Below are 141,146 nucleotides of genomic sequence, written 5' to 3'. Positions count from 1 at the left end.
CTTTTATCATATGTTCTCTGCATGCAGGGATACATGGATGCTTATTTGTTCATATGTACAAATTCAGAATATAGCACATATGGGTAGGCATCTTTTTTTTACACATGTCCCTTCCATTTTTATATTTCTATCCCCACATCTCCACCCATTCACTTCTCCCTATCATATAGACACACAAAGACTTATACACCCTGCCCATTTCCCACAGTCTTTCAAATCCTCGTCACCCCCCTTCAATTCTCCCCAGCCTATCTGGATGCAGAGATTTGACATTACATTTGCTGCCTGCAGGCTTGTCCAGTCTGTGTTATCCCACTCTTTTACTCCCTAAGCTAATCAGAAGGCAGGGATTTGAAAACACATGCTGCCATTTCCCCTCAGGCATCTAAATCCCAACCACCCTGCAGCTTACCTCTCTTCAGCCTATCAGCAGGTGGAGATTCGAATTTCCTATCCGTTATCTGCAGGCTTTTTTCAAACCTTTGTTACCTTGCCCCTTCCCTCTCTATGCAAATTAAAAAGTGGGGATTTGAATGTCCTGCTTTTTTTTTAACCCGCCCCTGCCCCACCCCCACAGGCATTTAAATCTCTGCTATACCTGCACAATGGTACTTCTTCGGTCCTGTCACCCCACTCCACGCAGGTATTCTATTATTTTGCCCATCTCTTCATTTGTTCCATAAACTTCCTCCCAAGCAATAATTAAATATACACACACCTTTTTTTTCCTTATTCCCCTTCCATTAGTGTGCACTCTGTAGATATGACCTGTATACTAGAATTTGTAAGGAAATATTGTTATATATTTAAGACCATATTGGCTTGTAATTTCATGATTAGAGATGAGCGAGCACACTCGTCCGAGCTTGATGCTCGTTCGAGCATTAGGGTGTTCGAGATGCTCGTTACTCGAGACGAGCACCACCCGGTACTTGTGTCAATTCCATTTCCTTCCCTGCATGTTTAGCGCCATTTTTTAGCCAATAGACATGCAGGGAAGGCATTACCACTTCCTCCTGTGACGTGCCAGCTCTATCCCACCCCCCTGCAGTGAATGGCTGGTGAGATCAATTGACCGCGGAGTATTTAAAGTGGTCCCGCCCGCGGCTCGCCTCAGACACAGGCTGGGAGAGATTAGGGAAAGTGCTGCTGCTTATTCAGGGATAGTGTTAGTGTAGGATCCTGTCCTCAAGAACCTCAACGGTCCTTCTTAGGGCCACATCTGACCGTGTGCATTACTGTGTGGCTGGCTGGGAGCAGTTTTGCAAAAATTATTTTTTTTTTGTATCTCAGGCTGTGCTGGCCATTACAGTTATAGCGTTCTAAGTCTGCAGTCTGTAATACAGAGTATAGGGAAAGTGCTGCTGAGAAAAGGATCCTGTCTACAAGAACCTCAACGTCCTTCTTAGGGCTACCTCTGACCGTCTGCATTTTACAGTGTGTCTGGTGGGAGTTGTAGTGCATCACTATTGCACAGCTAGCCCTGTTTGCAGCCTTCCATATAATTTTTTTCTGGCTGGAGTTTGCGTTACAATACCGCTCTCAGCTTGAAACTGTACGCCAATAATTCCATAGCTTTTTACACCGGTCTGTGTCTGCAGTGAATTTGACGCACAGCGTAGGCCAACACAGCCACTGATAGAGGGAAAGTGATATGCACACTATATAGCCTGTATTCTTTCTCAAAAAAAAAAAAAAAAAGCTCCTTCGTTTGGCTACCTCTGACCGGCTGCATTTTACACGGTGTCTGGTGGGAGTTTAAGTGCATCACTGTTGCACAGCTAGGCCTGTTTGCAGCCTTCCTTACAATTTTTTTCTGCCTGGAGTTTGCGTTACAATAACGCTCTCAGCTTGAAAGTGTACGCCAATAATTCCATAGCTTTTTACACCTGTCTGTGTCTGCAGTGAATTTGACGCACAGCATACGGCCAACACAGCCACGGATAGAGGGAAAGTGATATGCACACTATATAGCCTGTATTCTTTTTCAAAAAAAAAAAAGCTCCTTTGTTTGGCTACCTCTGACCGTCTGAATTTTACAGGGTGTCTGGTGGGAGTTGTAGTGCACCACTATTGCACAGCTAGCCCTGTTTGCAGCCTTCCGTATAATTCTTTTTCTGGCTGGAGTTTGCGTTACAATACCACACTCAGCGTGAAAGTGTATGCAAATAATTCCATAATTATTTACAGCGGTCTGTGTCTGCAGTGAATTAGACGCACAGCGTATGGCCACAGCCACTTGTAGAGGGAAAGTGATATCCACACTATATAGCCTGTATTCTTTTCCCCCCAAAAAACAAAAGCTCATTTGTTTGGCTACCTCTGACCGTCTGCATTTTAATGGGTGTCTGGTGGGAGTTTTAGTGCATCACTATTGCACAGCTAGGCCTGTTTGCAGCCTTCCGCATTCTTTGTTTCTGTCTGGAGTTAGCATCACAATACTGCTCTCAGCGTGAAAGTGTACGCAAATAATTGCATAATTATTTACACCAGTCTGTGTCTGCTCTATTCGTAATCCACCATGCTGAGGGGTAGGGGTGGAGGACGTGGATTCGGGCGAGGACGCGGAGGTCCAAGTGAGGGTGTGGGCACAGGCCGAGTTCCTGGTCCAGGTCAATCACAGCCAGCTGCTACGGGATTAGGAGAGAGGCAAGTTTCTGGGGTCCCCAGCTTCTTATCACAATTCTTATCTTCTACGCCGTCCACTGCTGCAACTCTGAATCCTCTGGCTGCTGCTCCTCCTTCCTCCCAGCCTCCTCACTCCATGAAAATGACACATTCTGATGAGCAGGTAGACTCCCAGGAACTGTTCTCTGGTCCCTGCCTTGAGTGGAAAAAAATGGTTCCTCTCTCACCTGAGGAGTTTGTCGTGACCGATGCCCAACCTTTGGAAAGTTCCCGGGGTCCGGGTGAGGAGGCTGGGGACTTCCGGCAAGCGTCTTAAGAACTTTCAGTGGGTGAGGAGGACAATGATGATGAGACACAGTTGTCTATCAGTGAGGTAGTAGTAAGGGCAGTAAGTCCGAGGGAGGAGCGTACAGAGGATTTGGAGGAAGAGCAGCTGGACGATGAGGTGACTGACCCCACCTGGTTTGCTAAGCCTACTGGGGACAGGGATTCAGAGGGGGAGGCAAGTGCAGCAGCAGGACAGGTTGGAAGTGGCAGTGGGGCGGCCAGGGGTAGAGGCAGGGCCAAAGCGAAGAATCCCCCAACTGTTTCCCAAAGCACCCCCTCGCGCCAAGCCACGGTACAGAGGCCTAGGTGTTCAAAGGTGTGGATGTTTTTTAGTGAGAGCGCGGATGACCGACGAACAGTGGTGTGCAACCTGTGTCGCACCAAGATCAGCGGGGGAGCCACCACTACCAGCCTCACCACCACCAGCATGCGCAGGCATATGATGGCCAAGCACCCCACAAGGTGGGACGAAGGCCGTTCACCACCTCCGGGTCACACCACTGCCTCTTCCCCTGTGCCCCAACCTGCCACTCAGATCCAATCCCCCTCTCAGGACACAGGCACGAGTGCCTCCAGGCCTGCACCCACACCCTCACCTCCGCTGTCCTCTACCCCATCCAGAAATGTCTCTCAGCGCAGCGTTCAGCTGTCGCTAGCGCAAGCATTGGAGTGAAAGCGCAAATACGCCGTCACGCACTCGCACGCTCAAGCTTTAAACATGGACATTGCCAAATTAATCAGCCTAGAGATCCTGCCGTACAGGCTTGTGGAAACGGAGGCTTTCAAAAACATGTTGGCGGCGGCGGTCCCATGCTACTCGGTCCCCAGTCGCCACTATTTTTCCCGGTGTGCCGTCCCAGCCCTACACCAGCACGTCTCCCGAAAGATCAATCGTGCCCTGACCAACGCGGTTACTGGGAAGGTCCTTTTAACCACGGAAAATGGATAAGTACTGGCGGGCAGGGCCACTATATCTCCCTGACGGCACATTGGGTGAATTTAGTGGAGGCTGGGACCGAGTCAGAGCCTGGGACCGCACACGTCCTGCCCACACCCAGAATAGCGGGTCCTACCTCGGTGCTGGTATCTGCGGCGGTCTATGCAACCTCCTCTAAACCCTCCTCCTCCTCCTACGCAACCTCTACCTCTCTATTAAGAAGTGTGAGCACGTCGCCAGCAGTCAGCAGCGCGCAACGTGGCAGCACAGCGGTGTGCAAGCATCAGCAAGCCGTGCTAAAACTAATCAGCTTAGGTGACAAGAGGCACACGGCCCTCGAGCTGTTACAGGGTCTGACTGAGCAGACCGACCTTTGTCTTTCGCCGCTGAGCCTTCAACCTGACATGGTCGTGTGTGACAACGGCCATAACCTGGTGGCGGCTCTGCAACTTGGCAGCCTCACACACGTGCTATGCTTGGCCTACGCCATCAATCTAGTGGTTTGGCGGTTTCTGAAAGACTACCCGCACTTCTCTGACCTTTTCGGCAAGGTTCGCCGCGTCTGCGCACATTTCCGCAAGTCCATCACGGACGCTGCCACCCTGAGGACCCTGCAACATTGGTTTAATCTGCCAGAGCACCGACTGCTGTGCGACGTGCCCACACGTTGGAATTCTACGCTGCACATGTTGACCAGGCTCTATGAGCAGTGTAGAGAAATAGTGGAATACCAACTCCAACATGGGCAGCGTAGTGGTAGTCAGCCTCCCCAATTCTTTACCGAGGAGTGGGCCTGGATGGCAGACATCTGCCAGGTCCTCGGAAAATTTGAGGAGTCTACCCAGATGGTGAGCGGCGACGCTGCAATTATTAGCGTAACCATCCCGCTGCTATGCCTGCTGAGGAGTTTGCTGCAAGGCATAAAGGCCGATGCTTTGCTGTTCGAACAGGAGACGGGGGATGACAGTATCTCGCTTGATAGCCAGACCACCCTCAAGTTTATATCTCAGCGCTTTTTGGAAGAGGGGGAGGAGGAGGAGAGGGAAGAGACAGCTGGGCACACTGCAGAGGGTACTCATGCTGCTTGCCTCTCATCTGTTCAGCGTGTATGGCCTGTGGAGGAGGAGGAGGAGGAGGAGGGGGAGGATCCTGAAAGTCATCTTCCTATTGAGGACAGCCATGTCTTGCGTACTGGCACCCTCGCACACATGGCTGATTTCATGTTTGGCTGCCTTTCTCGTGACCCTCGCGTTATACACATTCTGGCCAACACGGATTACTGGGTGTACACCCTTCTCGACCCACAGTACAAGGAGAACCTTTCCACTCTCATACCCGAAGAGGAAAGGGGTACGAGAGTGATGCAATACCACAGAGCCCTGGTGGACAAAGTGATGCTAAACTTCCCATCTGACAGCGCTAGCGGAAAAAGGCGCAGTTCCGAGGGCCAAGTAGCAGGGGAAGCGCGCAGATCAGGCAGCATGTTCAGCACAGGCAGGGGAAAACTCTCCAAGGCCTTTGCCAGCTTTATGGCTCCCCAGCAAGACTGCGTCACCACTCCCCAGTCGAGGCTGAGTCGGAGGGAGCACTGTTAGAAGATGGTGAGGGAGTACGTAGCCGATCATACCACCGTCCTCCGTGATGCCTCTGCTCCATTCAACTATTTGGTGTCAAAGCTGGACACGTGCTGGCTTGCCCTGCCGCTAGCGTCTTGTCAGAGAGGGTGTTTAGTGCAGCTGGGGGAATTATCACGGATAAGCGTACCCGCCTGTCAAATGCCAGTGCCGACATGCTTACACTCATAAAGATGAACAAAGCCTGGATTTCCCCAGACTTCTCTTCTCCACCGGCAGAGAGCAGCCGAACCTAAAGATTCTTTTCACTGCAACCGCAGATAAAAGCATGCTGCTCTATCACCGGATAAAAAGGGGCATTTAGCTTTGTCAATCTGTCTCCAATATTAGTCCTCCTCCTACTCCTCCTCCTGAAAAATCTTGTCATCACGCTGAGCTGCCAATTTTTCTGCGGCCCAAAAGGCTCATCTAACAATTTTTTTTCCAATTTTTCAGTTTCAAAAGTATTGATATTTTAACAGGAACCCATTTTTTGAACACGGCTGCCTTCAGGCTGTGTTACAAATTAAGCAACAGCGAACTGTATTTTAAAAAAAATATTTATGGGTTTCACCTACACTCTCGGTTGAGCAATTTTTCAGGGGTACATTGGTACTCTTGGTACACTCATTTTTCTGGCCCTCGCCTATACTGTTAACTAACTAATTTTTCCGGCCTTCGCCTACAGTCATGTTACCTCAATTTTCAGGCGTTCGCCTATACTCTTGCTACAGAAATGTTACTGGGGTCTGCCTATACTGCTGCTACATAAATGTTACTGGGGTCTGCCTAAACTTCGGCTACATAAATGTTACAGGGGTCTGCCTATACTTCTGCTACAGAAATGTTACAGGGGTCTGCCTATACTGCTGCTACAAAAATGTTACAGGGGTCTGCGTATACTGCTGCTACAAAAATGTTACAGGGGTCAGAGTTGAGGGCAGCTCTCATAATTGTGTGGTACAATGTTGCAAAATACCATTAGATGAACATTGTCATAGGGGCATTGTCTAGGATTTACTACGCTCGTAACTGTCTTTGTTTCTTTATTAGAAGCCTTAAAAAGATATGGTATGCAGCACATAAACCATATGAAAACCACCTAGGCAGCTAAACATAGCAGTAATATTTAAAATATAGCTTGCATTCTGATTTATCAGTTTCAATGCTGCAAATATTTGTTCATCTAGAATCAGAGGCCACTAATTGCTTCTTCCATATTTGCATAAACCTGGGATTGATGAAAAAACTAAAAATCTTATTAGTATTACACATAGATACCACATGGGGCTTACCAATAGGCTATGGGACATTGTCTGCCAAACTGCGAAAAAACAGACAGTGTGTCTAGATATATTCATGTAGGAGAGACCATTGTGTGGAATTATAAAGGTGGCAGGTGTAAATCGAGCAAGACTACACAACCCTGTTTTGTTCATTGGAAGCCATTTATAGGCCTTCTATCTTCACACAATATAGATACTTGGAGGAAATGCTAGGACAGTACGGTTAAAGACAACAGCTAACCCCCAGCCAAGATGGCATCTAATGTCTTTTCTTTGTATATCTTATCATTGTAATGACTGCAAGACAGATTCACTGACCTGCAGCAATTACAGGTGTAACCGCTTTTAATTATGGTTCTCCTCCTATGGTGTTGTGTGATGAATTTACCACAAATGTTATGCAGCATGCGTGGAAAGAGGGGGGTCTACTGCACTGCTGCTTGTAATTTGGATGTAAGAACAATTTAGCCCGGAGGGAAAGCATGTTGCTATGGTCATTTTCTGAGGGCTAAAGTGTGAGTATACATTTATACCTTGCCTGATTGGTAATGACCGATTACAGACAAGCCAAGCATTCTCATACTATCCGGCTACTGGGAGGGAGTATTCTTTCCAATTTAATTTGCTGGAGCTCGCTGGTGTGTAAGGGGAGTTGATCAGGTCTTTCAATTCAAACATATTAAAGACAATGACTATATATGGCATAGTTCTTGCAGCTATGCGTACATGTCCAAAGGTTTTTAAGTTTCTCTAATTTATCAAAAGCCTTAACAATAATCTCATTATGCTAAGCAAACTTATTGTCCCAATCTTCATTTAACATGTCAAAGAGTCATTCTATACTGAGGATTTTCCATGACAGTAGAAACAGTGATCCAAGCATTTTACAGGCTTCGGAGCTAAAACCTTTTTGCAATGGCTGGCATATATCCCCGTGTCTTTTCCTTTGACTAAAGTGGCAGTTGTAAAGTGCATTGTTAGGCGTTGCCCTGCTCTCCCTGTATAATGTGGTTTTACCTGCACTATCCTTCAGCACTGTGGGAGTTAATCCTTCCCAGTGCTCCTAACCCAGCTGCAAGCTAATGAGCCATTACTCTTCTATTTAACTGGGCCAGAAATGCTCCTCCTTGTTTGAGCTTTGGTGTTTATTTGTTTCTGGCTTCCAGCCAAGGTAGTCTGCTTCTAATTTCCCTGCACTGACCCTTGGACTTGTTATTTAGATTTGCTTGAACTCTGCCTGCCCTGACCCTTGGAATCAGTACCTGGATTTGCTTGAACTCTGCCTGCCTTGACACTCGGACTTGTGAATTTTTTCTCAGATATCTTTTGAGGACAACCCAGTCTCCTGGAAGCAAATTATGTCACCATCTTTTGAATCTGGATCTGGAATTGAGGAAAATATATGTGTTACGGTATACTACCCTTGATACGCCAGCCTGGGGGCCCTAGATCTCACCCACAACCCCTGTCCCTGCCTGCTTGCCTCCACTCCTGGCTAACCCCAGGCGGGCAACTGGACGGCAGTCCCTACTCTGACTAGGGACCGAAAAAGGGACGCTGGCGTACCTAGATGGAAAGGGTAGAATACCAACAGGAAAGGCAGATGGAAATACCAACATGAACAATGCTAAGCAGAGCAGAGGAAAATGGAAAAACCTGGCTGATAACAACAAAGAATAGCAGACAAGCTGGCAGAGGCAGGAGACCAACAGAGGACGACTAGCTAGCACACGGAGGGAAACCAATAACTGGCAGTGATTGCAAGTCTCTGCCGGACCTTTAAACAAAAGCTTCCCCCCAGGGGCAGAGAGAGGGAGATAGCCAACTCCCAACAGAACATAATAAAAGGGATGCTCATGCATGGCAGCTGGTCTCACAGCGCCACCACGCCGGCCAGGCACCCACGCCCCCGGCAGCCGAACAGCAAGCCGGGGGGATGCGCCCCGACTGTGGGACCCCACACACCGCCGCCCCACTAGGACCAGCAACCACCGCATAGTAACAATATGTTTATGAGTGGCAATTAATTTCTGGTGTAGAGCACTCACATAGGAGGTAATGTCCTCAGGTTAGGCCTGTTCCACGGGCTCTACCAAGAAAAACTACACACAAGGACAGCTTGATATTTCTATTACATATGGTTCTTACTGAGTAGACACTCTGGACAAAGTTTCCTTGTCTTCTCCATGGCTTTCTCTATTTTCATTCAAGGTGCCAGTTAATCTTTTTACCTTACCACTACTCTGTGGTTGATGAGGAGTGTGAAACGCTTGAGTAACTCCTAACCCTTGTAGGATCTCCAGAAGTATCTGGCCAGTAAAATGTGTAGCTCTATTACATTCTAGGACATTCTGGTACACCATATCTACAAATTATTTCATTCAACAATGTCTTAGCCATAGCCTTAGCAATGCCATTTTTCACAAGCTACTGCTCTGACCAACCTGAGAACAGGTCTATGCAAACCAGCACAAACTCCCACATATCTACCTTAGGCAGTTGTATGTATTAAATCTGTAATCACTGGAATAGTTAGTCTGGCTTTGAAGTTCACTGAAGAAATACTTTGGCAATTTTGCCTGGGTTGTGTCAGGCGCAAGTCATGCATCACTGCACAAATCTGGTTGCAGCATTGTTAACCACAGGAGCAATCCAAGCAGAAAACGATGCACCACACATTATTTCCTTTGACTGTCGAGTTGAACTGTAACTCAAATGTGACGTTATGGAGCGTGTGGGGGAGGCACAGGTGAGACTCCCTTCTCACCTGGCTCTGCAGCCTTTTTACGCCACTCTTTTTCTCCCATTTAAGCCTGTTTCTGCAAAATAGACAACAGAGAGATATCCACACTCAGTTCAGTTGCAACCAGATAACCTCATTCATGGCGAGACTGGCCACTGCTTTAGTTGCTGCATATATTGCATCTATTCTCCAGTTCCCTAGGGCCTTTGATGTCATTTCTTTAGTATAAGCCTGGACCTTGATGACAACTACCTGTTTTGGAAGAGCTAACACCTAGTACAACAGAGACACTGATTCTGCTTAGTTTATCCAATGATCCAACAAAATTTCTACTGTGCCAGAAAGGCGCAAAATCAAACACAATTCCAAAAGCGTACCTCGAATTGGTGTAGACATTAAAAGTCTTACCTGCAGACAGCTTACAAGCTTTAGCAACTGCCATCAACTCAACGTCCTGAGCAGACTTCCCAGGAGGGAATGGTTTCTGTACAGTTGCCTGTTTTTGTTTGTCCATTTTCATGGTATATGGAGCCATCTACGAAAAACTCAAAATCTGCATTAGCAATGGATGTTTTAACAACAAATTTCAAGACCCCTGGTCTCATTTTCCATTAACGCTAAAAAATCATGCATTCCATGTTCACTTGCTATTTCTATTTCCCCCTCGTCTGAAGTCAGTAGAAGTAATGAAGCTGGATTCATAACTGTACATCTTTTAATTGTAATATGTGAGGGTAGTATTTGGGAGGGATAGGCAGTCATAGAGGGGTTGCAGAAGGCTGGAGGCTTTGGGTATCCATTCTCTGCAATATCCCACCAATCCCAGAAAAGTGTCCAGTTCACAGGAGGGTGGAACAGCCTAAACTGTCTAAATTCTGTCAGTAGTAAGATGCTTAGCGCCCTGTGAAATACAATAGCCTAGGAACATGACTGTGAGTTGGCAAGGCTGAAGTTTGGACTCTGATGTCTTGCGTCCATTATCAGCCGGAAAGTGCAACAGACTGATGGTTTCCTCCAAACACTTTTCAATAGTGTCGCAACACAAAAGTAAAATATCAACATATTGAAACAGTGAGATTTTGAGATATGTTGACACCCAGTTTTGCAGAACTGCTTGTAGAGCCTTAGATTACTGCCCTAGGAAGTTGGCTGCTCCCTGCAGCAATACACACCAACAATTTTGCTTGCCTTGATACATGAAAGTGACTAAGAGCTAGGCGTCCTCCTCTTGTAGAGGTACACTGAAGATAGCATTTGTGAGATTCACCATGCTTAAGAAGGTGAAGCTTACTGATACCTGGGACAACAATGTGTATGGATTTGGCATCAATGGGGTGTAGACAATTGTGACAGCATTAACTGCTTGTAAATCATGGACAATGAAAAAAGCTTGAGGTTGTCCTTCGGCAACCTTTTTGACTGAAAACAATAAAGTGTTGTAACGGGAATAATATTACTTTGTGATCCCTTTTTCAAGGTAGGCATGGACCTGCTCATAAACACTGGTTTCCTGAGCAACACTCAGATGGTATTGCCTGATGTTGGGTGGCTGCATGCCAGATCTGACTTTCATGTCCAGAAGAGGTGACAGGAGGTTGTCCAATATCAATTTACTCTCTGGCCCACAGTATCTCCAGCACTAATGCAAGAACTTGCTGTAAGTAAGGAGATACATTTGCCTGAGAATTGGTAACAGTAAGCATAGCACATGTTAGAGTCATAATATGGGTATCTTACATCAGCCTAGGCAAACTCGTATATACAAATTATATATATATATATATATATATATATATATATATATATATATATATATATATATATATATACCTTCATAGGAAATAGCTAGCAGTTAAATGGTTAACTGGTTCAATATTGTACATGGGTGTGTGTGTTGAACTCTGTGCTTTAGACCCCTACGCATGGTTCCCAGCACTGGCTCACAAGGGGGTGGTGGGGGGGGGGGGGGGGACGGGACTTCATATCTGCTACTGCATTCCTTTGGGCCTGGCAGGAATATGAATAAAGTCTTTGCTACTTGGGTATATAGGAATTATGTTTTTGGTAGCGGCATACACCTGGGGCGTTAACATATGTTAATCATAGAGTCATTACATACTAAGCCAATCATGGGTTGTTATGATGTTGGCGGCGTACGTGTAATTGATGCATCCTGTTCAACTATATATGTACTGTTATGATATGAATAAACCAGAAGTGTATTAGAGAATGACCAAACAATAGGTTAAGACTCAAATACATCTGCATGCATGAAAACTACTCATTATAACCAATTTGGAGCAGACTGGTGAACTCTTCTGGAATATGATATTTATTCCCATAACACACAAATGGTAATAAACTGTTCGGTAGATAGGGGCTAGTTACTAGAGATGAGCGAACACCAAAATGTTCGGGTGTTCGTTATTCGGAACGAACTTCCCGTGATGCTCGAGGGTTCGTTTCGAACAACGAACCCCATTGAAGTCAATGGGCGACCAGAACATTTTTGTATTTCGCCGATGCTCGCTAAGGTTTTCATGTGTGAAAATCTGGGCAATTCAGGAAAGTGATGGGAATGACACAGTGACGGATAGGGCAGGCGAGGGGCTACGTGTTGGGCTGCATCTCAAGTTCACAGGTCCCACTGTTAAGCCACAATACCGGCAAGAGTGGGCCCCCCCCCCTCCCAACAACTTTTACTTCTGAAAAGCCCTCATTAGCATGGCATACCTTTGCTAAGCACCACACTACCTCCAACAAAGCACAATCACTGCCTGCATGACACTCCACTGACACTTCTCCTGGGTTACATGCTGCCCAACCGCCCCCCCTCCCCCCCACAGCGCACACCAAAGTGTCCCTGGGCAGCCTTCAGCTGCCCTCATGCCACACCACGCTCATGTCTATTTAGAATTGCGTCTGCCATGACGAGGGACCGCAGGCACACACTGCAGAGGTTGGCACGGCTAGGCAGCGACCCTCTTTAAAAGTGGCGGAGCGATAGCCCACAATGCTGTACAGAAGCAATGAGAAATAGAATCCTGTGCCACCGCCATCAGGAGCTGCACACGTGGGCATAGCAATGGGGAACCTATGTGCCACACACTATTCATTCTGTCAAGGTGTCTGCATGCCCCAGTCAGACCGGGCTTTTTAATTCATAGACACAGGCAGGTACAACTCCCTATTGTGAAGTCCCTGTCGACCCACAGCATGGGTGGCTCCCTGGAACCCACCGGCGGTACACAGAAATATCCCATTGCATTGCCCAACACAGCTGAGGTAGTAATGTCGTGCTTAATGCAGGTGGGCTTCGGCCCACACTGCATGCCCCAGTCTGACTGGGGTTCTTTATAAGTGTACAGATGTAGTAAAAACTCCGTGTGCACCTACAGCATGGGTGGGTGCCAGGAAGCCACCGGCGGTACATAGAAATATCCCATTGCATTGCCCAACACAGCTGAGGTAGTAATGTTGTGCTTAACCCTTTCCAATCCAATTTGTATATGGTTTTCCTAGGGGGCTTACTCTTTTTCTGCTGTTATACAACGGCGCTATATGCTGGCTAAAGCCAGTACTGCATGAGCTGACACGTAGGATAGGCTCCGACAGCAGAGAGGCTGGCAATATACAGCAAGAGAACCCCGACGGACGTCTACCAACAACGGAGCTGTACAGCCTTAAACCCTAATGTCTTCACAGGTCACACAGTGGACTGGAAAGGGTTAATGCAGGTGGGCTTCGGCCCACACTGCATGCCCCAGTCAGACTGGGGTTCTTTACAAGTGGACACATGTAGGTTAAACTCCCTGTGGACCCACTGCCTGGGTGGGTGCCAGGAAGCCACCGGCGGTACATAGAAATATCCCATTGCATTGCCCAACACAGCTGAGGTAGTAATGTCGTGCGTAATACAGGTGGGCTTCGGCCCACACTGCATGCCCCAGTCAGACGGGTTCTTTAGAAGTGTACAGATGTATTAAAAACTCAGTGTGCACCTACAGCATGGGTGGCTCCCTGGAACCCACCGGCGGTACACAAAAATATCCCATTGCATTGCCCAACACAGCTGAGGTAGTAATGTCGTGCTTAATGCAGGTGGGCTTCGGCCCACACTGCATGCCCCAGTCAGACTGGGGTTCTTTACAAGTGGACACATGTAGGTTAAACTCCCTGTGGACCCACTGCCTGGGTGGGTGCCCGGAAGCCACCGGCGGTACATAGAAATATCCCATTGCATTGCCCAACACAGCTGAGGTAGTAATGTCGTGCGTAATACAGGTGGGCTTCGGCCCACACTGCATGCCCCAGTCAGACGGGTTCTTTAGAAGTGTACAGATGTATTAAAAACTCAGTGTGCACCTACAGCATGGGTGGCTCCCTGGAACCCACCGGCGGTACACAAAAATATCCCATTGCATTGCCCAACACAGCTGAGGTAGTAATGTCGTGCTTAATGCAGGTGGGCTTCGGCCCACACTGCATGCCCCAGTCAGACTGGGGTTCTTTACAAGTGGACACATGTAGGTTAAACTCCCTGTGGACCCACTGCCTGGGTGGGTGCCAGGAAGCCACCGGCGGTACATAGAAATATCCCATTGCATTGCCCAACACAGCTGAGGTAGTAATGTCGTGCGTAATACAGGTGGGCTTCGGCCCACACTGCATGCCCCAGTCAGACGGGTTCTTTAGAAGTGTACAGATGTATTAAAAACTCAGTGTTCACCTACAGCATGGGTGGCTCCCTGGAACCCACCGGCGGTACATAAAAATATCCCATTGCATTGCCCAACACAGCTGAGGTAACGTCAGCTGTAATGCAGGTGGGCTAAAAATTAATTTGATTACACTGTAGGCGAGGGCCCACAAAAATTGCTGTATCAACAGTACTAATGTACATCCCAAAAATTGGCCATGGCCAGCCAAGAGGGCAGGTGAAACCCATTAATCGCTTTGGTTAATGTGGCTTAAGTGGTAACTAGGCCTGGAGGCAGCCCAGTGTAACGAAAAATTGGTTCAAGTTAAAGTTCCAATGCTTTTAAGCGCATTGAAACTTATAAAAATTGTTCTGAAAAATTATTTGAGTGAGCCTTGTGGCCCTAAGAAAAATTGCCCGTTCAGCGTGATTACGTGAGGTTTCAGGAGGAGGAGCAGGAGGAGGAGGAGGAGGAATATTAGACACAGATTGATGAAGCAGAAATGTCCCCGTTTTGGATGGTGAGAGAGAACGTAGCTTCCATCCGCGGGTGCAGCCTACGTATTGCTTACGTATCGCTGCTGTCCGCTGGTGGAGAACAGAAGTCTGGGGAAATCCAGCCTTTGTTCATCTTGATGAGTGTTAGCCTGTCGGCACTGTCGGTTGACAAGCGGCTACGCTTATCTGTGATGATTCCCCCAGACGCACTAAACACCCTCTCCGACAACACGCTAGCCGCAGGACAAGCAAGCACCTCCAGGGCATACAGCGCTAGTTCAGGCCACATGTCCAGCTTCGACACCCAGTAGTTGTAGGGGGCAGAGGCGTCACCAAGGATGGTCGTGTGATCCGCTACGTACTCCCTCACCATCCTTTTACAGTGCTCCCGCCGACTCAGCCGTGACTGGGGAGCGGTGACACAGTCTTGGTGGGGAGCCATAAAGCTGGCCAGGCCCTTAAAGACTGTTGCACTGCCTGGGATGTACATGCTGCTCGATCTACGCACATCCCCTGCTACCTTGCCCTCGGTACTGCGCCTTCTGCCACTAGCGCTGTCGGCTGGGAATTTTACCATCAGCTTGTCCGCAAGGGTCCTGTGGTATAGCAACACTCTCGAACCCCTTTCCTCTTCGGGAATCAATCAGAGTGGGCAGGTTCTCCTTATACCGTGGATCGAGCAGTGTGTACACCCAGTAATCCGTAGTGGCCAGAATGCGTGCAACGCGAGGGTCACGAGAAAGGCATCCTAACATGAAGTCAGCCATGTGTGCCAGGGTACCTGTATGCAACACATGGCTGTCTTCACTAGGAAGATCACTTTCAGGATCCTCCTCCTCCTCCTCCTCCTCCTCCTCAGGCCATACACGCTGAAAGGATGACAGGCAATCAGCCGGTGTACCGTCAGCAGCGGCCCAAGCTGTCTCTTCCCCCTCCTCCTCATCCTCCTCATGCTCCTCCTCCTCCTCCTGTACGCGCTGAGAAATAGACAGGAGGGTGCTCTGACTATCCAGCGGCATACTGTCTTCCCCCGCCCCCGTTTCCGAGCGCAAAGCAGCTGCCTTTATGGTTTGCAGGGAATTTCTCAAGATGCATAGCAGAGGAATGGTGACGCTAATGATTGTAGCATCGCCGCTCACCACCTGGGTAGACTCCTCAAAATTACCAAGGACATGGCAGATGTCTGCCAACCAGGCCCACTCTTCTGAAAGGAATTGAGGAGGCTGACTCCCACTGCGCCGCCCATGTTGGAGTTGGTATTCGACTATAGCTCTACGTTGTTCATAGAGCCTGGCCAACATGTGTTGCGTAGAGTTCCACCGTGTGGGCACGTCGCACAGCAGTCGGTGCACTGGCAGCTTAAAGTGATGTTGCAGGGTGCGCAGGGTGGCAGCGTCCGTGTGGGACTTGCGGAAATGTGCGCAGAGCCGGCGCGCCTTTACGAGCAGGTCTGACAAGCGTGGGTAGCTTTTCAGAAAGCGCTGAACCACCAAATTAAAGACGTGGGCCAGGCATGGCACGTGCGTGAGGCTGCCAAGCTGCAGAGCCGCCACCAGGTTACGCCCGTTGTCACACACGACCATGCCCGGTTGGAGGCTCAGCGGCGCAAGCCAGCGGTCGGTCTGCTCTGTCAGACCCTGCAGCAGTTCGTGGGCCGTGTGCCTCTTATCGCCTAAGCTGAGTAGTTTCAGCACGGCCTGCTGACGCTTGCCCACCGCTGTGCTGCCACACCGCGCGACACCGACTGCTGGCGACATGCTGCTGCTAACACATCTTGATTGCGAGACAGAGGAGGAGGAGGAGGAGGAGGGTGCTTTAGTGGAGGAAGCATACACCTCCGCAGATACCAGCACCGAGCTGGGGCCCGCAATTCTGGGGGTGGGTAGGACGTGAGCGGTCCCAGGCTCTGACTCTGTCCCAGCCTCCACTAAATTCACCCAATGTGCCGTCAGGGAGATGTAGTGGCCCTGCCCGCCTGTGCTTGTCCACGTGTCCGTAGTTAAGTGGACCGTGGCAGTAACCGCGTTGGTGAGGGCGCGCACAATGTTGCGGGAGACGTGGTCGTGCAGGGCTGGGACGGCACATCGGGAAAAGTAGTGGCGACTGGGAACTGAGTAGCGTGGGGCCGCCGCCTCCATGATACTTTTGAAGGACTCAGTTTCCACAACCCTATACGGCAGCATCTCAAGGCTGATGAATTTTGCTATGCGAACGGTTAACGTTTGAGCGTGCGGGTGCGTGGCGGCGTACTTGCGCTTGCGCTCGAACACTTGCGCAAGCGATGGCTGAACGGTGCGCTGAACTACACTGCTGGATGGGGCCGAGGACAGCGGAGATGAGGGTGTGGGTGCAGGCCATGAGGCGGTAGTGCCTGTGTCCTGAGAGGGGGGTTGCATCTCAGTGGCAGGTTGGGGCACAGGGGGAGAGGCAGGGGTGCAAACCGGAGGCGGTGAACGGCCTTCGTCCCACCTTGTGGGGTGCTTGGCCATCATATGTCTGCGCATGGTGGTGGTGGTGAGGCTGTTGGTGTTGGCTCCCCGGCTGAGCTTTGCGCAACAAAGGTTGCACACCACTGTTCGTCGGTCGTCAGGCGTCTCTGTGAAAAACTGCCAGACCTTAGAGCACCTCGGCCTCTGCAGGGTGGCATGGCGCGAGGGGGCGCTTTGGGAAACACTTGGTGGATTATTCGGTCTGGCCCTGCCTCTACCCCTGGCCCTGGCCACCGCACTGCCTCCTGCAACCTGCCCTGCTGATGCCCTTGACTCCCCCTCTGAAGACCTGTCCTCCTGAGTAAGCGTTGCACACCAGGTGGGGTCAGTCACCTCATCGTCCTGCTGCTCTTCCTCCGAATCCTCTGTGCGCTGCTCCCTTGGACTTACTGCCCTTACTACTACCTCACTGCAAGACAACTGTGTCTGATCGTCATCGTCCTCCTCACCCACAGAAAGTTGTTGAGACAGTTGGCGGAAGTCCCCAGCCTCTTCCCTCGGACCCCGGGAACTTTCGAATGGTTGGGCATCAGTGACGATAAACTCCTCTGGTGGGAGAGGAACCGCTGCTGCCCAATCTAAGCAGGGGCCCGAGAACAGTTCCTGGGAGTGTTCCCGCTCCTGAGCAGGTGTCATTGTAGTGGAGTGAGGAGGCTGGGAGGAAGGAGGAGCAGCAGACAGAGGATTCGGATTTGCAGCAGTGGACGGCGCAGAACTGCGTGTTGACGATAGGTTGCTCGAAGCACTTTCTGCCATCCAGGACAGGACCTGCTCACACTGCTCATTTTCTAATAACCGTCTCCCGCGTGGACCCATTAATTGGGCGATGAATGTGGGGACGCCAGAAACGTGCCTCTCTCCTAATCGCGCAGCAGTCGGCTGCGACACACCGGGATCAGGAGCTCGGCCTGTGCCCACACCCTGACTTGGCCCTCCGCGTCCTCGGCCGCGTCCACGTCCTCTAGGCCTACCCCTACCCCTCAGCATGCTGTATTACCAGTGATTTGATTTCACAGGCAGGAAATAAATTGGCGCAAGACTGCAGGCCAAATATAATTTTTTCCCTTTTTGGAAAACGAAAGGCCCCACTGCCTCTAGTGAATGAATAATCTAAGTTTAATAACTGTGCTGTGTCCCTGCTAATGTGTCACAGAACGTGAGGGTAGCAGAGTTATTATAACTCTGGCAGAGCAGGTATTTTTTTTCCCAATTAAGGAAAGCAAATGGCGAAGCCAGCAGTAAAGCGTAGCTGGGTGCGTATGATTTAGCAATGTTTTTCACGCAGCTCACACGTGTCCACCGCCCGTAAGGACGGACAGAGGCTGGACAAATAGATTTGTTTCCACTTGTTTTTCCACCAAAAGGCAGCACTGCGTATATTCAATGAACATGAGAAGTTTAATAACTGTGCTGTGTCCCTGCTAATGTGTCACAGAACGTGAGGGTAGCAGAGTTATTATAACTCTGGCAGAGCAGGTATTTTTTTTCCCAATTAAGGAAAGCAAATGGCGAAGCCAGCAGTAAAGCGTAGCTGGGTGCGTATGATTTAGCAATGTTTTTCACGCAGCTCACACGTGTCCACCGCCCGTAAGGACGGACAGAGGCTGGACAAATAGATTTGTTTCCACTTGTTTTTCCACCAAAAGGCAGCACTGCGTATATTCAATGAACATGAGAAGTTTAATAACTGTGCTGTGTCCCTGCTAATGTGTCACAGAACGTGAGGGTAGCAGAGTTATTATAACTGTGGCAGAGCAGGTATTTTTTTTCCCAATTAAGGAAAGCAAATGGCGAAGCCAGCAGTAAAGCGTAGCTGGGTGCGTATGATTTAGCAATGTTTTTCACGCAGCTCACACGTGTCCACCGCCCGTAAGGACGGACAGAGGCTGGACAAATAGATTTGTTTTCACTTGTTTTTCCACCAAAAGGCAGCACTGCGTATATTCAATGAACATGAGAAGTTTAATAACTGTGCTGTGTCCCTGCTAATGTGTCACAGAACGTGAGGGTAGCAGAGTTATTATAACTCTGGCAGAGCAGGTATTTTTTTTCCCAATTAAGGAAAGCAAATGGCGAAGCCAGCAGTAAAGCGTAGCTGGGTGCGTATGATTTAGCAATGTTTTTCACGCAGCTCACACATGTCCACCGCCCGTAAGGACGGACAGAGGCTGGACAAATAGATTTGTTTTCACTTGTTTTTCCACCAAAAGGCAGCACTGCGTATATTCTATGAATAATAACTGTGTTGTGGCCCTGCCTATACAATTCTTTCCCTGCAGTATCAATGGAGGGTGGAATGCTCTGCAGAGGCGATTTTGAGAAGCCCAAAAAAAATGCAGCACAGCTAACAGCAGCCTGGACAGTACTGCACACGGATAAATATGGCCCTAGAAAGGACCGTTGAGGTTCTTGAAGGCTACACTCACTCCTAACACTCTCCCTGCCTATGCAGCACTTCTGTCCCTAATGCCAGGTGCAACGCTCTGCAGAGCCGATTTTGAGAAAAAAAAAATGCCACTGCTAACAGCAGCCAACACACAGCTATCAGTGGCCCTAATAAGGACCTTTGGGGGGTCTTGAAGCCTACACTAACTACCAATTCTTTCCCTACAGCAGCTCCGGTATAAACAGCACTGTCCCTCATCTAACTCACCAGGCATCTGAGGCGAGCCGCGGGAGGGGCCGACTTTTATATTAGGCGAACACCTGATCTCGCCAGCCACTCACAGCAGGGGGGTGGTATAGGGCTTAAACGTTGCAGGGGGAAGTTGTAATGCCTTCCCTGTCTTTCAATTGGCCAGAAAAGCGCGCTAACGTCTCAGGGAAGGAAGTGAAAGTAACCAGAACACCGCATGGTGTTCGTTACGAATAACGAACATCCCGAACACCCTAATATTCGCACGAATATCAAGCTCGGACGAACGCGTTCGCTCATCTCTACTAGTTACCCTGATACCATTTGAGGTATAATCGATAGTCACTTATATTGCTGTAAGCAATGTGTAATACACTTTAAGTAAAGCCTTGTTATTATCATGCTTGACAAGTGCACAATTTCATCATTATTGTTTTAGCATTATAATTCAATAGTATTCAAATTAGTAAAACCCAATATATTGAACATGTCATGTACTTGTGCTGTGAATGCATCAAGAATATACACACACACATACAGTCCACTCAAATAGAGATAGATTTCCTTGCTAGGTTGGTCTGTAATAAAAAGGGGCAAACTATTATGTCAGAGAAATCTTATCTATTTTTTCCCCCTCCTCTTACATCATCCAGCTTTTCACCCCTTGTGGTTTGGCTGTTTGGGCATGTATCTTCCAGTCTATGTCCAGCCGTCCTAGCTCCATCCCTTGTGGTCTGGCTAACTGTTTGGGCACGTATCTCCCAGTCTATGTCCAGCTGTCCAAAGGTACACATAAGTCATATAAATTATACAAATAAAACATAAATACATAAACAGGCCCTTCACACATAAACACAAATTTATAATAACAAATTCACATTATTAATCAAACAATAACTGTTTCTAAGTAAGTAGTGAAAATGTATAACAGTTTTGACTGTTTTCTTTCCTTATTTCTACATGCTATGCCTATAATTTCTCATTTTTCTAAGCAGGGACTTCTATACAAACTCCTTCATTGTGAATACATGACTATTTATCTAGCCTCCAGATTTGTTTTTAAACTTTTTTCAATTCTCCACATCAAGACAGATAGCTTTGGGCATACCCACCTTTTCCCTTTACTCATTATTCATGACCTTCACTGCAGTCATTTCTCTGTCTCAACATCAAGGCATTGATTCCCCATCCCAGATGATATAGGACAGTCGTTCCCAGAATAACAAGAAATTTTTTGGAAGGGTTTTTAATCTGATAGACCGGAATCCCAGATTCCAGTTAAATCAGTCTGGCAGTCGGGTAGCCTTTCTTACTGTTTCTCACTGTTTCAACACACAGCCACAAGACAAAAAGGCACAGCAAGTAAATTTAAAAGTGTGAAAGAGTCTCTAAATTCTTGTTAGGGCAAAAAAATGTGTATCCATTTTGTTTCTTGTAACCACATAAACAATAAATTGTGATTTTTCATAACAAGAACATTTCCAGAAATGCAGAATTTTAATAAACCACTTGTGACAAGAAACCAAGTCTGAGGTCCTGATGTCAGAAATTATGACCAGTCCTTCAAAACAAGAGCCATACCATATATGAACTATATTTAAATCTATATAATAAAAAGCTTTCATGCAATATTTTTCTATTGTCTAACAACTATTAATTGAATCGCAGAGCTAATAAAAAGGAAAACTATCTTGAATACACCAATTTGTGTGTGACATGTCTTAGTTCTGTGACGTACTTCACCTAATCTTCTTTATAGAATTAGAAACACCAAAATATAAGTATTTATTTTGCTAACAATTTCCTTAGACATTCTGTAATGACTAGAGATGAGCGAACGTGTTCTTCCGAGCTTGATATTCGTGCGAATATTAGGGTGTTCGGGATGCTCGTTATTCGTAACGAACACCATGGGGTGTTCTGGTTACTTTCACTTCCTTCCCTGAGACGTTAGCGCGCTTTTTTTGGCCAATTGAAAGACAGGGAAGGCATTACAACTTCCCCCTGTGACGTTCAAGCCCTATACCACCCCCCTGCTGTGAGTGGCTGGGAAGATCAGGTGTCACCAGAACATAAAAGTCGGCCCCTCCCGCGGTTCGGCTCAGATGCCTGGTGAGTTAGATGAGGGACAGTGCTGTTTGTACCGGAGCTGCTGTAGGGAAAGAATTGGTAGTTAGTGTAGGCTTCAAGACCCCCCAAAGGTCCTTATTAGGGCCACTGATAGCTGTGTGTTGGCTGCTGTTAGCAGTGCCATTTTTTTTCTTCTCAAAATCGGCTCTGCAGAGCGTTGCACCTGGCATTAGGGACAGAAGTGCTGCATAGGCAGGGAGAGTGTTAGGAGTGAGTGTAGCCTTCAAGAACCTCAACGGTCCTTTCTAGGGCCATATTTATCCGTGTGCAGTACTGTCCAGGCTGCTGTTAGCTGTGCTGCATTTTTTTTTGGCTTCTCAAAATCGCCTCTGCAGAGCATTCCACCCTCCATTGATACTGCAGGGAAAGAATTGTATAGGCAGGGCCACAACACAGTTATTATTCATAGAATATACGCAGTGCTGCCTTTTGCTTGTAAAACAAGTGAAAATAATTCTATTTGTCCTGCCTCTGTCCGTCCTAACGCCGGTGGACACGTGTCGGCTGCGTGCGCAACCTGTAAAAATCATACGCACCCAGCTACGTTTTACTCCTGGCTTCGCCATTTGCTTTCCTTAATTGGGAAAAAAAATACCTGCTCTGCCACAGTTAATAACTCTGCTACCCTCACGTTCTGTGACACATTAGCAGGAAAACAGCACAGTTATTAAACTTCTCATGTTCATAGAATATACGCAGTGCTGCCTTTTGGTGCAAAAAAACGGAAAATAATTCTATTTGTCCTGCCTCTGTCCGTCCCAACGCCGGTGGACACGTGTCGGCTGCGTCTGCAACCTGTAAAAATCATACGCACCCAGCTACGTTTTACTCCTGGCTTCGCCATTTGCTTTCCTTAATTGGGAAAAAAAATACCTGCTCTGCCACAGTTAATAACTCTGCTACCCTCACGTTCTGTGACACATTAGCAGGAAAACAGCACAGTTATTAAACTTCTCATGTTCATAGAATATACGCAGTGCTGCCTTTTGGTGCAAAAAAACGGAAAATAATTCTATTTGTCCTGCCTCTGTCCGTCCTAACGCCGGTGGACACGTGTCGGCTGCGTCTGCAACCTGTAAAAATCATACGCACCCAGCTACGTTTTACTCCTGGCTTCGCCATTTGCTTTCCTTAATTGGGAAAAAAAATACCTGCTCTGCCACAGTTAATAACTCTGCTACCCTCACGTTCTGTGACACATTAGCAGGAAAACAGCACAGTTATTAAACTTAGATTATTCATTCACTAGAGGCAGTGGGGCCTTTCGTTTTCAAAAAAGGGAAAAAATTATATTTGGCCTGCAGTCTTGCGCCAATTTATTTCCTGCCTGTGAAATCAAATCACTGGTAATACAGCATGCTGAGGGGTAGGGGTAGGCCTAGAGGACGTGGACGCGGCCGAGGACCCGGAGGGCCAAGTCAGGGTGTGGGCACAGGCCAAGCTCCTGATCCAGGTGTGTCGCAGCCGACTGCTGCGCGATTAGGAGAGAGGCACGTTTCTGGCGTCCCCACATTCATCGCCCAATTAATGGGTCCACGCGGGAGACGGTTATTAGAAAATGAGCAGTGTGAGCAGGTCCTGTCCTGGATGGCAGAAAGTGCTTCGAGCAACCTATCGTCTACCCGCAGTTCTGCGCCGTCCACTGCTGCCAATCCGAATCCTCTGTCTGCTGCTCCTCCTTCCTCCCAGCCTCCTCACTCCACTACAATAACACCTGCTCAGGAGCGGGAACACTCCCAGGAACTGTTCTCGGGCCCCTGCTTAGATTGGGCAGCAGCGGTTCCTCTCCCACCAGAGGAGTTTATCGTCACTGATGCCCAACCATTCGAAAGTTCCCGGGGTCCGGGGGAAGAGGCTGGGGACTTCCGCCAACTGTCTCAACAACTTTCTGTGGGTGAGGAGGACGATGACGATCAGACACAGTTGTCTTGCAGTGAGGTAGTAGTAAGGGCAGTAAGTCCGAGGGAGCAGCGCACAGAGGATTCGGAGGAAGAGCAGCAGGACGATGAGGTGACTGACCCCACCTGGTGTGCAACGCTTACTCATGAGGACAGGTCTTCAGAGGGGGAGTCAAGGGCATCAGCAGGGCAGGTTGCAAGAGGCAGTGCGGTGGCCAGGGGTAGAGGCAGGGCCAGACCGAATAATCCACCAAGTGTTTTCCAAAGCGCCCCCTCGTGCCATGCCACCCTGCAGAGGCCGAGGTGCTCTAAGGTCTGGCAGTTTTTCACAGAGACGCCTGACGACCGACGAACAGTGGTGTGCAACCTTTGTCGCGCAAAGCTCAGCCGGGGAGCCAACACCAACAGCCTCACCACCACCACCATGCGCAGACATATGATGGCCAAGCACCCCGCAAGGTGGGACGAAGGCCGTTCAGCGCCTCCGGTTTGCACCCCTGCCTCTCCCCCTGTGCCCCAACCTGCCACTGAGATGCAACCCCCCTCTCAGGACACAGGCACTACCGTCTCCTGGCCTGCACCCACACCCTCACCTCCGCTGTCCTCGGCCCCATCCAGCAGTGTAGTTCAGCGCACCGTCCAGCCGTCGCTTGCGCAACTGTTGGGGCGCAAGCGCAAGTACGCCGCCACGCACCCGCACGCTCAAACGTTAACCGTCCGCATAGCAAAATTCATCAGCCTTGAGATGCTGCCGTATAGGGTTGTGGAAACGGAGTCCTTCAAAAGTATCATGGAGGCGGCGGCCCCGCGCTACTCAGTTCCCAGTCGCCACTACTTTTCCCGATGTGCCGTCCCAGCCCTGCACGACCACGTCTCCCGCAACATTGTACGCGCCCTCACCAACGCGGTTAATGCCACGGTCCACTTAACTACGGACACGTGGACAAGCACAGGCGGGCAGGGCCACTACATCTCCCTGACGGCACATTGGGTGAATTTAGTGGAGGCTGGGACAGAGTCAGAGCCTGGGACCGCTCACGTCCTACCCACCCCCAGAATTGCGGGCCCCAGCTCGGTGGTGGTATCTGCGGAGGTGTATGCTTCCTCCACTAAAGCACCCTCCTCCTCCTCCTCCTCTGTCTCGCAATCAAGATGTGTTAGCAGCAGCATGTCGCCAGCAGTCGGTGTCGCGCGGTGTGGCAGCACAGCGGTGGGCAAGCGTCAGCAGGCCGTGCTGAAACTACTCAGCTTAGGCGATAAGAGGCACACGGCCCACGAACTGCTGCAGGGTCTGACACAGCAGACCGACCGCTGGCTTGCGCCGCTGAGCCTCCAACCGGGCATGGTCGTGTGTGACAACGGCCGTAACCTGGTGGCGGCTCTGCAGCTCGGCAGCCTCACGCACGTGCCATGCCTGGCCCACATCTTTAATTTGGTGGTTCAGCGGTTTCTGAAAAGCTACCCACGCTTGTCAGACCTGCTCGTAAACGCGCCGGCTCTGCGCACATTTCCGCAAGTCCCACACGGACGCTGCCACCCTGCGCACCCTGCAACATCACTTTAAGCTGCCAGTGCACCGACTGCTGTGCGACGTGCCCACACGGTGGAACTCTACGCTCCACATGTTGGCCAGGCTCTATGAACAACGTAGAGCTATAGTCGAATACCAACTCCAACATGGGCGGCGCAGTGGGAGTCAGCCTCCTCAATTCCTTTCAGAAGAGTGGGCCTGGTTGGCAGACATCTGCCATGTCCTTGGTAATTTTGAGGAGTCTACCCAGGTGGTGAGCGGCGATGCTACAATCATTAGCGTCACCATTCCTCTGCTATGCATCTTGAGAAATTCCCTGCAAACCATAAAGGCAGCTGCTTTGCGCTCGGAAACGGGGGCGGGGGAAGACAGTATGCCGCTGGATAGTCAGGGCACCCTCCTGTCTATTTCTCAGCGCGTACAGGAGGAGGAGGAGGAGCATGAGGAGGATGAGGAGGAGGGGGAAGAGACAGCTTGGGCCGCTGCTGACGGTACACCGGCTGATTGCCTGTCATCCTTTCAGCGTGTATGGCCTGAGGAGGAGGAGGAGGAGGAGGAGGAGGATCCTGAAAGTGATCTTCCTAGTGAAGACAGCCATGTGTTGCGTACAGGTACCCTGGCACACATGGCTGACTTCATGTTAGGATGCCTTTCTCGTGACCCTCGCGTTGCACGCATTCTGGCCACGACGGATTACTGGGTGTACACACTGCTCGATCCACGGTATAAGGAGAACCTGCCCACTCTGATTCCCGAAGAGGAAAGGGGTTCGAGAGTGTTGCTATACCACAGGACCCTTGCGGACAAGCTGATGGTAAAATTCCCAGCCGACAGCGCTAGTGGCAGAAGGCGCAGTACCGAGGGCAAGGTAGCAGGGGATGTGCGTAGATCGAGCAGCATGTACATCCCAGGCAGTGCAACAGTCTTTAAGGGCCTGGCCAGCTTTATGGCTCCCCACCAAGACTGTGTCACCGCTCCCCAGTCAAGGCTGAGTCGGCGGGAGCACTGTAAAAGGATGGTGAGGGAGTACGTAGCGGATCGCACGACCATCCTTGGTGACGCCTCTGCCCCCTACAACTACTGGGTGTCGAAGCTGGACACGTGGCCTGAACTCGCGCTGTATGCCCTGGAGGTGCTTGCTTGTCCTGCGGCTAGCGTCTTGTCGGAGAGGGTGTTTAGTGCGGCTGGGGGAATCATCACAGATAAGCGTAGCCGCTTGTCAACCGACAGTGCCGACAGGCTAACACTCATCAAGATGAACAAAGGCTGGATTTCCCCAGACTTCTGTTCTCCACCAGCGGACAGCAGCGATACGTAAGCAATACGTAGGCTGCACCCGCGGATGGAAGCTACGTTCTCTCTCACCATCCAAAACGGGGACATTTCTGCTTCATCAATCTGTGTATAATATTCCTCCTCCTCCTCCTCCTGCTCCTCCTCCTGAAACCTCACGTAATCACGCTGAACGGGCAATTTTTCTTAGGGCCACAAGGCTCACTCAAATAATTTTTCAGAACAATTTTTATAAGTTTCAATGCGCTTAAAAGCATTGGAACTTTAACTTGAACCAATTTTTCGTTACACTGGGCTGCCTCCAGGCCTAGTTACCACTTAAGCCACATTAACCAAAGCGATTAATGGGTTTCACCTGCCCTCTTGGCTGGCCATGGCCAATTTTTGGGATGTACATTAGTACTGTTGATACAGCAATTTTTGTGGGCCCTCGCCTACAGTGTAATCAAATTAATTTTTAGCCCACCTGCATTACAGCTGACGTTACCTCCGCTGTGTTGGGCAATGCAATGGGATATTTTTATGTACCGCCGGTGGGTTCCAGGGAGCCACCCATGCTGTAGGTGCACACGGAGTTTTTAATACATCTGTACACTTCTAAAGAACCCCAGTCTGACTGGAGCATGCAGTGTGGGCCGAAGCCCACCTGTATTACGCACGACATAACTACCTCAGCTGTGTTGGGCAATGCAATGGGATATTTCTATGTACCGCCGGTGGCTTCCTGGCACCCACCCATGCTGTGGGTCCACAGGGAATTATAAATGCATCTGTTTCCACTTATAAAGAAACCCAGTCTGACTGTGGCATGCAGTGTGGGCCGAAACCCACCTGCATTAACCCTTTCCAGTCCACTGTGTGACCTGTGAAGACATTAGGGTTTAAGGCTGTACAGCTCCGTTGTTGGTAGACGTCCGTCGGGGTTCTCTTACTGTATATTGCCAGCCTCTCTGCTGTCGGAGCCTATCCTACGTGTCAGCTCATGCAGTACTGGCTTTAGCCAGCATATAGCGCCGTTGTATAACGGCAGAAAAAGAGTAAGCCCCCTTGGAAAACCATATACAAATTGGATTGGAAAGGGTTAAGCACAACATTACTACCTCAGCTGTGTTGGGCAATGCAATGGGATATTTCTATGTACCGCCGGTGGCTTCCTGGCACCCACCCATGCTGTAGGTGCACACGGAGTTTTTACTACATCTGTACACTTATAAAGAACCCCAGTCAGACTGGGGCATGCAGTGTGGGCCGAAGCCCACCTGCATTAAGCACGACATTACTACCTCAGCTGTGTTGGGCAATGCAATGGGATATTTCTGTGTACTGCCGGTGGGTTCCAGGGAGCCACCCATGCTGTGGGTCGACAGGGACTTCACAATAGGGAGTTGTACCTGCCTGTGTCTATGAATTAAAAAGCCCGGTCTGACTGGGGCATGCAGACACCTTGACAGAATGAATAGTGTGTGGCACATAGGTACCCCATTGCTATGCCCACGTGTGCAGCTCCTGATGGCGGTGGCACAGGATTCTATTTCTCATTGCTTCTGTACAGCATTGTGGGCTATCGCTCCGCCACTTTTAAAGAGGGTCGCTGCCTAGCCGTGCCAACCTCTGCAGTGTGTGCCTGCGGTCCCTCGTCATGGCAGACGCAATTCTAAATAGACATGAGCGTGGTGTGGCATGAGGGCAGCTGAAGGCTGCCCAGGGACACTTTGGTGTGCGCTGTGGGGGGGGAGGGGGGGCGGTTGGGCAGCATGTAACCCAGGAGAAGTGTCAGTGGAGTGTCATGCAGGCAGTGATTGTGCTTTGTTGGAGGTAGTGTGGTGCTTAGCAAAGGTATGCCATGCTAATGAGGGCTTTTCAGAAGTAAAAGTTGTTGGGAGGGGGGGGGGGGGGGCACTCTTGCCGGTATTGTGGCTTAATAGTGGGACCTGTGAACTTGAGATGCAGCCCAACATGTAGCCCCTCGCCTGCCCTATCCGTTTCTGTGTCATTCCCATCACTTTGTTGAATTGCCCAGATTTTCACACATGAAAACCTTAGCGAGCATCGGCGAAATACAAAAATGCTCTGGTCGCCCATTGACTTCAATGGGGTTCGTTGTTCGAAACGAACCCTCGAGCATCGCGGGAAGTTCGTTCCGAATAACGAGCACCCGAACATTTTGGTGTTCGCTCATCTCTAGTAATGACATCACCATGAGTAAATATTGGACTGTTAAATATAACATTCAGAATCTTTTGATCCCGCTTGTGTAACAAGCGAACATTACAAACACAGTCCTCATGTCAGGGTGTACTGCTGAAACCTATTGTTCCATGGGTTTCCAGGAGCACACCTTCACAGTTGTGGAATAATTGTACTGGCTGGATATGGTGTTCTCCAGCCAGCCAATCTCCACTGGTCTGCTGCATATATATACCAGTCCCTCTGCAAGAGGAAGCTGGTATTCATTCACTCTAGGGTTTGGTTTGCTTTCATGCCTGTTATGTATTGTGTGTGTATAGATGTGAACAGTATCATGTTCAGTGTCTGGGCAGGTGGCCGGACATCAGGTATGAACATGCATGTTCAGTGTATATGTGAGTGAACAGTGATGTGTTCTCTGGGTCTGTGCAGGTGGCGAGACATTAGGTAGGAACACTCCTGCTTTGTGTTGCATGCTATCCCTAGTGTGTTGGTGTGAACTGCTTCCTCTTCTGCTTTGGTTCGTTTTTCACTCTGGGCAGTTAGGTCTAGAGGTTCCAGGGCAAGGCCATCCTTGTCGGGACAATCACCCTGCTTGCTGGCAGGTTTCTTGTGGAAATGTTTTGTTAGAGTGGGGCCCATGAGATGAGCACCCTTGAAGTGGGCTCACGGGCTTAAGTGTCTTGGCCAAGACACAAACTAATACCTTATACATTCTATAGTTATTTAATTTGGCTATGCATGCAGACACGTTTGCTGAGTGTCTTGAGCATTTGTCAGCCAGTCTGCTATGTCTGTCCACAAGTCCAGCTCCCCATTTGCAGTTCTGCAGTTCACGTAAGGAAGGAGGCGCGACACCTGACATTGCCCATTCATTCACCCAAAGCACACTGGGTACACTGATTAAAAATCTGGCAAGTGAAATAGAAATGGAAAACTGCCTTTCTCAAGACAGCATGCAGAAGCAAAAGTGTAAGAAATAAAGATCTTACTTACCGCGGTTTTGTGTTTTTTCTGGTGTCTACTTTCCAGAGACCTTGATAGTCCTTAGAACATTCCACATGCCTGCATTCTCACCAGAGATATTGGGGTATTAGTTCAATTTAGGTATACTCAAAGGCTATGCATCAGAGATGAACACTGAGAGAAACACTCAAGTGATGCTTCCAAGCTCTTCTGAAGTGTTTTATTATTGCATAGTTTATATAGAGAAATGCAAAACAGTGATAATAATCATCCAACTATCGTAAGTAACTTAAGTGCAGCATGTTTGTCCAGCATCTTGTTGCAGATCACAAACAAGTTCTTTTATGACGTTTGAATATATTTGTTCATTTCACATCCCCCCACAAACTGGTTCTAGACAGCATTATTCTTTTTTGACCACTTTCATGAGTCTTTTAAGTGAACTACCGTGTTTCCCCGAAAATAAGACAGTGTTTTATGTTAATTTTTGTTCAAAAAGGTTTAACTTTTTTACATGTATAGCTGCCTGGACACTATTTAAATTGACTTTTGTAATTAAAGGGGTTGTCCCGCGCCGAAACGGGGTTTTTTTTTTTTAAACCCCCCCCCCCCCCCCCCGTTCGGCGCGAGACAACCCCGATGCAGGGGTTAAAAAAACCACCCGCACAGCGCTTACCTGAATCCCGGCGGTCCGGCGTCTTCATACTCACCTGCTGAAGATGGCCGCCGGGATCCTCTGTCTTCATGGACCGCAGGGCTTCTGTGCGGTCCATTGCCGATTCCAGCCTCCTGATTGGCTGGAATCGGCACGTGACGGGGCGGAGCTACACGGAGCTACACGGAGCCCCATTCAGAAAAGAAGAAGACCCGGACTGCGCAAGCGCGGCTAATTTGGCCATCGGAGGGCGAAAATTAGTCGGCACCATGGAGACGAGGACGCCAGCAACGGAGCAGGTAAGTATAAAACTTTTTATAACTTCTGTATGGCTCATAATTAATGCACAATGTACATTACAAAGTGCATTATTATGGCCATGCAGAAGTGTATAGACCCACTTGCTGCCTCGGGACAACCCCTTTAACTGTTAGCAGGGCTTAATTTTGGAGTAGGGCTTATATTTCAAGCATCCTCAAAAAGCCTGAAAAATCATTTTGCATTCTCAAAAATTCTGGAAAATCATGCTATGTCTTATTTTCAGGGTATGTCTAATTTTCAGGGAAACAGGGTATATTAATCCTGGGAAAAATGTGCAGAAACAATTGAAAAACTTCATTTTTTTACTATTCAAACTCTGTGTTATCGAGCATACAAAAAACCCCATCAATATAGGACAAGGCTTATCTTTTCTTGTGTGTAAAAACTGTGTGTGAGAAACACGCTTATGTGAATGAAAGCATTGAAATCAATAGCTTTGCTTTGTTGCGTTTTACAGGCGTAATTTTCATGTGCGCAAAAACCATTCCACAAACACGTTCGTCTGTTTAAGCCCTTCAAAACAGTAAATTTTTCTAAGTTTTCTCAAAACTTTGGATTTTGTTTAAGTAAACACAAAACATGTCAACCAAAATCTACCCCTATCTACATAAGCTACATGTCTGTTATGAAAAATATGTCTCAGAATCACTTAAATAAGTGAAAACATTGCAAAGGTCTTACGGCAGTAAGAGAAAAATATAAGAATTTAAAACTCAGGGTCTGTGAGCAAGACCGAATCTGTTTTAAACTCCAAGGGGTTAAAATGAGAGTTGTATAATCAACTTTTTTTCTGCTTAATCAGCTCTGTGCTCTTATCTTCAACCAGTAGCTGTAGCAACACCAATCTGCACACTAGAGAAAACATTGAACTGCATCACAAAGCAATCTGAACTGCATAGATAGTGCCCCAATTAAACTAAGGAAACAGAGGACTTTGCTTGAGAAAAGTAGACTTAAAGTACCACTCCGGTGAAATTTGTTTTTCATTTACTATGTAACTAGTCTCCCAGTATACAGTATATATAAGTTGGCTAATATTACCCTGGTTAGTTAATCTGAAATATCCTGGAGTCCTTCTCCTCAGGCGGGTCATATGACCTAAATTCTGACTAGCTGAGATTTACGTGGCTTTATGTTCTCATAATTCCTGTGTGATGATATTACATGTATTCTACCACATGAGCTCTTTAGAGGGGGACACCAAAACGCCCATCACAGTTACTGATGATGATTAGAGGTTCCTGCGCACAGTTATAATAAAGGAGATGACAGTTCATCCTCCTGACTGTTTTCTTATGGTCTGTCGCTGAATACAGATGCTACAATTAGAAACCCCCTGCTTAAACGAACCAACAGCAGATTGTCCAATGGGATATGGAAGGTGAAAAGTTTATTACTTGAACATAAATAAAAGTCCAAACAAGATGCAATGTGTTTTGGCAACAATAGTTGCCTTTCTTAAGCATAAGCCTTTCAGAATGTGGCCCCTAGAACAAACAACTGACTTCTCTGGGTCCTGCTTCTGCCCCCCACAACAAAAAAACTGACATTGTTGAGGGAAGCTATGACCAGCCAGGCATATGTAGTAAATGTAGAATTACAGGATAGCCAATCAGATGAAAGGTTGTCCTTGTAAGACTACTAGAATGGGAGCTGTTCTTACAGAGTAGCTCTCTGCCCCGGCTCATAGAGTGGGATCCTAAGTGGGAGATCCCACTCTATGACCTCCAAATGTCTGTATTAGCCTTTATAGCAATGCATGAAAATTTTACAGCTTTCTCCTACAGAGCCGCACAGATTCTGTGTGCTGCTATACAGGCTCCATTGGGTACTATATGTGCAAAGGTATTCTATGGAACTCCTCTATATATACCACATCTGACGGCACATGCCACAATTTTTCTTCCACAGAGTTCATACAGATGCAGAGAGAAAACCAAATTATACCTGCGTTTGAAGTCAGAGGCGTACAGCAGTATATTAGATGCCATTATGCACATAAATAGGAGCCCTTAATGGTTCAGTACAAAACATAGCCATATTATAGCTGTGTGCATGGGGTCTTAGAGGATTGCGTGCATTATCACTAGCATCTTAACCCCTTAACAACTGCCCATACACCTTTTGATGGTGGCTGTTAAGGGGGTTTATTCTGATGCAATTGCCTATTTACAGTGCTGCATTAGAAACCTGGTCTCCCATGTCGGGGAGAGCAGGTGCTTGGATATTTGATATTATCCTGGCACTAGCTCTAACAGCCGGGGCCAGAGAATCCTCTGATCCTCCCTGTTTAACCCTTCACATGCTGAGGCGTGTAAAAGACTGACAGAGGGAGGGGTCTCCATATGTCACCAACCAGACCTCTGCAATGTGATTGCGGGGTGTCGATGGATCGCTATGACACCTTATGGCTATAATATGGCCTCAGAGTCTGCCAGCTTTGGTGGCCTATGAGGTTCAGTCTGGCTGAGCTTTATAGGCTTTATAATACACTGCTGTACTAGAGTATAGCAGTGTATTATAAGAATGATAAAAGATGGTGATATTCTTACCTTACCTTACAATAAATGGAATAGAAAGTGATCAAAACATTGCATAGGTCAACAAATATAACCAAAAAGTACTACTCATCCTGCAAAAAAATCCTTACCCAGCACTGTTGACAAAGAAAGAAAAAGGTTAGAGGTTTTTCAATGCAGCGATTAAAGAAATATATATTTTAAAAAAATATGTGTGAAAAAGTTGCCAAAAATATATAAATTTGGCATTGACATAATTAAACTAATCTGCAGAATTCATTTAACATATTATTTGTACTACACCGTGAACGCTGTTACAAATATGAATAAAAACATGCCAGAATTGCAGATTTTGTTAATCTTGCCTCGAAAAAAAAAACTGGAATAAAATGCAATCAAAATGTTATATTGGATAAATGAAGACTAGAGTTAATCCCACATAAAGCAAATCCCCAGCAGATCCCTCGATGGAAAAATAGAAATGCTTTGGTTTTTGGAATGCAGCAACACAAAAGCTAATTTTTATTAAAAAAATGTTTTTAGTGTACAAAGTAGCAAAACATAAAAAAACTGTATAAACGTGGTATCACCGGCATCATACTGACCCAGAGAAACTTTTTATCACATTATTCATTTTGCATGCTGAGCGCTGTAAAAATTCAAAAAGCAAATAGCAGAATTTCTTTTTTCTTTCCTCAATCCCCATAAATAAAATTAATAAAAGTTATAGATTACATTATATGTACCCCAAAAAGATGTAATTAAAATACAATTTGTCCCAAAAAACAAGCCCTTATATGTCTATGTCAAAAGAAAAAGTAAAAGGCTATAGCTCTAGGAATGTGACAATGAAAAAAACTGAAAAAATAGTTGGTCATTAAGGCTCAGACTTTCTCACTAAAAAGTTAATCAGGTACTTGATAAAGACATTACTCTAACGTTAAAACAAGTGCCGTCTTTGAAATTTTACTGACCAAAGATAATCGTCTGTTATTTATGCTGCTGACACGTTTCTCACTGAAAAGAAAATGCCTTAAATTTAACTTTTCATTAAAATATTCTCTAAAACTTTACAATCATAATATTCCCACAATTAAAACGAAGTTTTTCAGTTAATCTTTAATTAATCATCGCTGAAACTAAACACCAAGACAGATAAGAGGTATCCTGAGACAGCACAATATCTCAGAACTCTGACCCTGAATTTACCTTACACCTCAGCATTTTTCTCTTACGCCTCAGATGAATACAGAGTCATCGCCCTGACAAGGGTGGCCTGTGTAGGAACTTTCCACTGTCAGACATGCTATTGCCTAAAGCTATTTCGGTGAAGTCATCAAATTGATATTTTTTCTAAACTCAAATGAATTCCTGTTCATAAATCCTACGAGATTTATTCTAATAAAAACAGATAAGCTGAACCAGGCTCACCGGCATATCAAAATACATAACACAACGTTATCTTTAGAACCTTCAAGCTAAAAGGGGCTAAAGTGCTTAGTTTGACAGAGAGTTAAATGGCTTAAATAGCAACAGCAAAGGAAAAAAGCTGTCTCATTGAAAACACTTCTTTTATTCAAAAAAATCCATAAAATGACAAATGTTAGGTACCATGTAACACCATGTCTACGCTTAGACTCGTTTTGAAAGATACTTTTTTGTTGATCATAGCTATTAGAGATGAGCGAGCACCAAAATGCTCGGGTGCTCGTTACTCGGGACGAACTTTTCGCGATGCTCGAGGGTTCGTTTCGAGTAACGAACCCCATTGAAGTCAATGGGCGACCAGAGCATTTTTGTATTTCGCCGATGCTCGCTAAGGTTTCCTTGTGTGAAAATCTGGGCAATTCAAGAAAGTGATGGGAACGACACAGCAACGGATAGGGCAAGCGAGAGGCTACATGTTGGGCTGCATCTCAAGTTCACAGGTCCCACTATTAAGCCACAATAGCGGCAAGAGTGGGGCCCCCCCCTCCCAAAAACTTTTACTTCTGAAAAGCCCTCATTAGCATGGCATACCTTAGCTAAGCACCACACTACCTCCAACAAAGCACAATCACTGCCTGCATGACACTCCACTGCCACTTCTCCTAGGTTACATGCTGCCCAACCGCCCCCCCTCCCACCCACAGCGCACACCAAAGTGTCCCTGCGCAGCCTTCAGCTGCCCTAATGCCACACCACCCTCATGTCTATTTAGAAGTGCGTCTGCCATGAGGAGGAACCGCAGGCACACACTGCAGAGGTTGGCACGGCTAGGCAGCGACCCTCTTTAAAAAGGGCGGGGCGATAGCCCACAATGCTGTACAGAAGCAATGAGAAATAGAATCCTGTGCCACCGCCATAAGGAGCTGCACACGTGGGCATAGCAATGGGGAACCTATGTGCCACACACTATTCATTCTGTCAAGGTGTCTGCATGCCCCAGTCAGACCGCGGTTTTTAATTCATAGACACAGGCAGGTACAACTCCCTATTGTGAAGTCCCTGTGGACCCACAGCATGGGTGGCTCCCTGGAACCCACCGGCGGTACATAAAAATATCCCATTGCATTGCCCAACACAGCTGAGGTAGTAATGTCGTGCTTAATGCAGGTGGGCTTCGGCCCACACTGCATGCCCCAGTCAGATTGGGGTTCTTTACAAGTGGAAACAGATGCATTTATAATTCCCTGTGGACCCACAGCATGGGTGTGTGCCAGGAAGCCACCGGCGGTACATAGAAATATCCCATTGCATTGCCCAACACAGCTGAGGTAGTAATGTCGTGCTTAATGCAGGTGGGCTTCGGCCCACACTGCATGCCCCAGTCAGACTGGGGTTCTCTACAAGTGGAAACAGATGCATTTATAATTCCCTGTGGACCCACAGCATGGGTGGGTGCCAGGAAGCCACCGGCGGTACATAGAAATATCCCATTGCATTGCCCAACACAGCTGAGATAGTAATGTCGTGCTTAATGCAGGTGGGCTTCGGCCCACACTGCATGCCCCAGTCAGACTGGGGTTCTTTAGAAGTGGAAACAGATGCATTTATAATTCCCTGTGGACCCACAGCATGGGTGGCTCCCTGGAACCCCCCGGCGGTACATAGAAAAATCCCATTGCATTGCCCAACACAGCTGAGGTAGTAATGTCGTGCTTAATGCAGGTGGGCTTCGGCCCACACTGCATGCCCCAGTCAGACTGGGGTTCTTTACAAGTGGAAACAGATGCATTTATAATTCCCTGTGGACCCACAGCATGGGTAGCTCCCTGGAACCCACCGGCGGTACATAGAAATATCCCATTGCATTGCCCAACACAGCTGAGGTAGTAATGTCGTGCTTAATGCAGGTGGGCTTCGGCCCACACTGCATGCCCCAGTCTGACTGGGGTTCTTTACAAGTGGAAACAGATGCATTTATAATTCCCTGTGGACCCACAGCATGGGTGGGTGCCAGGAAGCCACCGGCGGTACATAAATATATCCCATTGCATTGCCCAACACAGCGGATGTAACGTCAACTGTAATGCAGGTGGGCTAAAAATTCATTTGATTACACTGTAGGCGAGGGCCCACAAAAATTGCTGTATCAACTGTACTAATGTACATCAAAAAAATTGGCCCTGGCCAACCAAGAGGACAGGTGAAACCCATTAATCGCTTTGGTTAATGTGGCTTAAGTGGTAACTAGGCCTGGAGGCAGCCCAGTTTAACGAAAAATTGGTTCAAGTTAAAGTTTCAACGCTTTTAATAGCATTGAAACATATAAAAATTGTTTAGAAAAATTAGATGAGTGAGCCTTGTGGCCCTAAGAAAAATTGCCCGTTCAGCGTGATTACGTGAGGTTTCAGGAGGAGGAGCAGGAGGAGGAGGAGGACTATTAGACACAGATTGATGAAGCAGAAATGTCCCCGTTTTGGATGGTGAGAGAGAACGTAGCTTCCATCCGCGGGTGCAGCCTGCGTATTGCTTACGTATCGCTGCTGTCCGCTGGTGGAGAACAGAAGTCTGGGGAAATCCAGCCTTTGTTCATCTTGATGAGTGTTAGCCTGTCGGCACTGTCAGGCAGGTACGCTTATCTGTGATGATTCCCCCAGCCTCACTAAACACCCTCTCCGGCAAGACGCTAGCCGCAGGACAAGCAAGCACCTCCAGGGCATACAGCGCTAGTTCAGGCCACGTGTCCAGCTTCGACACCCAGTAGTTGTAGGTGGCAGAGGCGTCACGGAGGACGGTCGTGCGATCGGCTACGTTCTCCCTCACCATCCTTTTACAGTGCTCCCGCCGACTCAGCCTTGACTGGGGAGCGGTGACACAGTCTTGGTGGGGAGCCATAAAGCTGTCCAGGCCCTTAAAGACTGTTGCACTGCCTGGGCTGTACATGCTGCTCGATCTCCGCACCTCCCCTGCTACCTGGCCCTCGGAACTGCGCCTTCTGCCACTAGCGCTGTCGGATGGGAATTTTACCATCAGCTTGTCCGCCAGGGTCCTGTGGTATAGCAACACTCTCGAACCCCTTTCCTCTTCAGGAATGGGAGTGGGAAGGTTCTCCTTATAGCGTGGGTCAAGCAGTGTGTACACCCAGTAATCCGTAGTGGCCAGAATGCGTGTAACGCGAGGGTCACGAGAAAGGCATCCTAACATGAAGTCAGCCATGTGTGCCAGGGTACCTGTACGCAACACATGGCTGTCCGCACTAGGAAGATCACTTTCAGGATCCTCCTCCTCCTCCTCCTCCTCCTCCTCCTCAGGCCATACACGCTGAAATGATGACAGGCAAGCAGCATGGGTACCGTGAGCAGTGGCCCAAGCTGTCTCTTCCCCCTCCTCCTCATCCTCCTCATGCTCCTCCTCCTCCTCAATGCGCTGAGATATAGACAGGAGGGTGCTCTGACTATCCAGCGACATACTGTCTTCCCCCGGCTCTGTTTCCGAGCGCAAAGCGGCTGCCTTTATGGTTTGCAGGGAACTTCTCAAGATGCATAGCAGAGGAATGGTGACGCTAATGATTGCAGCATCGCCGCTCACCACCTGGGTAGACTGCTCAAAGTTTCGAAGGACCTGGCAGATGTCTGCCAACCAGGCCCACTCTTCTGAAAAGAATTGAGGAGGCTGACTCCCACTGCGCCGCCCATGTTGGAGTTGGTATTCCACTATAGCTCTACACTGCTCATAGAGCCTAGCCAACATGTGGAGCGTAGAGTTCCACCGTGTGGGCACATCGCACAGCAGTCGGTGCACTGGCAGATTAAAGCGATGTTGCAGGGTGCGCAGGGTGGCAGCGTCCGTGTGGGACTTGCGGAAATGTGCGCAGAGCCGGTGCACCTTTACGAGCAGGTCTGACAAGCATGGGTAGCTTTTCAGAAAGCGCTGAACCACCAAATTAAAGACGTGGGCCAGGCATGGCACGTGCGTGAGGCTGCCGAGCTGCAGAGTCGCCACCAGGTTACGGCCGTTGTCACACACGACCATGCCTGGTTGGAGGCTCAGCGGCGCAAGCCAACGGTCGGTCTGCTCTGTCAGACCCTGCAGCAGTTCGTGGGCCGTGTGCCTCCTATCTCCTAAGCTGAGTAGTTTCAGCACGGCCTGCTGACGCTTGCCCACCGCTGTGCTGCCGTGCCGTGCGACACCAACTGCTGGCGACGTCCTGCTGCTGCTGACACATCTAGATTGCGAGACAGAGGAGGAGGAGGAGGAGGAGGAGGGTGCTTTAGTGGACGAAGCATACACCGCCGAACATACCACCACCGAGCTGGGGCCCGCAATTCTGGGGGTGGGTAGGACGTGAGCGGTCCCAGGCTCTGACTCTGTCCCAGCCTCAACTAAATTCACCCAATGTGCCGTCAGGGAGATGTAGTGGCCCTGCCCGCCTGTGCTTGTCCACGTGTCCGTAGTTAAGTGGACCTTGCCACTAACCGCATTGGTGAGGGCGCGTACAATGTTGCGGGAGACGTGGTCATGCAGGGCTGGGACGGCACATCGGGAAAAGTAGTGGCGACTGGGAACTGAGTAGCGCGGGGCCGCCGCCGCCATCATAGCTTTGAAAGCCTCCGTTTCCACAACCCTGTATGGCAGCATCCCAAGGCTGATAAATTTGGCGATGTGGACGGTTAACGATTGAGCGTGCGGGTGCGTGGCGGCGTACTTGCGCTTGCGCTCCAACACTTGCGCTAGCGACGGCGGGACTGTGCGGTGCGAGACATTGGTGGATGGGGCCGAGGACAGCGGAGGTGAGGGTTTGGGTGCAGGCCATGAGACGGTTGTGCCTGTGTCCTGAGAGGGGGGTTGTATCTCAGTGGCAGGTTGGGGCACAGGGGGAGAGGCAGCGGTGCAAACCGGAGGCGGTGAACGGCCTTCGTCCCACCTTGTGGGGTGCTTGGCCATCATATGTCTGCGCATGCTGGTGGTGGTGAGGCTGTTGGTGGTGGCTCCCCGGCTGATCTTGGCGCGACAAAGGTTGCACACCACTGTTCGTCGGTCCTCAGGCGTCTCTGTGAAAAACTGCCAGACCTTTGAGCACCTCGGCCTCTGCAGGGTGGCATGGCGCGAGGGGGCGCTTTGGGAAACAGTTGGTGGATTATTCAGTCTGGCCCTGCCTCTACCCCTGGACACCGCACTGCCTCTTGCAACCTGCCCTGCTGCTGCCTTCCCCTCTGAAGACCTGTCCTGAGTAGGCGTTGCACACCAGGTGGGGTCAGTCACCTCATCGTCCAGCTGCTCTTCCTCCGAATCCTCTGTGCGCTCCTCCCTCGCACTTACTGCCCTTACTACTACCTCACTGCAAGACAACTGTGTCTCATCGTCATCGTCCTCCTCACCCACTGAAAGATCTTGAGACAGTTGGCAGAAGTCCCCAGCCTCATCCCCCGGACCCCGGGAACTTTCCAATGGTTGGGCATCAGTGACGATAAACTCCTCTGGTGGGAGAGGAACCACTGCTGCCCAATCTGAGCAGGGGCCCGAGAACAGTTCCTGAGAGTCTTCCCGCTCCTGAGCATGTGTCATTGTAGTGGAGTGAGGAGGCTGGGAGGAAGGAGGAGCAGCAGACAGAGGATTCGGATTTGCAGCACTGGACGGCGCAGAACTCTGGGTGGATGATAGCTTGCTGGAAGCACTTTCTGCCATCCAGGACAGGACCTGCTCACACTGCTCATTTTCTAATAAAGGTCTCCCGCGTGGACCCATTAATTGTGCGATGAATGTGGGGACGCCAGAAACGTGCCTCTCTCCTAATCGCGCAGCAGTCGGCTGCGACACACCTGGATCAGGAGCTCGGCCTGTGCCCACACCCTCACTTGGGCCTACGCGTCCTCGGCCGCGTCCACGTCCTCTAGCCCTACCCCTACCCCTACCCCTCAGCATGCTGTATTACCAGTGATTTCACAGCCAGGAAATAAATTGGCGCAAGCCTGCAGGCCAAATAGAATTTTTTCCCTGCTTTTTACAAGGAACACCCACACTGCGTGTATTCAATGAATACTAAGTTTAATAACTGTGTTGTGGCCCTGCCAATTTGTCCCAGAACTGCAGTGATGCAAAGTAATTCGCTACCTACAGCAGATCAGGGATTTCCCATGCAGGAAAAAAATTGCCGCACGCCTGCAGTAAAACGTAGCTGACTGTGTCTGATTTTTTCTGAACGTTCAGCGCACAGCACACACGTACACAGAGCCCTGAGTAGTGTCAGAGGCAGGCCAAATAGAATTTTTTCCCTGCTTTTTACAAGGAACACCCACACTGCGTGTATTCAATGAATACTAAGTTTAATAACTGTGTTGTGGCCCTGCCAATTTGTCCCAGAACTGCAGTGATGCAAAGTAATTCGCTACCTACAGCAGATCAGGGATTTCCCATGCAGGAAAAAAATTGCCGCACGCCTGCGGTAAAACGTAGCTGACTGCGTCTGATTTTTTCTGAACGTTCAGCGCACAGCACACACGTACACAGAGCCCTGAGTAGTGTCAGAGGCAGGCCAAATAGAATTTTTTCCCTGCTTTTTACAAGGAACACCCACACTGCGTGTATTCAATGAATACTAAGTTTAATAACTGTGTTGTGGCCCTGCCAATTTGTCCCAGAACTGCAGTGATGCAAAGTAATTCGCTACCTACAGCAGATCAGGGATTTCCCATGCAGGAAAAAAATTGCCGCACGCCTGCGGTAAAACGTAGCTGACTGCGTCTCATTTTTTCTGAACGTTCAGCGCACAGCACACACGTACACAGAGCCCTGAGTACTGTCAGAGGCAGGCCAAATAGAATTTTTTCCCTGCTTTTTACAAGGAACACCCACACTGCGTGTATTCAATGAATAATGTATGTCTTCTGGCCCTGCCTACACAATTCTATCCCTGTAGTATTAATGCCGGGTGCAATGCTCTGCACAGCCGGTTTTGAGAAAAAAAAAAAAAATGCAACACTGCTAACAGCAGCCTGGACAGTATTGCACACGGATAGATGTGGCCCTAGAAAGGACCGTTGGGGTTCTTGAAGCCTACACTAACTCCTAACACTCTCCCTGCCTAACCCCCACTTCTGTCCCTATTGCAGGGCGCAATGCTCTGCAGATCCAATTTTGGAAAAAAAAATAAAAAATACTGTGCTAACACAGTACTGCACACTAGTAGATGTGGCCCTAAGAAGGACCGTTGGGGTTCTTGAAGCCTACACTAACTACTAACGCTCTCCCTACAGCAGCTCCAGCACGATAGTACTTTCTCTCAGCTAAGTCACAAGGCATGTGTGGCGAGCCGCGGGAGGGGCCGACTTTTATACTCGGGTTACATCTGATCTTTCCAGCCACTCACAGCAGGGGGGTGGTATAGGGCTTGAACGTCACAGGGGGAAGTTGTAATGCCTTCCCTGTCTTTCAATTGGCCAGAAAAGCGCGCTAACGTCTCAGAGAGGAAACTGAAAGTAACCGGAACACCGCGTGGTACTCGTTACAAGTAACGAGCATCCCGAACACCCTAATATTCGCACGAATATCAAGCTCGGACGAGTACGTTCGCTCATCTCTAATAGCTATCCTTAGCTGTGATCAAGAAAGTAGTGTTTTTCAAAACACTTCTGAGTGTAAACATGGTGTTACATGGTGCCTAGCATTTGTGATTTTATGGATTTTTTTGGAATAAAAGATAAGCAAAATAAGTGTTTTTAAGGAGACAGCTTTTTTGGTGTTGTTGTCACCGGTATATCTGCCCTATGACCTGTAGACAGATTCAAACATGTGAACACTTTTTGTTGATCATATATATATCCAAATCCACATATAGATGCATCATCCCAACTCATAAAACTTCATGAATGTAATCTGAGAAGTAGACATTGATATTTCAAATGTACGTAACAGATCACATCCACAAGCCCCACAAATATCCATACAACGGCACACATATACTTTACAATCACCCTCATCACTTGTTCCAATATAGCTATATAAATGAATGCAAGCTCTAACTCTACTCTTTAATTGTTGTAGGCATAATCTAATAGGTAAGTATTGACATATCAGATATGCCCACCAGGCCACATCCACCACAAAAGCATATGTCTCAATAATCCCCATAAATCATGTAGAAACAAATACCAGCTATTACTCATACTTTTTAGTTATAAAACTGGCTTTTTTTTAAAACAACAGGACATAGGGTGGGCACAACTTCAAAATGAGCATTCATATTAAAACGTGCAATTAGCCGGCCACCTGTACTGCGTTTCATTAAATGCACACCAAGTGTCCTTACGCAGAACCCCAGTGGTAGCTGATCACCTGTTAGCATTATGCGACACTTTAGGAGGGACCATAACGCGACATTGTTAAAACCCCATCTTAAATTAGGATAAACAAGCAATTCGAGGATGCATAATGCTGTACGATATGTGGCTGTTTTGCGCCTTTGAAGCCCAGTTCCTGGATCTAAATGCATAGCTTGCAACACTAAGATCCCTTGGTAATATGGAAAGGAGTTTGCTGCTCACTGAGCAGGCACTCGCTGGGGTAGATGTGGGGGTGGTTGGTAGTTTGGGAAAGCAGGATGAGCAGGAAGCTAGCTGGGTGACAGTTAGAAGGGGTAGATGGAAGAGAGCCAGGGAGGCTAGTACTGAACTGGCACACCTGAAAAGGTTTGCAAAGTTGGTAGATGAGGAGGCTACAAATACAGAATTAGCACTGTTGTAGCATGACATGGCCTCTGACTACCAAAGGAATGTCTGCTCCAAGAAGAAGGGGAATAGGAACGCAGGTCATACTAGACAGGTCCTGGTAGAGGGAGACTCAATTATTAGAGGGAAAGGGAAATCTGCCACAAAGACAGGGATCATCAAACGGTGTATTATATTCCTGGAGCTTGTGTTTGACACATTATGGATCGGATTGACAGATTACTTGAAGGGGCTGGTGAGGATCCAGTGGTCATGCTACATATTGGCAACAATGACAAAGTTAGAGGTAGGTGGAAGGCCCTTAAAAACTATTTAAAGAAAACAGGATGTAAGCTTAAGGCAAGAACCTCCAAAGTAGTATTTTTTGTATTACGTGCCATACCAGAAAGGCAACAGGAGATTAGGGAGGTAAACAAGTGGATCCATAGTTGGTGTAGGAAGGAGGGGTTTGGGTTCCTGTAGAACTAGGCTGACTTTGCTATTGGCTACAGGTTTTACCATAAGAATGGGCTGCATATCAACGCGGAGGGTACAGCTGTGCTAGGGGAGAAGATGGCTAGAAGGTTAGAGTAGTGTTTAAACTAGGAACTGGGGGGAAGGGGAACCAGAAACATAGAGGGTAAGACAGTGTAGATGGTGACCCGGGACTAAGTAATGGAAATGGGAGTGAAGTGGAAGGGGTTAGTACACTTAGAACTGGCAGAATAGTTAATAGGGATACACTTAAATTAAAGAAAATAACCAAAACCTTCTAAACTGTATGGAGACTAATTATAGAAGTCTGACCAATAAAGTAGATGATCTAGAAGTAATAATGTCTGAGGACACTATCACATAGCGGGAGTAACAGAGACCTGGTTTTGTGAAAGCTGTGACTGGGCGGTAAACTTACAGGGTTACAATCTGTTAAAAAGGGATAGTAAAAAATGGAAAGGCGGAGGAGTCTGTCTTTATGTAAAATCCTGCTAAAAGCCCACATTCCGGGAAGATATATGGGAGGGAGATGAGCATGTGGAATCTCTATGGGTGGAAATATATAGAGGGAAAAACAACAATAAAATCCTCATAGGGGTTTTCTATGGGCCACCAAATAAAACAGAAGCTATTGAAAATGCATTACTGAAACAAATAGATGAAGCAGTAAATCACAATACAGTGATTATTATGAGGGATATTATGAAGGCAAGGCTCGATCAGCTCAGAGATGCCCTTAATTTTATTGACTGGAACAATATGCTCAAAAATAAGAGCACATGCAATAAATGGGAAAGGTTTAAACACATCCCAATTACTTACTGCGAGAGGATTATACATTATAGGAATAAAAGGGTTAGGAAAAGGACAAAACCAATGTGACTCAATAAAGATGTAAAGGAGCAAAAAACAACAAAAAAGGAAAGCACTTCAACTACTGAAATAAGAAGGCAGCGAAGAAGCACTAAAAACCTATAGGGAAAAAATAAAATAAGGAAAAAAATCAGATAAAAGCAGCAAAGATGGAGACAGAGAGACTTATTGTCAAGGAGAGTAAAACCAACCCCCAAATTGTTCTTCAACTATACTAATAGTAAAAATATTGATAGGGAAAGTGTTGGCCCTTTAATAAATAATGTAGGAAAAAAATGTAGAGGGTGATGAGGAGAAAGCAAATATATTAAATAGTTTTCTCCAGTGTATTCACAGAAGAAAATTAAATGTCAGATGAGATGTCACGAGTCTAACCCAGGAAGAAGTGCAGAGCCACCTTAAAAAAGATTAAAATAGACAAATCACCGGGTCCCGATGACATACACCTCCAGGTTTTATGGGAATTAAGTAATGTAATAGAAAGACACTTCTTTCTTATATTTAAGGACTCAATAGTGATGGGGTCTGTTCCGCTGGATTGGCACATAGTCAATGCGGTGCAAATATTCAAAAAGGAGTCAAAAAGTGAAACTGGAAACTAAAGGCCTATAAGTCTTACTTCCATTGTGGGTAAAATGTTTGAAGGGTTTCTAAGAGATGCTATTGTGGAGTACCTCAATGAAAATAGCTGTATAACTCCATATCAGCATGGATTTATGAGAGATCGTTGCTATCAAACTAACCTGATCAGCTACTATGAGGAGGTAAGTTCTAGACTAGAGCAGGGAGAGTCATTGGATCTTGTGTATCTGGATACGGTGCTGCTTAAGAGGTTGGTATATAAAATGAGAATGCTTGGTCTGGGCGAGAATGTGTGGAAGTGGGTAACTGGCTCAATGCTACAAAGCAGAGGGTGGTTCAAATTGTCCATACTCTGATTGGGGCACCCTTACTAGTGGTAGACCAATAGCTCGTTTTCGGCACTATTCTTTTTAATATATTTAATGACATGGTAGAAGGATTACACAGTAAAATATCAATATTTGCAGAGGACACAAAACTATGTAAAGAAATTAACACAGGAGAGGACACAAAATGTCTGAAAGGCCGGGAGGTGCTCGTACCTGTGTCCTGGGAGGGGGATGGCATTTCTGTGCCTGGTTGTGACACAGGGGAAGAGGCAGTGGTGTGACCCGCAGGAGGTGAATGGCCTTCGTTCCACCTCATTGGGTGCTTAGCCATCATATGCCTGCACATGCTGGTGGTGGTGGCTCCCCGGCTGATCTTGGTGCAGCACAGGTTGCACACCACTGTTCGTCAGTCGTCCGCACTCTCAATAAAAAACCTCCAGACCTTCGAACACCTAGCCCTCTGCACGGAGGCTTGCCATGGGGAACAGTTAGTGGACTTTTTGCTGCGGCCCTGCTTCTCCCCCTGGTCACCCCACTGCCTCTTCCAACCTGTTCTGCTGCTGGTCTTGCCTCCCCCTCTGAAGCCCTGTCTTCAGTTAGCTTAGCAAGCCAGGTGGCGTCAGTCACCTCATCGTCCACCAGCTCTTCTTCCAACTCCTCAGTCTGCTCCTCCCTCAGACTTACTGCCCTAACAACAACCTCAATGACAGACAACCGTGTATCATCATCATCATCCACAAATAGCTCTTGAGACAGTAATTCAAAGTTCCCACCCTCATCACCCTGAGTCTGTGAAAGTTTCAATGTTTCTGCATTGGTCACAGCAAACTCCTCATGTGGCTGTGGAACCATTTTTTCAGACTCAGGGCAGGGACCCGAGAAGAGTTCTTGGGTGAATGCCTGTTCTGAATCTCTCCTTTTCCTGGAGTGACCAGGCTGGGAGGAAGGAGGAACAGCCTGAGGTTTCAGAGGTGCAGTGCCTGAGCTGGCATGAGTGAACTGCGTGGAAGACTTGGTGTTAGATAAAGTACTGGAGGCATTATCTGCTATCCACGTCAGCACCTGATCGCACTGTTGTGTGAACAATGGTCTGCTACGTGGACCTGCAAAATGTGCGATAAAGCTGGGGAGGGGAGATACGCGGCGCTCTACTAATCCCTCAGCTGCAGGCACAGCTTCACCCCGCCCAGGACCTCGGCCTCTGCCCACAACCTCATTCGAATGCCTGCGTCGACATCCTCGACCTCGACCCTTACCCCTAGTCTTCATCATATTGTATAAGGGATAGAGCAGGGCCAGAAAAAACTAAACCACTGTATACCGCTGATACTTAGAGCAAATTCACCACCCACAGAGACTAGTAGATATCAGAGGCTTTGAGCAGGGCCAGAAAAGATTAACCCACTGTATAGCACTGATACCTAGACCTAATTCACCACCCACAGAGACTGGTTGATTTCAGAGGCTCTTTGCAGAGCCAGAAAAAATTAAACCACTGTATACCGCTGATACCTAGGGCAAATTCACCTCCCACAGAGACTGGTAGATATGAAAGGCTTTGAGCAGGGCCAGAAAAGATTAACCACTGTATAGCGCTGATACCTAGGCCTAATTCACTGCCCACAGAGAATGGTAGATGTGGGAGACTCTGCACAGGGCCAAAAAAAATTAACCCACTGTATAGCACTCAGAACTAGCCCTAATTCACCGCCCACAGAGACTGGTAGATATGAGAGGGTTTGAGCAGGCCCAGAAAAGATTAACCCACTGTATAGCGCTGATACCTAGGCCTAATTCACCGCCCACAGAGACTGGTAGATATGAGAGGGTTTGAGCAGGCCCAGAAAAGATTAACCCACTGTATAGCGCTGATACCTAGGCCTATTTCACCGCACACAGGGACTAGTAGATTTTAGAGACTCTGAGCAAGGCCAGAAAAAATTAACCCACTGTATAGCACTAAGAACTAGGGCTAAGTTGCTGCCCACAGAGACTGGTAGATTTAAAAGACTTTGAGCAAGGCCAGAAAAAATTAACCCACTGTATAACGATGAGAACTGCAGCTAATTCACCGCACAAAGAGACTGGTAGATTTTATAGACTCTGAGCAAGGCCAGAAAAAATCAACCCACTGTATAGCGCTGCAAACTACTGTCTATTTCACCACACACAGAGACTACTAGATTTTACAGACTCTGAGCAAGGCCAGAAAAAATTAACCCACTGTATAGCGATGAGAACTACGGCTAATTCACTGCACACAGAGACTGGTAGATTTTATAGACTCTGAGCAAGGGCAGAAAAAATTAAGCCACTGTATAGCACTGAGAAATAGGCCTAATTTACCGCCCACAGAGAATGGTAGATGTGAGAGACTCTGCACAGGGCCAGAAAAAATTAACCTACGGCTAATTCACTGCTCACAGAGACTTGTAGCTTTTATAGACTCTGAGCAAGGCCAGAAAAAATGTAAATTAAAAATGGTAAATTCCTATGTACTTTCTGTACACCCCTGGCAGAACACTGCATAAAACCTCTACCAGTGGGCAGAATACAGCAGGGATGCTTGAAAAAAAAAAATTTGGTGCACTACTGGTCCTAGCCAGCCAAAATGCTACTGCACACAATGAGAAGAGTAGACATAAGAAGGACTGTTGGGTTCTTGTAGTCAGGATCCCTGCCTAACCGCAACCTAATCCCTACCCTAACGCTTTCCCTATCTCTGCAGCTCTATCCCTAAACTCTGCCAGCATGCGTCTGAGGCGAGCCGCGGGCGGCATCAGTTTAAGTACTCGCTGCCAACCACTCACTGCTGTAGACGTGCAGAGGTTTGGCACGTCACAGCAGGAAGTGGTAAATTTAGTGGCTAAAAATTGGCGCTAAACATGCGGAGAGGGGAAATGAAATTTACTTGAGCACCACATGGTGTTCGACTCGAGTAGCGAGCATCTCGAGTACCCTAATACTCGATCGAGCATCAAGCTCGGGGTTGAGTGTGCTCGCTCATCCCTAACTATGAGTTATAGCTCATATTCATGTATATAGCTATATTGGAACAACCTATCAGAAATATTGAAAAGTACACATGCCATTGTATGGATATCTGTGGGGCTTGTGGATGTGATCTGATAGCGACATTTGAAATATCAATATCTGCTAGTTGATTTATATTTGTAAAGTTATATGAGCTGAGATGATGCATCTATATGTGGATTTTGATACATACTATCAATATTTTGTCTACAGGCCAGTAGGTGTACCGGTGAGCCTGGTTTAGTTTACCAGAATAGTTTAGGGAACGAGAGTACAGAAATTGGGAAAAACAATAACTGAAAACAAATCAAAGACAAGAACACAGAATACAAAACAAACAGGAGCACGGGGAACTAACCAGAAGCCAGACAATAGACAGGTAAACTGAGCTTGCTTACTAGACTAGAGATACAGAAATAAAACCAGCACTTCCAGCCTGAAAGAGATAGATTATATTGGGAAAATGGAGAATCTGATTGGCTGTCAGAGTTATCAATCAACACAGACAACACAATGGCTGACATAATTAATGAACCAACTAGTTAGCTAACAGAGTTTTCAATCACCAGCCAGTACCTCAGCTAACAGCAGCAGGGATTATTAACCTTAACTAGTCAAAACAGGAGATAATAACTTTAACTAGTCAGGATAGAACCAACTGCAGTAAAGTTGCAATGGCAGTAACGGGACAGCACCTCAGGAAAATGCTGAGTACACCTATACCCTTTTGAAATCTGCTTCACACTAAAATAATCATTAATCAGATGACAACCCCAAACTTTCAAAAATAACTACACACCTGCCAAAATACCACAGATGCTCAAAAAGCCAGATGGTCATGAAACAAAAATAAACAGAAAGAAAGAGCCATAAGCTCCTGCCTGTTATAAGGAGAAAAAGCGTATTTATTACAAATTCTAACCCATCAAAACAAGGTGGAGATGAAATTCCTCTATGTAGACAAGAACCGTTGTAATAGATCCCCCATCATGACAAAATCCAGGCATGCCGCCCCTCATCATCGGTGCAAGGTACCCACACCTGAAATTTCTCCAGCTGAAAATTGGAATAAGTCAGTGATTGCATTACACACATCTGGAATGTGAACAGATATTTAAATGCAAGCATCCCAGAACAGGGTGAAGTAAAAGCTTCACTACCATTCCAGATTTAGATTACAAACCATAGCATACATAATGCCTTTCTTATTAGCATGTAATAAAATCTTCTTGTTAAAAAAATGACCCCATGCAACTAAAGACATCACAATAGGAAATAACTCTAAAAGAAAAAAATTGGAAATTTTCTGCCCAAGAATCATGTCACTAATGAACACACCAATGATGGTTCCAAAGCTGGAACCACCAGCCGCATCTGTGAAAAGCTTCAAACCAACTAACGAAACAAAATCCTCCTGTAAAAGTGACTTACCATTATAATCCCATAAAAAGTCAAGACAAACAATCAAATTCTCCCATATCTCAGACAAATAGAAATGTGAAAAAAAGGTTATGAATGCCTAAAATGACACTAGCTAATCTTTTACAAAAACTGCTCCAGTGGGCATGACTCTAGAGGAAAAAGCTAACAGGCCCAACATTGACTGTACTTCCTTGACAGAAACTGAGCACTTGGAAAATAACAAAATAATCAAAATGCAAGCTTTCTCAATCTTCTCCCAAGGAAGTCAAAATTCACAATATACAGAATCATTGACAATCCCAAAGTACTCAATGCATGTAGTAGGAAAAATCATTTGCTCCAGAGCTAGCAGAACCCAAAAAAAATCGCACATGGGAAGCAACCGAAATTCAGACTGAATATCAGTTTTCGCCAGCAATGACCATTTGCAAAAAGACCTAACTAAAGAAATAGCATATGAATTTACCTGCTGACAAGAGAGGGGACATACAGGTGAGCCTGGTTCAGTTTATCTGTCTCTATTAGATTACAACCAGCAGAATTTATAAACAGGCATCGAATGTAGCAAAGAGAATTCTTTTCTGTATGCATACTGATTGGTAACTGTATGAGTGTTAACATTATAATTGAGTTGACAGAAATAGCTTATTGCATGACTCAGGTATACCAGAGTAGTTACCTCCTGTAGATGCCCCATGACCTTCACAACCTCCCATTTACTAACCCCACACCTGCTACTTCCCAAAGGATGACAAACACTTCCTAATTTCGGATAATTTGGCTACAGCAGCTATTTTATTAGAAACAATTTAACATAAATTAATCCTTTAACCAAAACTCCTAAATTAATTTAACCATCCACTAAAGAGGGGAGGTCCTTGGAGCCCCAAAATCTGACGCTTCACCATTTAAAGGGAAATATCCCAATTGCATCTAGTCGCACTCCAACTGACTTGGAAACACCACTAGCCTTTACACTTAAAACACTTCTCATTCAGTGTTTCACATTCGCTGTATAAGCGAACGTGAAAGACAGTAAACTAAATGAGAGGTAAACAAGCCAAAGTTGATTTTTATGCCTGCATAAAATTAACGACGAGGGAGAAGCAAACGATTCTCAATCATCATTCAGTTATTGACTTGCTTTTAGACCAAATAATTATCTTTCCCTTTCGCTCATTTGAATGATTTTTTGGAACAATAACAATATATAACAAAATTTGAAAATTTTTCTGTTTCTTGTTTGAAAGTGTTATTTCCTGTTTAATTGTGTGGCACTTACTTTGAAAGTAGTTTTTGGGCCGTCACAATAATATTTGGGTATTCTATTATTTACCCACTATATTAAAATTTCTTTGTTCATGTGCATTAAATGCACAATAGTATATGAAAGCAAATTTTTGTCTGTTTCATATTCTTTTCCTATTTTCAGAGTACCAGAAGTCAGTAAGGTGGTGAATACCTCCAGATTCCCTGAATTCACTGTGATTCGTTCAAATCTATATAAAAACATCATCGTTCAGTTCAGTTTTCCCACAACTTTCACACTGTTTCAATGCAGATATGGCAGCAAGAGGCTGCATTCATCCAGCAGATGCATTTAGTTATATTTGTGGGAAATTTATTAAAGCAAGAGGAAAAAAGTGCTCAATTTCATCATCAATTAAGATGCGTGAAGCGTACGAGGCATTCTGTGGGATGCCTGTTGGAGACCAGGACAAACCATAGACTCTACATTTCACATGTGAGAAGTGTAAGAAAACTCTGGAAGGATGGTGCAGAGCAGAAAAGAGGGCTATGAAGTTTGGTGTTCTACGGATTTGATCATCCATCGACTACTATTTTTGCATGGTGGACTTTTCTAAACGATGTGCTGGCAAGAATGCACCTGCAGTCATTTATCCAAACATCCCATCATACATTGCTCCTGTACTACATGGCCTAGAACTTCCTGTTTCTACTTCTCCACAGAGATCGGCCTGGTGTTGAAAGTAGTAACTATGAGAGAGATGTTGTTGCTCCAACTTACAATACTAAATATGAAACCAGTGAAAGAAAGCCATACTATCCCAACCAAAAAGACCTTTATGATTTGATCAGGGACCTTGGTCTTATAAAGTCTAATGCTGAGATGTTAACATCCAGACTCAAGCAATGGGACTTGTTAGATAAAAATGTGTCAGAGGAAGCGACATCATACTTTTTACAGGTTTTTTATTCGTGAAGATGAACTATGCTAGTGTCATGATGTAGCTGGTATGTTTAGGGAACTTGAATTTCTTTTTGACGCTAGTGAGTGGTGCCTTTTATTGACAGTTCATCAAAGAGTCTTAAGGCAGTATTACTCCACAATGATAACAAATAGCCTTCTCTTCCCCTTGCCCATTTCGCTCAACTTGAAACATGAGGAATATGGTTGAGAAGTTATTGGAGACTTCAAAATAGTTGCATTCTTGATGGGTCTTCAAGTAGGGTTTACTAAGTTGCCCTGCTATCTTTGTCTTCGGGATAGTAGATACACTAGAGCACACTACCACAAACAATATTGGCTGGAACGTACAGAGTTTTATGTGGGAAAGTAAAACATTAAATGGAAGCCATTTGTAGACCCTCGAAAGGTACTAATGCCACGTTTTCACATCAAACTAGGCTTTATAAAGCAACTTGTCACCACTTTGGACAAGGAATCAACGGCATTCAAGTATTTGCAAGATGTTTTCCCAAAGCTATCGGAAGCAAAAGTTAAGCCAACGTTTTTTTGGACCTAAAATCAAGAAAGTTATTGACTGTCAACAGTTTCCCAACCTTCTGAAAGAACAAGAAAAACAAACATGGAACTATTTTGTTAAAGTAGTTAAAGGCTTCCTTGGAAATCATAAAGCTGAAAACTATTTTGAATTGGTTGAGACTCTGGTGAAAAACTATAGCAAAATGTGCTGCATGATGTGTTTTAAAGTACATATACTTGATGCTCATCAAAATTTAAAGAGAACATGGGTGACTATTCAGAGGAGCAAGGAAAGCGCTTTCATCAAGACATCCTACAATTTAAATGTCGCTACCAGGTAAACTACAGCGAAAACATGATCGGGGACTACATTTGGGGACTAATCCGTGAAAGAGATCTGACATACTCTCGCAAATCTACACATTTCTAGTTTCTTTTTCATCCATTTATAGCATTTTGGTTAAAATATATGGTTGGTTTGGTATAAAATGTTGTTTTTTATCCTTCTATAACCTGAAAGTCAAAAGTTTGTAATTTTTCTTAATGAAAATATGCCATTTTTAACCTTTCAATGATATTTACGAGAATGCTAAATACAGGGTCAGAGTTTACAGATATTGTGCTGTCTCAGGATACCTCTTATCTGTATTAGTGTTTAGTGCCGTTGAGGATTAATTAAAAATTAACTGAAAAACATGCTTCTAGTTGTGAAAATATTATGACTCAGAAGTCTTAGAGGATATATATATATATATATATATATATGAAGACTTCATAATATTTCCACAACTAGAAGCAGTTAATTTTTAATTAATCCTCACCAAAATGATATATAAAGGTTACATTTAAAGGCATTTTCCTTTCAGTGAGAAATGTGTCTTCAGGATAAATAGCATTATCTTTGTTCAGTGAAATTAGGTTGGTAGCTTTGGGAATTGGTCGAGAATAGTAATGTGCCTTAGCCGAGTATCTCCCCGCTCGTCCCGAAAGATTCGGGTGCCACCGGGGGGCGGGGAGCTGCGGGGGAGAGCAGGGAGGAACGGAGGGGAGATCTCTCTCTTCCTCTCTTCCGTCTGCTCTGCCCCGCTCCCCGCCGCAACTCACCTGTCAGCTGCGGCGGCCCCCGAATCTTTAGGGACGAGCAGGGAGATACTCGGCTAAGGCACATTACTCGAGCGAGTAGTGCTTTAGCGAGTATACTCGCTCATCCCTAGTCGAGAATATCCTAGGGAAATCCTCAATGAGGAGTCAGAATCGAAGGCATTGCCTCATTCATCATAAAAAGTGCAATGACCACAGAATCAGGTGCCTACAATATGTCAGAGGGACGAATTTATGAGATCCTAGAAAAACATTTGGATATTTTGAGAGTTGATCCAAATGTGCAGGAAGTGACCTTCGATCGTCCCTCAGTAGCATATCTCAGAGGGAGGAATCTAAGAGACAGACTTATTCATAGTCGCTACATCAGACCAAGGGGAGGCGGAACCTGGTTGGGTAGAAGGATTTGTAGGAACTTCAGATGTGGAAATTTTCAGGCCTGTGACTTTGTGGAGATCAAAAAGAAGAACATCTGTTCACATACAGAGAAAGCCTATTTTAAAAAAAAGATTTTGCTAATTTTTGGACAACGGATGTTGTACATTTAGCGCAATGCCAATGCCCTAAGGACTATGTTGGTAGCATCTTTCAGAAATTCCCTAGATGGATTCATGAGCATGTCAATGACATAGAAAACAAAAGGAATACTTCTGTTTTTAGACAAGTCCATGAATGCCATATCGGAGACCCAAAAGCTATTATTCTTTCCATTCTGGAGGTAGTATCACAGTCACCAAAAACAGGACATTGGGAAAAAAAATTACTTCTGCAGAAAGAAGCTCAGTGGATTTATTGATTCAAATCTATTCTAGTCTTGCCCAGTAGCTGCTGATAAGCAGCTCTTAGCTGTAATACGGTCCCCCTGTGAAGCTGCAGACCACCTGAGACCAAAAGCTCAACTTTCCTCATGGGAGATACCCCCAGTCCCAGCATCACCTGATGATATGACTGTTCTTGAAACTATTAGATATTGGGGTCCCTGATAGAACATTACATGAATATTTCTATTACAGGAACATGAATTTACCTGCACTGCTCAAATTTTAAGGAAAAAGGTTGCATCTATAAGCAAAATTCATTGGGTTGTCCAGCAGTAATGTGGAAACAATGGAGAGTGTCCATGCAGGCTTCACACAAAGTTCCCAGAAATCAGCCATCAGAGTAAACACAAAATTGGAAATCCTGCAGCCAACTGTGTGGAACATCCTGCATTTGCTATGTTATTCCTACTGACTGCAGTTGTTACAGGACTGAAACCAAACAACAAAGTGAGGCAACGCTCTTTCTGCAAGAGTATGCAAACTGTAATGCAAAGCAATGTTTTCATGAATTATTTAGTGTTTAGTGATAAAGTCTCCTTCCACTTTTTAGGCACATTTCCACAATAAAGTCAGAAGTGAGCTCAATGGAAAACTAGCATACAGATGGATTGGCCATGCAGGTCATGATGATAGTGAACGTTTTCCTTGGCCTCCACGTTCCCTGGACCTTATGCTTTGTGATTATTTTTCTCTGGGGGAGTGCTGAAGATAATCTACATGCCACTCTTACCACCACTGCAGTGACTCGGAGATAGAAGCTGTTATTCCTGAAATAGCTATTCCAGCAACAGCTTACTGATTGGAGCTTTAGTTGCAGCTTACTGATTGGTGCTTTAGCTGCAGCTTAGTAACTAGTGCTTCAGTTGCTTAGCAACACCAGAGCATGCATGGAAAAAGTAATTTTAAGTGTATGTACGCTGTCAGTTGGCAGTTTGAGTTTGGGAGCAGAAGAAGGCAGACGAAAGACAAGAGCAGGAGAGGATTATAGTGCAGTGAGACAGCGAGTGTGTCATCAGAAGAGGTAGAGGGAGAAAGCACGGAGAGTAGCAAAGTTTCTCTTCCAACCTGAGTAAGGGAATCGGAGCCAGTCCGAGAGAGAAACCATTACAATAGTGAGTGTTACATTCCCTTGTGCAGTTAGCTGACAGTGGAGTATAGTCTACCCTGCACGAGCACCTACAGTCTGTCACAGTCAGCCCCAGAAAAAGAGAAGGAAAAATCTTTATTGTATTTTTACAACCTTCACATTGAGATAAGTAAGAATCCGACATTGTTAATGCGGATACAAGTGAAACTGTTGTTGTTGTTGTTGTTACCATTGCTCCCAAATCTACAGATGTGAACTGTTTCTATGACCTGACATTTCACAGTAAACTATGTGCCTTAAGTTTACTGGCATCTAAGTGAAGTGGTCGAGTTATTTCACAACCACAAGAAAGGGTTTCTCTCATATAAAGGCATTGGTGTCACATACAGGCATCAGCAGTCAGTACACAAACTACGCAGAGACCCTTACCAACCGCCTGCTGCGCGACTTGCCATATCTGTCAGAGTAGCTGCCACTGTGACCAAGTGTAAACTAACATCACCCACTAGATCTACCTCTGGCTCGCTGTACCACAATGCATGATCTGTGAGTATACGTCACAGAAGTCACTGAATCAGTCAATATGCTACAGTGTGTATGGTGGGAACTTGACTACAGGCTCAATGTGTGTTGAGTGACAAAGGGGTCACATTGAACACCTCTGATGTGGAAAACATATTTGATGTTGCGCAATAAAACTATTTTGAGTTTCTGTTTCCATCGATATCACATTTATGTATCCGAGTGTCATTATACGCGAGTCATGAGTGTTTCAAATCGAGGAGATCATATTTAATAACCCGGGTATACATAATATACCCCCCTTTATGACTGTAAGGCCTGTTAACTATTGTGACACAACATTTAAAGTACACTGTACCCTTCCTATGGAGAGGACATATGTAGAAATTGTATTGTACAGTTATGTACTAAAAACAATTTAAACATGTCCTCACCTGGCATCCTATCTGTGCCATCCCGTAACCTGCTCACGAGCTTTACAAATATTTGCTTAGGGATTATCATTATTATGTCCAATTGGATAAGATCAACAAGGAGGAGCTTATATTTGAATTGTGCAATAAAGATCTTTAGCCGGTGCTTATATTTATGAGGAAATATACAGATGAGGCTCAAATAAAAGCCCATTATACTCAGGCGGCTGAAGGTCAGATGGCGAGAACAGTCACAATGTGGACTTCGCTGGCCGCTGTGTTCTGCCTGGTAACCTGCATTGGTAGTGCTGAAGACTCATGTGCAGGTGAGTAATCTCTAATCAATAGATACTAGGCAGATCTAACATATCTATTACAAATATTGTGCTGAAACAGTCTTGCTAGCTAAAATCATAAAATCTAACATTATTATTACTGGTAGCAGCATATTATTCAACAAACAAAATTAGCACACCTTCCTAGTAGTGGTGGCTCACCAGAAAATTGCAAAGCAGACTGTGTTCCTCTGTAATGACAAGTAGATATGTTAATAAATTAATTTTTTTCTAAATTTTAAGTAAAATATAGACAGTTGTAATTAGTTTGTATAAGCTAGCAGGATGTTAGAATATATCACACTCTACTAGTGTACTCGCCCACAGAGAGATCTCATGGACTTTCGATAGCGCAGACAAGATTCCACCAAGCCTGCTGACAGCCATCATTAAAAGGAGATACAGTTACAGGAATTCAGAGTTTTTTCACTTAATTCTTGCTTGTGAAAGGAGAATACTACATTGGGGTGAGGGGGCCCTGGTATCTGAATTGGGGTTTCCTTGGTGATCTGGAATGGTGTTAGTAGCACTGAAGTTCCATGGATACTTCACATAGAGTCCGGGAGCCGACATGTATGCTTTCAGTAACAAACTTTAATAAAGCATTAAAAGAAAACAGATGAACATTTTCAATGCTATTCTAGGGAGACTCACAATGTGTTTCAGACAGCTACCACAGAGGATCAGCATTAGCAGTATTGGTTAACTGTCCAGTAGAGAATCCATACTAGAGAGTATAGTATTACATTAACAGTCCAGTAGAGAGTCCATACTAGAGAGTATCCCTTGCTCCTCAGTCCACTTTGTGGCTGCACAGACTCAGGTGACTATTTTTGCCCATCAAATTTATCATTCATAATTTCATAATAATCACAACAGGCTTGCAGCTCTTGTTATATCTGGTGCATCTTACCATGTCGATAATTATCTAATACCAGCATGTAGAACACCAGTTGTATATTAATGTCCTCGTATATATTTTTGGATGAAATATGTTAATTCTCCAATACATCTTGATGAAAAATACAGTGATTTTGTAAACAGTGTCATACTATCCTACTTTGTGTATACAGTCCCTTACAACCCTATTTGTCAAACCCGTTTGTATTCTGATATTGTTGCTATGCATTGCTCAACTGTCATTGAAATTTGCCTCTTCTGGTTCACGACTAGTTTTTGATAATTGAGTCGGGTACTCCAGACCCGAATATCTCAATAATCACCCAATATTACTGCTGTCCGCCTCTATGATGTAAGTAGGAAAGTAGAGAAAGGTGGGGATGGTGGAGCAAAGCAATGAGCTGGTATAATCTATGATGGAAGAAAGTGAATGACCGACTGAGCAGGTGATGAGGTCCGGTGATCTCCACCATTGTGTTCATCATCTTTCTTGCACACTATATAGAGTACTGTGTAATTCTTCTCCCCAGTACACTATATATAGTGATGTGCCATATCCTTCCACTCACTGTATTATACAATATATGGGGAGGCTTCCCATATCACTATATACAGCATACAGGGGATACACCACTATATACAGCATACAGGGGATATACATATCTATATACAGCGTACAGGGGACACACATCACTACATACAACGTACAGGGGATACACATCACTATATACAGTGTACAGGGGATACACATTACTATATACAGTGTACAGGAGGTCACACCACTATATACAGTGTACAGGAGGTCACACCACTATATACAGTATACAGGAGGACACACATCACTATATACAGTGCACAGGAGGACACACATCACTATATACAGCGTACAGGGGATACACATCACTATATACAGTGTACAGGGGATACACATCACTATATACAGTGTACAGGACACACCACAATATACAGTATACAGGAGGACACACCACTATATACAGTATATAGGGGGACACATCACTATATACAGTATACAGGTGGACACACATCAATATATACAGTGCATATGTATAGGGAGGTGGGTGGGGGTCACATATCACTTATTACTATACAGTAATGTTGATGTGTGATGCCTTGTACACAGTATATAATGATGTGTGACCACGGGTGGGCATATGTTGGTAGAAAATGTACATTGAGCTATAGTTTTGCTCCAAGGCCCATGAGCACTTACCTACACCCCTGCATCCAAGAAAATAAACATAAGGACTATGAAAGAAAAATAGATCAAGGTGTGAGGAGTTAATATATACTACAAGTTTCTGCATCTACAAGAGCTTGTTCTCTGAAACGTGCTAAGGCCCCCTGTCCACGGGCGATGCGAAGTCCCGAGGCAGATCTCTGCCACGGGAGCCGCCGCCCGGAAGCAGGAGCCGCCGCCGATTCTCCGCCGGTCAGCCCTATCTGATAGATAGGCTGACCGCGGAGAATCGTGGCAATTTGCAGCATGCTGCGAATTGCCCGCCGTGAGCGGAGAATCGCAATGATTCTCCGCTCATGGACAGGTGCCGGCGCTTTCCATAGCAATGCTCGCCCGTGGACAGGCACCCTAAAATAGGATTACGCAATATTTGGCTTTTATATCCAACCTAGCTGATGTACCCGGCTTTACCCAAGTTAATTTGGTACATGATGCCCAACACTCATCCCCGCACATACTCACTCCCGTACTGTTGCATGGGAGCTAGTTTTGCTGGCTCGATCACAGAGCGGCCAGCAGGGGGCGGGGCAGCTGCAGGAGATTTCTCTCCTTGTGCTCCCCGACCCCTCTCCCCTGACTTAACATAGTGGACGTTTAGTACTGAATGGCTGCTATTTACACTGAACGATCAGCGATCTGCTCATCATCCATCATCCATGCTGCATAAACTACGGACAATGAGTTGAATGCTGATCGTTCAGTGTAAATAGCAGCCGTTTAGTACTGAACATCCGCTATGTTAAGTCAAGGGAGAGGGGTGGGCGAGCGCAAGGAGCGAAATCTCCTCCAGCCGCCCCACTGTGAGCCAGCCAAACTAGCTCCCGTGCAGCACTGAGCGCTGCCACACACACACACTGAGCATTGCCACACACACACACACACACACACTGAGCGCTGCCACATAGACACACTGAGCGCTGCCGTACACAGACACACTGAGCGCTGCCACTCTCACACACACACACACACATACACACTGAACGCTGCCACACACACAATCGCACACACACTGAGCGCTGCCACACTCACACACATTGAGCGCTGCTACACACACAAACTGAGTGCTGCCACTCACACACACTAAGCGCTGCTACACACACACTGAGTGCTGCGATTCACACACACTGAGAGCTGCCATTTACACACATGCACGCTCTGAGCGCTGCCACTCACACACAGACACACTGAGTGCTTTTACTCACACAAAAACTGAATGCTGCCACACTCACAATCACACACACACTGAGCGCTGTCACTCACACACGCTCAGTGCTGCCACGGGCTGCTACACACGCTCAGCCCTGCCACGCGCTGCTACACACGCTCAGCGCTGCCACACGCTGCTACACACGCTCAGCGCTGCCACACGCTGCTACACACGCTGAGCGCTGCCACACGCTGCTACACACGCTCAGAGCTGCCACACGCTGCTACACACGCTCAGCGCTGCCACACGCTGCTACACACGCTCAGCGCTGCCACACGCTGCTACACACGCTCAGCGCTGCCACACGCTGCTACACACGCTCAGCGCTGCCACACGCTTCTACACACGCTCAGCGCTCCCACACGCTTCTACACACGCTCAGCGCTGCCACACGCTTCTACACACGCTCAGCGCTGCCACACGCTTCTACACACGCTCAGCGCTGCCACACGCTTCTACACACGCTTCTACACACGCTCAGCGTTGCCACACGCTTCTACACACGCTCAGCGCTGCCGTACACAGCAGAGCTCTGGAACAGGCTCCTACTGCTACATTCTGTATACCTGTCTGTCCCCAGGGCATTTCCTATATGCCCACACACCACATGGGAACCTCCCAGTCAATAAAAATAAACCAATATACTAAGAGGAGGCACTAAAGCAATACACTGGAGGTCAGACTTCGTCCACAGATAACAACATTACATAAACATACCATAACTAGTAATAATAACATTAATAACAGTGGAGAAATACGTTACTTCACAAAACCAGTTGTCTAACAACCCCCTTACAAGTACAAGCCAATCAGAAGACAAAATCCAGGTGAGGTACAAGCTGGGTCAGAACACCAGAGATGAACTACTGGGAAAAGCATGGCAGGCAGCAGCAGTGGGGGAGACGTGTTCTCCTCATGGGGGGTAAGACAGCGGGGTGATTTAGGTAGTACAGTGTTCAGCATGCTACAAACTGTTGAAGCTGCTGTGGAAATTCCCTTTATTTCAGGCTGGCCAACCTATGTCTCCACCCATTATTCTGGTGGAGACATATTGCACTAATACCCTAAACTACAATAACAGGGTGTGGTCAAATAGCAGAGTGATGCGGACTTGGTCTCTGCTAATTTAAGGTGTATTTGCTGTAGATTTTTGCTGTGGAAAGCCCGTAGCAGACATATTTCCTGTGAAGATACCCTTAGTAGTAAGCAGCTATAGGAACGCCATCTAAGAAGCCGAGACTTACTGGTAATTTTGTATGTTATACGGGGACTACCGTACATCATCCTCATCCGTCATCATCTTACTTACAGAAGTGAAATATGTGGCAATTGGAGAAAGTGATAAGTTGACTATCATCCGAGGATGTCCAGGTCTACCTGGCCCTCCTGGACAAACAGGTGAAGCTGGTCCCGGCGGAGAGAAAGGTGAATATTTATGGCCGTTTAACAGGCATTTCCCACATGTAACTCATTATATAACCTATTGCAGTGTTCCCCAAACTCCCCAACAGGTCATGTTTTTAGGATTTCCTCAGCATAGAGGGGATGTAATTATTATCAGTGCTTCAGACATTGCCCAGGTGTTCGCTCTATAGGATACTGTCAAATCCTCAGCTGTTGGGGGTCATGAGGACTGGAGTTTGGGAAACAATGATCTGTTGGGGTGGGGCAACTGGAGCCAGGACATACGGGGTTAGCGAGATTTTATTTCCCCAACTCAGGGGCCGCTGGAGGGCGTTCTGCTGCTCCAAATAAGACAACATTTGGACAATGGCCACTTCAGACAATGCGCTCACCATTTTTGGAAAAAATGTTAGCAAAAAAGTTGCTGATGCTTTCTATTCGCAGAACCATCGCTACAACAAACTGACGTATGCTATCCTTGAAATCTGACACTGATACAGGTCTGTCAAGGTAGATTTTGTCTGCTACAGCGCCACCTATCGGCGACTTTTTACAATTTTTTTTTTTCATGTGAAGTGGTCATTGTCTGAATTTTATCTTATTTGGAGAGGGAGAATGCCCTACAGAGGAATCTGAGTCGGGGGAAGTTTAATTTCTAGATGTGGGGTTATTATTGAGAGGATGACTAAATTGCCATTTTTGTTTCAGGATGTAAAGGAGACCCCGGGGAGGATGGACCTGAAGGGCCGCCAGGTTTGTATTGAGATAACAGAGTTCTCTGTAGTAAATGAAAAACTGTATGATGGATACTGTACTGCTAAGGCCTTAGTCAGACGTGCGATCTTTCGTGCGATTTGCGCATGCGTCCGGCGATTTTATAAAACCATTGCTTTGCAATGGTATCGGACACATGAGCGCTTTTTATGCGCTCGTCCGATAAATTATAGAACAAAAAAATCGCAGATCGCACCTATCTGCGATCTGCGATTCCTGTTCTCTTCTCTATATGCGCTCAATGGGGCCGGCGGCAGCAGCGCCGACCCCAATGAGAACATATAGAAGACAAATCATTCTTCTCTGCCACAGCTGTGACAGAGAAGAACGATGTTTGCCCATTGAATTCAATGGAGCGGCAATACAGCCGCTCCATTGAAAGCAATGGGCTGCCGGCGTGCGCGGGGTGAATTGTCGGGAAGGGGTTAAATATATAAACCCTTCCCTGCAATTCATTCTAAAATGTGTTAAAATAAAAAAAAATGGATACTCACCTTTCCGCTGCAGCCGGAGTCCAGCCGCAGCCGCTGTCAGTTCTCCTGAACTGCTTCTTGGCACTATTCAGCCGGCGGGGCTTTAAAATCCCCGCCTGCTGAATGATCTGCCTCTGATTGGTCACAGCCCTGACCAATCAGAGGCTGAAAACACTCACACACCCATTCATGAATGGGTGAGTGACTGCTGCCTCTTAGCGCTGAGCCAATCAGGGGCAGGTCTGACTCACATCCATTCATGAATTCATGAATGGGTGTGTGAGGCATGCCTCTGATTGGCTCAGCGCTGAGCCAATCAGGGGGCAGGTCTGACTCACACCCCCTTCACACCCACTGCAGGACGGCCGCACGGAGCTCCGGCTGCCGGCAGAAGGTGAGTATACAATTTTTTAATTTTAACACATTTTAGGATGGATTGCAGGGAAGGGCTTATATATTTAAGCCCTTACCGACAATTCATCCCGGGCTCGCCCGCAGCGTATTGCATTCAATGGAGACGGCTGTATTGCCGTCTCCATTGAATGCAATGCGCTGGACAGCTCCGGCCCGTTTCTAATGAAACGCGGCTAGGAGCAGCTTTTCGGGCGATTTGCGGGCGACTTGCGCGCACCGCTCACGCGATTTGCGGATGCGCATCCGTCATGCGATCCGCAAATCGCGCGAAAAATCGCCCGTCTGACTAAGGCCTTAGTTATGTACATCCACAAAGACCCTTCCATGCACCGACCTCCACTCACACTAGCTGGGCTTATACATTTTAATGGTCTTAAATAGCTGAAAGTTTGAGATTTGTTTTGTGAAGATTATATTAGGGTGTTACATAATTGACAGTCTTCTAATATAATGTGCTTATTACCAGAATTACTACACAAGTTACCTTCACAACAGATGCAGATGATACAAAATTATACAAGACAATTAATGCATGGCCAATGTATGGCTACAAAAGGACCTAGATAAACTGGGGGCTTGGGTAGAAAAATGGTAAATGAAGTTCAATATTAATAAATGTAAGGTTATGCACATGGGCAGGAGAAACGGATGTCATCAATATACACTAAATGGGGTACCACTAGGGAAAAGTGATATGGAAAAAGACCTGGGGGTACTAGTTGACTGTAGACTTACCTGGAGCAAATCAACGCCAATCAGCTGCTCCAAAAGCTAATAAAGTCTTGGGGCGCATTAAAAGAGGCATAGGGGCGAGGGACGAGAACATTATTCTTCCACTATATAAGGCACTTGTCAGGCCCCACATGAAATACTGTGTACAGTTCTGGACACCGATGCTAAGGAAAGATGTTGTAGTGCTTGAGGGGGTTCAAAGAAGGGCAACTAAATTAATAAACGTAATGAAAGTACTAGAATACCCAGAGAGGCTATCAAAATTAGGTTTATTCCCCCTGGAAAAAAGACGGTTAAAGGGCAATCAAATAACTATGTATAAATACATGAGGGGACGATACAAGGATCTCTCTCATGATCTGTTTATACCCAGGACTGCGACGGTAACAAGAGGACACATGCTACATCTGAAAGAAAGGTTTTTATCACCAACGTAGAAGGAGGTTCTTTACTGTAAGAGCACTGAGACTGTGGAACTCTCTGCCTGAGGGCGTAGTGATGGCAAAATCCATAGAAGAGTTTAAGAGGGGACTGCATGTCTTTCTAGAGCACTAAGATATCACAGGCATATAACATTATGTGATGAGCTGGGTTGTTGACCTCAAATGTTGATCCAGGGATTCCTCTGGCTGCCATTATGGAGTGAGGAAGGAATTTTTTTTGTCCATAGGAGGTAATTGGCTCGCTGGGGTATTTTTTTTGCCTTCCTCTGGACCAACAAGGGGAAGAGGGGTTAAAACAGGCTGAACTAGATGGACATTTTCTTCATTCAATCCAACATACTATGTTACTATGTTAGCAGTACTGTGTAGTCCAAAATATATATGATGTTTTTTATAACAACATTAATATAACACTTGACCAATCCACATTGTACATTTGACTATGTGCTTGTATTTATTGCTGTAATATTTATTACTACAGGATCTGAAGGCGCTCCTGGATCAACAGGACAAAAAGGTGAGAGGATCAGAATATACTGAATTCTACAGAACGTCTTAACATGGATTCAGTAGTTCAAGAAATCTAATTAGAGAATTAAGGGCTTAGCCACACAAGCCATCTTGTGGTACGCGTTTTGTGCAATGCACACAAAACTTGCATGAATATGAAATCCATTCTTTACATGGATTCATTCATACAAGCAGCATGTTTGCCCATTGTTCTTAATAGCACCTTAAAAGCCATTGCATGGCACTCACATACTGTGCAATGTGATGTTTCGCTTTGAAGTCAATGGGAAACTCTTGTGATACTTTCATGTGTAATATCACGGAAGTGATGTAATGCATTATCTAATCAAAAAAGCTTCACATCACTATGAAAAACGCATCTTGGGAAGCGTGATATCGGGCCGAGTTTCTCGAACCAATATCATAGTTGCTCATGTTAATCTGGCCTAAGGCTCATAAAATGTGTCGTGTCACAAACGTATTTGTGCGGCCAGAGGCATAATTTGAAGCTCCCGGGCCCCGATGCAAAACCTGTAACAGGGCCCCCAACTATAATGCTTTACTTATAGTACTGGGTTCCCTATATGGACAAGAGAGGCCTTATGGTCCCCCTAATGCTCCTGGGCCTGGGTGTAACCGCATCCCCTGCATCCTCTATAGTTACGCCCCTGTGTGCGGCATATGCTATTGCAATCACTGGCAGGATGGTTGCGTACTTTTTTCAGAAACTGAAGAGGGATCATCGAACTGTGAAAAGATATGTGAGTGATTCACAGCACAGGCAAATATGATCTGATAAAGGCTTAACCCATTTAGGACCAGCCACTGTATATATACGGCAGCTGGTCCTGGGCTTAGAGGACCGCCGACCGTAAAAATACGGCGGTGCTCTAAGTCTCCTGCCTCTGCAATCAGTCAGAGACAGGTACGGGTTATCAGCTGTTAGTGACAGCTGATAACCTGGAGCAGAAGGCAGGAGAGGTTTTTAACCCTTCCTGCCTTCTGCTTCCCCGATATCCAGTGCTCAATGAGCACTGTATGGGGAAACTGAAAGTAACATTTACTTTCAGTACGGGAGCCTCGGGGGGTCATGTGACCTCCCGGGATTCCCTGCTATGCAGAGCTGGAGGGTCAGACTTAGACCCCGGCAGCTCTGCAGGTGACTAAAGTCACCACAGGGGTTGCTTTCCCCTATAATTAGGGCTCCTATGGACGCCCCAACTATAGTGGGAAAGTGTCAAATAAAGTTAAAAAAAAAAAAATGTGAATGTCCCCCAAAGGTCTTACATGACGTCATGGGGGACACAGATAGTAAAAAACATAATTACATACATCAGTAAGACAAAATAATAGAATAAAACAACAATACATACATAAGAAAGAGAATAACACAAAGCAGACGCCAACAAAAACCGTCGCCGTATGCGCCCTGTAAACCAAAACCAAAACCATACATACTATATATCAAAACGTCCGAAACAAATAGAGGAACCCATTCCCATACTTTATTTTAGTGTAAATATAAAAATAATTTAAAAAAAACTATAAATGTTAAAAAAATCATTTTTTTTAGCATTTTACCCCCAATAAAACTAAAAAACGGAAAAAAAAGTCAGTGAAAAAGATATTAAAAAAATAGTCCTATATGTCACGGGAAAAAAAAAATGCAGCAAAAATAATTTTGGTAGCTAAAGGAAAAAAAATGGAGCAGTAAAACCGCCACATGGGTAAAATCCCTTAAAAGTGTCTGGTCCTTAAGGTACAAAACAACCTGGTCCTTAAGGGGTTAATTGTGTGGATTCATACATGCAGTCGCTGTTCGAGCCTTTTTTTTTTTTTTTTTTAACTCCTCTTTTTATTAATGAGTATTCATACCATACAACTGACAACAGTAGAATAATACTGTAAAGTAATTGAAAATCAAATTTTTTAAGTCTTTTTTTCATATGTTATATCAGCCAGGATTGTTGACAAATCAAAATAATAACCAGATAGTCCCATTAAATGAAATCAGCACGCTGGAACTCATAATAGGAAAGATAAAAGGTTCCTTTATTCCTTCACAAATAAAACGCTGCGATTTTTCGACCTTTCGACCGTTCAATGGGACTGTCTGGTAACTATACTTATGGTCATTAAGTCCAGACCTGCAAATTGAAATCTTGCACCGCGCTTTAAAGGCTCCACCACATGGTGGCTTATGTTTGGTAGTGCTGTTACCCATCACTTTATTACTGAAATCAAAATGATAAAACACGAAAGGGGAAAAAAAAAAAGACGAAAGGGACGGAAAGGGGTGCGTGGTGGGTGGGTTAGAAGGTAATAAACACGATCACTTGGTTACATGTTGCCATATTTCCATAACAAGCATCATATAAAAAGCATCATATAAAATCTTATAATCTGATTGTGAGGAAGCTTAAGTAGAACACTATATTTAATCAAAATATCATCTGGACCAGGGATCCCACGTTTTCCCAAAGGGGTCATGGGTTCTATTAGCCACACTAGGGAGTTCCTCAAATCTGCGTATCTCGTTATGTATTGAATGCCATTAGTTCACTGAGGGTGCAGATGGTTGAAGTCACAAGAGGGGGATCAGGGACTTTGCAACCGCAATCAGGTGCATGATAAGATTTGTTTTCCACCGTTCTCCATCTTCTGGACTAATAAGTGATGTGTGATACATGGCCTTTTAGATTTCCAAACAAATCTGGAGAAGAGTGAGCAAATGGACTTAAAGAATGACATTGGAACATAGATAGTGAGCATCTGTAGTTTGTGTAGTATTTTTGGAATTACATATGTTTGTAGGAAGTTTTTTGTGATAGAAGCCCCTAGATATTCAATGTAGGAGTCAGTCCAGAGATATTGAGGGGATGCCCAGATGCTGTGCGCACTTGCAGATGGGAGTGTTTATTTGGTGACATTCACTTTAAAGTTAGAGAGGGTGAGGTATTGGCGCAAGATGTAGTTTATTTTTGGGAGCCCAAGTTTTGGATTAGTGATGATGAAAAATATTTAATCAACGAAGGCTGTTGATTGTATGGTATCCTGCCCAACACGTAGACCCTGTATGTACTTGTCCTGGCTAACCATTTCAAGAAAAAAAATTTTTTAGGGTGAGTATAAAGAGGGTGGGGAAGAGTATGCAACTCTGCTGTGTGCCATTTGAGATCGCAGAAGGGGGCAGAAAGAGTGTCATTTATTTTGATTCTGACATGGGGGTGAGAGTATAATGAGAATGATTAGCTGCGGGATAATTTTGTTGATCCTTTTAGCAAGAAGCTTAGCCCAGATTTTGATATCTTGGTTTAGCAAGGATATAAGTGTGCAGCTACTGCAAAGTTGAGGACCTTTCTTCTTTTTATGGAGGAGTGTGCTGTGACATTTTTGCACTTGTTTAGGTAAGGGAGACCCCCTGAGAAGAGCATTGAAAGAGAGGACTAGGTTTGAGAGAGTGATGTTTTGGAACTTTTTGTAATAGACTAGTTGAAAACCATCCTGGCTGGGGCTTTTACATAGAGGGAAACCATTAGGGACTGAGCAAAGTTCTTCCATGGAGACCGGAGAGATCAGGTTAGAGGTTTTGTCTGGTTCTAGCGCCGTAAGGTTCAGGGACAACAGGGCAGAATTAAGGGTACACTCTTTGTTTGATGTGGTATTATCCCTATCTGTGGTTAGGTTATAAAGTTCAGAGCAGTATGTTTGGAAAATTTTGGCTATTTCCATTGTGTTTGCGTGAATATTATCTGCTTTGTCCTTAAAGGGGTTGTCCCGCGGCAGCAAGTGGGTCTATACACTTCTGTATGGCCATAATAATGCACTTTGTAATGTACATTGTGCATTAATTATGAGCCATACAGAAGTTATAAAAAGTTTTTTACTTACCTGCTCCGCTGCTGGCGTCCTCGTCTCCATGGAGCCCGCCTAATTTTCGCCGTCTAAAATGGTCGAATGGCCAAATTAGATGCGCTTGCGCAGTCCGGGTCTTGTGCTTTCTTCAATGGGGCTCCGTGTAGCTCCGCCCCTTCACGTGCCGATTCCAGCCAATCAGGAGGCTGGAATCGGCAATGGACCGCACAGAAGAGCTGCGGTCCACGGAGGAAGAGGATCCCGGCGGCCATCTACACCGGTAAGTATAGAAGTCACCGGAGCGCGGGGATTAAGGTAAGCGCTGAGCGGTTTTTTTTTTACGTCCCTGCATCGGGGTTGGCTCGCGCCGAACGGGGGGGGGGTTGAAAAAAAAAAAAAACCCGTTTCGGCGCGGGACAACCCCTTTAATTGTGAAGATGCATGTGATAGATCCAGCACATTCCACACCTTCTCAAGATTGGTGGGTGTGTGGATTGTGATTCATTTGTCACCGTCCTTCATTATGGATAGCCCAAAGGTTAATAACCAGGAGAATTACAGTTTTTATGTTCCGACAACTTCCAGTAGAGGTTTTAGTTGTCCTCTTTTAGCAAGTGTGGAAGGAGCCAGATTCTGATAGAATTGGATGTTGGTGTCTTCATATTTCTGCTGCTCTATATTCCTGGCTGCAGCTAAGATTGCATGTGTATCGACAAATGATAGAAGACCACTTATGATGTCTCTTGGCGGATCACCTGTGCTGGGTCTTGGGTGTACTGCTCTGGGAATTTTCTAAAGGTGATGAGTTTCACTCTTTCTTTCCCTAGCAAATTGGTAAAGAGCTCAATGCTATGAATCGGAGACAGTCAGGGCCCTTGATTTCGGGAGACCTCTGATGTTGCAGCACCTGCTTCTATTCTCCTAGTCTTCTATGAGCATCAACACTATATCTAGATGGTTTTTGTCTTGTGTGATGAGTGAGGTCAACCTGTCAACATGTGTGGATATTCCGACTTTTGTGTTTTCTAGTTCTTCCACACAATGCCCTATGTGTAGGACTTCAGCTTTTATGTCAACCACCTCAGACATCACCGTTCTCAGTGATTGCGACAGGGTTTGCCTAAGAAAGGCTTTTGAGAAAGTTGTCTACGCGAAGCTTTCATGCTTACCTTATATCTTACTTTCCAGGTCTGAGTCTGCTGGTAACTCATCATCAGCTGCGGATATCGAGGCTATCCCCGATGCCTCGGCTGGGCAGTGTTACCCCTTTTTGTTTAGGAAATGCTGAAGGTCCGCTTGCTTTTTGCAAGGTTCTGTGACTCCGATACATGCCCACTTTTGCCTCTTCTTATCTTCACCATAATGTAGCTGGATTCGGTATAGCTAATGTTGCATAGGGTACATGTGTGGTGTTATGTTTGCTCAGACGTCGTCCATTATATTCAGTGGTCAGGGGACAGTTCCCTGTATGATTGGCTTAAATAGTGAGAATAGAGCTAATGGCTGATAGACACATGGGGGAGGGGTTAGAAGCAGAATTACTCTGTGTTTCCTTTAGGGAAACTCTTGCAACATCCTGATGTGAGGACAGCAGTGGTGGATGGTTGCTGTGCCTTCAACCCCTCCTGTGTCACCTCAGCATGCAAGGTAGGGGCTGCCTTGGGCTGGACTCTGCTATTTAGGGCAGCAGGTGGTATGAGCTAGGGCCCCAACCAGCTTCACGGTGCTGCTAGGCCGCAGGCTCAGGATAGATATGCCCACTGGGGGGGGGGTCTTTCTCATCCCCTTCCCTGCTCCAGAGTGGGCCTCCACCACCGCAAGTGAAAGTAAGCCGGCTCCAAAGGTAGCTGGGCTTCCTGAAAATTGATGCCGCGGTTTGTAGGCTGCACCAGACAGAGCAAAGTCTCAGATCTCCACGATGGCTAAAGTAGTCATGGGACCTCTCCTCCTGCTCCTCTTGTTCCAGGGAAGCTTTCGGTGCTGGACAGCCATGGAGGCTATAATGCACCAGATAGATTGGATTCTGTCGGCCAGTTAGTGGAGCCCTTTCCTGGTGCGTCTTCTTCCTTTGTTAGCTAGACCACGCCCCCTCTGTTCAAGCTCTGTTGAAGCCAAAACCAGGTTGGTATCATAAAAGGAGAGAAAGAATAGAGGTTGGTTACTACTTCTTTATTTTGGATTTGCTCCTAGTTGTGTTGTTTATTATCATTGTCACTTTGTTATAATGGTAACCCATTTTTGTTTATTTTTGAGGTATTTGGGTTACGTCACCCTCGTATTTACTTTTTTTTACGTTAAATGAGACAAATAAAAAATTTTTTTTTTTAAATCTGCACGTATGAACGGACTCAAAGTTTTTGCCAGACAAATTAGTCTTATTAAAAGGGTGTCTGTAAAAATGCCCCTGATGAGCAGTGAAAAGGTAAAAAGGTATTTGAAATTGCTGGTGGCTCTGGAGTGTCACAAACCTCTAGATGCAGGATCTACCAGAGACTGACAATTATGTATAAAGCTGCTGATTGGCCACCCCAAACCAAAGCTCACAATGAGAAGCATTTGCAGGGGGTGCAGAAATACACGAAGACTCATTTTTTCTTAAATTTTATTGACCGATGAATGTTGTGCTACACTGGGTGGTTCTGATGAATGGAGTTGTGGATGACTGGTGAACAGCCAACCTGTTTGCTAGCTTCTTGCTGACGTCTCAGTCTTGTACAGAGTGATGTTTTGGACGAGAATATTGACCCGTGAGATGGTAGGTTCCTTTTAGGGGCCTTGAAGTTGTCAAAATGAACTCTCTAGGTTCAGATGAATTACATCTTAGAATACTGAATGAAGCAGCAGAGGTAATTGCTAAACCACTCAGCATAATCTTTGAAAATTCCTGGAGAACAGAAGTCCCAGAAAATTGGAAAATGGCAAATATTGTCCCTATCTTCAAAAAAAAGGAAGGAGGTGGACCCAGGAAACTACAGGCCTGTGAGCCTGACTTCTATACTGGGAAAAAATTTTGAACAAATTATTAAACAGCATATATGCAAGTTCTTGGATGAGAATGGAGTAATTAACCAGAGCTAGCATGGGTTTTATAACAAACAAGTCTTGCCAAACAAATCTAATTTCCTTCTATGACAGAATCACAGACTGGGTTGATCAGAACAATGCAGTAAATATAATATATCTTGAGTTTAGTAAAGCATTTGACAAAGTATCTCATACCATCATTATTGAAAAAAAGACCAAATATGGGATTGACAAGGCAACGGTTAGGTGGATTCACAACTGGCTGAGTGATCGTACTCAAAGAGTGGTCATAAATGCTTGCACATTCAATTGCAAAATGTGTCAAGTGGGGTACCACAAGGCTCTGTCCTAGGCCCAATGTTGCTCAATATTTTTATAAATGATCTGGAGGAGGGAATTAAGGGGAAACTGATCAAATTTGCTGATGACACAAGGCTAGGAGGGATAGCTAACACTAGGGAAGAGAGAAAGAGGATTCATAAAGATCTAGAAAAGCTTGAACAGTGGGTAGTGACGAACAGAATGGTACTTAAACAAGTAGAAATGCAGTCCTACATCTGGGCAAGAAAAATGAAAAAAGCACATACAGAATGTGAGGAATTGGGCTAAGCAGCACCTGTGAAAAAGATTTGGGTATACTGATAGATCACTGACTGAATATGAGTCAACAGTGTGATGCAGCAGCAAAAAAGACAAACACAATTCTGGGATGTATTAAGAGAAGCATAGTCTAGATCACATGAGGCAATTATCCTCACTCTACTCTTCCTTAGTCAGACCTCATATGGAATTTTGGTTCCAATTCTGGGTACCACAATTTAAAAAAAAGACATAGGCAGGCAGGAACACGTTCAGAAAATGGCAACCAGGATGGTGAGTGGTCTACAAATCATGTCCTATGAGGAACGGTTAAAAGATCCGGGCATATTTAGCTTTTAAAAAAGAAGGTTGAAAGGAGACTTCATAGCGGTCTACAAATAACTGAAGGGCTGTCACAATGCAGAGGGATCAGCTCTATTCTCATTTGCACAAGGAAAGACTAGAAGCAATAGGATGAAACTGCAAGACACAGATTAGATATTAGCAAAAACTTTCTGACAGTGAAGGTGATGAATGAGTGGAACAGGTTACCACGGGAGGTGGTAAGGTCTCCTTCAATGGAAGTGTTCAAGCAGAGGATGGACAGACATCTGTCTGGGATGATTTAGTGAATCCTGTATTGAGCAGGGGGTTGGACCCTATGACCCTGGAGCAGGGGCGTAACTATAGGGGATGCAGAGGATGCGGTTCCACCTGGGTCCAGGAGCCTTAGAAGGCCCATATAAAGAGCCAAGTACTATGAATAAAGCATTATAGTTGGAGCCCCTATTACAGATTTTGCACTGGGGCTCAGAAGCTTTAACGTACGGCTCTGAAGCTCCTTTCCAACTCTACCATTCTATGAATCTGAAAATTTAAACTTTTGGTCTTAAATTGTGTTTATTTTTGAAAAATGATGTGTGTATGCAGAAATAACAGATTTATGTTGGAAATAATGTATATGTCATTATTAGAGATGAGCGAGCATACTCGTCCGAGCTTGATGCTCGTTCGAGTATTAGGGTGCTCGAGATGCTCGTTACTCGAGACGAGCAACACGCGGTACTTGTCTCGATTAAACGAGCACTGACCATTGAATTCAATGGAGCCGGCAATACAGCCGGCTCCATTGAAAGCAATGGGCTGTCGGCGATCGTGGGATGAATTGTCGGGAAGGGCTTAAATATATAAGCCCTTCCCTGCAATTCATTCAGAAATGTGTAAAAAAAAAATATATATATATACTCACCTTGTCCCGGCAGACGGAGTTCAGCGCGGCCGGCGGCAGTCCTCCTGAACTGCTCTGAACAGCTGTGAGTAGTATTCAGCAACCGGGGATTTAAAATCCCCGCCTGCTGAATGATCTGCCTCTGATTGGTCACAGCCTGACCAATCAGAGGCAGCTCTTACTCACACCCATTCATGAATTCATGAATGGGTGAGTGAGTGCTGCCTCTGATTGGCTCTGAATGACAGCTGAGAGCTGCCCCTGATTGGCCCTGTGCTGAGCCAATCAGAGGCAGCACTCACTCACCCATTCATGAATTTATGAATGGGTGTGAGTGAGAGCTGCCTCTGATTGGTCAGGCTGTGACCAATCAGAGGCAGCTCATTCAGCAGGCGGGGATTTTAAATCCCCGGCTGCTGAATACTACTCTCAGCTGTTCAGAGCAGTTCAGGACTGCCGCCGGCCGCGCTGAACTCCGTCTGCCGGGACCAGATGAGTATATATTTTTTTTTAATTTTTACACATTTCTGGATAAATTGCAGGGAAGGGCTTATATATTTAAGCCCTTCCCGACAATTCATCCCGCGATCGCCGGCAGCCCATTGCTTTCAATGGAGCCAGCTGTATTGCTGGCTCCATTGAATTCAATGGGCTAACATCGTTCTGCCGGGACAAGGTGAGTATATATTTTTTTTATTTTTATACATTTCTGGATGAATTGCAGGGAAGGGCTTATATATTTAAGCCCTTCCCAACAATTCATCCTGCGATCGCCGGCAGCCCATTGCTTTCAATGGAGCCAGCTGTATTGCTGGCTCCATTGAATTCAATGGGCTAACATCGTTCTGCCGGGACAAGGTGAGTATATATTTTTTTTATTTTTACACATTTCTGGATGAATTGCAGGGAAGGGCTTATATATTTAAGCCCTTCCCGACAATTCATCCCGCGATCGCCGGCAGCCCATTGCTTTCTGTGGCAGAGGAGAACGATCTTTATGCTGACAGTGCGGGGGGGGGGGGTCTCACTCTTGCCACTATTGTGGCTTAATAGTGGGACCTGGGAACTTGAGATGCAGCCCAACATGTAGCTCCTCGCCTGCCCTATCCGTTTCTATGTCGTTCCCATCACTTTCTTGAATTGCCCAGATTTTCACAAATGAAAACCTTAGCGAGCATCGGCGATATACAAAAATGCTCGAGTCGCCCATTGACTTCAATGGGGTTCGTTACAAAATGTCCTTGCATATAATGTCTGTTCTGGAAAAACACAAAAATGGTGTGTGCATAATAATTTTGAACACAGTGTAGAAATAGGGGGAGAAACCAGTCCAGTTGTAGCTATGGTTGACAAAAGGCCTCCAAAAAGTGAGAGCTGGAACCTGAATGGTTGTTATAACTGCAAGACTTCGCTCCCCCCCCCCCCCATTATTAACCCTTTCCAATCCAATTTGTATTCTGGTTTTCCTAGGGGGCTTACTCTTTTTCTGCCGTTATACAATGGCGCCATATGCTGGCTAAAGCCAGTACTGCATGAGGTGACACATTGGATAGGCTCCGACAGCAGAGAGGCTGGCAATATACAGTAAGAGAACCCCGATGGATGTCTTCCAACATCGGAGCTGTACAGCCTTAAATCATAATGTCTTCAGACGTCAGACAGTGGATTGGAAAGGGTTAATGCAGCTCCTCCACTGTCTTCTGCTCTTCTCTTTCCCCTACTTTTTAAAGGATAAGAAATAACAAGAAAATACTTTTGCATTCATTCATGTTTCCATTCATTTATCAATACATTTTATTTCTAGGAGAGAAAGGAGACCCTGGCATCTTTACTCCAGTATATGGTGAGTCTCCAAAGATATTACACTTGGATAATATACGATAAATGTACAGTACTATGTAACAGTGGATTCAGTGATTGTAATGATTAAAATATGTACACAATAAGTAAAATAGGTATTTACTAAATATGACAGAAAAAATAAAGTAAAAATAAGCAAGGAAAGAATAACCAAATAAAGCAGACAATAACATTAAGCAAATAAACAATAACAAAAGTAAAATAAACCACCACGTCTTCACTCAATACCCCATTTAGCCTCACAATTGAAGGAGCTACCAATTCTCCCACATTCAATGCCCCAAAGAATGCTAAGGAAAAAGCATGGCAAAATAAGATTTTACCAAACAGTGATGTAAAGACTAGAGATGAGCGAACGTACTCGTCCGAGCTTGATATTCGTGCGAATATTAGGGTGTTCGGGATGCTCGTTACTCGTAACGAGTACCACGCGGTGTTCCGGTTACTTTCAGTTTCCTCTCTGAGACGTTAGCGCGCTTTTCTGGCCAATTGAAAGACAGGGAAGGCATTACAACTTCCCCCTGTGACGTTCAAGCCCTATACCACCCCCCTGCTGTGAGTGGCTGGGGAGATCTGATGTCACCCGAGTATAAAAATCGGCCCCTCCCGCGGCTCGCCACACATGCCTTGTGACTTAGCTGAGGGAAAGTACTATCGTGCTGGAGCTGCTGTAGGGAGAGCGTTAGGAGTTAGTGTAGGCTTCAAGAACCCCAACGGCCCTTCTTAGGGCCACATCTACTAGTGTGCAGTACTGTGTTAGCACAGTATTTTTTTTTTTTTTTCCAAAATTGGATCTGCAGAGCATTGCGCCCTGCAATAGGGACAGAAGTGGGGGTTAGGCAGGGAGAGTGTTAGGAGTTAGTGTAGGCTTCAAGAACCCCAACGGTCCTTTCTAGGGCCACATCTATCCGTGTGCAGTACTGTCCAGGCTGCTGTTAGCAGTGTTGCATTTTTTTTTTTTCTCAAAACCGGCTGTGCAGAGCATTGCACCCGGCATTAATACTACAGGGATAGAATTGTGTAGGCAGGGCCAGAAGACATACATTATTCATTGAATACACGCAGTGTGGGTGTTCCTTGTAAAAAGCAGGAAAAAAATTCTATTTGGCCTGCCTCTGACAGTACTCAGGGCTCTGTGTACGTGTGTGCTGTGCGCTGAACGTTCAGAAAAAATCAGACGCAGTCAGCTACGTTTTACCGCAGGCGTGCGGCAATTTTTTTCCTGCATGGGAAATCCCTGATCTGCTGTAGGTAGCGAATTACTTTGCATCACTGCAGTTCTGGGACAAATTGGCAGGGCCACAACACAGTTATTAAACTTAGTATTCATTGAATACACGCAGTGTGGGTGTTCCTTGTAAAAAGCAGGGAAAAAATTCTATTTGGCCTGCCTCTTACAGTACTCAGGGCTCTGTGTACGTGTGTGCTGTGCGCTGAACGTTCAGAAAAAATCAGACGCAACCAGCTATGGTTGAGTGCAGCCTTGCGCCAATTTCTTTCCTGCCTGGGAAATACCTGCTCTGCCACAGTTAGTAACTCTGCAACAGTAAAGTTCTGTGACAGTTTTGCAGGGCCGCAACACAGTTATTAAACTTAGTAGTATTCATTGAATACACGCAGTGTGGCTTGTCCTTTGAAAAACAAGGGAAAAAATTGTATTTTGGCTGCAGGCTTGCGCCACTTTCTTTCCTGCCTGGGAAATCAAATCACTGGTAATACACCATGCTGAGGGGTAGGGGTAGGCCTATAGGACGTGGACGCGGGCGAGGACGCGGAGGCCCAAGTCAGGGTGTGGGCACAGGCTGAGCCAGTGTGGTGGCCAGGGGTAGAGGCAGGGCCAGAACGAATAATCCACCAACTGTTTCCCAAAGCGCCCCCTCGCGCCATGCCACCCTGCACAGGTCAAGGTGCTCTACGGTGTGGCAGTTTTTCACAGAGACGCCTGACGACCGACGAACAGTGGTGTGCAACCTTTGTCGCGCCAAGATCAGCTGGGGAGGCACCACCAACAGCATGCGCAGGCATATGATGGCCAAGCACCCCACAAGGTGGGACGATGCCCGTTCACCGCCTCCGGTTTGCACCACTGCCTCTCCCCCTGTGCCCCAACCTGCCACTGAGATCCAACCCCCCTCTGAGGACACAGGCACTACCGTCTCCTGGCCTGCACCCACACCCTCACCTCCGCTGTCCTCGGCCCTATCCAGCAATGTCTCTCAGCGTAGCGTCCAGACGTCGCTAGCGCCACAGTTTGAGCGCAAGCGCAAGTACGAAGCCACGCACCCGCACGCTCAAGCGTTAAACGTGCACATTGCAAAATTGATCAGCCTAGAGATGCTGCCGTATAGGCTTGTGGAAACGGAGGCTTTCAAAAGCATGATGGCGGCGGCGGCCCCGCGCTACTCGGTTCCCAGTCGCCACTACTTTTCCCGATGTGCCGTCCCAGGCCTGCACGACCATGTCTCCCGCAACATTGTACGCGCCCTCACCAACGCGGTTAATGCCAAGGTCCACTTAACAACAGACACGTGGACAAGCACAGGCGGGCAGGGCCACTATATCTCCCTGACGGCACATTGGGTGAATTTAGTGGAGGCTGGGACAGAGTCAGAGCCTGGGACCGCTCACGTCCTACCCACCCCCAGAATTGCGGGCCACAGCTCGGTGGTGGTATCTGCGGCGGTGTATGCTTCCTCCACTAAAGCACCTTCCTCCTCCTGCAACGCAACCTCTGTCTCGCAATCAAGATGTGTCAGCAGCACGTCGCCAGCAGTCGGTGTAACGCGGCGTGGCAGCACAGCGGTGGGCAAGTGTCAGCAGGCCGTGCTGAAACTACTCAGCTTAGGAGAGAAGAGGCACACGGCCCACGAACTGCTGCAGGGTCTGACAGAGCAGACCGACCGCTGGCTTGCGCCGCTGAGCCTCCAACCGGGCATGGTCGTGTGTGACAACGGCCGTAAGCTGGTGGCGGCTCTGCAGCTCGGCAGCCTCACGCACGTGCCATGCCTGGCCCATGTGTTTAATTTGGTGGTTCAGCGCTTTCTGAAAAGCTACCCCCACTTGTCATACCTGCTCGGAAAGGTGCGCCAGCTCTGCGCACATTTCCGCAAATCCCACACGCACGCTGCCACCCTGCGGACACTGCAACATCGGTTTAATCTGCCAGTGCACCGACTGCTGTGCGACGTGCCCACACAGTGGAACTCTACGCTCCACATGTTGGCCAGACTCTATGAGCAGCGTAGAGCTATAGTGGAATACCAACTCCAACTTGCGCGGCGCAGTGTGAGTCAGCCTCCTCAATTATTTACAGAAGAGTGGCCCTGGTTGGCAGCCATCTGCCAGGTCCTTGGAAAATTTGAGGAGTCTACCCAGGTGGTGAGCGGCGATGCTGCAATCATTAGCGTCACCATTCCTCTGCTATGCATCTTGAGAAGTTCCCTGCCAAGCATAAAGGCAGATGCTTTGCGCTCGGAAACAGAGCCGGGGGAAGACAGTATGTCGCTGGATAGTCAGAGTACCCGTCTGTCTATATCTCAGCGCGTTCAGGAGGAGGAGGAGGAGCATGAGGAGGATGAGGAGGAGGGGGAAGAGACAGCTTGGCCCACTGCTGACGGTACCCATGCTGCTTGCCTGTCATCATTTCAGCGTGTATGGCCTGAGGAGGAGGAGGAGGAGGAGGATCCTGAAAGTGATCTTCCTAGTGAAGACAGCCATGTGTTGCGTACAGGTACCCTGGCACACATGGCTGACTTCATGTTAGGATGCCTTTCTCGTGACCCTCGCGTTACACGCATTCTGGCCACTACGGATTACTGGGTGTACACACTGCTCGACCCACGGTATAAGGAGAGCCTTTGCACTCTCATTCCCGAAGAGGAAAGGGGTTCGAGAATGATGCTATACCACAGGGCGCTGGTGGACAAACTGATGGTAAACTTCCCATCCGACAGCGCTAGTGGCAGAAGGCGCAGTTCCGAGGGCCAGGTAGCAGGGGAGGCGCAGAGATCAGGCAGCATGTACAGCGCAGGCAGGGGAACATTCTCCAAGGCCTTTGCCAGCTTTATGGCTCCCCAGCACGACTGTGTCACCGCTCCCCAGTCACGGCTGAGTCGGCGGGAGCACTGTAAAAGGATGGTGAGGGAGTACGTAGCCGATCGCACGACCGTCCTCCGTGACGCCTCTGCCCCCTACAACTACTGGGTGTCGAAGCTGGACACGTGGCCTGAGCTCGCGCTGTATGCCCTGGAGGTGCTTGCTTGTCCTGCGGCTAGCGTCTTGTCAGAGAGTGTGTTTAGTGTGGCTGGGGAATCATCACGGATAAGCGTACCCACCTGTCAACCGACAGTGCCGACAGGCTTACACTCATCAAGATGAACAAAGCCTGGATTTCCCCAGACTTCTCTTCTGCACCAGCGGACAGCAGCGATACCTAAGCAATACGTATTATGCACCCGCGGATGGAAGCATCGTTCTCTCTCACCATCCAAAACGGGGACATTTCTGCTTCATCAATCTGTGTATAATATTCCTCCTCCTCCTTCTCCTGCTCCTCCTCCTGAAACCTCACGTAATCACGCCGAACGGGCAATTTTTCTTAGGGCCACAAGGCTCTCTCATATAATTTTTCTAAACAATTTTTATACGTTTCAATGCTCTTAAAAGCGCTGAAAGTTTAACTTGAACCAATTTTTCATTAAACTGGGCTGCCTCCAGGCCTAGTTACCACTTAAGCCACATTAACCAAAGCGATTAATAGGTTTCACCTGCCATCTTGGTTGGGCATGGGCAATTTTTCTGAGGTACATTAGTACTGTTGGTACACCAATTTTTGTGGGCCCTCGCCTACAGTGTAATCCAATTAATTTTTTGCCCACCTGCATTACAGCTGACGTTACATCAGCTGTGTTGGGCACTGCAATGGGATATATTTATGTACCGCCGGTAGGTTCCAGGGAGCCACCCATGCCGTGGGTCCACACGGAGTTGTAACTACATGTGTCCACTTCTAAAGAGCCCCAGTCTGACTGGGGCATGCAGTGTGGGCCGAAGCCCACTTGCATTAAACATGACATTACCTCAACTGTGATGGGCAATGCAATGGGATATATTTATGTACCGCCGGTGGCTTCCTGGCACCCACCCATGCTGTGGGTCCACAGGGAATTATAAATGCATCTGTTTCCACTTGTAAAGAGCCCCAGTCTGACTGGGGCATGCAGTGTGGGCCGAAGCCCACCTGCATTAAGCATGACATTACTACCTCAGCTGTGATGGGCACTGCAATGGGATATTTTTATGTACCGCCGGTGGGTTCCAGGGAGCCACCCATGCTGTGGGTCCACAGGGAATTATAAATGCATCTGTTTCCACTTCTAAAGAACCCCAGTCTGACTGGGGCATGCAGTGTGGGCCGAAGCCCACCTGCATTAAGCACGACATTACTACCTCAGCTGTGTTGGGCACTGCAATGGGATATTTCTATGTACCGCCGGTGGGTTCCAGGGAGCCACCCATGCTGTGGGTCCACAGGGAGTTATAAATGCATCTGTTTCCACTTGTAAAGAACCCCAGTCTGACTGGGGAATGCAGTGTGGGCCGAAGCCCACTTGCATTAAACATGACATTACCTCAGCTGTGATGGGCAATGCAATGGGATATATTTATGTACCGCCGGTGGCTTCCTGGCACCCACCCATGCTGTGGGTCCACAGGGAATTATAAATGCATCTGTTTCCACTTGTAAAGAACCCCTGTCTGACTGGGGCATGCAGTGTGGGCCGAAGCCCACCTGCATTAAGCACGACATTACTACCTCAGCTGTGTTGGGCAATGCAATGGGATATTTTTGTGTATCGCCGGTGGGTTCCAGGGAGCCACCCATGCTGTCGGTCGACAGGGACTTCACAATAGGGAGTTGTACCTGCCTGTGTCTATGAATTAAAAAGCCCGGTCTGACTGGGGCATGCAGAGACACCTTGACAGAATGAATAGTGTGTGGCACATAGGTTCCCCATTGCTATGCCCACGTGTGCAGCTCCTGATGGCGGTGGCACAGGATTCTATTTCTCATTGCTTCTGTACAGCATTGTGGGCTATCGCCCCGCCCCTTTTAAAGAGGGTCGCTGCCTAGCCGTGCCAACCCTCTGCAGTGTGTGCCTGCGGTTCCTCGTCATGGCAGACGCACTTCTAAATAGACATGAGGGTGGTGTGGCATGAGGGCAGCTGAAGGCTGCGCAGGGACACTTTGGTGTGCGCTGTGGGGGGGAGCGGGGGGGGCGGTTGGGCAGCATGTAACCCAGGAGAAGTGGCAGTGGAGTGTCATGCAGGCAGTGATTGTGCTTTGTTGGAGGTAGTGTGGTGCTTAGCAAAGGTATGCCATGCTAATGAGGGCTTTTCAGAAGTAAAAGTTTTTGGGAGGGGGGGGGCCACTCTTGCCGCTATTGTGGCTTAATAGTGGGACCTGTGGGAACTTGAGATGCAGCCTGAGAACGCCTGCCCTATCCGTTGCTGTGTCGTTCCCATCACTTTCTTGAATTGCCCAGATTTTCACACATGAAAACCTTAGCGAGCATCGGCGAAATACAAAAATGCTCGGGTCGCCCATTGACTTCAATGGGGTTCGTTATTCGAAACGAACCCTCGAGCATCGCGAAAAGTTCGTTCCGAGTAACGAGCACCCGAGCATTTTGGTGCTCGCTCATCTCTAGTAAAGACTGAAGACAACAGCTTCCCAAATCACTCCAGTAACAAAAAGGACACAGGCCTCAGTCTATCTGACTGAACCCTATCCCTCCGGAAACTCCTCAGAGCCTGGCTAATCAAGAAGGACTGTGTGACAACCCTGTGCCCCCTCAATCTGGAGCCAGAGTCCAGGGCCAACACATTTCTGCTGTCTTAGCTCTCTGGGCCACATAATAGAAGTATGACATGTAACTATTTCCTTGCCTATAGAACCCACTTTTCGGCGGTAGAAATCTACTAATGTTATTGTATTCATTATATCACCACTGGTACACACCAACAAAGCTTCTATTTCTTCAAGCACCTCAAAATTGCAAGGAACTGCTGGACCAAGGAACATTTATCAGTGGATGGTACAAAATATACCCAGATGGAGATTATCCAATTACAGTCTTGTGTGATATGGATACAGATGGAGGAGGATGGATTGTAAGTAATAAAATAGATTTTGCTTTTTCCTTACCGTGACCCTCTAAGCAAAAGCTCTGACTCCATCTCCACTGTTATATTTACCTTGCCCCTGTCTATAGGTTTTTCAGAGGCGGTATGATGGGAGTGTGAATTTTTTCAGAGGGTGGAATGATTACAAGCGAGGGTTTGGCAACCAACCAAGTGAGTTCTGGCTGGGAAACGATAATATTCACCGTCTCACATCTTCAGGTAACAATTGCATCTACATGTATCCAATCTCATTACTGTGGACAAGTCTGCTCATATTGTGACACACTATAAGTTTTTAGTGTGGAACTGCAGATCACTGCACTCCTTTCTCTTTATAGTTCACTGCACTCCCTTTTCTTAATTGTTACCCATCAGGTAGGGTTGACACCCAGCCAAGCCAAGTTCCATGGCCGGAGCAGGTATTTATTTTTTAACAAAGGAAAAAAAAAATCTGTCTTCTTAAAAGCACATCTTAGATTCAAAAAAATTAATAAAATCAGAAATGGTAGGTATTGTGTAACGCTCAGACATGTTTCAAAAGACACTTATTTCTCAATCACAGCTAATACATTCACATGATTCTCCCCCTTAAAATCAATTACATGTCTGACTGTAGACACGGCGTTACATGTTACCTACCATTTGTAATTTTATGGATTTTTTGGAATAGAAGAAGTGTTTTTCCAGGAGTCCACTTTTTTCCTTTGTGTTTGCTATTTAAGCCATTTGACTCATGGTCAGCCTGAGCACCTGAGAACGATCAAGCTAAGTCGGGGTAAATACTACTTACTAACCAGATGAAAATAAAGTTGTGTTATGTATTTTTGAACTTGTTTTTCACCGGCCATATTGATGGCCAGTAAAAAATAATTGCTTCCTGTGAGTACGACCGAGAAACTAACATGGCTTCAAGTAGTTTACTCACTGAAGCAGCTCTGTTTCAGACCCTGCCTCCTCCCCCCAGCATCTGCATTCTGCCACAGCTGCTGTATGCAGCGACGTCGCTCCCTCACTTGGCATCTGCATTCATGTGCACACAGTACCCAGCACAGACACCAGGGGAGGATGCAGGGTTTCTGCATACTGCAGCCGTGATGACTGGACCATAGGTGCTGCAGAAAGTAAAATACTTGCAGCTATGGTTGTTGCCCAAGGGCAAGGAGGGCATTGAGGGGGCACACTAATCATTGGGGTCACTCTAGGGGGCACACCACTACTATTGGGGGTGCATTATTATTTGGGCCACTATTGGGGGCCACTATTACTGTTGGTACCACTATCACTATTAGGGCCACTAAGGGGTGTACAATTACAACTAGCGATCAGTGGAAAAATAAGTTTGTTGGTTTTGGGACAATTATACAAAAACCATAATGAATTGGGACAGTCGGTTTTGACTTTCATTAATGTCAGTAGGAGTAAAAATCTGATTTACCGATTTACACTACAAAAAGTAGCTAATGCAGCCAAAGCACCCACCAAATTGCATGGAAATACAGCCACACATCTGGGGAACACTGTGCATCTCCAAAAAATTGGTAAAACTAGTGTACAATGGTATAGGGGTCACTTGTAGCACACAGTTGTCACTGAAAACAAAAGAATGCCCACACAGGGTTTGTTAGATCACAAATTGTGCCAAAGAAGACAGCAGGTGTGATGCTTGTTTTAAATTCAGTGTTATAAATTTTACAAGGACAAATTCTACCAGGTGAACACAACACTCAAGCATAGGACTCCAACTTCTCCAGCTCCTACAAGGAAAAGCACCCCAAGAGTTGCCCAAAATTGCTCTAAAAGAGACAGCAGATGTTGTGCTTGTTTTAAAAGAAATCTTAGCGTTTGCAAAGGACAAATTCTACCAGGTGAACAGAACAGCCAAGCACGGGCTTTCTCCAAGGAAGAGCTATAGAACTACAGCTGTTTTGTGTGCTTAAAAAATGGTTTTGTGAGGAAGAGAGCAGCAGTTGCACCACCACCAGCAAGAACAGCTCAAGGACAAAGTGTCTAAGGGTGTTGGCCCACATTCCTCAGGTCAGGCCTCCAGCGTGTCCCATAACCCATGTAGAATAGCTGGAGTTAGTGATGGATGGAAGGAATATTGCGTAGCTGAACTGGCCTGTCTGCAGTCCAGACCTTTCACCAATAGAAAACTTTTGCAGTGTTAAAACAAAAAATCTGGCAAAGAAGACCCAGGAATGTTGAGTAGCTAGAATCCTACTTCAGACAAGAATGGGAGAACATTCCTCTCTCAACACTCCAAGAATTGGTCTCCTATCTTCCCAGACATTTATACACTGTTAGAAAAAGAAGAGTTGACGCTACACAATGGTAGATATGGCCCTGTCCCAACTTTTTAAAGATGAGTTGCTGCCAATTCTTAAATGAGTTAATTTTATGAAAAATGAGATGGAAAAATGTCTCACTTTCAACTTCTGATATATATTCTATGTTCTACTGTGAATTAAATATGATTATATGAGATTTCAAAATTTGCTCTATTAGGGCCAATAAGGGGATGCACTATGACCACTAGGAGGTAAAATTATGTTATAAGCCACCCCCTAACCACACCCCTGTTTACATTCGTCAATATTTTTTGGCAACAAAGTTGGCAACCCTACCATCAGAGTATGTATGAACTGACTTTGTATGTGTTTAACTTTCTAGGAACCCATAAACTTCGAATCGATCTGACGGATTTTGAAAATGAACGCAGTTTTGCTGCTTATGCTTCATTTTCTCTATCAGGAGAAGTTGACAAGTATAAGCTGCACCTTGGCGCGTTCACTGAAGGCAGTGCAGGTAATGTCTACTCTGGTAATAGAGCTTTTCATGCAATGTTCTATCATATCCAATATCTAATAGCTTTTAGAGCAGTGATGCTGTCAGGGTATGCTGCGACCTGTAGTTTTTCTACAACTTTAGAACTACAGTGTGTCCTCCAGGATGCACTCCATTCATTAACTCCTTGGAGTTATAACCACTTTCCTGCTTTCAGTTTTTCACCCTTGCTTTTCAATAGTCTTAGCCGTTTTTTTTTTTTTTCCTTTTATATTTATCTGTATCCATAGTTATTCTATAGTTTAGGACAAGAATATATATATAATTTTATTTACGTTATTTTTTCTTTGTCATTTAATGGGCCATATAATGTATTGAAGCACTTTTACAAAATTTTAATTCTGGTGATATGGAAGGAAACACAATTGTCCCATTTTTTCGCTCTTGTTTATGCTATTTATGGTATGCTAAAAATGGCTTCTTAAATTTATTCTACAATTACGACAATACCAAATCTATATAATTTTTTAATATAATTATAAGGATAATGTTTTTATCCTTTTAAAAAACAAACATTTTCTAAAAGTAAATGCATTACCTTCTATTGCCATATTCTGACATACTTAACTTTCTTTTATTTGGTGCACTGTGTGAGGATTTTTTTTTATCAGTGCAAGCCAGAGTTTATATCTACCATTATGGAGTGCACAAGACGTTCTGAACAGTTTTGGCACTTTTGTGTTTTCTTAATGACCCAGCCTCTCCAAAATAATTCTGCCATTGCATATTTAAAAAACAAAACACAATTTGAGGGGATTTTATCCCAATATTTCCTGAGTACAGTGAAAGACTAAATAGTTTCCTTGGTAAGAGTACTATTTTTTTGCAGCTAGCTCATTTTGTTTGTTGGATACTACAGATAGCCCTAAAGCTGGGAACCTAGAAAAGTTTTCTCCAAAGAGATATGGGAGGGATTGTCATTCAACCTTGTGAGGTGTAGCCACCTGCTCATATGGACTGCTTTATAAGAAAATCAATAATCTATTGGTAATCTTGTGTTTTACAATTCCAAAGAAAACAAGAGAAGCTTTGTCTAATTTTAGGGGAAAGGAGTGTGGGATAGGGATTGGAACCATTTCTAAAACATAGAGTAATTGTGGGAAAATAAAAGACTTTAATAAATTTTTCCTTCCCACGCAAGACAGCAGAGAGAGACTGTGTGTGTGTTTTAGCTGTATTTTGATTTTTTTCAGATTAATGAGGAAATTTAGTAAGAAGAGTGCCTAAGTATTTTATATGCTCTTCTGGCCACTGCAATGAGGAGAATTTGAAAATCACGGAGATAGGTGATGAATAGAGATGAGCGAGTACCAAAATGCTCGGGTGCTCGTTACTCGAGTCGAACGTTTCGTAATGCTCAAGAGTACTCGTTTTGAGTACTGAGCCCCAATGAAGTCAATGGGGGACTCGAGCGTTTTTCAAGCTGACCCATGCTCCGCATAGGGGAAGTTGTGTGAAACACCTGAAAACATGAGAGTCATGGAAACACAGCAGAAACGGATAGGGAACGGCAGGGGCAGCATGCATGGGTGCATCTGAGGCTCCCAGGTCGCACTATTCGGTCAAACTGGGGGCAAGAGCCTGGCGGTCACCCCCCTAACAATTTACTTGGGACAGACCATAAGCAGCAAGGCACACATGCTGGCACATCTTAGATAAGCACCTGACTAGCTGCAACCAAGGCCAATCACCACTTTGTGTGAGTAGCCTCCACCTTGTGCGACCCAAAGTGCTGTGAGTTACATAGCTATGGGAAACCCATGTGTCCCCACACAATTCATTCTGTGTATGTGTCAGATAGCTGAACAATGCAATGGGAAAGCAGTCTGCACCCTACCCAAGTCATACAGTGTATTTGTGCCAGACAGCTGGACACCCACAGCATAGGCGAGCCCATGAAACCCAAGGACAGTATTAAACAGGAGGAAAAGAGAGTGCCCAAACATGGCAGAGTTTCACCCCGCCCGGAACCGCAGCCTCTGCCCACACTTCTGCCCAATTCATTATGTGTATGTGTCAGATAGCTGAGCAACGCAATGGGAAAGGCTTTGTGCACCCACAGTATAGGTGGACCCCTGAAACATTTCTGTAGCAAGTGTATCGGCGGACCCCTGAAACATTGGTGTACCAACAGTGTAGGCGAACACCTGAAAAAATGTGTTTACCAACAATATAGGCGAAGCCCAGAAAAATTAGTTTGCTAACAAACTAAAAAAAAAAAAAACTGTATAGGCAGACCCCAGTAACATTTCTGAAGCAATAGTATAGGCGAACCCCAGTAACATTGGTGTGCCAAGAATATAGGCGAACAGCTGTAAAAATGTGTTTACCAAGAGTTTAGGTGAAGCCTGGAAAAATTAGTTTGCTAACAGTATTGGCAATGGCCTGAAAAATTGGTGTACCAAGAGTACAAGTGTACCCCTGAAAAATTGGTTTACCCCGAGGGTAGTTGAAACCCATAAACGTTTTGTAAAGATACAGCTCATTGTTGCTTAATTTGTAGCAGAGCCTGAAGGCAGCCCTCTAAAAAAGTTGGTTTTAATGAAGCATTTTGGCCCGCAGAAAAATTGGCAGTTCAGCGTGATGACATGCTGGTTTAGGAGGAGGAGGAGGAGGAGGAGAAAGATCAGAGAGGGATAGACCAAGCTACTTCTCCCTTTTTTGGGGTGATGGAGGATGCATATTTCTCCTGTCGCAGCTAAAAGAATCTTTATGATCCGCTGCTTTCCACTGGTGGAGAAGAGACGTCTGGGGAAATCCAGCATTTGTTCGTCTTAATGAGTGTAAGCATGTCGGCGCTGGCAGTTGACAGGCAGGTACGCTTATCCGTGATGATCCCCCCAGCTGCACTAAACGCCCTCTCTTACAAGACACTAGCGATAGGCCAGGCCAACACCTCCAGGGCGTACAGCGCAAGTTCGTGCCACGTGTCCAGCTTTGACACCCAATAGTTGTATGGAGCAGAGGCATCACGGAGGATGGTGGTATGGTTGGCTATGTACTCCCTCACCAGCTTTTTACAATGCTCCCTCTGACTCAGTCTTGACTGGGGAATTGTGACACAGTCTTGCTGGGGAGCCATAAAACTGGCAAAGGCCTTGGAGAGTGTTCCCCTGCCTGCGATGGACATGCTGCCTTATCCCTGCACCTCCCCTGCTAGTTGGCCCTCTGAACTGCGTCTTCTACTGCTAGTGCTATCAGATGGGAACTTAAGCATCCCTTTTTCCACCAGGGCCCTGTGGTATTGCATCACTCTTGTACCCCTTTCCTCTTTGGGAATGAGAGTGGAAAGGTTCTCCTTATACCGTGGGTCGAGAAGGGTGTACACCCAGTAATTTGTGTTGGCCAGAATGCGTCTAATGCGAGGGTCGCGGGAAAGGCAAACTAACATGAAGTCAGCCATGTGTGCCAGAGTCCCAGTACACAACACATCGCTGTCCTCACTAGGAGGATGCTCCTCCTCTTCAGCCCATACACGCTGAACAGATGAGAAGGAAGCAGCATGGGTACCCTCTGCAGGGTGGGCAGCAGTCTCTTCCTTCTACTCCTCCTCCGCCTCCCCCTCCTCCTCCAAAAGGCGCCGAGATACAGACGGGAGGGTGGTCTGGCTGTCAAGTGACATACTGTCATCCCCCATCTCCTGTTCTAACCGCAAAGCGTCGGCCTTTATGCTTAACAGCGAACTTCTCGGCAGGCAAAGCAGCGGGATGGTAACGCTAATTATGGCCACATCGCCGCTCACCATTTGGGTAGACTCCTTAAAGTTTTTGAGGACCTGACAGATGTCTGCCATCCATGCCCACTCCTCTGTGAAGAATTGTGGAGGCTTACTACCACTCCGCCTGCCATATTGCAGCTGGTATTCCACAATTGCTCTACACTGCTCGTAATGCCTGGCCCACATGTGCAGCGTAGAATTCCAGCGTGTGGGCACGTCGCCTAGCAGTTGGTGCTCTGGCAGCTGAAACAGATGTTGCAGTGTCCTGAGGGTGGCAGCATCCGTGGTAGACTTGCAGAAATGTGCACACATGCAGCGTACCTTGCCAAGCAGGTCAGACAAGTGGGGGTAACCACCAGATTGAAGAAGTGGGCCAGGCATGGCACATGTGTGAGGCTGCCAAGCTGCAGAGCTGCCACCAGGTTATGGCCATTGTCACACATGACCATGCCCGGTTGGAGGCTGAGCGGCGAATGCCAGAGGTCGGTCTGCTCCGTCAGACCCTGTAACAGCTCAGGGGATGTGTACCTCTTGTTACCTAAGCTGATTTGTTTCAGCATGGCTTGCTGATGCTTCCCCTCTGCTGGCTCACACTTCTTAAATGAGAGGTGACGGTGGCGGAGAAGGAGGGGGGTTGGAGGAGGTGGCATAATACGCTGCAAAAACCATCACCAAGGTGGGACCCGCTATCCTCTGTGTGGGTAGCACGTCAGTTGTTGCAGGCTATGACTCGGTCCCAGCCTCCACCAAGTTCATCCAATGTGCCGTCAGGGAGATATAGTGTCCCTGCCCGCCATCATGTTTTTGAAAGCCTCTGTTTCCACAAGCCTGTATGGCAGCATCTCCAGGCTGATTAATTTGGCAATGTGCACGTTTAAAGCTTGTGCATGCGGGTGGGTGGCAGCATATTTCCGCTATCGCTCCAATGCTTGTGTCCACACATCCACACCTTTGAACACCTAGCCCTCTGCACGGAGGCTTTCAGTGAGGAGGTGCAGTGTGAAGCGGTTGGGGGATCATTGGCTCTCCCTCTCCCTCTGACCACCCCACTGCCTCTTCCAACCTGTCCTGCTGCTGCACTTGCCTCCCCCTCTGAAGCCCTCTTTTCAGTAGGCTTAGCAAGCCAGGTGGGGTCAGTCACCTCATTGTCTAGCAGCTCTTCCTCTGAATCCTCTGTGCGCTCCTCCCTCAGACTTACTGCTCTTACTACTACCTTACTGACAGACAACTGTGTCTCATCATCCTCCTCCACAAGAATCTCTCAAAACATTTAAAAATCTAGGTAAGAGAATGGATTGGAATTTCTTACAGTGACCACCTGAAAAGCCATCAGGGCAAGGTGCTTTCCCATCATTAAACAAATTTAGTAAATTGGAAAGTTCCTTAGTGGTAAAGGGTTCCAACAGGAGTCCCCTCTCCTCCTCCAAGAATGAGTATAGGTTAATGGAATTTAGAAAGTTGGAATTGAGGGTGTGTGAGTGATCAGGGAGATCATACAGAGAGCTACAGAAGTTTAAGAATTCCTTTCTTACCTCATCAGTTTAAGTAGCTAAGCCATATTTGGGAGATCTAATCGTTACAATGAATTACTTTTCGTTTTGTTTCTTAAACATGGTGGGCATGACTTTTGAGCTTCTATTACCATGTGCATAAAATTTAAAAGAGCTTGTCTAGTATAACCACACTGAGCGTATATTTAGTACATTTTGGAGCTCTCTTTGAAGATTGGAGAGCTTGTCTTGTACCTCCAGCGCCTTGGAAAGTTTACCAACATTCTCCAAAGTAGAGATCTGAGCGTACAAGGAATTAAGTTTAGATGGGCGTTGTTTCCTAAATCTTGCACCTAGTACAATAAGTTCTCCTCGTAAATGCACTGTCAGGTCCGGCGGCTCTGGGGGGACTTTGTGCCCACACTACCGGTCCTAGTACCCGGGCTGTGGGGGTGTGGCGCAGAAGAGCCCCGGTCTTTGTGACCTCTCCTGGCCACCGTGATGCGGTACACCAGCTGTGTGCGGTACTCCTGTGCGCACGGGGTTAATTTAGGGTTTATGTCCAAGAACGAGGAGGAATGTGGGAGAAATAGAGAGACAAAGAGGTAGGAGCCTGTTCCGCGAGCGTAATGGAACCTGTTTAAAAGGAACATAATAAAGGTAAGAATCTGTCACTAATGAACAGATATATAAATCTTATTGCACATTAGACTAACCAGAAGAAGAAGGTATAATTTGTGTCGGAAGGGTGCTGCATGTGCCATATATCAATCAAATTCATATCAGTTAAGAGTTTCTTCAATTTTGTAAGGGCAGCGTAGGAAATAGAAGATGTCTGTTTAGAACTGTCAAAGAGGGAATTTAGTGCTAGAATAAGGTTACCTTCAACAATACTTATTCCTTCAGCAAATATTTTAGAAGTCTCCCTTTCTCCCTCTGCCGATCACCCGAGCATGCTCGGATGAGAAGGCAGTTACTATAGAAGAGCGATGCTCGCTCAAGTAACTGACCTTACTGAGCGTGCTCGCTCATCTCTAGTAACCACTAGTCAAAGTCAGAATAACTACTGTAAATTCTGCATAAAAGATTCAAGTTATTTATCTTTTTCTGTTAACTGGAGCATAAAATTATTCTGTTGAATCAGAAGGGGCTGTACACAGAACGTATGTCCACCCCGTTCCTCCCTGCTCTCCCCCGCAAGCACCCGAATCTTTTGAGACGAGCGGGCAGGTACTCGCATAAGGCATTACTCGCTCGAGTAGTTTGCCTTAGCGAGTATGCTCGCTCATCTCTACTAGTAACACTTCAACAATTATGGCTGTGTAATATCCAGAGACCGGTAGGAACTTTATAAAGACCATTAGTTCTAAAAATTATTAACTTGTGGTGAATCTAAAGCTGCTCAAAGGTTAGAACAGAATGTTAGAAAAAGGGGAGGATGCATCGGGCGAGAGAGGAGGGGTAGGGAACGGATAAATGGAGAAAAGAGAAGAGTGGAATTAACAATACTTTTTAAAGAAGAAATAATGTTCAGGAGACTACATTAATATTGCAAAAATTAAGACATAAAAGATTCACAGAGATGGTGAGCAATTCATAAAATTCAGAAGAGAAGGTTGACTTGCAGTCCATAAGAAAAGCGAATAAGAAGATGTAGATCTTAGAACCAATTAGAGTTTTTAATATAAACAGGGGGCATCAATTTAAAGGTTGTTCATGTTGGCATCCATGTTGAAGTCTCTCCTGGTAATCAACAGTGAGTCATGGTTGAAGATATTAGGGAGAATCCATGTTGATTGTTTTAGAAGTAAGTTTACTAGAGCATTTCCGGGATTTATCTTGTTTTTCGGGTTGAACTGTTTCCCATGGTATTGACGGGAGACTCGCAATATCCTGAATTGCTGCCTAATCAGGAATATTTAGATCATCAATACTGATGGAGGTGTAAATTTCAGAGAGATCAGAGTGTTTGAGAATTAGGAATCTATTCCTTTCTGTAAAGAAATAAAAAAAATTATCTTGGGTATGTGGTGCAACCTCCAGGCATAATATAATTACATAAAATTGTTTATTGCCAAAAATCTCTATTTTTTAATTAAAACCATCATATAAATGCATTTTAAGGCTTGGTGAACCTCTTCCTCTGTACTTGCTAAGGATACACTATACATACATTTATTTAAGTCAATATTGGATAGGGGTGATATAGGTAGAAATTAGTAAAGGCTAACATGCACTCCAGATGACTGGTTAAATGTTAGCATGAATGGACCCAATGAAAGAAACAAAATAAAAATAAAAAAAAAACTGAAAAAATTCCAACAAATGTTATTCATAAAGTACCAGTTGCATAATAACAATGGAAAGTGGTTTTAATGCTTTGCTGGTTTTGTTGGGGAAAAAAAAGTCATTTTATTAATAATTTGCGGCCATATAATATAGCACGTAGTATACCAACAACAGTGCCCATAGCACGTACAGATTTCTATAGGAAACGAGTTATTGTTTTGAACTAGAATTCTCTAAAGAAACAATATGTCAACCAGCAGCAATTTAAAATATATTGAACAAAAATATTTGAAAGCTAAGAGCATATTGTAAAACAAAACATGGATTTATGTCTATATAAAAAAAACTGTGGAGGTTCACTGTCTATAATCTATATATCTATATATATATCATATATATATATGACGAAAGCCCTCACTGACTCACTAACTTGCCAATAAATTTGGCACAACCATTGATTATGTCATATATAGGAAGAGGTAATGGGTCCCAACTCAATTATTCAACTCTAAGCGCAAAAGAATTAGCGTCCAAATTTAACGTATGTTATCTAATTCTCTCCCTTCCCGATGTCATAGAAACTTGAAATTTGGCACGAGCATTGATTATGTTATAAATAGGAAAAGCTAATGGGTCCCAACTCGATTATTCAATTCTAAGCACAAAAGAATTAGCGTCCAAATTTTACGTACGGAATCTAATTGTTTCACTTCTCGATGTCATAGAAATTTGAAATTTGGCACGGGCATTGATTATGTCATAAATAGAGATGAGCAAGCACCAAAATGCTCGGGTGCTCGTTACTCGGGACGAACTTTTCGCGATGCTCGAGGGTTCGTTTCGAGTAACGAACCCCATTGAAGTCAATGGGCGACCCGAGCATTTTTGTATATTGCCGATGCTCGCTAAGGTTTTCATTTGTGAAAATCTGGGCAATTCAAGAAAGTGATGGGAACGACACAGAAACGGATAGGGCAGGCGAGGGGCTACATGTTGGGCTGCAACTCAAGTTCCCAGGTCCCACTATTAAGCCACAATAGTGGCAAGAGTGCCCCCCCCTCCCAACAACCTTTACTTCTGAAAAGCCCTCATTAGCAATGCATACCTTAGCTAAGCACCACACTACCTCCAACAAAGCACAATCACTGCCTGCATGACACTCCGCTGCCACTTCTCCTGGGTTACATGCTGCCCAACCCCCCCCCCCACGACCCAGTGTCCACAGCGCACACCAAATTGTCCCTGCCCAGCCTTCAGCTGCCCTCATGCCACGCCACCCTCATGTCTATTTATAAGTGGGTCTGCCAGAGGAAAAGCAGGCACACACTGCAGAGGGTTGGCACGGCTAGGCAGCGACCCTCTTTAAAAGGGGTGGGGCGATAGTCCACAATGCTGTACAGAAGCAATGAGACATCCAATCCTGTGCCACCTCCATCTGGAGCTGCACACGTGGGCATAGCAATGGGGAACCTATGTGCCACACACTATTCATTCTGTCAAGGTGTCTGCATGCCCCAGTCAGACCGTGGTTTTTTATAAATAGTCACAGGCAGGTACAACTCCGCAATGGGAATTCCGTGTGCACGCACAGCATGGGTGGCTCCCTGAAACCCACCGGCTGTACATAAACATATCCCATTGCAGTGCCCATCACAGCTGAGGTAACGTCCGATTAAATGCAGGTGGGCTTTGGCCCACACTGCATACCCCAACCTGACCGGGCTTTTTAATTCATAGACACAGGCAGGTACAACTCCCTATTGTGAAGTCCCTGTGGACCGACAGCATGGGTGGGTGCCAGGAAGCCACCGGCGGCACATAAATATATCCCATAGCATTGCCCATCACAGCTGAGGTAATGTCATGTTTAATGCAGGTGGGCTTCGGCCCACACTGCATGCCCCAGTCAGACTGGGGTTCTTTAGAAGTGGACACATGCAGTTACAACTCCCTGTGGACCCACGGCATGGGTGGCTCCCTGGAACCCACCGGCGGTACATAAATATATCCCATTGCATTGCCCATCACAGCTGAGGTAATGTCGTGCTTAATGCAGGTGGGCTTCGGCCCACACTGTATGCCCCAGTCAGACTGGGGTTCTTTAGAAGTGGACACATGCAGTTACAACTTCCTGTGGACCCACGGCATGGGTGGCTCCCTGGAACCCACCGGCGGTACATAAATATATCCCATTGCAGTGCCCAACACAGCTGATGTAACGTCAGCTGTAATGCAGGTGGGCTAAAAATTCATTTGATTACACTGTAGGCGAGGGCCCCCACAAATTGGTGTACCAACAGTACTAATGTACCTGAGAAAAATTGCCCATGCCCAACCAAGAGGGCAGGTGAAATCCATTAATCGCTTTGGTTAATGTGGCTTAATTGGTAACTAGGCCTGGAGGCAGCCCAGTTAAAATAAAAATTGGTTGAGGTGAACGTTTCAACGCTTTAATAAGCATTGAAACGTATAAAAATTGTTTAGAAAAATTATATGACTGAGCCTTGTGGGCCTAAGAAAAATTGCCCGTTCGGCGTGATTATGTGAGGTTTCAGGAGGAGGAGCAGGAGGAGGAAGAGGAATATTATACACAGATTGATGAAGCAAAAAGGTCCCCGTTTTTGATGGTGATAGAGAACGATGCTTCCATCCGCGGGTGCAGCCTACGTATTGTTTAGGTATCGCTGCTGTCCGCTGGTGAAGAAGAGAAGTCTGGGGAAATCCAGGCTTTGTTCACCTTGATGAGTGTAAGCCTGTCGGCACTGTCGGTTGACAGGTGGGTACGCTTATCCGTGATGATTCCCCCAGCCACACTAAACACACTCTCTGACAAGACGCTAGCCGCAGGACAAGCAAGCACCTCCAGGGCATACAGCGCGAGTTCAGGCCACGTGTCCAGCTTCGACACCCAGTAGTTGTAGGGGGAAGAGGCGTCACCGAGGACGGTCGTGCGATCGGCTACGTACTCCCTCACCATCCTTTTACAGTGCTCCCGCCAACTCAGCCTTGACTGGGGACCGGTGACACAGTCTTGCTGGGGAGCCAGAAAGCTGGCAAAGGCCTTGGATAATGGTCCCCTGCTGCGCTGTACATGCTGCCTGATCTCTGCGCCTCCCCTGCTACCTGGCCCTCGGAACTGCGCCTTCGGCCACTAGCGCTGTCGGATGGGAAGTTTACCATCAGTTTGTCCACCAGCGCCCTGTGGTATAGCATCATTCTGGAACCCCTTTCCTCTTCGGGAATGAGAGTGGAAAGGTTCTCCTTATACCGTGGGTCGAGCAGTGTGTACACCCAGTAATCCCTAGTGGCCAGAATGCGTGTAACGCGAGGGTCACGAGAAAGGCATCCTAACATGAAATCAGCCATGTGTGCCGGGGTACCTGTACGCAACACATGGCTGTCCTCACTAGGAAGATCACTTTCAGGATCCTCCTCCTCCTCCTCCTCTGGCCATACACGCTGAAAGGATGACAGGCAAGCAGCATGTGTACCCTCAACAGTGGGCCAAGCTGTCTCTTCCCCCTCCTCCTCATGCTCATCCCCCTCCTCCTCCTCCTCCTCCTCCTCTGGCCATACACGCTGAAAGGATGACAGGCAAGCAGCATGTGTACCCTCAGCAGTGGGCCAAGCTATCTCTTCCCCTCCTCCTCCTCCTCAACGCGCTGAGATATAGACATGAGGGTGCTCTGACTATCCAGCGACATACTGTCTTCCCCTGCCTCCGTTTCCGAGCGCAAAGCGGCTGCCTTTATGCTTTGCAGGGAACTTCTCAAGAGGCATAGCAGAGGAATGGTGACGCTAATGATTGCAGCATCCCCGCTCACCATCTAGGTAGACTCCTCAAAGTTTCCAAGGACCTGGCAGATGTCTGCCAACCAGGCCCACTCTTCTGTAAATAATTGAGGAGGCTGACCTCCACTACGCCGCCCATGTTGGAGTTGGTATTCCGCAATAGCTCTACGCTGCTCATAGAGTCTGGCCAACATGTGGAGCGTAGAGTTCCAGTGTGTGGGCACGTCGCACAGCAATCGGTGCACTGGCAGATGAAACCGATGTTGCAGGGTCCGCAGGGTGGCAGCGTCCGTCTTGAAGTTGTGGAAATGTGCGCTGACCCGGCGCACCTTTCCGAGCAGGTATGACAAGTGTGGGTAGCTTTTCAGAAAGCGCTGAACCACCAAATTAAAGACATGTGCCAGGCATGGCACGTGCGTGAGGCTGCCGAGCTGCAGAGCCGCCACCAGGTTACAGCCGTTGTCACACACGACCATGCCCGGTTGGAGGCTCAGCGGCGCAAGCCAGCGGTCGGTCTGCTCTGTCAGACCCTGCAGGAGTTCGTGGGCCGTCTGCCTCTTCTCTCCTAAGCTGAGTAGTTTCAGCACGGCCTGCTGACGCTTGCCCACCGCTGTGCTGCCATGCCGCGCGACACCGACTGCTGGCGACGTGCTGCTGCTGACACATCTTGATTGCGAGACAGAGGTTGCATAGGAGGAGGAGGAGGGTGGTTTAGTGGAGGAAGCATACACCGCCGCAGATACCACCACCGAGCTGGGGCACGCAATTCGGGGGGTGGGTAGGACGTGAGCGGTCCCAGGCTCTGACTCTGTCCCAGCCTCCACTAAATTCACCCAATGTGCCGTCAGGGAGATATAGTGGCCCTGCCCGCCTGTGCTTGTCCACGTGTCTGTTGTTAAGTGGACCTTGGCAGTAACCGCGTTGGTGAGGGCGCGTACAATGTTGCGGGAGACGTGGTCATGCAGGGCTGGGACGGCACATCGGGAAAAGTAGTGGCGACTGGGAACCGAGTAGCGCGGGGCCGCCGCCGCCATCATGCTTTTGAAAGCCTCCGTTTCCACAAGCCTATACGGCAGCATCTCCAGGCTGATCAATTTGGCAATGTGCACGTTTAACGTTTGAGCGTGCGGGTGCGTGGCGGCGTACTTGCGCTCGCGCTCAAACAGTGGCGCTAGCGACGTCTGGACGCTGCTCTGAGTGACATTGTTGAATGGGGCCAAGGACAGCGGAGATGAGGGTGTGGGTGCAGGCCGGTAGGCACTCGTGCCTGTGTCCTCAGAGGGGGGTTGGATCTCAGTGGCAGGTTGGGGCACAGGGGGAGAGGCAGTGGTGCAAACCAGAGGCGGTGAACGGCCTTCGGCCCACCTTGTGGGGTGCTTGGCCATTACATGCCTGCGCATGCTGGTGGTGGTGGCTCCCCAGCTGATCTTGGCGCTACAAAGCTTGCACACCACTGTTCGTCGGTCGTCAGGCGTCTCTGTGAAAAACTGCCACACCGTTGAGCACCTTGACCTCTGCAGGGTGGCATGGCGCGAGGGGGCGCTTTGGGAAACATTTGGTGGATTATTCGGTCTGGCCCTGCCTCTACCCCTGGCCACCGCACTGGCTCGGCCTGTGCCCACACCCTGACTTGGGCCTCCGCGTCCTCGCCCGCGTCCACGTCCTATAGGCCTACCCCTACCCCTCAGCATGGTGTATTACCAATAGTGCAGAAACAGAACGCTGTAATTAAATGTGCCGCTTATTGGCCCGTGGTTGGAGGCTCACTTCGCTTACGGAACGCCAGGAAATAATTTGAAGGACTACTACACCCAGCAGAGACCCAGAACACTGAGGACAGTCACAGGCAGCCCAAATAGATTTTTTTCCCCTAATGTTTTTGCAAAGGCCCACTGCCTATATTCAATCAATATGTCTTCTGTCCCTGCCTCACCGCTACTGGCCCTGGAGTATGTCAAAGAACTGCAGAGTGTTGCACTGTGGACTGCAATACAGCGGTGATTTAACAGCCCAGACAGAGCCAGGAAATAATTTTGCGCAAGCCTGCTCTAACACTTAGCTGGCTGTGTATGAATTTGGAGGACTACTACACCCAGTAGAGACCCAGAACACTGAGGACAGTGACAGGCAGCCCAAATAGATTTTTTTCCCCAAATGTTTTTGCAAAGGCCCACTGCCTATATTCAATCAATATGTCTTCTGTCCCTGCCTCACCGCTACTGGCCCTGGAGTATGTCAAAGAGCTGCAGAGTGTTGCACTGTGGACTGCAACACAGCGGTGATTTAACAGCCCAGACAGAGCCAGGAAATAATTTTGCGCAAGCCTGCTGTAACACTTAGCTGGCTGCGTATGAATTTGGAGGACTACTACACCCAGCAGAGACCAAGAACACTGAGGACAGTCACAGGCAGCCCAAATAGATTTTTTTCCCCAAATGTTTTTGCAAAGGCCCACTGCCTATATTCAATCAATATATGTCTTCTGTCCCTGCCTCACAATATATGTCTTCTGTCCCTGCCTAACCACCACTTCTGGCCCTGGAGTATTACTGCAGGGCGCAATGCTCTGCACGGCCGATATACCAAAAAAAAAAAAAGTGCAACACTGCAAAAAGCAGCCTCCACAGTACTGCACATGGTTAGATGTGGCCCTAAGAAGGACCGTTGGGGTTCTTGAAGCCTAAAATACTCCTAACACTCTCCCTATAGCAGCTCCGGCACCAACAGCACTTTCCCTCCTCTATGTCAGAACAAATCTGTGGCGAGCCGCGGGAGGGGCCGATTTTTATACTCGGGTGACACCTGATCTCGCCAGCCACTCACTGCAGGGGGGTGGTATAGGGCTTGAACGTCGCAGGGGGAAGTTGTAATGCCTTCCCTGTCTTTCTATTGGCCAGAAAAGCGCGCTAACGTCTCAGAGATGAAAGTGAAAGTAACTCGAACATCGCGTGGTGCTCGTTTCGAATAACGAGCATCTCGAACACGCTAATACTCGAACGAGCATCAAGCTCGGACGAGTACGTTCGCTCATCTCTAGTCATAAATAGAAAAAGTTAATGGGTCCCAACTCGATTATTCAATTCTAGCGCAAAAAAACTGGCGTCCAAATTTTACATTCCCAATCTAATTCTCTCACTTAAAATTTGGCACGAGCATTGATTATTATGTCATAAATCAGAAAAGTTAATGGGTCCCAACTCGATTATTCAATTCTAGCGCAAAAGAATTAGCGTCAAAATTTTACGTACGTAATCTAATTCTCTCACATCCTGATGTCATAGAAACTTGAAATTTGGCACGGGCATTGATTATGTCATAAATAGGAAAAGCTAATGGGTCCCAACTTGATAATTCAGTTTTAAGTGCAAAAGAATTAGCGTCCAAATTTTACGTATGGAATCTAATTCTCTCACTTCCCGATGTCATAGAAACGTGAAATTTGGCACAAGCATTGATTATGTCGTAAATAGGAAAAGTTAATGGGTTCTAACTCGATTATTCAATTCTAAGCGCAAAAGAATTAGCGTCCAAATTTTACATATGGAATCTAATTCTCTCACTTCCCGATGTCATAGAAACGTGAAATTTGGCACAAGCATTGATTATGTCATAAATAGGAAAAGTTAATGAGTTCTAAATCGATTATTCAATTCTAAGCGCAAAAGAATTAGCGTCCAAATTTTACATATGGAATCTAATTCTCTCACTTCCCGATGTCATAGAAACATGAAATTTGGCACAAGCATTGATTATGTCATAAATAGGAAAAGTTAATGAGTTCTAACTCGATTATTCAATTCTAAGCGCAAAAGAATTAGCGTCCAAATTTTACATATGGAATCTAATTCTCTCACTTCCCGATGTCATAGAAACTTGAAATTTGGCACAAGCATTGATTATGTCATAAATAGGAAAAGTTAATGGGTTCTAACTCGATTATTCAATTCTAAGCGCAAAAGAATTAGCGTCCAAATTTTACGTATGTAATGTAGCTCTCTCACTTCCCAATGTCATAGAAACTTGAGATTTGGCATCAGCATTGATTATGTCATGAATAGGTTAAATCAGAGGGGTCCCAACTCGATTATTTAATTCTAAGCGCAAAAGAATTAGCGTCCAAATTTTACGTACGTAATCTAATTCCCTCACTTGAAATTTGGCACGAGCATTGATTATTATGTCATAAATAGGAAAAGTTAATGGGTCCCAACTCGAATATTCAATTCTAAGCGCAAAAGAATTAGCGTCCAAATTTTACATATGGAATCTAAATCTCTCACTTCCCGATGTCATAGAAACTTGAAATTTGACGCGAGCATTGATTATGTCATAAATAAGAAAATTTAATGGGTCCCAACTTGATTATTCAATTCTAAGCGCAAAAGAATTAGCGTCCAAATTTTACGTACGTAATCTAATTCGCTCACTTCCTGTTGTCATTTTATATAAAGGAAACGTCGCATGGTTACCTCCACATGGTGTTTGCTGGGTGACACAAAGAACCATGCAAAATGGTGAACATATATTTTTTCCTCGGTATCTCTAAAGTAACGGCGACTTCATAAGATTTTTCTATGTGAACACCAGATAAACACCAGTACCAAAGTAACTCGGACGAAGCCGGGTATATCAGCTAGTAGTGTAATATGTGTATAATTGCTCATATAATCAAAAGTATATTAAAATAGTGGTAGATATGTGAATTGGATAATCCATACTCATATTATAAATGTAAAAGTAACTCTGTCTTTTACCTTTTCGTGGCTAAACCACTGAAAGGATTTTGATGAAATTTGGCAGGAAGATAGCTTGTATCTTGAGGAAGGACAAAGGCTACATTTTATCCGAAAACTTATAGAGTTCTCTAGGAAGCGCGACAAGACAGATTTATTTGGTGATGCATCAGAGCATCTCTGCTCCGCCGCCAGTGCCTTGAGGCGAGACTGAGGGTAAGGGGGTGCACATTATAAGCTAGGCCTACACAAACAGGAAGACATGTAAGGACAGACGTTGTTGCTGCACGTATGTGATTATTAAGTGCGGCAGAGTGCAGGGTAAGGGGGTGCACATCATAAGCTAGGCCAGTATTATTGCATCTTGTCACCACCAGGAAGCTAGGGGTTTGACACGGCTTGGATGCGGGAACTCCCCTGTCACCTTATCAAAGGTCATAGCAGCACACTGTGTAGTGATGTTTGCCTTGGCTGCTCGGTTAGTGATTAGTGTAGCAGTTAGCCTTTCAGTATTTGCTGAAAAGGCTTTAATGTGAGCGAAAAAATAATTTAAGCCTAACCCCAAAACATCCCTAACCCTAACCCTCCTGGCAAGGCAACAATCACGTGACAGTTTGGTTGGAGAAGAGGGTGATTAATGATATGGGAGGAGTTACTGTGCTGGCAGAAAAAAACATATCTGAGTGGGGCCCAGCGCTGCTCTTCACCAGTTACATGTGGTGACGAATGGCTCTCGGCTCCCTCCTTGGCGGGCAGTACAAGGGAGCAGAGGGCATGATCTTCAGACTGTAGCCAGCGGGGACATATCCTGTGGGGTTAGTGACAGCGGCCCTGGTAAGGGGAGGGCAAAATAAGTGCAGCGCTGCCGCCGGGAGTCCACAGCCACCACCGGGGACACTGTAGTCAGGAAGAGAGTGAGAGCCGTCCTGGTAGGGGGAGCTCACATGCAGTGCAGTGCTGCTGGGGGGAGGCAGTCGGCACCGACTGTGCAGGCGAGGAGCGCGAGTGCAGGCCCAGTAAAGGGATGCCAGAGGCAGTGCAGCGCTACTGGGGGGAGTTAGCCTGCGCCTACACTGACAGCGGGTCCAGCAGCATACCCAGTATACTCACATGAGGATACCGCTGTGCTGAGTGGCAGGACCTGCTATGAGGCACAGAAATTGCAGCTTATCCGGAACAGTGGGCGTCACCCCCCTGTCAAGCACCTAGTATCTTGTCACCACCCACACTTCCAGGGGTGACAAGATACAAGAATACCAGCTCGACCTCCCCAAACGGGCAGACACGTAAGGACAGACGTCATTGCTGCATGTATTAAGGTAGCAGGGATACCCAGCGTTGCCCGGGATTAAAACTTGAATGAACGACACATTAACATGGATTGCGATTTTAAAGAAAATCTGTGTTGCCCATAGCAACCAGTCACAGCACAGCTTTTATTTTACCTTAGCAGTATAACAAAACAACAACCAATCACAGCGCGGCTTTGATTTTACCTCAGCTGTGTAAGAAATGGAAGCTAGGTTCTAGCAACCAATCACAACATAGCTTTCATTTTGCTCCAGCAGTATAACAAATGAAAGCTGGGATGTGCGACACAGACAGATTTGGCCTTACAACTTGAACAAAAGACACATTAACATGGATTATGATTTTAAAATATCTGTGTTGCCCATGGCAACCATTAAAAGTTGGTGTTCCAGTCCTATTCATGCAATGGTACATGATTACAAATTACACCGAAATATTGTAAGAGCCAATATTATAACTGGAATAGCAAAAGGAGAAAGTGTTTTAATTCCATGAATTCCGATAATACCAACGGATTTGCCTTTTCAATTCAAAAGACTGCAATTCTCTCTAAAAATAGGATTTGTGGTGACGAGCAAAAGGCTCAAGGGCAAACACTTAAGGTAGCGGGTGTACATTTGGAAAAAACATGTTTTTCTCATGGGCAACTGTATGTGGCGTGCTCACATGTATACAGCCCACAAAACCTTTCTATCCTAGTAAAAGATAACAAGACCAAAAATGTACAGACCTGTGCTGACAGCAGATTGTTGTTACATTTCTTTCACTATTTCAACTTTTTACGTTTCAATATATGGCAGAACACAGATTAGATTAAAAAATATATACAAATTCCACGTGGACAAAGTTATGGGTAACAAGCTAGTACTTCAAATAAGGAAGATGGAATAATACCTCTGCAGCACCACCTATTGGATGGCAATATTCCTTCAAATCAATGTGACTTTTTACCAAGTGTTAACAGTGATTAGGAATAGGAAATCAAGCCCATTCCCAATCAATCATTCTTAAGACTTGTTAAAAAGTTACATTGATTTGAAGGAATGCTGCAATCCAATAGGTGGCGCTGCAAAGTGTTATTCTATCTTCTTTATTTGCATAAATTCCCAGAGGAGCTTGTAAGTATCCTCACTTACCTTCTAGGTGTTCCCACACCCCTTTTGGGTGTAGGAACACCTTGGGGAGAGACTGCTTGGGGAGAGACTATGCTCCTCCCAACCCACTCACCTTCTAGGGGTCTCCACACACCTTTTGGGTGCTCTCCTTAAGGAGACACAACACCCCTCCTGACCCACATTACAAGCCTCTCAACAGATAAGCCAGAAATCTACTGCACACTAATGAGGGGCAAGCCCCCACTAAACAGCTGTCTGTGTATGGTTTTCTGGTTTGGTTTCCTATTCCCAATCATTGTTAAGACTTGTTAAAAAGTCACATTGATTTGAAGGAATGCTGCCATGCAGTAGATGGTGCTGCAGAGGTATTGTTTCTTCTTCCTTATTTGAATAAATTACTGAAAGGGGCTTGCATAGCCTTAAAAGTCTTTTCACTCACCTTCTAGGAATACTTAGTAAAGTGATGGATAACAAAGACAATACAAAGAGAAATGAATAGTCTGTGTGAAAGACAAGCAATCTTAATATCCTTTAACTCGGGCTGACAGTCGAGGAAAACAACTGCACAAGCGCTGGTGTCAGCGCTCATTAAAAGCATTTACATTGACAGACTTTACAGCTGAATTGTGGGCATCTCGGAGTTGAAGCACTGAGCGGTAAGCATTAACACAGAACGACAAACCCACGATCCAGTGATGATTTTTAAACTGACAAAGTAAGGGATAAAAGCATGTGAGCGAAAAGTGAGTGATTTTTGTGGAATTACACTGCAGGATTATCATTCAGATTTGCTTGTTAGGAAGGAAAGCTATTATACTAGTTATTTCTTAATTAACAAGAGTGAAGGAGAGGGTAATAAAACGGAGGAGTGCTTTTGTGTTATTCGAATTATACATGGGCAGGAGAAAGACCCAGTGCAAGTGTCTTGTCAGTCTCAGGAGACCATGATATAGGAATGTATAGCCAGTCTCCTGGGCTTACCTGCACCTTGTCACCTAATGAAAGAAGCAGCCAGGAAGTTAAAAAGTGTTTACAGTCCACAGCAAACCATTCATTCGGAGAGATTCAATGTGTATTTAGCAATGTTGTCTGCAATTTTGGCATTAAGTTATTTTGGTGCATAATAACATTTAGGGCAAAGAGGGAGTGTTAATTTTTTTAATTTAATTCTTGTTTAACTGCTGTGCATGTGTGGGTGTCACGTTTGTGCACCTGGGATCTATAATTTTGTGGGTTTCCAGGAGCCCACTGCTATAGGTGTGGTTGATTTGCCTGGATGATGGTATTGAGTTCTCCAGCCAGTATATCACCAGTCTGCTGCATATAAATACTAGCGCCTTTTACTAAAAGGTGCTGGTCATTTATTCATCCTTTATCTCATTCCCACTCACAGCTTGGTGTTATGCATGATGTTAGTTTGAAGTGTTTCTCCCACATTTCCTGAGGATGGTTTGGATGCCTATATTCCTCTTCTGCATGTTTTGCGAACCTCCTCTCCCTTCCCCTTTGACAGGTGCGGCCTCCAGACATTTTCTGTGATGTGTGTTGTCTGGTAGGTGATGGCTGACACTGTTCCCTTTATGTCAGTTTAGTGTAGGACGCTTTTTTCCCTTGGTGTGAGGACACTTGCACTAACTTCTATTTAATACCTGTACCATGTCCCTGCAGAAGAGTATGAAAGCAGTGATCCATGCGAATTCCAGAGAAGCAGCCAGAGCAGATCAAATGCTCTGTGAGTAATTTATAGAAGGTACAGTTACAGAGGATCTAAGGAGATAACTAAAAATGTTCTCCATACAAAATGCAGATACCCCTTTTCTAGACTTCAAGGAATTTGCCATTAAGGGGTTAGGCCAAGAGACTGAGTGTATTCCAAGAATGTGGAATATGGCCTCAAAGGTCTCTTCAGAATTGCACAAATTCTCTAAAAGTGTACTTGAGGTACAGGCGGGTCAGTCGCAGACCAACACAACCAACCTGCTAAGCGAGATACAGAGTCACCACAATACGCAAAGCCATGTTTGAGCAATACTGGAATACAGATAATCTGATTGAACCAACAGAACAATTATTAGACATCACTGTGACCAACAGGCAAGTTGTACCCCTTTTGGGATATTGTGAAGCAAATGTGCATGTAGAAAGAGTCGAATTATCACAACAAGGAATCTTAGTCGTAGGTGTGAAACAGAGAAACACCCCTGAAGTAATGCTGGGAATGAATGTGCTATGAAACTGCTATGATGAAATGTTGGAAGTGCTTCAGAAATCTGTGCCTTCCAAAGCTCAGCAACAAGCCCTACAAAAAGCCATTAAAGCACTGACCGTTCAGCAGAGATTTACCAATGTTAAAGGGCAAGTAGTTCATGCACACATGGCTTATGTAAGGCCTGTTACTCTACACCAAGAACAGAGACCTTACTATGGTGCCAAACCAGACTTGGTCTCCAAGGAAGAGATCACCAAAAACATCCTAGAATGGACTTTACCCCAGGACCTCCTGTTCCCAGGCTGGCAGCTTTCCCTGTTGAGCCTTCAAGGGTTTTGGACAAATTCCCCTGCATACCCTAGCCTTGTTCCTGTGTATCTAGTTCCTGTCTCCTGGTCCTGACTTGGCCTCTGTCTTGATTGCACTTCCTATAAAAGCCTGGCCCTGACACTCCTGCATTGCGTGATTGTTCTGCTTCATAGCATTTGATTCAGCTTTTTTTTTGCCTCCTATTATCTACAAGACTTCCCAATAACAACTCCTGGCGATCCTGAATACTCTGTAGTGACCTGCACGACTACTACACCTGTGACTCCTATCCAGCACCGGTAAGACATTATAAAATAATCATGCCTAACAGAGCCCATAATGACTGCCCTGCAGAATCAACTTACAGAGCTCCAGGGATTTTGTGCCTCCTTACCAGGAGAAGTTTGCTGGATTACAGGCACTGGTGCTAGATCAACAAAAGGAAATCATCAGTTTACAGAGGCAACTTCTAGAGTTGCATTACTCAGGCTCTGATGTCTGCATGTCACTGCCCACAAAATTTGGAGGGCATCATCATCAGTAGAGAGGCTTCCTTAATCAAAGCCCGATTTATTTCCAGATGCAACCTACCTTGTTTACCAGCTGTAGGAAAAAGGTATTTTTCATCATTAAGCTCCTCACTGTTGAGGCAGTCACATGGGCCTCACCCTACATAGAGACCAATAGTAATCTCCTCAACAGCTTTGGTGCCTTCAGGACTGCTATGTGTAAAATCTTTGATGAAACGAATTGTTGTGCAATGGCTGAAGGGAACCTACGATTGTTCCATTGCAGAATATGCAGCAGAATTTTGTTGCTGGGCAAATTATACCGCGTGGAACCAGTCACACAGCAGAGACAATTCCGTAGGGGATTATCTGAGTGGGTAAAAGATGAACTTTCTAGACTAGAGACCCCTGATAACCTAGAAGATTTTATCCAGGTGTGCATTCGAATTGACCAGAGACTTTCCAAGTGGCAGCGTTTGAGCACCAACATCCATTACTCCTTCAGTCCATCCACTTTGAGTCCCCAGCCGAGGACTGAAGCCACACCAGAACTGAGTCAGGTTAACGTAATCTGAAAACCCCTCTCCACCACTGAAAAATAAAAGCGCCATGCTGAAAATCTGTGCCTTTACTGTGAAAGTTTGGGACATTATGCCTTAAACTGTCCAAATAAGTCCCAAAGGACTCTCACCCAAGCAAATGTCAAGACCACAACCAATCAAGCCATCACAAAAACAAGGGGATATCACCAAACACACCTTTCCACCAGTAGTTCGACAGTGTGAAACCATTCCCGCACTCCACCACTTTGTCCTCCCTTAGAGATAATTATGGGTAATCAAAAGACGCAGTGCGATGTTGGATTCAGGAGTGGGACTTAAAATTCGCTCTTGACAAAAACATTGCCACCAGACTTGATCCCATACCGAATGGATGAGTCACCCTTGTCCTTGGGACCTGTCACACGGGAGACAATCAAACTGGAGCTTTGCATGAAACCTAACCAAGAAATGATCAGCTTCCAGCTCATTTTGTCTACTAAATTTCCTGTAAATCTCGGGATCCCCTGGTTCTCTACCCATAATCCCTCCATCAACTGGGAAACATGGACCATAACCTTCCCTTAAAAATACTGTAAAGAGAACTGCCTATTGCACTATCAGCCCTGAAACCAGTGCAAGCCCTCGCAGTTTGTCAACAGGATTTTGAGAAATTACCGGTTCACACCAGATGTTCAGGGATGTCTGCGGCAAGAAGAAAGCTGACCAGCTGCCACCCTATCTGCCATATTACTGCCCTATTGAGCTGCTCCCTTTTATTCCATTTTGGGTGTATCTACAACCTCTCAGAACCAAAGTTAAAGAGACTTCTGGATAATTTGGATGAAAATCTAAAGCGCGGCTTCATCTGGCCTTCTCTCTCCTCGGTGGCAGCACCCATTTTCTTTGTTTAAAAGAAAGATTCTACTCTTTGACCGTGCATTGATTACCAGGAACTAAACAAGATTACTATTAAGAATCCCTATCCTCTCCCGTTAATCCCAAAACTGCTGGAGAGGCTTTGGGTAGCCAAGGTCTTTACTAAACTGGATCTCAGAACAGCATATAATCTGGTACAGATCAACCTGAGATGAATGGAAGTCAGCTTTCAGAAAAAGATATGGAGACTTCAAGTCTCTAGTAATGCTGTTCAGTCTTTGCAATTTTCCTGCTAACTTTCAGCTACATATTTTGAAACCTGTTGGATCAATTCGCAGTGGCATAGCTCAACAACATCCTCATCTTCTCTGACAATTTGGAGGAATATCGTAGGCACATTCAGGTGGTCTTGGTACGACTCCAAAAGAATACCTCTACATCAAGCTAGAGAAGTGTGAGTTTAAACAGACCCAAATGCAGTTCCTGGGATACATTATCTCCCCAGATAGCTTAAGTATGGATCCCAGCAATATAAAAGCCATCCTGAATTGGCCCATTTCAAGAAATTTAAACTAATTACAGCGCCTTATCAGTTTAGCAGACTTCTACAGAAAAGTTGTCAAGGATTTCTTAAAAGTCATCTCTCCCATCACCTCCCTCACAAAGAAAGCACACAAGTTTTCCTAGTTCACGGAGGCACAAGTCGCTTTGGAGAAACTAAAGACACTGTTTACTTCAGCACCAGCACTGATCCACCCAAGACCAGAATTGCCTTTTGTCATGGGGGTGGCCTCCAACTCCGCTGTGGGAGCCATCCTATCACAATGAGTCGGAGATAAGATGCAACTAAATCTTTGTACATTTCTGTTCTACACCTTATCACCCATGCAGAAAAACTATGATGTTGGGAACAAGGAAGTTCTGGCCATCAAGGTGTCTTTTACCGAATGGAGGCACCTTTTGAAGGAGCCCATCATCCAGTAACGATTCTTACTGACCATAAAATTTAGAATTTCTCCGTACTCCCAAGAGGTTTTCTGCAACACAAGCATGATTGACCCTGGTCTTCTCCAGATTTAATTTTGTTCTGTCCTACCACCATGGTTCCCTAAATGGCAAGGCAGATGCATTGATATTTTCAGAGCCCAAAGAGAAGTTAAATACAGACCATGCAATTCTGACCCCAAAATTCTTTTAGGTATCCTGCATTCTGAGGCCCTCCTAGCAAAATTTAAGGGAGGCTATGAAAGTGACCCTTTCCTAAGTCTTTCTTCTAAGAATGTGAAGCTCTCTTTCAAGAATGTGCCTCGTTTATGAAAAGGCATTTTCAAATGAAGCTATGAAGCCTTCGAGACAAAGTGGTGACCTTGCCAAAATGCATTCAGATAAAGTTGGTAAGCCTATTTCAATTTTCCAAGGTTTAAAGTCAAAGAACCGTAGCACTGTAGGAAAGCTATTTGGAAAATCTGCTCTCAATGCCGACATAGGTCTCCTTGCTTCCTATAAAGTTTTTTTATATTAGGGAAACACTTGTGTTACTCGCATGTAAAGAGATTGTCAGTACTATGCTGGGGCCTGACGTGTGTGCTGTGGTGAAATCGATTCCTTTGAGTAATGACACTGTTTCAAGAAGAGTTGACGAGAGGGCTGCTGATGTGGAAGAAACCCTTTTAGACGTGTTAAAGAGCACAGAATTTGTAATGCAAATTGACGAGTCAAAGGTAAGAGACAATAAAGCATTGGTGCTAGCTTACATTCATTTTTTATTAATCGAAATGAAGAGGTAGTGGAGAACTGTTTACAAGAAATTTAACCCCTGACACGACAGGCTCCTCTATATGCAAAAGAGTGGAAGAATTTTTCCAAGAAAAAAAAAAGCTCTTTAACAAATTTACTTGTGCAACCGACAAAGCTGCATCTATGATTGCTCGATATGGTGGATTTATAGCCCATTTAAAATCTGCTATACCTGGCATAATGGCAGTCAACTGTGTGATCCATTGGCCGCACCTTGTTGCTAAACATTTATGTGAGAGATTGCATGATTCTCTGCGCTAGGTAATTAATGCTGTTAACAAGATAAAAGCACACCCTTTGAACAAACATCTTTTCCACAAGCTCTGTCGAGGCCATGACGAAGAATTTGAACGTCTACTTCTACACACCAAAGTGAAGTGGCTGTCAAGAGGAAAGTGCTTACGACTCTTCTACAAACTTTTTAACAACATAGTCGAGTTTCTTTGGCCGATTGCCCCAAGACTTTGTGATGCAATTGAACTACGGCGTCTTAATTTTTTTTATCTCGCAGACATATTTCACAAACTCAACGAGGTCAACATAAAGCTACAAGAGGTCAAAATAAATTTCATTAAGGCTATAAAAGGTATAATCCCTTCCTGTCTGGACTTTCATACCAATAACCTGAGTTGACAGGAGCCTTGTCAGTTTCCAAGTCTTTAAGAAATTACACGTGAAGACGGAGACAAACTTCAAGATACAAACGTAGACATTCTTTACTCACACCTCAAACAAGCCAAAGACGACATGAAAACTAGGTTTCATGATCTGTGTACCATTGAAATACCTTTGGTACTCAATCCATTTGCAGCAGACGCAGGAGAATTTCATCCCATCATGGTGCTGGTTATTTTATCTTTTATTTTTTCTTTTCTTTTTTGGACATAGATAACCTCTAGTTAGGGCCTTTTGCTGCCTGGCGTTATTATTTAGCTAAATAGGCACAGGGAATATGGGAATCAGCCTGAAACAAATATTCTTTAGCACTGACCACTATCTATCAGTGGGTTTATTCTTGGTTACTGGCACCATGCACTTATTGAGCAAGGAAGGTCTGCTGCATCTGATATAATCCTGCTTTATATTTAATCGTCCTGGAACAGGAGTCAATAGCAGTTTGTGGCTAGACACTATGCTACTCTTGCAGTTCATTCATGCATTGGTGAGTTGCATGATTGTTGCATAGCCCCATATAGAAAGCCAAAAGAGACTAGTGTGCCATTTAGTAGATTCTTAATGGCGTTATTGTATTTTGTTTTTTGAACATTAAATTTGTATTTAAAAAATTTTGAGTGTTACAAGTTACTGTATAAACAACTCGAGTATAAGCCTAGTTTTTCGGCACATTTTTTTGTGCTGAAAAATCCCCCCTCAGCTTATACTTGAGTCAGGGAAGGCTTTAAAAAAAAAATCCTCCATACTCACCTCCCAGATGGCGTCTGTGTCCCCAGAGGCGGTGCGGCAGGCTGCTTGAATTCTCTCTGCTGTCATCCCCCGCCGTCCTCTTTGCTCGGCTGTGTCATCACCTGCGGTCAGTGCTGTGTAAGAAAGAGCTGTGATTGGATCGGGCGTCAGCCAATCACAACCGGTGCTCAATCATTCACAGCCAATCAAGCTACTTTAGAATTCTCCCCACTGTCATCCCCCTGCTCGGCTTTCAAATCCCCTGCCGTCAGTGCTGTATAAGTAAACGCTGTGATTGGATCGAGTGCCAGCTGTGATTGGCTGGCGCTCAATCCAATCACAGCGCTTACTTACACAGCAGTGACAGAGCCAAGCAGAGAGGACGACGGGGAATGACAGCGGGGAGAATTCAAGAAGCTTTTCGTACAGACACAGACGGCGGCTGGGAGGTGAGTATGGAGGGTTTTATTTTACCTAGTATATACTCGAGTATAGCTCGGCTTATACTCGAGTCAATAAGTTTTCCTACTTTTCTGTGGTGAAACGTATTGTCTTGGCTTATACTCGGGTCGGGTAATACTCGAGTATATACGGTCCACATGATTTATGTGTGTGTATATATTTTGTAAACATAGGTATATATTGCTGAAACACAATAAAATACTTTGCATAGCAAAGTTAAAGAAAATAACTAATAAATAAAACAAGTAACACAAATAAGACTCGGCTTACTTATGATCAATGTTGACAACATTTTAAAAAGGTGAAGAGATTGGCAGATTGTCAAGGATTTAAAAGAAAAGACATGTAGCACAAAGTATTTTGGAGCCAGACTGCCCAATCCTTCATAAATGTTTATTTTTTTTAAAAGGCACTTGTGCTCATGTATTTAAACCAGCAGTTATTATTTACTAATCTGGTTATTTCAGATATGGAAGGAATAGAGATGTTTTTCCAATAGCGTGCAATAGTTACCCTAGAAGCAATGAGAATGTGAAGCAGGGGAATGCGAATTGGACTGGGCAGCTGATCCGCATCTATGTTTAGTAAAGTCATAGCAGGATAGGGATGCAGTTGAATACCGCTAAAGTTTGACATCAGTTGAAAGGCCTGCTTCCGGAAGGTCAGAACATAAGGGCAGTACCACCATAAGTGTAGCAAGTTACTGTCCATTGAGCCACACCTCCAACAGTGGCTAGAGAAGCGGGGTGAGATTTTATGAAGGATATGAAAAGTGGGATAACACCTATATATGACCTTGCAGGAATTTTCAAAATGATTTAAACACTTAGAGACCGAGAAAACTGATGAGTAGGCATTATACCATTGGTCATCTGAGAATGTCGTTTTTAGGTCGCATTCCCATTTTCTTCTTAGGTTAAGCATGGGGTCAACTGAGGAGGAATTTATAATTTGGTAACAGGTAGAGAGGCCTTTATTAGAACCCTGGAGGGAAGCCAACCAGTTACCCAGTTTTGAAGGCACATTAATTCTCCGAAGAGGAGGAAAGGATTTTAGTAAATGGGCAACTTGAAAGTATTTGAGGAGAGGTGATTGAAGAATATTAAATGGGAGAGTCAAATCAGCAAAAGATATAAAGGATTCTCTATCCCATAGTTGGTGAATATGTGATAGGCCTGCAGTCTTCCAGTTTGACATTGTATTTCTATTGGGAAAATGGAATACCCATAAAGAAGAGGTCCATATTGTGGATCCGTCAATTTCTGATGAACTAACAGACCACTTTTAGATCTGAGGTTAATCTTTTGGTCCCTGATGATCTGTGGCCTCCAGATGAAATGCGTAGGACCACTTAACACTCCCTCTGAATAAAGTATTGATAATATTTTGGACTGCTTGACTTTCTTTTTGAATGCAGTATCCTAATAAATTCCTTTTTTTCTTTGGACATTTACCAAATGCTGAGAACTATTCACATATGAGTTTTTTGGCCTAATTGCACTACGAGCTATACTACATCAAATGGCTCTCAACTAATACACTTAAGATTACAATCTCTGAAAGAATGCTATGGTAAAAATACGGTTTCACTAGATTCAGAGACCTACATCAACAAGGTCTCTGTTCGCTCTCACAGAAACGTGGATACAGCAGTTTGACATGGCTTCCCCTGCTGCACTGTCTCACAATGGCCTGCAGCTGTCCCATACCCCGAGACCAGATGACAGGTATGGCGGAGGAGTAGGTGCTCTTCTCTCCCCGAAATGTACCTACCAGGTCATCCCCCCTGTACCCTCACTCACTTTTTCATCATTTGAGGTACATATGCTACGGCTTTTCCGTCCACTATCCATGTGAGTAGCAGTTATCTACCGCCCCCCCAGGTGCTCCTCGTCTGTTTTTGGAACACTTTGCTGCCTGGCTCCCCCACTTCCTATCCTGCGAAATTCCAACCCTCATCTTAGGGGATTTTAACATCCCCACTAATGACCCCAACTCCCTATCTGCCTCTCAGCTTCTTTCGCTCACCTCCTCCCTTGGTCTCTCTCAACTCACAGCCTCTCCTACTCACAGAGATGGAAACACTCTTGATCTGGTCTTCCTCCGTCTCTGCTCTGCTTCCAACTTCACTAACTCCCCTCTCCCGCTCTCGGATCATAACCTCCTCTCTTTCTCCGTCACACTCCCTAACATCTCTCTAGACCCACCTACCTACCGTACCTACAGGAACCTTAAGGCCATTCACACCCAGGACTTTGCTGAATCCCTACAGTCCTCTCTGTCCCCTATCTCTGTCCTCTCCTGCCCCAACCTGGCTGCCGCTCACTACAACACCGCTCTCAAACATGCCCTGGATGAAGCGGCGCCCCCCAGGACCCGAGCCATCCGATGTAGAATGCGGCAACCCTGGCTCACGCCTCAAACACACTTCATCCGGCGGTGCTCTAGAAGTGCTGAACGGCTGTGGAGGAAGTCGCAAATGTCCGCAGACTTCCTCTACTACAAATTCATGCTCAGAACCTACAACCTCGCCCTCCACCACGCCAAACAAGTCAACTTCACCTCTTTAGTCTCCTCACTATCGCACAACCCTAAACGGCTCTTTGATACTTTTCACTTCCTTCTTAGCCCTAAACCGCAGCCCCCTGTGACGGATCTCAGTGCTGTAGAGTTGGCTGCTTACTTCAAAAAGAAAATTGACAACATCTGTCAGGAAATAACTTCCCAATCCCAGACTAGCCCTGACCCTAGTCTCGTCAGCACTGCATCTAGCTCCTGCTCACCGTCTGTACTCAGACCAGTGACAGAGGAAGAAGTCTCCAAATTGCTCTTCTCTGCTCACCCCACCACCTGCGCTAGCGACCCCCTCCCCTCACACCTCCTCCGATCCCTCTCCCCAGAGGTCATCTCCCGTCTCACCACTATTTTCAACCTCTCTCATCTTTCCCTCTTCTTTCAAACACACCATTATATCCCCACTGCTAAAGAAGCCGACTCTGGACGTGACTGATGCTGCCAACAACCGACCCATCTCAAACCTCCCCTTCATCTCCAAACTACTAGAACGCCTGGTTTACTCCAGCCTTGTAAGCTATCTATCAGAGCAGTCTCTCCTAGTCCCCCTACAGTCTGGCTTCTGACCTCAACACTCGAAGGAAACTGCCCTTACAAGGGTATCCAATGACCTACTAACAGGCAAATCAAGGGGCGATTACTCCCTACTGATCCTCCTCGACCTTTCCGCTGCATTTGACACTGTTGACCACAAACTCCTCTTCAGTATGCTTTGCTCTATCGGCCTGAAGGACACTGCTCTCTCCTGGTTCTCCTCCTACCTATCTGACCGCTCTTTCAGCGTCTCCTTTGCTGGCTCTACCTCCCCTCCTCTTCCCCTTGCTGTGGGGGTCCCCCAGGGCTCGGTCCTTGGCCCCCTCCTTTTCTTTATCTACACAGTCCCAATTGGACAAACCATTAGATTTGGCCTCCAATACCACCTGTATGCTGACGGCACCCAGCTATACACCTCTTCCTGTGATATCTCTGCACCTTTCCTCCAAAACATCACTGACTGTCCGCTGTCTCTAACACTATGTCCTCTCTCTACCTAAAACTAAACCTCTCTAAAACTGACTTACTGGTATTTCCACCCTCCACTAATCGACCTCATCCTGACATCTCCATCTCAGTGTGTGGCGCCACCATAACTCCCAGACAACATGCCCGTTGCCTTGGGGTCATATTCGACACTGATCTATCATTTACCCCCTACATCCAATCTCTCGCCTGAACATGTCAGCTGCACCTCTAGAACATCGCAAGAATCCACTCTTTTCTCACTGTGGACACGCTAAACGCTTACTGTTGCCCTCATCCACTCTCGGCTCGATTATTGCAAATCGGTGCTGATCGGCCTCCCCTGCGCCAGACTCTACCCTCTCCAATCCATCCTGAATGCGGCAGCCAGGCTCATCTTCCTGTCCAGCCGCTACTCGGACGCCTCTGTCCTGCGCCGGTCACTGCACTGGCTGCCTGTTAAATACAGAATTCAATTTAAACTCACTACCTTCATCCACAAAGCCCTCCACAGCGCAGTGCCCCCCTATATTGCCTCCCTCATCTCAATCCATCACCCAGCCCGGGCTCTCCGCTCTGCTCACGAAACCAGGATGAGCACCCCTTTAATTCGAACTTCTCATTCCCGCCTCCAAGACTTCTCCAGAGCAGCCCCGGTCCACTGGAACGCACTACCAAAGGCTACCCGAGCAATCCAGGACTTGTAGAACTTCAGGCGTGCTCTAAAAATGCACCTCTTCAGGGAGGCATACTGCATTCCCTAAACAAACCCCTCTGTACCCCGCCTGATAACATGCTCCGAGACCTATTGACTGCAATCCCTGCTAGCCATCATAAACTGCTCCTGCAGTCATAACGATCCTGCCATCACACGGCCAAATATCTGACCATTCTCTGTGTATAGAATCCCTCTCTCTCCACCGTACCATACAGTGCACATCTCCAGCCCCTTTACCTTCTGTATCACCCCATTACTTATAGTATGTAAGCTTGTTGGAGCAGGACCCTCACCCCTATTGTTTCCATCAACTTATTACTATGTAACCATGGTTCTGTAGTTTTTGTCTTTCTGTATCCCCCCTGTATATGTAAGCGCTGTGGAATATGTTGGCGCTATACAAATAAAGATTATTATTATTATTACTACATCTATCTAGGACATCCACCACCACCCTCCCCCCCCCCCCCCCCCCCCCTACAGTGATTTTTGGCTTCCAAGTATATTTATTGCACAATGGTTATCGCATCATAATATATTATTCGAGATATATCCAAATAATTGCAAAGTGTGTTTATGTGTTTGTCCTAGTTACCCTATTAGTGTTTTTATACATATTAAGAAAAAAATAGTATTTTAGTTGTAGTTTTGGACCAAATCTGCCTCAGTGAAAAAACAGATTACAAGAGCAGTTGATTGACTTAAAACATGATAGCAAAGCCCAAGCACTTTTCCAACAATGTGGCTATGAATGTTTTTGGGTGAAAGTGAAGAATTCCTATCCTGTGGCAAGAAGTTAAGTTGCTCATGTTAGCTTTTCCATTTACGTACTTTGTGGAGAGGGGCTTCAGCATGGTTCAGCAGCTCCTGGCAATAGCAAGAAACAGATATCTGTAAGGTGTGACTCGCGACTGCAGTTAAAGAAGATAAAACCAGCGTCCATTCATCAGGCCCAAGCCAGCCATTAATGACACAGATTGATTGCGGCAAACATTATTATTAGCCAAATTTCATTGTTCTTGCATTTTAATTAGTCTACTGATCATTAAGGCTTATCTTGCATTTTCCTTATACATTGTACATTTTTACAAAATGATAATTAAAGATGGTATTATTGCTTGATTCCCCCCCAAAAAAATCTTCTGCAATAAAACCTATTATTGTATCCGCAATTAACCTTTTTTATTTAGCACCTACATTTTAGCAGCTAAAATTTAGCTGACTAAAATATTTTTGGGGTAATTTTTAGACACATGTTTTCACAATTAATGCTAATCTGTTTTCCAAAAAAATTATTCAGTATTTTAATTTGTACTTTTAATTTTGTAAACTAGGTAAACTTTGACTGGGTTTAAATTAGTAAGGCCTGGCAGGCGCTAGCCACCATCCCAATACCTAAAGGGGGTGCTGGGCTCAAAAAGGTTGAGAACCACTGCTCTAGTTTATAAACCTCATTAGATCCTACTACAGAAAAAGACAAATGGGAAGAAGTTGAAATGCCCAAGTATCTGTACTCTGTACCTATAATGCCTGACAAAATGCTGTTCACCCAACAGCTGCAACCAATAATGATTCAGTAGAGAAAAAACTGTGGATAAATATTCAGGCTGACAGCAGAATAACAGGAGAATTGCAAGAATTTTTAGTTCATGGTACAGCTCTAACAAGGACCAGAAGAAAAAAAAAACTGACCTTGAACTGCACAGATTATGAAGACAAAGGAAGAGACTGTTGGTAAAAAGATGCCTACTATACAGAGGGACAATTGATCTATTGGGCAGCGAAATGCATCAAATCCTAATTCTGAGAAGAGATACCCATATAATTCTTACAGTATACCATTATCAGTCTGGACAGTTTGGAGTTCACAAGACAGAAAGTACCATAAAGGAAGAGATTTTACTGAATAGGAATGAGAAAGGACACAGAAACCTGGTGTCAAAAAAAGCCAAACCTGTGAAGTTAGGAGAAAAACAAAAATGGATCAAAAAGCTAAACTTCACCCCATACATACTAGACAATCTCTAGAACTTGTAGCTCTTGACCATTTGAAAATTGAACGCAGCAGAATAAGTTGTACAAATGTGTTGACCATCATTATATTAGACGAAGTTCACTATTTCTGTTCCAGTCAGAAATCTAAAAGACAAAACTGCTGCTACCAGTCTGCGTAAAAACCTTCTACTAACCTACGGATGCCCAGAACAGATATTGATCGACCGCGGATCAACATTTGAATTGCAATTGCAACACTGCAGCGGCCTTCAAATTTTTTGTGTATCCACAGCAGAAAAATTCTGAACTAGTTTGAACTAGATGAACATATGTCTTTTTTTCAGCCTTGCACACTATTACTATGCTATGTGTGATAAAGTGTTTGCAAATCTCATTCACTTGGTTTGTACTGTAAACACTGCAGAATTTCCACAGCAATTCTGCTAGTGGCAATTCTGCATGTGTGAACACAGCATTAGAGGGAAATTCTGATAACTGTCTTTTCGTTTATTCCAGGTGACTCTCTCAGTCTTCACAACAATCACCCTTTCACAACCAAAGACAGAGACAATGATGCTTATGGAGCGAATTGTGCCGCAAACTATAAGGGTGCCTGGTGGTATGTAGGATGCCATCACTCCAATCTGAATGGACAGTATCTGAGAGGAACACACAGCAGCGATGCAGATGGAATTAACTGGAAAACTGGAAAAGGATACAAGTATTCCTATAAAATAACGGAAATGAAGTTCAGGCCAGTTTAATATGTATGGTATGTTTATGCTCGTGTTAATATAACCCTATGGAATCAAATCATTGACAGTGTAGTTAATCCCATATATCATAGCCACAGATGATAGTGAGGTAGTCTTTGATCTTGGACCACCACTGAGTCCATTTGTTTGGGTGCTTTCCATGAATTTTGCCAGCAATTGGCTGTATATTAACAGAGGCCATTCTGATTACGGAAGTGTTTATGAGTTATAGGGGCCTTGTCTGTATACAGGATCTTTTATAAGGCACATTTGTATATGTAACCTTATGTTTAATGTATAACTTCATACAATAAATTATTCCTATCACATTGTCATCTATTTTCTCTGGTTATCAAGTAAGCTTTTATCTATAAAACAAATATCGGTGTTTAACTCCTTAACCAAAATTGTACGAATTCCAGCATACAAACCATATGTGAAGACCATGTGGCTGCTCTGGAACATTGGAGAGTGGGGCCCAGCCCTAGTGGGTTCTATCTTCCTTGCTACTGGGTGGGAACCTATGTTGAAAGGGGGAAACCAAAGACGCCTGTTACCAGCAGATCTCACACAAATGCACACCCTTTGTGTCAAAACAATACAGAACCAAAACATGGGAAACACTATCGATATATAAACTAACATAGGGAATGAAGGGAAGTGCCTAATTGCAGTTAACCTGTCCTGACAAGATCAAACTTGGCCTCGTTCCTCGGCCACTAGTTGACCCTACATGAGACAGGGGAAATAACAGGAAACAATATAGAAATGAAAACAAGTGTAGACTTAGCTTTGAAATGCAGCAGGTAATTAGGGGATCCAGGACCCAGCTCTGACTACAATTAGAGTCAGAGAGAGACTGAAGATGAATAGCAATTCAGCTCTGCATCAGGCCAGGCTAAATAGCCCTAACAAATACCCATAGGTGAGACCAAGCATGTCTCGCCTAATACCACTCCCACTAGAGTCAGAAGATGGAGAAATACCTATAAAACCTGCACCAGTCTATCAGCCAGGCAGCAATCTCTGAACCTCCGCAACAGATGGGGAAACAAACACCAGGCCCTTCTATCCTGGATGGAAGACTAATTACCATAATTGGATTTCCATTTTGATCATTGCTATAAACCACTTTCTTCTATGTACACCACTGACCTTAGGCCAAAGACAACTAGCACTTCAGGGAGTTAGATCAAGAAAATTAAAACCATAACTATGTACACATTTTGAATCTAAACTTTGCTGGTTAATATATAACAAGCAGACTATGGGCTTGGACTGGCCAACTAGAGAATCCAAAGAGCTATAGCAAGGCCCATGAGACCTTCAATGCAAGTGGAATGTTATGCAATGGTGCAGCAGTAAGTAGATGGAGGCAGTAAGGTGCAGCAAACCCCCCCCCCCCCCCAAAAAAAAAAAAAAACAACTTAACCATGCACAACATGCATACATTATCACTCCATAGAATGATATAGTAGCCGGGATCTGGATAAGAAAAGGGTTAATACAAGTAAAATGGTGGATCCCATAAAATGGAGGACAGAGGTATGCCCATTTATGGGCGAGGAAATGAGACAGCAGTTTGTTCACATTTTGCTACATTGCTATGCAAGCGTAGTCAACCTTTCTACAAACAATCAGCATATATAGATAAGAATGTAATTTAGTGTAAGTTGTAAAGAAAGTGTATGCCACCTGTGTTCACTGTTCAGAATATGATATATTTACTCTTCTAAACCTACATTGATGCAAATAGAGAAGCTATATTTCCTGAAGAAACTGCCTCAGTGTCTTGGAATCCCACTACATTTCTGGGGGCTCATCCAGGATTCAAGATGGCATTTTCGCACCTTCGACCTAGCAGAATCAAGGCTGGTGCGCAATGACAGACATGAGCCTTGATCCCAGCATTTATAGATCAGATCTGTCAACTGAACCATCTCCAAAATGAATTATCTACCGAAGATGGTTAAAAGAAGTGAGAAAAACTCCCGCCCGAGCTCTGAAGAATCCCATGTGGAGCGATCTTAAATTTCTGGGTTCCTGTCATGCGATTATAGAACATATTCTTCTTACTATATAATTGACCCCAGTAATAAAATATACATTAAATAAAAAAAAAACCCAAAAAAACCCACAGAGCTGGAGGATAACTAAATGGCCCTAGCCTTTTTTATTCAGCTTAAAAAAACACCAACTTAATTAACTACTTCATGACCATAAACGTGTTAACCATAACAAAGAGTCTAATCATAGGCTTAGGCTCCTATAAACTTACAGAATAGTCCATTCCTTTCAAGCAACAACTTTACTTCAAATGACTGTGGCAACTCGAGGAGGTGACCAAGGTCTCACCCCACCAACTTCTAATTCCACCATAGGCTGTAGATCAAGGTTGAAAATATCCAATCCAATCTCAGATAAATGGATATCATCACCATGGTAAAGGGCTAGCCTCATCACCCTACAAATTCCGGTGTATGTAGGAAAACCCCCAAACAAGATGTATGAATTTGTATGTGAAACACTAACTACATTGTACTCAATTTTCTGATGTCATTAGCACCCAGGTGAGTCATAATTACATTGGAAACAGAAAGATACATCTAAAGAACAGTATCCATCAAACCTGACCACTTCAAAGCCCAGACACCAGCCAAGATGGCATAAGCTACCTCTGGCAACATGGATAAGTTGACTGTGTGGCACCAGGCCCCCAGCCCTCTTCTGAGCCCAATGAACAAATGAATACCCAATTGCCCAGAATGTGAAACCTATGAAATCTGAAAACAATAATAATTATCTGTATCAAGAAGATGACCATATACCTAAATGTTTGATAACAAACTCATTCAATCCGGCCCTTGCAGTTAAAGTAGTCACCCCAATACAAAAAGAATGACTAGAAGAAAAAGAAATCCATAAGGCCCAGATGAGATACATTTAGAGAGAATGGCCCTAAATTGATATTGAGACAGCGGCGATCCATCCCCAGGACCACCCTCTTCCCCCAAGAATGCCACAAAAAAACCAAAAAAAACCACACACACGCAAGGCAAAAAGCTGATGAGAACAAAAAAAAAAAAGCTTCAAAAAGCAAATCACACACAACTGCACAAACCATGCATAGATGAAACAAACCAGGTGAAATAGGGCAACTGTCTTGTTTGTCCTGACAAAACCACACGTGATATGGTACCAGAGCAGTCAGGATAGGCGTGTATGCTTGCTACTAAGTTGGCTTAGACACAGACTGAAAAGAGGGGTATCAGCTAGAGCGGGGCACTCCAAACCCCTCCGACAGAACCCACCTCGAAGTGGAGCACCCGTCCTAAAAGGGACATTCCCACTACTTGCACAAAGCCTGGTCCAGAGTCAGAGGGGAACTAGAGTACAGAAACTGGGAACAAACAGTAACTAACAACAAATCAAAGATAAGAATACACAGAATACAAAATAAATAGAACACAGGGAACTAACCAGAAGCCAGACAGACAGGTAACCTGAGCTTGCTTAGTAGGCTAGAGATACAGAAATATAAACCAGCACATCCAGCCACGAAGAGCCAGATTATATAAGGAAAGGGGAGAAGCTGTCTGAGCTGTCAATCCAACTGACTCAGAGATACCACTAGCCTTTACAAAGCTATAAGCTCTACCATCTTTGCAAGGACTCCCCTGGCAAAGCCAACAAACACCAGGATTGTTCACTTCTCCTTCAGCGTTTCACATTTGCTATATAAGTGAATGTGAAAGACTGAATGATGATTGTTTAAACTGATCGAGAAGTGAACAAGCCAACAAGGATTTTTATGCCTGCATAAAAATGAACGACGAGAGAGAAACAAAGGATTTACATTCGTCATGCAGTTATTGACTTGCTTTTAGACCATATGATTATCATTTCCTTTTGCTCGTTTGAATGATTTTTTGAACAACAACTTGTAACAAATTTTGAAAAATTTTCTGCTGTTTGAAAGTTTTATTTTTTTGTTTAATTGTGCTGTTCTTACTTTGAAAGTAGTTTTTGTGGATTCCAAAATAATATTATAAAATTTAGGTATTTGAATATTTACCCACTATGTTCAAATTGTTTTGTCCATGTGCATTAAATGCACAATAGTATATGAAAATACGTTTGTCTGTTTCATTAGCTCGATAAATAATAAATATTCTTTTCCTATATTCAGAGTACCAGAAGTCAGTAAGGTGTTGAGTACCTCCAGATTCCGGTAGAACATCCCTGAATTCACTGTTACTCGTTCGAATCTATATAAACACATAAGTACATCATCATTCAGTTTAGTTTTCCCACAACTTTCACACACTATTTTAGTACAGAGACGGTTGCAAGAGCTTGCAAGCATCCAGCAGATGCATTTTGTTATAGTTATGCATAATAAAGTAAAGCAAGAGGAAAAAAGTTCTCCATTTCATCATCAATTAAGATGCGTGAAGCATACCAGGCATACTATGGGATGCCTGTTGGAGACCAGGACAAATCATGGACTCCACATTTCACATGTGGGAAGTGTAGGAAAACTCCGGAAGGATGGTACAGATCAGAAAAGAGGCTATGAAGTTTGGTGTTCCATCGATTTCATGAGAACCCAGTGATCATTCCATGGACTGCTATTTTTGCATGACAAACCCTTCTAAACGACGTGCTGGCAAGATTGCATCTACAGTCATTTATCCAAACATCCCATCATCTATTGCTTGTGTGCTACATGGCCTAGAACTTCCTGTTTCTACTTCTCCACAGAGCCTGGTGATGAAAGTAGTAACTATGAGAGTCCTGGAGATGTTGCTGATTCAACTTACAGTGCTAAATATGAAACCAGTGACAGAAAACCATGCCATCTCAACCAAAAAGATCTTAAAGGGGTTGTCTCGCGAAAGCAAGTGGGGTTAAGCACTTCTGTATGGCCATATTAATGCACTTTGTAATATACATCGTGCATTAAATATGAGCCATACAGAAGTTATACACTTACCTGCTCCGTTGCTGGCGTCCCCGTCTCCATGGCTCCGTCTAATTTCGGTGTCTTCTTGCTTTTTTAGATGCGCTTGCACAGAAGGGTCTTCTCCCTTCTGGTTGGTCCGGGCACGAGCGGCGTTCTGGCTCCGCCCCCTTCTACGCGTCATCGCGTAGCTCCGCCCCGTCACGTGTGCCGATTCCAGCCAATCAGGAGGCTGGAATCGGCAATGGACCGCACAGAGCCCACGGTGCACCATGAGAGAAGACCCGCGGTGCATCGTGGGTGAAGATCCCGGCGACCATCTTGGAGAAGGAAGAAGTAGGAAGTAGTCGCAGAGAGGGGATTCGGGTAAGTAACATTTTTTTAAAAATTTTAACACATCCCTTGGGTTTGTCCTGCACCGAACGGGGGGCCTATGCAAAAAAAAAAAAAAACCCGTTTCGGCGTGAGACAACCCCTTTAAGGATTTGGTCAGGAACCTTGGTCTTCCAAAAGTCTAATGCTGAGTTGTTAACATCCAGACTCAAGCAATGGGTCTTGTTAGATAAAACTGGGCAAGTATCGCGTCAGAGTGAGCGATATCACACTTTTTCTAGGTTTTGTATTCGTGAAGATGAGCTGTGCTATTGTCATGATATAGCTGCTATGTTTAGGGAATTTAAAATTCTATTTGATCCTAGTGAGTGGTGCATCTTATTGACAGTTCATCAAAGAGTTTTAAGGCAGCATTACTCCATAATGGTAACAAGTAGCCTTCTCTTCCTCTTGCCCATTCAGCTCAACTTAAAGAAGACTACAAAAATTGTAAAGAGATTGCTGAATGCATTGAAATATGAGGAATATGGTTGGGAAGTTATTGGAGACTTCAAAATGGTTGCATTCTTGATGGGTCTTCAAGTAGGGTTTACTAAGTTTCTATGCTATCTTTGTCTTCGGGATAGCAGAGACACTAGAGCAGATTACCAGAGTCAATATTGGCCGGAATGTACAGAGTTTTATGTGGAAAATAACAACATAAAATGGAAGCCACTTGTAGACCCTCAAAAGATAGTAATGCCACTTTTGCACATCAAACTAGGCCCCGTGAAGCAATTTGTCACCGCTTTTGACAAGCAATCAGTGGCATTCAAGTACTTACAAAATGTTTTACAGAAGCTTTCAAGAGTTACTCAGTAGATATGAGCGAATGTACTCGTCCGAGCTTGATGCTCGCTCGAGTATTAGGGTACTCTAGATGCTCGTTACTCGAGACGAGCACCACACGGTACTTGAGTCAATTCCATTTCCTTCCCTGCATGTTTTGCCCCATTTTCTGGCCAATAGACATGCAGGGAAGGCATTACAACTTCCTACAGTGACGTTCCAGCCCTATCCCACCCCCCTGCAGTGAGTGTCTGGCGAGAACAACTGACCGCCAAGTATTTAAAGCAGTCCCACCCGCGGCTCGCCTCAGACACACGCTGGAAGAGATTAGGGAGAGTGCTGTTCCTGCTATAGGGAGAGTGTTAGGCTACTGTCAGCGTCTTCAAGAACCCCAACGGTCCTTCTTAGGGCCACATCTTACCGTGTGAATTACTGTTGTCGCTGCTAGGAGCAGTTTTGCACCAATTTTTTTTTTTTTTTCATCTTGGGCTCTGCAGACTATTGCGTTCTCAGTCTGCAGCCAATTATACAGAGTATAGGGGCAGTACTGGTCAGACAGGGACAGTGGTAGTGTAGAATCCTGTCAAAAAGTACCCCAATGGTCCTTCTTAGGGCTACCTCTGACCGTGTGCATTACTGTTGTGGCAGCTGGGAGCAGTTTTGCACCTTTTTTTTTTTTCATTTTGAGCTCTGCAGACTATTGCGTTCTCAGTCTGCAGCCAATTATACAGAGTATAGGGGCAGTACTGGTCAGGCAGGGACAGTGGTAGTGTAGAATCCTGTCAAGAAGTACCCCCAAAAAGCTCCTGCTTAGGGCTACCTGTGCGCGTGTGCAGTTTATTGTGTGGCTGCTAGGAGTTGTAGTGGCTCACTATTAGCCAGCTAGGCCTTTCTGCAGCCTAGCATACAATTTTTTCGGCCTACACTGTGCGTAACATAACCGCTGACAGCCTAATTTTTTACACTGCTCTGTGCGTCCCGTCAACTTTACACACAGCGTACGGCCACAGCCGCTGATAGAGGGAAAGACATATACACGCTATCTAGGCTCCTGTTTTTTTCAAAAACATCTGAAAAAAAAATCCTCCTTAGGGCTACCTGTGCGAGTGTGCAGTTTACTGCATGGCTGCTAGGAGTTGTAGTGGCTCACTATTAGCCAGCTAGACCTTTCTGCAGCCTAGCGTATAATTTTTTTGGCCTACAGTGTGCGTAACATAACCGCTGTCAGCCTCCAAGTGCAGGCAAATAATTGCCTAATTTTTTACAACGCTCTGTGTCTGCTGTATTCGAAATACACCATGCTGAGAGGTAGGGGTAGGCCTAGAGGACGTGGCCGTGGACGCGGGCGAGAACGCGGAGGTCCAAGTGAGGGTGTGGGCACAGGCCGAGTTCCTGGTCCAGGTGAATCGCAGCCGGCTGCTGCGGGATTAGGAGAGAGGCAAGTTTCTGGGGTCCCCAGCTTCAGATCACAATTTATGGGTCCACGTGGTAGACCTTTATTACAAAATGAGCAGTGTGAGCAGGTCTTGTCGTGGATGGCAGAAAATGCATCCAGCAATGTATCGACCACGCAGTCTTCTACGGCGTCCACTGCTGCAACTCTGAATCCTCTCGATGCTGCTCCTCCTTCCTCCCGGCCTCCTCACTCCATGAAAATGACACATTCTGATGAGCAGGCAGACTCCCAGGAACTGTTCTCGGGCCCCTGCCTTGATTGGGAAAAAATGGTTCCTCTCCCACCAGAGCAGTTTGTCGTGAACGATGCTCAACTTTTGGAAAGCTCCCGGGGTCCGGGTGATGAGGCTGGGGACTTCCGACAACTGTCTCAAGAGCTTTCAGTGGGTGAGGAGGTCGATGATGATGAGACACAGTTGTCTATCTGTGAGGTAGTAGTAAGGGCAGTAAGTCCGAGGAAGGAGCGCACAGAGAATTCGGAGGAAGAACCGCTGGACGATGAGGTGACTGACCCCACCTGGTTCACTAAGCCAACTGAGGAGATGTCTTCAGAGGGGGAGGCAAGGGCAGCAGCAGGACAGGTTGGAAGAGGCTGTGGGGTGGCCAGGGGTAGAGGCAGGGCCAGAGCGAAGACTCCCCCAACTGTTTCCCAAAGCACGGTTCTCGCACCAAGCCACCCTGCAGAGGCCTAGGTCTTCAAAGGTGTGGATGTTTTTCAGTGACAGCGCGGACGACCGACGAACAGTGGTGTGCAACCTGTGTCACGCCAAGATCAGCTGGGGAGCCACCAGTACCAGCCTCACCACCAGCATGCACAGGCATATGATGGCCAAGCACCCCACAAGGTGGGACGAAGGCTGTTCACCGCCTCCGGGTCGCACCACTGCCTCTCCCCCTGTGCCCCAACCTGCCACTCAGATCTAACCCCCCTCTCAGGACACAGCCAGCAGCGCCTCTCGGCCTGCACCCACACCCCCACCTCCGCTGTCCTCGGCCCCATCCAGCAATGTCTTTCAGCGCAGGCAGGAGTCTGCCTATACTTCTGCTACAATAATGTTACTGGGGTCTGCCTATACTTCTGCCACATAAATGTTACAGGGGTCTGCCTATACTGCTGCTACAAAAATGTTACAGGGGTCTGCCTATGCTTCTGCTACATTAATGTTTCAGGGGTCTGCTTTACTGCTGCTACATAAATGTTACAGGGGTCTGCCTATACTGCTGCTACAGAAATATTACTCGGCTCTGTCTATACTGTTACAACAGAAATGTTACTGGGGTCTATCTATACTGTTACTACTGAAATGTTACAAATACTGGGCTCTGCCTGTACTGCTGCTACTGAAATGTTACAGGGGTCTATATATACTGCTGCTACACAAATGTTACTAGGGGGTCTGCGTATACTTCTGCTACTAAAATGTTACTGGGGTCTGCCTATACTTCTGGCACGTAAATGTTACAGGGGTCTGCCTATACTTCTGCTAATGAAATGTTACTAGGATCTGTCTATACTGTTACTACAAAAATGTTACTGGGGTCTCCCTAAATTCTGCAACATAACTGTTACTGGGGTCAGCTTATACCTTTGCTACAGGAATATTACAGGGGTCTGTGTATACTATGGATGCACTAAGTCTTCCCATCGCGGTGTTCTACCTATCTGGCCCCCCAAAAAAACCCAGACTGACTAGGGCATTGCGGGTGAGCCGCAGCCAACATGTATTCCCTCTCACGTAACCTCAGCTATCCAGGGCACTGCAATGGGATTTCTTTCTGTACCGTCTGTGTGTTCCTGCTAGCCACCCATGCTGTGGGTGCACACAGACTTGCCATAGCGGAGTTGTACCTGCCTGGCACTTTTAAAAATAACCCAGAATGTCTAGGGCATGGCGTGTGGGCCGCAGCCAACATGTATTTCCTCTTACATAACCTCAGCAATCTGAGGCACTGCAATGGGATTTCTTTCTGTACCGTCTGTGTGTACCTGCTAGCCACCCATGCTGTGGGTCCACACAGACTTGCCATAGCGGAGTTGTACCTGTTTGTCCCCAAAACACTGACAGACTTGGATAGGGTGCAGAGTGCAGATGGTTTACCCCTTGCGTTGTCGATGAGGTATCCGACACCCAAACAGAATGAGTAGTGTGTGGACACATGGAGTCCCCATTGCTATGTCACTCGCAGCACCTTGGGCCACACAAGGTGTTTGCTGGGACAGAGGCAGACCCAGGGCCCGCTCACATACTTCCCACACCGAGTATTGCTGCATTGTGGAGATTTGTAGAAGTGCTGGTCTGGCAGCTGAGTCCCCTTTATGCCCACATTTGCAGCTCCTGACAGAGGTGGCAAAGGATTGGAATGTAGATGGAACGCCCATCTATTATCAATTCTCAACAGCATTGTGGGCTATCGCCCCCCCCCCCCTTTCGAAGAGGGTCGCTGCCTGGCCCTGCCAACCCTCTGCAGTGTGTGCCTCCGGTTCCTCCTCATGGCAGACGCACTTATAAATAGACACGAGGGTGGTGTGGCTATGAGGCCAGTGTGTGGCATGAGGGCAGCTGAAGGCTGTGCATGGGCACTTTTGCGTGCGCTGCGGATGCAGGGTCGTGCGGGGGGGGGGGGGGGGTTGGGCAACATGTAACCCAGGAGAAGAGGCAGCGGTGTGTCCCACAGACAGTGATTGTGCTTGGTTGGAGGTGGTGTGGTGCTTAGCTAAGACGTGCCTTGCTGATGAGGGTTTGTCCGAAGTAAAAATTGTTAGGGGGAAGGGGCACTCTTGCCGCTATTGTAGCTTAATAGTGAGACCTGGGAACCTGAGATGCAGCCCTGCATGTTGCCCCTCGCCTGCCCTATCCGTTTCTGTGTCGTTTCCATCACTTTCTTGGGTTTTGCAGATTTTCACCAATGAAAACCTTAGAGAGCATCGGCGATATACAAAAATGCTTGAGTCGCCCATTGACTTCAATGGGGTTCGTTACTCGAAACGAACCCTCGAGCATCGCGGAAAGCTCGACTCCAGCAACGAGCACCCGAGCATTTTGGTGTTCGCTAGAGATGAGCGAGCACCAAAATGCTTGGGTGCTCGTTACTCGAGACGAACTTTTCGCGATGCTCGAGGGTTCGTTTCGAGTAACGAACCCCATTGAAGTCAATGGGCGACCCGAGCATTTTTGTATATCGCCGATGCTCGCTAAGGTTTTCATTTGTGAAAATCTGGGCAATTCAAGAAAGTGATGGGAACGACACAGCAACGGATAGGGCAGGCGAGGGGCAACATGTTGGGCTGCATCTCAAGTTCACAGGTCCCACTATTAAGCCACAATAGCGGCAAGAGTGGGCCCCCCCCCCAACAACTTTTACTTCTGAAAAGCCCTCATTAGCAATGGATACCTTAGCTAAGCACCACACTACCTCCAACAAAGCACAATCACTGCCTGCATGACACTCCGCTGCCACTTCTCCTGGGTTACATGCTGACCAACCACCCCCCCCCCCCCCCGTGACCCAGTGTCCACAGCGCACACCAAACTGTCCCTGCCCAGCCTTCAGCTGCCCTCATGCCACGCCACCCTCATGTCTATTTATAAGTGCGTCTGCCATGAGGAGGAACCGCAGGCACACACTGCAGAGGGTTGGCATGGCTAGGCAGCGACCCTTTTTAAAAGGGGCGGGGCGATAGCCCACAATGCTGTACAGAAGCAATGAGAAATCCAATCCTGTGCCACCTCCATCTGGAGCTGCACACGTGGGCATAGCAATGGGGAACCTATGTGCCACACACTATTCATTCTGTCAAGGTGTCTGCATGCCCCAGTCAGACCACGGTTTTTTATAAATGTATTTACATAAATAAATCCCATTGCATTGCCCATCACAGCTGAGGTAATAATGTCATGTTTAATGCAGGTGGGCTTTGGCCCACACTGCATGCCCCAGTCAGACTGGGGTTCTTTAGAAGTGGACACATGTAGTTACAACTCCGTGTGGACCCACAGCATGGGTGGCTCAGTGGAACCCACCGGCGGTACATAAAAATATCCCATTGCATTGCCCATCACAGCTGAGGTAATAATGTCATGTTTAATGCAGGTGGGCTTCGGTCCACACTGCATGCCCCAGTCAGACTGGGGTTCTTTAGAAGTGGACACATGTAGTTACAACTCCGTGTGGACCCACAGCATGGGTGGCTCCCTGGAACCCACCGGCGGTACATAAAAATATCCCATTGCATTGCCCATCACAGCTGAGGTAATAATGTCATGTTTAATGCAGGTGGGCTTCGGCCCACACTGCATGCCCCAGTCAGACTGGGGTTCTTTAGAAGTGGACACAGATGCATTTACAACTCCCTGTGGACCCACAGCATGGGTGGGTGCCAGGAAGCCACCGGCGGTACATAAATATATCCCATTGCATTGCCCATCACAGCTGAGGTAATAATTAGAGATGAGCGAACGTACTCGTCCGAGCTTGATATTCGTGCGAATATTAGGGTGTTCGGGATGCTCGTTACTCTTAACGAGTACCACGCGATGTTCCGGGTGCTTTCAGTTTCCTCTCTGAGATGTTAGCGCGCTTTTCTGGCCAATTGAAAGACAGGGAAGGCATTACAACTTCCCCCTGTGACGTTCAAGCCCTATACCACCCCCCTGCTGTGAGTGGCTGGGGCGATCAGATGTCACCCGAGTATAAAAGTCGGCCCCTCCCGCGACTCGCCTCAGATGCCTTGTGACTGAGTTAGCTGAGGGACAGTGGTATCGTGTTGGAGCTGCTGTAGGGAGAGTGTTAGGAGTGAGTATAGGCTTCAAGAACCCCAACGGTCCTTCTCAGGGCCACATATATCCGTGTGCAGTACTGTGGAGGGTGCTGTTGGCAGTGTTGCACAAATTTATTTTTTTTCAAAATCGGCAGTCTGCAGAGCATTGCGCCTTGCAGTAATACTACAGGGACAGAAGTGGTGCTTAGGTAGGGAGAGTGTTAGGAGTGAGTGTAGACTTCAAGAACCCCAACGGTCCTTCTTAGGGCCACATCTATCCGTGTGCAGTACTGTGCAGGCTGCTGTTAGCAGTGTTGCATATTTTTTTCTTTTCAAAATCGTCTGTCTGCAGAGCATTGCGCCTTGCAGTAATACTACAGGGAGAGAATTGTGTAGGCAGGGCCAGAAGACATATATTATTGATTGAATATAGTCAGTGGGCCCTCCGTTTCCAAAAAAGGGAAAAATTGTATTTGTCCTGCAGTCTTGCGCCAATTTATTTCCTGCCTGGGAAAAGTAACCGCTGTGCTGCGCTTCATATAACTGCATTTCTGTGCAACACATATCTTATCTGATTGAATATAGTCAGTGGGCCCTCCGTTTCCCAAAAAGGGAAACATTCTATTTGTCCTGCAGGCTTGCGCCAATTTATTTGCTGCCTGTGAAAAGTAACCGCTCTGCTGCACTTCATATAAATGCATTTCTGTGCAACACATATCTTATCTGATTGAATATAGTCAGTGGGCCCTCCGTTTCCCAAAAAGGGAAAACATTCTATTTGTCCTGCAGGCTTGCGCCAATTTATTTGCTGCCTGTGAAAAGTAACCGCTCTGCTGCACTTCATATAACTGCATTTCTGTGCAACACATATCTTATCTGATTGAATATAGTCAGTGGGCCCTCCGTTTCCCAAAAAGGGAAACATTCTATTTGTCCTGCAGGCTTGCGCCAATTTATTTGCTGCCTGTGAAAAGTCTCCGCTCTGCTGCACTTCATATAACTGTATTTCTGTGCAACACATATCTTATCTGATTGAATATAGTCAGTGGGCCCTCCGTTTCCCAAAAAGGGAAACATTCTATTTGTCCTGCAGGCTTGCGCCAATTTATTTCCTGCCTGGGAAATCACTGGTAATACAGCATGCTGAGGGGTAGGGGTAAGCCTAGAGGATGTGGACGTGGACGTGGCCGAGGACACGTAGGCCCAAGTGAGGGTGTGGGCACAGGGCGAGCTCCTGATCAAGGTGTATCGCAGCCGACTGCTGCACGATTAGGAGAGAGGCACGTTTCTGGCGTCCCCACATTCATCGCCCAATTAATGGGTCCACGTGGGAGACCTTTATTAGAAAATGAGCAGTGTGAGCAGGTCCTGTCGTGGATGGCAGAAAGTGCTTCGAGCAAGCTATCATCCACCCACAGTTCTGCGCCGTCCAGTGCTGCAAATCCAAATCCTCTGGCTGCTACTCCTCCTTCCTCCCAGCCTCCTCACTCCACTACAATGACACATGCTCAGGAGCGGGCAGACTCCCAGGAACTGTTCTCGGGCCCCTGCTCAGATTGGGCAGCAGTGGATCCTCTCCAAGCAGAGGAGTTTATCGTCACTGATGCCCAACCATTCGAAAGTTCCCGGGGTCCGGGGGATGAGGCTGGGGACTTCCGGCAACTGTCTCAAGACCTTTCAGTGGGTGAGGAGGACGATGACGATGAGACACAGTTGTCTTGCAGTGAGGTAGTAGTAAGGGCAGTAAGTCCGAGGGAGGAGCGCACAGAGGATTCGGAGGAAGAGCAGCAGGACGATGAGGTGACTGACCCCACCTGGTTTGCAACGCCTACACAGGACAGGTCTTCAGAGGGGGAGGCACGGGCAGCAGCAGGGCAGGTTGCAAGAGGCAGTGCGGTGTCCAGGGGTAGAGGCAGGGCCAGACCAAATAATCCACCAACTGTTTCCCAAAGCACACCCTCGCGCCATGCCACCCTGCAGAGGCCGAGGTGCTCTAAGGTCTGGCAGTTTTTCACAGAGACGCCTGACGACCGACGAACAGTGGTGTGCAACCTTTGTCACGCCAAGATCAGCCGGGGAGCCGCCACCAACAGCCTCACCACCACCAGCATGCGCAGACATATGATGGCCAAGCACCCCACAAGGTGGGACGAAGGCCGTTCACCGCCTCCGGTTTGCACCGCTGCCTCTCCCCCTGTGCCCCAACCTGCCACTGAGATCCAACCCCGCTCTGAGGACACAGGCACTACCGTCTCCTGGCCTGCACCCACACCCTCACCTCCGCTGTCCTCGGCCCAATCCAGCAATGTCTCGCACCGCACAGTCCAGCCTTCGCTAGCGCAAGTGTTTGAGCGCAAGCGCAAGTACGCCGCCACGCACCCGCACGCTCAAGCATTAACCGTCCACATAGCCAAATTTATCAGCCTTTAGATGCTGCCGTATAGGGTTGTGGAAACGGAGTCCTTCAAAAGTATGATGGCAGCGGCGGCCCGCGCTACTCAGTTCCCAGTCGCCACTACTTTTCCCGATGTGCCGTCCCAGGCCTGCACGACCACGTCTCCCGCAACATTGTACGCGCCCTCACCAACGCGGTTACTGCCAAGGTCCACTTAACAACGGACACGTGGACAAGCACAGGCGGGCAGGGCCACTACATCTCCCTGACGGCACATTGGGTGAATTTAGTGGAGGCTGGGACAGAGTCAGAGCCTGGGACCGCTCACGTCCTACCCACCCCCAGAATTGCGGGCCCCAGCTCGGTGCTGGTATCTGCGGCGGTGTATGCTTCCTCCACTAAAGCACCCTCCTCCTCCTCCTCCGCAACCTCTGTCTCGCAATCAAGATATGTCAGCAGCAGCAGCACGTCGCCAGCAGTCGGTGTCGCGCGGCGTGGCAGCACAGCGGTGGGCAAGCGTCAGCAGGCCGTGCTGAAACTACTCAGCTTAGGAGATAAGAGGCACACGGCCCACGAACTGCTGCAGGGTCTGACAGAGCAGACCGACCGCTGGCTTGCGCCGCTGAGCCTCCAACCGGGCATGGTCGTGTGTGACAACGGCCGTAACCTGGTGGCGGCTCTGCAGCTCGGCAGCCTCACGCACGTGCCATGCCTGGCCCACGTCTTTAATTTGGTGGTTCAGCGCTTTCTGAAAAGCTACCCATGCTTGTCAGACCTGCTCGTAAAGGTGCGCCGGCTCTGCGCACATTTCCGCAAGTCCCACACGGACGCTGCCACCCTGCGGACACTGCAACATCGGTTTAATCTGCCAGTGCACCGACTGCTGTGCGACGTGCCCACACGGTGGAACTCTACGCTCCACATGTTGGCCAGGCTCTATGAGCAGCGTAGAGCTATAGTGGAATACCAACTCCAACATGGGCGGCGCAGTCGGAGTCAGCCTCCTCAATTATTTTCAGAAGAGTGGGCCTGGTTGGCAGACATCTGCCAGGTCCTTCGAAACTTTGAGCAGTCTACCCAGGTGGTGAGCGGCGATGCTGCAATCATTAGCGTCACCATTCCTCTGCTATGCATCTTGAGAAGTTCCCTGCAAACCATAAAGGCAGCCGCTTTGCGCTCGGAAACAGAGCCGGGGGAAGACAGTATGTCGCTGGATAGTCAGAGCACCCTCCTGTCTATATCTCAGCGCGTTCAGGAGGAGGAGGAGGAGCATGAGGAGGATGAGGAGGAGGGGGAAGAGACAGCTTGGCCCACTGCTGACGGTACCCATGCTGCTTGCCTGTCATCATTTCATCGTGTATGGCCTGAGGAGGAGGAGGAGGAGGAGGATCCTGAAAGTGATCTTCCTAGTGCGGACAGCCATGTGTTGCGTACAGGTACCCTGGCACACATGGCTGACTTCATGTTAGGATGCCTTTCTCGTGACCCTCGCGTTACACGCATTCTGGCCACTACGGATTACTGGGTGTACACACTGCTCGACCCACGCTATAAGGAGAACCTTCCCACTCTCATTCCCGAAGAGGAAAGGGGTTCAAGAGTGTTGCTATACCACAGGACCCTGGCGGACAAGCTGATGGTAAAATTCCCATACGACAGCGCTAGTGGCAGAAGGCGCAGTTCCGAGGGCCAGGTAGCAGGGGAGGTGCGGAGATCGAGCAGCATGTACAGCCCAGGCAGTGCAACAGTCTTTAAGGGCCTGGACAGCTTTATGGCTCCCCAGCAAGACTGTGTCACCGCTCCCCAGTCAAGGCTGAGTCGGCGGGAGCACTGTAAAAGGATGGTGAGGGAGTACGTAGCCGATCGCACGACCGTCCTCCGTGACGCCTCTGCCACCTACAACTACTGGGTGTCGAAGCTGGACACGTGGCCTGAACTAGCGCTGTATGCCCTGGAGGTGCTTGCTTGTCCTGCAGCTAGCGTCTTGTCGGAGAGGGTGTTTAGTGCGGCTGGGGGAATCATCACAGATAAGCGTACCCGCCTGTCAACCGACAGTGCCGACATGCTAACACTCATCAAGATGAACAAAGGCTGGATTTCCCCAGACTTCTCTTCTCCACCAGCGGACAGCAGTGATACCTAAGCAATACGTAGGCTGCACCCGCGGATGGAAGCATCGTTCTCTCTCACTATCCAAAACGGGGACATTTCTGCTTCATCAATCTGTGTATAATATTCCTCCTCCTCCTCCTGCTCCTCCTCCTGAAACCTCACGTAATCACGCTGAACGGGCAATTTTTCTTAGGGCCACAAGGCTCACTCATATAATTTTTCTAAAAATTTTTTATACGTTTCAATGCTCTTAAAAGCGTTGGAACTTTAACTTGAAACAATTTTTCGTTAAACTGGGCTGCCTCCAGGCCTAGTTACCACTTAAGCCACATTAACCAAAGCGATTAATGGGTTTCACCTGCCATCTTGGTTGGGCATGGCCAATTTTTACAGAGGTACATTAGTACTGTTGGTACACCAATTTTTTTGGGCCCTCACCTACAGTGTAATCATAGCAATTTCTATGTTCTTCGCCTGCACTCATGGTACAGAAAGGTGTGTGGGGTTGGCCTACACTTTAGCTACATAAATGTAACTTGGGCCTTGGCTATACTGCAGCTACTGAAATGGAACTAAGACTGCGCTCCCACTATACTGTTGCTTCGGAATTGTTCCTGGGGTCTGTGTAGGCTGCTACTATTACTTAAATGGAACTTAGACTATGCTCCTCCTATACTGCTGCTTCGGAATTGTTACTGGGGCCTGTCTTGAGTGCTACTATTACTGAAATGGAACGAAGACTGCGCTCCCACTATACTGCTGCTTCGGAATTGTTACTGGTGCCTGTCTTGAGTGCTACTATTACTGAAATGGAACGAAGACTGCGCTCCCACTATACTGCTGCTTCGGAATTGTTACTGGGGCCTGTCTTGAGTGCTACTATTACTGAAATGGAACTAATACTGTGCTCCCCTATAATGCTGCTAGTGATATGTTAGTGGGGCCTGTCCTAATGCTACGGCTGAAATGTTACGAATTATGGGCTCTGCCTATACCGCTGCTAATGGTATGTCTCTGGGGTGTGGAAACACAGGCTTCCCAAAGACATGATGGCGGCGAGGCCATTTCCCACCAACGCGGTTACTGTTAAGGTGCATATAACCACGGACACGTGGAGAGGACACGTAGTGCCTCAAAAAGATCCCCCGCCACGGCCCACTTAATCCTGGCCACATTCCGAAAACCAACAAAATAAAACCGCGCTACTAGGTCCGCAGTCACCACCACATTACCACCAACGCGGTTACTGTTAAGGTGCATATAACCACGGACACGTGGAGAGTACACGTAGTGCCTCAAAAACATTCCCCTCCTCCTCCAACAATGAAAACATTCTTGGCAAATGCCTTTGCATTGGTTCGTCTGGTGGCAGTCCAAGAATTTCACCTTTACCGACACAACAAGAGAGCCCCCCCACCATCCCCCCGCCACGGCCCACTTAATCCTGGCCACATTCCGAAAACCAACAAAATAAAACCGCGCTACTAGGTCCGCAGTCACCACCACATTACCACCAACGCGGTTACTGTTAAGGTGCATATAACCACGGACACGTGGAGAGGACACATAGTGCCTCAAAAACATCCCCCTCCTCCTCCAACAATGAAAACATTCTTGGCAAATGCCTTTGCATTGGTTTGTCTGGTGGCAGTCCAAGAATTTCACCTTTACCGACACAACAAGAGAGCCCCCCCACCATCCCCCCGCCACGGCCCACTTAATCCTGGCCACAATCCGAAAACCAACAAAATAAATCCGCGCTACTAGGTCCGCAGTCACCACCACATTACCACCAACGCGGTTACTGTTAAGGTGCATATAACCACGGACACGTGGAGAGGACACGTAGTGCCTCAAAAACATCCCCCGCCACGGCCAACTTAATCCTGGCCACATTCCGAAAACCAACAAAATACAATCGCGCTACTAGGTCCGCAGTCACCACCACATTACCACCAACGCGGTTACTGTTAAGGTACATATTACCAGTCTGACTGGGGCATGCAGACACCTTGACAGAATGAATAGTGTGTGGCACATAGGTTCCCCATTGCTATGCCCACGTGTGCAGCTCCTGATGGCGGTGGCACAGGATTATATTTCTCATTGCTTCTGTACAGCATTGTGGGCTATCGCCCCACCACTTTTAAAGAGGGTCGCTGCCTAGCCGTGCCAACCCTCTGCAGTGTGTGCCTGCAGTTCCTCCTCATGGCAGACGCACTTATAAATAGACATGAGGGTGGTGTGGCATGAAGGCAGCTAAAGGCTGCGCAGGGACAGTTTGGTGTGCGCTGTGGACACTGCGTCGTGCAGGGGGGAGGGGGGTTGGGCAGCATGTAACCCAGGAGAAGTGGCAGCAGAGTGTCATGCAGGCAGTGATTGTGCTTTGTTGTAGGTAGTGTGGTGCTTAGCTAAGGTATGCCATGCTAATGAGGGCTTTTCAGAAGTAAAAGTTGTTGGGAGGGGGGGGGGCACTCTTGCCGGTATTGTGGCTTAATAGTGGGACCTGTGAACTTGAGATGCAGCCCAACATGTAGCCCCTCGCCTGCCCTATCCGTTGCTGTGTCGTTCCCATCACTTTCTTGAATTGCCCAGATTTTCACACATGGAAACCTTAGAGAGCATCGGCGAAATACAAAAATGCTCCCGTCGCCCATTGACTTCAATGGGGTTCGTTACTCGAAACGAACCATCGAGCATTGCGAAAATTTCGTCCCGAGTAACGAGCACCCGAGCATTTTGGTGCTCGCTCATCTCTAGTAATAATGTCATGTTTAATGCAGGTGGGCTTCGGCCCACACTGCATGCCCCAGTCAGACTGGGGTTCTTTAGAAGTGGACACAGATGCATTTACAACTCCCTGTGGACGCACGGCATGGGTGGCTCCCTGGAACCCACCGGCGGTACATAAATACATTCCATTGCAGTGCCCAACACAGCTGATGTAACGTCAGCTGTAATGCAGGTGGGCTAAAAATTAATTGGATTACACTGTAGGCGAGGGCCCCCAAAAATTGGTGTATCAACAGTACTAATGTAGCTCTGAAAAATTGCCCATGCCCAACCAAGAGGGCAGGTGAAACCCATTAATTGCTTTGGTTAATGTGGCTTAATTGGTAACTAGGCCAAGAGGCAGCCCAGTTAAAATAAAAATTGGTTGAGGTGAAAGTTTCAACGCTTTAATGAGCATTGAAATGTATAAAAATTGTTTAGAAAAATTATATGACTGAGCCTTGTGGGCCTAAGAAAAATTGCCCGTTTGGCGTGATTATGTGAGGTTTCAGGAGGAGGAGCAGGAGGAGGAGGAGGAATATTATACACAGATTGATGAAGCGAAAAGGTCCCCATTTTTGATGGGGATACAGAACGATGCTGCCATCCGCGGGTGCAGCCTACGTATTGCTTAGGTATCGCTACTGTCCGCTGGTGGAGAAGAGAAGTCTGGGGAAATCCAGGCTTTGTTCATCTTGATGAGTGTTAGCCTGTCGGCACTGTCGGTTGACAGGCGGGTACGCTTATCTGTGATGATTCCCCCAGCCGCACTAAACACCCTCTCTGACAAGACGCTAGCCGCAGGACAAGCAAGCACCTCCAGGGCATACAGCGCGAGTTCAGGCCACGTGTCCAGCTTCGACACCCAGTAGTTGTAGGGGGCAGAGGCGTCATGGAGGACGGTCGTGCGATCGGCTACGTACTCCCTCACAATCCTTTTACAGTGCTCCCGCCGACTCAGCCGTGACTGGGGAGTGGTGACACAGTCTTGCTGGGGAGCCATAAAGCAGTCAAGGGCCTTAAAGAGTGTTGCCCTGCCTGTGCTGTACATGCTGCCTGATCTCCGCGCCTCCCCTGCTACCTGGCCCTCGGAACTGTGCCTTCGGCCACTAGCGCTGTCGTATGGGAATTTTACCATCAGTTTGTCCGCTAGGGTCCTGTGGTATAGCAACACTCTCGAACCCCTATCCTCTTCGGGTATGAGAGTGGAAAGGTTCTCCTTATACCGTGGGTCGAGCAGTGTGTACACCCAGTAATCTGTAGTGGCCAGAATGCGTGTAACGCGAGGGTCACGAGAAAGGCATCCTAACATGAAGTCAGCCATGTGTGCCAGGGTACCTGTACGCAACACATGACTGTCCTCACTAGGAAGATCACTTTCAGGATCCTCCTTCTTCTCCTCCTGCTCCTCCTCCTCCTCCTCAGGCCATACACGCTGAAAGGATGACAGGCCAGCAGCATGTGTACCCTCACCAGTGGGCCAAGCTGTCTCTTCCCCCTCCTCCTCTTCTTCCTCCTCCTCCTCCTCCTCACCGCGCTGAGATATAGACAGGAGGGTGCTCTGACTATCCAGCGACATACTGTCTTCCCCCGGTTCTGTTTCCGAGCGCAAAGCGTCTGCCTTTATGCTTTGCAGGGAACTTCTCAAGAGGCATAGCAGAGGAATGGTGACGCTAATGATTGCAGCATCGCCGCTCACCACCTGGGTAGACTCCTCAAACTTTCCAAGGACCTGGCAGATGTCTGCCAACCAGGCCCACTCTTCTGAAAATAATTGAGGAGGCTGACTCCCACTGCGCCGCCCATGTTGGAGTTGGTATTCCACTATAGCTCTACGCTGCTCATAGAGCCTGGCCAACATGTGGAGCGTAGAGTTCCACCGTGTGGGCACGTCGCACAGCAGTCGGTGCACTGGCTGATGAAACCGATGTTGCAGGGTGCGCAGGGTGGCAGCGTCCGTGTGGGACTTGCGGAAATGTGTGCAGAACCGGCGCACCTTTACGAGCAGGTCTGACAAGC

General features: G+C 46.4%; 1 protein-coding gene across 1 annotated transcript; it reads left to right on the top strand.

Moving 5' to 3' along the window:
- The first annotated feature begins 57,126 nt into the window (after positions 1–57,126).
- On the top strand, positions 57,127–119,519 carry LOC136621254 (ficolin-1-B-like). Its single transcript, XM_066596609.1, has 9 exons — positions 57,127–57,214; positions 61,900–62,013; positions 62,701–62,745; positions 65,310–65,345; positions 75,829–75,867; positions 82,930–83,057; positions 83,159–83,288; positions 85,740–85,874; positions 119,272–119,519. Exons 1-9 carry the CDS (start codon positions 57,127–57,129, stop codon positions 119,517–119,519), a joined length of 963 nt encoding a protein of 320 aa, XP_066452706.1.
- The last annotated feature ends 21,627 nt before the right edge of the window (positions 119,520–141,146 follow it).

Source organism: Eleutherodactylus coqui, chromosome 3, assembly GCF_035609145.1.
Source record: "Eleutherodactylus coqui strain aEleCoq1 chromosome 3, aEleCoq1.hap1, whole genome shotgun sequence".
Classification (NCBI taxonomy): Eukaryota; Metazoa; Chordata; class Amphibia; order Anura; family Eleutherodactylidae; genus Eleutherodactylus; species Eleutherodactylus coqui.
Note: the sequence above shows the minus strand (reverse complement) of the source record. Positions and strands in the feature narration are given on the sequence as shown.

Excerpts from the sequence above, each read along its gene's own strand:
- LOC136621254 (XM_066596609.1), top strand. The coding sequence starts at position 57,127 with ATGGCGAGAACAGTCACAATGTGGACTTCGCTGGCCGCTGTGTTCTGC. Across the intron at positions 62,014-62,700 it reads TGGTCCCGGCGGAGAGAAAG|GATGTAAAGGAGACCCCGGG; the intron begins GTGAATATTTAT and ends TTTTTGTTTCAG. Across the intron at positions 65,346-75,828 it reads TGGATCAACAGGACAAAAAG|GAGAGAAAGGAGACCCTGGC; the intron begins GTGAGAGGATCA and ends TTTTATTTCTAG.